Below are 121896 nucleotides of genomic sequence, written 5' to 3' on the forward strand. Positions count from 1 at the left end.
CCTACCCCTGCGTGCCTCCATGCGCATGCTGCCTCCTGGTGACAGGTCTTTGGTTGTTACAGTGTTTAGGACCACTGGATTTTTATAATATAGATTGGTTCAAGCATTATCATGTGACACAGTTCCAGCCAATGAAATGTAAAAGAAGTTTGCTTCCAAGGTCTAAGAAAGTTTCTCTCATTTTTAAAGGGAGAGTCATAAGAAATCAGTAATTTTATGGCATTAACAAGGAACATACTGCCCAGATTTTCCCTGGACCATTGAACAAACATGAAGGGAACCAGCCTTAGAAGGCAGATGATGACATAGAAGCTGAGTGCAGAAAAGGAAATAACTTGTTGAGGTACTAAACCAATCACCTGAAACTCACCCAACCTCAGGACCTTCTCTTGTGTGATCTTATGGTTCCCATGTTGAAGTAGATTTGAATCACATTTTTTTTTCTTTCTATTTTTTATTTGTAACTGGAACCAAATGACGCAAAAGGCTGGGTTGTCAGGTAAGATCTCTCTGAAAAGGTGGCATTTGATCTGAAACCTAAAGAATGAGAAAGAGCCATTTTGACAAAGATCTGGAGGATTTGGAACCAGCCAAGATAAAGAGTAAAAAGGAAAGAAATATCTCTCATCTTTTTGAGGGACAGAAGAAAGCAATAGGGCTACAGACAAGTGGAAGGAGGGAAAGTGGGATGAAAACAGATTGAAAGGTAGACAAGAGTCACCTAGAGTTCTGGATTCCACAGTAAGAGTTTTAATCAAGATTGACACAGAATCACCATATCCTTTCTTTGAAAAGGATAGCAAGAACCAAGTTTTGATACTCCTTTCTGAAGTTATAGGTTTTTTATGACATGCATGACAAAGAACAACCCAAATGTTCTCTAGCTCCCCTAAGCCTCTCTGGAGCTAAGACCCACATCATAATTTTGAAGATCCTAAATAATCCATCTGAGGGAACACTGAGGAATATACATCCTTCTTAGGGTTATAAATGCCCATAGGATAGGATATGGGCAGAAAAGCTGCAATTTTTAAAATTTTGTTTTAAGAAAAATGGAATAGGAAAAGAGAAAGTCCATATCCAGATTTCTAAGCATAAAAACACTTCTGCCTTAAGGTAATTTTTAAATAGCCAGAGCATAATGGAGAATAAAAAGTGTTAACTGTCACTGGTTATCTTCATAGTTTGTTTAATATTTATAAAATTGTCTAAATCCTTAACATATAAAAAATAATGGTTCCCTTCTTTATTTCAACATCATAACACTTATTTTTCCTTGTCTGTTTCAAACCTGTTATTTTAGTTACATATGTACAAGTCTGTCTTCCCCAATAGATTTTAAGTTCCTGAAGGAGAAAGACAACTTCAAAATTTATTTTATATTCCCTCATCATCTAACAGTTTTAGCAATATAACAGAAGCTCAGTACATTTTTGATAAATTAATGGCTTCCTAATTGCTATTTGACATGGCCATACAGAGACACAGGCTAAGATTTCATTTGTCAATAATTGTATCACATAGACTACACATTATGTAAGTTGATTCCAGAAATGTGACAACATCCTATATAATAAAAGCCCAGTGACCGAACAGCAGAAAGCCCAGAACAACCAGTTGGCCAGTTGCTATGATGCACACTGACCACCAGGGGGCAGATGCTCAATGCAGGAGCTGCCCGCTGGTGGTCAGTGCGCTCCCACAGTGGGAGCGCCACTAGGCTGATTGGAACAGGAGCAGCCATTCAGGGGCGGGTCCACAGCCGTTTGGTTGACTGGGATGAGCAGTGCTCCCATAGTGGGCCAATCCCCACAGGCCACGCCTCCACCAATGCATGAATTCTGTGCACAGGGCCTCTAGTTTTAAAGGAAGATATTTCATTTTTTTTTAAATTGCAGTTTGTTACCTATCATAGAAATTTGACTGTCTAACTTTCCAAGCCAGTATTTCCTTCATTCATTTCCTAGAAACAACTGCTATAACTTGCAAAAAACTGTATAAAAAATGTACTCTCTCTTGCCCTGACTGGTTTGGCTCAGTGGATAGAGCATCAGCCTGTGGACTGAAGAGTCCCAGGTTCGATTCCAGTCAAGGGCATGTACCTTGGTTGTGGGCACATCCCCAGTGCGGGGTGTGCAGGAGGCAGCTGATCGATGTTTTTCTCTCATCAATGTTTCTAACTCTCTATCCCTCTCCCTTCCTCTCTGTAAAAAAATTAATAAAATATATATATATTTTTTAAAATGTATTCTCCTTCACAGTATTCTTCAAACATCAGTTTCCTTAAAGAATCAGGTCCTGTCACTCAAAATTTAGTTTTGATGTTCTTCCTTTGTATTCCTGGAGCAATCTGATTTATACAATTTAGCGTATGTGGCTCAGTCTTACTCTGGTAGGTACATAATACCTACATTGATTGACTAAGAAGCAATTGGTGACATTCAACTCCCTCCCACCTCCAGGCTCTTACCAGGAAGTTAATCAATAAAACAATGTCTGCCATATATCTCTAATACAAGAAATCAAGATATACGTACATTGTTGACATTTGTAAAGTAGTAAACATTGTGCTAAGATCATTCATACATTTAGTTGCATTTCATTATTTCATTTCATTTCATCCTCAAGACATTTCCCGCCAAATCCAGTAATCCTTCCCCCATTCTTCTCTAGTGCATCTCCAGCCTCAGGCAATGGAAACTGAAACTCAAAATAATAAACCTGGAGTACTCCTGGAATGAATATTTTTTAAAACTACTCACTTATGTTCAGTATACTTATTCACCAAATCTAAAAATTTTGTCAGAGCAAGGGGGATTATTTATTTAGGGTAGTCTCTTCAGCCTTCTTCTACCTTGACCAGCATGTGTAGGTGCCTAATAAAAAGGCAATTGAATTTAAGGCAGGAGGATCATTATTTTGGCTAGATTTTCAGAAGGAAGACCAGAAATGTTAAGGAAAAATCATTTGTTCCAGCCTCCCCCAAAACTTTGCTTGCTCAGATATTTCTTTTCCTCAACTTTTTTGCTTAATCAAGATTTTACTGAAAAAAAATTCATTAATTAAAACTAGGTCTTCTAAAACTAATATTTTCAGTTTCTCTTTTGTTTTTTCATTAATAGCTCTAAAGTCAGCTCTATTTTAAAAATTCAAAATGTAACATATTTCATGTTTATTCATGGGCATTTTAACAAGCAAACGTGACTTATCCCAAGCTTTTGACAGAAAATATTCTTGCAGCGGCTGAGGGGATCTTGTGTGAATGAGGACCAGCTCCCACAATTAATTTCCAAGGCTTTCTCCCTGTCAAAGAGAAACTGCAAATGACTTGATGTTTGGACGAATGTCAGTGTCCAGGCTAATGTTATCTTCCAGTGAGCAATCTCAATCCCTCTCCTGTTCCAACTGAAATAAAAATGAAAAGCTCTGGTTCTGCCTCTGAATGTACCCCATTTCCAGAGAGAAAATTTACTAAATGAGTACAGTAAGGTTTCCATTGGCTCAATAATGGATATATTTTAAAGTGTGTGTTCACTTTTATTTGAGATATTGCTGTCCCTTAGAAAGTTAATATCCTTTACAAAATTCTATGGAAGTGCAGGTTTAGATTTTTGTCATTACTGGGTTATTTGACATTTAATAAGGTAGAACGAAAAGATTTTTATCCGTTTTAAGCCACTGAAGACATAAAGGCTGCTGCCACTTTTCCTGATGCATTATGGGGTTGCTGTTACACAAAGAAAAATGAATTCACCATCTAAGATCCATACTTCACTGTCAACAGGCAGTTCTGCCAGCAAACAGAAAAGCATTGATGATTCATATGGAACTTGTAGATTTAGATCTTATGTTGAATTTGTTTCTAGAATTCCTTCTGAAATTGGAGCCAATCATTCTAGGGGAATTATTTGTGATCTAAATGATGAAAATAGCATATTGTTGTTAGTTTAGTTTTTTGTGTGTTTGTTTGTTTGAAAGATATCATTGGATTCCTAAGGATTATAAAAGCAGCCAAAGTCACAATCTCTTGAGGTTGAGATTCTTTAGCACTAAAGCCAGTCCAAAACCCAGGGATTACACTGGTGAAGCATTCTCATTACAAGTAACTCTCTGGTTAAAGTGGCCATTTGTATTTTTCCTTGAAGTCATTTTAAAAAAAAATAAAGCTGCCCAGAGACGTTTTCATTGTTCTTGTCAGGCTTCATGTCAGGCAAGCTACGTTCTCTGGCTCCCCTGAAACATCTCGGTGTTGAAATGTACAGTCACATGTCACACAGGAACTCAAATAGGTGTAAACAGACAATGGAATCAAGATTGTACCATCCCCTCCACCACAGAATCACAGACTTGAACAACCTCCAGGGATCATCTAGCCTAATTTTTCATCTTAAGAGGGAGAACTGAAGACCAGGTAGGTTCAAGCACTTTTCTGAGATCACAGAATTGATTAGTGGGTTAGAGACCGTGTTTTCTGGCTCCCAGATTTCTTGTTTCTAAGTCCATTTGCCCTCAGATCTTCTCCTTGCCATTCTTGTGTTCTGCTTTGAAAGGCTGGCCTCTCCCAGGCTCTGTCATCAGCTACCTTCTACTGGTTTAAGACACTGGGAGGCATTGGTGGAAGATTGGAAGGTGGGAGAAAAGGAGAAGAAAAGAGTTCTTAACAATATCCACGAATGGTAATGCCATATTTAACCTTCCATCCATGAATATGATGATAAAAATAAAAATTTAACCCTAGCTGGTTTGGCTCAGTGGATAGAGCATCAGCCTGTGGACTGAAGGGTCCGGGGTTTGATTTCCCCCCAAGAGCACATGTCCAGATTGCGGCTCGATCCCCAGTAGAGGGCGTGCAGGAGACAGTCAACCAATGATTCCTTCTCATCATTGATGTTTCTATCTCTCTCTTCCTCTCCCTTCCTCTCTAAAATCAATCAATCTATCTATCTATCTATCTATCTATCTATCTATCTATCTATCTAAATGCCTAATATGCAAAGTGTCCCCTCAGGAGTTCAACCAACCAGGAATTCAATCGCTTGCTATGATGTGAGCCGACCATCAGGGGGTGGCGTGGAATGAAGGAAGGCCCCAGCTGGCAGCTGGCAGCTGGCAGCTGCTAGGGACCCTACCTGTGCACAAGTTTAGTGCACTGGGCCTCTAGTAAAGATATATATTTTTTAAAAATTTAATCTTTACTTATGGGATGAAAACCTTCAATGCTTTAAGGGACTGGTGAAATCACATAAATGAATAAAGCAGGCCAGCGGACACCAATGAGAGCACTCAGCCCATCTAAAGACAATAGGCTACTACACAGCACCAGACAACTACTGCCGTGTGCAAAAGCTGGCTTATGCTGCCAATTCTAGTTTTGTTTTATTATTTTTTTATTTAAATAAGACACACAGAATTGTGTGTAAAATTCTCTTATTTTTAAACACTAGACAGCATTTAATTTTTTATTTTTTTATACTATATGGGCCAAACACAACCTAAATGAGAGGTTAGTGGCAAACAGTTAGTGATCCTGGCTTTCAAACAACAGCTTACCTGGAGAGGAAACGTGTGTTCACATATTCACAGCACAGTTCAGGGTTAAAGCAACTCTCTGGGCAGTTCCTCTCTTCGCTGCCTTCCACACAGATTAGTTGGTTATTGCAAATGATCCTTTTAACTCAGCACAGTTGCTTAAATATTCCACTATCCGTGATGTATTTAAACACAGACCAACCATGATCTTCTATGGTTTGTGGGAGTTATAGGGTAGCATTTGATAAAGAACACGCCACTGAGTTGCTAAAAAGCAAACAAACCCTGTTGTAAGTACATGGCATACCTTCAGTTATTATCTACAAATAAACCCTGGTAATGAGGTTTGGGTTCCTCTCGATTGCATGTTGATGATAAATTCTCGGTGGAACTGACGCAAACCTATTAAGCATGCTTGCTCCTGCCACCGGTGGCTGTTAATTTGACAGGACACTGTCACATTAAGTAGAACAAACATGTTTTCGCCCAGTTGGCCATCCAGAACCGACATGGCTGTTACTCTAACAACTGGATATTGATTGGAATCACTCACCCCTTCCGACCCTCCACTGGGAGGTGGAGAGCAAGCTTGGACTGTTGAGGATTTGGCACACATGAGCAGCATGTTAAGGACAGCCACAAATTTTAAGCCATTTAGCTCCTTGTCACGTTTATCCTTTAGAGACTGCCTGGTTCTCATTTTCATCGGTGGGACAGAGGCTCTGAATAAATCGTTGTGTTTATTAATTTTATGGATCTACACATCCACTCAGAAGGGATGCTGTTTTTTAAAAATTTACAGCTTTATAAATGCAAAACACCCAAAGGCACCTAAAAAGGATTCTGTAAAATGTCCAAAATGAGACTGAGAAATTTAAAATTCCTTGAATTTTAAAAGGGAGGATGGACTCTGACCTCTTTTTAATCTATGTAATCAGGACACATCCACTTAGCTTTCAAATGACCAATCCATTTGCCTCTCTAAGGCAAACTCACTAGAGCTGATACTTAATCCGTTTTTAATTTTTGCTTATTGTAAACCTACTTATTACTATATGTACCTCACATTTGGCAGGCTCAAATTTGCAGCCAATAAGTTATTTATCATAGATAGAATTTAACCTGTGCAATTGCTGGCTCTCATTTACCTGTGCCTCTGTCAGTTTGAGCTTGTTTGGTGCCCTGCTCTGCCCATTAAATTCCATGTTCATCATAGAATGTCCTGGTAGAAAAGGACCTCTGAGTCCTTTGTCTGCTATGGAACATTCCTAAGTGAGAATTTGATATTTGTTTGAATACCTCCAGTGATGGTAAACTCATTCTCACCCTAGATCAGTGGTTGGCAAACCGCGGCTCTTTGGCCCCTTGAGTGTGGCTCTTCCACAAAATACCACGTGCGGACGTGCACATACAGTGCGATTGAAACCTCGTGGCCCATGTGCAGAAGTTGGTATTTTGTGGAAGAGCCACACTCAAGGGGCCAAAGAGCCGCATGTGGCTCACGAGCCGCAGTTTGCCGACCACTGCCCTAGATAATTCTATTAGGAATTTATTTTACGTGTCAAAAATATGTTGCCATAAATCTTCCAGTCATTGGTCATACATCCCTTGGTCATATAGGTCAAACCCCTTTTCTATATGTAATTAATTCAAATATTGAAAATAGTTGTGGTGTTCTCCTTGTGTCTTCTCTAAGCTAAACATATAAGCTTTTTAAACTGTTTCTTCTATAGCAGGGGTCTGCAAATTATATCTGAGGGCCACATTCAACCTGCCATTATTTATGTAAATAAAATTTTATTAGAACATGTTCATTCATTTACATATTGTCTATGGTCTCTTTCATGCTGCTATATCAGAATCAAATAGTTGTAGTAGAGATATTATTGCCCCCAAAGCCTAAAATATTTAAATATCTATCTATCATCTATCTATCTATCTATCTATCTCTCTATATCTATACCATGTTTGCTGACTCTTGTCCTGTCCTACAACATAGCATGTCAAGCTCTTTCATTATCTTTATTTTTCCTGGGTGCCTTTTAGTTTTTCACTATCCAAGACTGTAACATGTAACACCCCAACATTGAGAAGCTTGTGTCACTTTTTCTGAATACTCTTTCTATTAATGCAGACAAAAATCCATTGGCTTACAAAAATCCTCTTTCTTAAAGTCCAAAGAAATCCTCAGTTAAACCAGTGAGATTCACCTGGTTTATGGTAGAAAAACATAAATCTTTGTAGTTTTTCTCTAAATCTTTTTTTTTATTTTAATGTTTCACTGTTGCTTTAAAATATACTTTTGAGTAAGTATTATTTATAATACTACTTATTCTACTACTTAATATTACTTATTCTTATACAGCGTTGTTCTAGACACTGTATGAAATGCTAAATAAAAGAGTCCTTTCATAAAAGAGCTCATGTCTGGTTGTATGAAGGAAATATTTATGAAATGATGTATTTATTGTGTTTACTTTTAAAAATATGTTTTTACTTATTTCATAGAGGAAGGGAGAGGGAAAGAGAGAAACATCAATGATGAGAGAGAATCATTGATCGGCTGCCTCCTGCACACTCCACTCTGGGGATCTAGCCTGCAACCCAGACATGAGCTCTGACCAGGAATTGAACCATGACCTACTGGTTCATAGGTCAATGCTCAAGCACTGAGCCAAGCCAGCTAGGCATATTTTATTTATTTTTTTTTATCTCCCTTCAATAGATTAAATCCTTTCAGCTCCAAAAAGGCAAGGTGCTTTTTCTGCTTATTGCACTGTATTTTCCCAGTGCTTGACATATAGTAGATACTCAAGAAATATTGGTTTTATGAGGGTACTACTTAGAAAAGGAAAACAAAATATCAAAATTTAAGTAAATATTAAATTATGTGACAAAGACTATATGAAAACTAGAAACTCTGGGTAGAGACAGACCAACATGGCCTGGACATAGAGCTGAAAGAAATTTTATATGCAATCTAATTTCTCCTCTGAAAGTAGAAATCCTATTTATATTCTTCAGGTTAATATCTCCTACCTACACCAGAATCTTCTAGTTTACTTCTTAAAAATAAGAGATTCTTAATACCCATGATTGACCTGAATCAGAATCTTTGGAAGCTGTGTCCAGAAATATGCATTTTTGGCAAGCAGTACAAGTGAATTTCTTGAGCCCTAAAATTTGGGAACTACCTCTTTCAACAGAAAGTGACACAACCTCTATGTGAATATCTCTAGTGATGAAGAAACCACACTACCACAGACCAGCTTCTATTTTGCTTAGCTTTACTGGTGGGAAAAATATTTATTAAACTGCAATCTGCCTCTTATCATTCCCAGTCATTGGTCCTAGTTGCATCCATTAAAGTCATATGAAACAAGTGTTATTTTGTCCCTTCCACGTGACAGCCCTTCAAATGTGTGGAAATTCCTATGAAGTTTCTTCTCTAAGCTAAACTTTTATTAGATGCTTTTATTTTTGTTGTTATTGTTCACTGGCAGAACTACCTGATATCTATCCAGAATTCTCAATCTGTGTTGCCAGGGGCACCCACCACAAAGAGTAAATGGTTCAAGAATCCATAGATAAATCTCTCTTTTTTCCACTCCAAGCAAAGTTTACCACAGCCTCACTCCTTGTCCACATCTGAAGCCACACTATGGGCCTCCCTTCATGTTGAATCTCAGCAGACTCATTGGAAGGGGGCAAAGGGAGCCTTGCTCACAGATCATGGATTCCAGTCTATACAATATTCTTGGCACTCTCCTGACAGGTTCCATATTTCTAACATTGGTCTTGAAATGTGTTTCCCAGAATAGACTAGTATAGTGGTCGAGCTGTAAGTCATAGCATCAGACTTCACTACTGGCTCTGCAACCTTGGGTGACTATTGTTTGACCTTTCTTAGACTCTGCTTGTTATTCTATAAAATGGAATGGTAGAATCAGAGGTAGTAAGTGATATATGGTGAGTTTTCAATAAATGTTGATTACTATTACTACCTTCCAGGTAGAATGAGAACATTACTTTCTGGAAATCCTGTGAGTGCTATGATTTTTTATTTGCATTCTTGTCTCCTCTTGCAGATGGTGAACTTCTCAAGGCAGGGACCCTTGCTGAAGTATTTCTAGCTACAGCTACTAAAGGGCCACTGGAGAGAGCTCAAATAATCCAATAGTCTCTACATAAGTTTTCAACTTTTCCAATACTTTGCATATTGGCAACCCTCTACTTTGTGCTTCTAAAGAAGACCAACCCTAATACACACAACACTATGGGCAACCGATTTTAAAAAGCCACCATCCTAGTAATTGGTAATTGTCTTAAATCCAGCTTCCCTGCCCTTGCTCTTGCTCTATTCTTAAGCCTATATCCCTACACCTGATCCTCTGGCCTGTTAACAAGGTTTAATTCTGCACTTGCTGTATGACATAAGAACAAGGTTCAGTCTTGCTCCCCGGTTGTTTTTGCTTCTAACCCCTTGGGAGTAGCTACCTTGCCTAGCTTAGTTGCAGGTCCTGGAGCCTAGAGTTGCTTGGACATCAGGCCAGCACTCTAGCCATGCCTGCCCTACCACCTCCAGAGAAGAGCAAAGCAGGAGAATAAAAAGATGCCATGTTACAGGGTTGGTACACATCAGTCTGGTCTGACCAGGTCCTTTTGGTTTCCACTGTTGCACTATGCAGGTAGAGAGTAAAAGTAACACATCATCAATATTTCATTGTACTATCAGTGATGAAGTGTCGATATGGCCAGTTCAACCAGATGTGAGATTATGTGGGCAAACCCCTGAAAATTTCATCAGCCTCAGCTTAAGAAATCAGAAGGAATGATGATGGTATCATGTCTTAAAAGCAAATAGCCGGTGCTGAGTGTGACCTCATTTGTCTTTGTGGAGGTAGCCCAACACCCAATCAATCTGAGAGTGGGAGTGTGATGCTTTGCACAGAAGAGGCTGGTGCAATTCAGCTGAGTGGGCAGGTTGATGGAAAGTGACTCTGGCACTGCTGAGTTCAAATGGAATTAAGGATTCATGAGAGTGCGCAGGTGGGCAGGCATAGAGCCCTGGGTGAATACAGAATGAGTCACAAGGGAGACCCGGCTGGGCTTCGAATCCCAAATAAGCAAGGAATTGCTTTTTGATGATTCCAAACTATAAATATCATCACCTCAGAAAACCAGGTTCTCCTTTTACAACGTCAGGAATGAGCAAAGAACACAATGAGGCCAAGTGCGTGTGTTGACGAAGGGCATACTGCATTGCGTAAATAATGTTGCTGCTCTGAAGCCATTCTTGAATTTTTAAGAAACACATTTTTAAGCTATTATTTTAGTGGTTTTTTAAATCATACTAAAAATCACAGATAGAATTCAAGCAAATTCAGTTTTTCTGGGCTAATTACCAGGCAATAAAATTAAAAGCATTTTCATGGACCCTATTCTAAGGCTGATTATGTGATTGCTGAAGTTTAAGTATCACATGTCGCAGAAATGACAGTGTATTTCAGGTTTGATTGAGATGCTTACATCTCTACTGCCTTTACTCTCTCCTAGTGTGCTCTTTCAACTGCGGATAGAAAGTAGGGCAACAGCATTTGCATTTTCCCCCAGAATTTTCTTAAAAGCATTGAAAAGAACATGTCCAGAATTTTTGACCCTGACGTGCTTGTCATGAGCAGCTCTTGCAGAATCCCCCACTACAGGATGTAGTGAATGAGTGCAGATCTTGCTCACAACCTAGGAAGGTGTTAAGTGCTGGATCCCTGTGACCTGTCCAAATCTGCAAGGGCAGGTGGGCCCTATTTTCAGCAAAGCATTGCCCCCATAACTTGCCAAAATAGAGGACGCTAAAATCCTGCTCATAATCCAATGCTGTTCTGTATTCATCGTGTGCACGGGAGGAAGCGATATGCTTTAACGCTGGAGCTATGTGTGCAAGTGCTTTAAGTGCACACAGAAACACATACATACATAAACTGCAATACTGTAGTCTCACCGTTGCAGCTTTAATATAATGTGCCAAACAAAGAGAAATAAAGGCCTAATTTAGGGGAAATAAGTTATGCATGTAGGGGCCTGGATCAACATGGCTCTATACACTCTAATGTTTGGAAGCTGATTAAACGGAAGCAGGTCTGAGCTCTGGACTACGTGACCAGAATTCTATAAAGCAGATTCTGTGTATCATCTGGGGAGACCTCATCTCCTTTCTCTGATCTCATCCAATTCCTGACTGGTGTCTCTGTCGTAATTTGTGAACCAAATGGGAAGAGGCAGAGCTGCTGGCTACTTTGTGTTCCTATCTTCACAAACATCTAAAAGAAAAAATTCCAGCACCTACCCAGACAAATGCAAATAAAATATTATCTATTTGATTAATCACAGCAATATCACAGAACATTCATCTTTTATTAAAAAGAATTGTTAGCATTCCAGAATTTTCTTGGAATTTTCTTTGTTTCCTCCATTTATATGGTAACATGAAGGAAAGCTATGCTATATAAATCTAACACTTCTCTTTTCCTTCTATGTATGTAATTTACACCATGTAAACCTCACAACTCCCTTTCAATACTTTAAAATTACACTGTAGGCTCCTCATCTACTCATCTGGGATTTTTATTGCATAAAAAAACACTCCCTGAGTTTAAACTTAAGTATATATATTTTCTCTTCTCTGAAGAGAATTACAGCATGGAATGCACAACACTGATATATTTTTATTCTATCCATTTTCTCCCACAATATGCCTGTACATTAAAACCAGGTTTGGGCTCCTCTAAAATCCATCTGTGAATGTGACATATAATTTTTCCTTAGAATAAAAACACATGAAAAATGGGTTGGAATCTGTGGATGAAAATAATAGAAAAGTTAACATCTAACATCTAGCACGGAATATCAGAATAAGATTTAGCAAAAAATGCCCAGCTGGAGTAGCTCAGTTGGTTGAGCATTGTACCATGCAACAAATGGTTACCAGTTTGATTCCCAGTCAGGGCACATGCTCAGGTTATAGGCTCAGTCCCCTATAGGCAGCGTGTAGGAAGCAGCCCATCTCTCACTGATGTTTCTATCTCTCTCCCCCTCTCTATTCCTCTCTAAAATCAATAAAAACATATTAAAAAGAAAAGATTTAGCAACAACAACAACAACAACAACAACACACACACACACACACACATACACACACACACACACCACACAAACAAGTCTCTCCTTCAGGAAGGTATTTATGGGTATATGTACTATAAACCATTCACAATCTAGCTCCTGTCCATCTTCCAAGGCCTCACTCTCTACCCCTTCATTAACCTACCTTTATAGATATATTTGGTCAGCCTCAGCTCCCTGACTATATATATTCTCATACCATCTAACATTGACCCTCTGTTCCCTTTGTTTTCCCACCTTAGCATTCCTTTTCTACTGTTAAGATCTACTTATTTTTCCAGACTCAACTCAGATGTCACACACTCTTTGCTGAAAATATCCTCCTCATAAAGCTAAAAAAATGTCAGTCCCTGGCATTATTGGCACAATTTAGTTCTGAATTCCTTAGTCTCTAGTATAATAAATGGCCTTACCTACAAAGTGACAATTGAGTTGAAAGAGAGAAAGGGAAAGAAGGAGGGAGGGAGGGATGGAGGGTGGAGAGGAGGAAGAAGAGAGAGAGAGAGAGAGAGAGAGAGAGAGCGAGAGGTATTCCAGTTAAAGAGACAGCAATTGCAAAAAACCTATGGTGAGAGTGTGACTGACTTGGTCAAAGAAGATAAAGAACGTTGAAGCGGTTGGAGTAGAGGAAACAGAGCATTAGAGCCACGGTGGCCATGGTAAGTGCTTGGCTTTGAGTATGATGAGAAACTGTTAGAGGAATTAAAGGTAAAGAGTAAGACAATCTGATTCAAAATTTTGGAATGATCACTGAGACAGTTGGGCTGAGAACAGATGGGAGATGGTCAGTGAAGCACAGAGTTAAAAGACTATTACAATAATCCACATATAAAACTGCAGGTGGTCCTGGCCGAGTAGCTCAGTTGGTTGGACCATCATCCCAATGAGCCAAGGTTGTGGGCTCTCCAGTCAGGGCACATACAAGAACCAGCCAATAAATGCATAAATAAGTGGAACAACAAATCGATATCTATCTATCTATCTATCTATCTATCTATCTATCATCTCTCTACCTCTCTACCTCTATTTCTCTCTATCTATATCCCTTCTTCTCTCTTTCAAATCAATCAATAAATAATTTAAAAAAACTACAGGTGAGATGGTGAGAAGCTTTCAGATTCCATATTTATTTTGAAAGTAGAGCTGAGATAATTTGCCCATTGATTAGTCTTGTGCAGAGTGGAGCAAAGAGGCATTACAGATTACAGTGTTTGTGGCCTCAGCCAGTGGACAGAGAGAGTTGACATTTGGAAAAAACTGCAGGAAGAACAGGAGAAGCAGGTTTAGTCTGGCAGGGCTATTCAGGAGTTCAGATTTCAACCAGATAAATTTGTAATGCTTCTTAAAGTGATTATGTCAAGTAGACTGTTGAGTAAGAGCCTGGAATTCAAGAATGGGGTCTGGGTTAGCAATATACATTTTGGAATGATCCAAATAGAGATGGTTTGAGAGATATGGAGGTGGCTGAGTTTACCAAGGGAATACATGTAGGTAGAGAAGAGAAGAAGTGGCCCAAATACTCTGTCCCAGAGAACTCTACTAATAAGAGATTGAAGTGATTAAAGGAAACCAGCAAAAGAGATGGAGAAGGAGTGATCAGTGAGATAAGAAGAGAGCCAAAAGACAACATGTCCCAGACACCAAGTGAAAAAAATGTTTCAAAACTGTGTCAAATTCAGCTACAAGGTAAGATGTGGTAGAACTTGAGCCAACTTTTAATTATTGGGAGTCCATTTCTCACTGTGGTCATTCTAGACCCTGTCAACCTGGGACAGTATATTCTCATCACAGTCTTTGTGAATTCATGTATCCTGGAGTTACACTGTACAAAGCCTGAGAAGGCACATGTGACAGCCTGAAACAACTATAAAGGGACTTCTGCTAAGCCTCTTAAATCAGCATTGGTAAGTGACTGACAGTAGTTAGCAGGTCTGTTTCAGATGCACACAGGCACTTACACTCTACCTCACCTAACCCCACCCCACGCACTTGGCCCTTGGCATTCTAAATGAAGAGAATGGTATATTACCATGCACTTCTTCTGAAAGTAAATGGGCTTTGTATGGAAAATGGCACTAGTTGTTGATATTGCTATTATGTCATAACTATTAACTGCTTACATTTATTGAGTGATTAACCAGTACTAATTATTATTTTAAAATTTTTACATATATAATCTTGTGAAATCCTCATGATATCCTCTGAGTTTGGTATTAATGTGATCCTGATTCTCAAATGAGGGTATTAAAAGGCTTACAGAGGTGGCTTATCTGAGGTCACAGTAAGCAATGGAATATTCTGTTTTTAAACCCAAAAGTCTATCTCTGGGGCTATCTGGCAAGAAATAAGAAAGGAAACGTTGCGTTCTTTTAAGTGTCCTGTTCCTTGTATAATATATGTACTTTGACCTCTTAGTTACCACCTATTCCTTTTTGTGATTCCCAATAAGGTTGGGTTGTCTGGAACCAACCCCAGAATTTTCCTGATACTTGCAATGCAGGCACTTGCTGAATTTGCCATCCCCTTAGCCTATTAGCTATTAGGGTGTCTCAAGGTCAAACTGACCAATAAGTAACCAAAAGCCATTTAAGTGGGAGCCTTTCATTCCTTCAGGATATAAAACTGACCCCCAAAAAAGGTTATTAGCTAGCATTTCTGCAATCACATTGTCATGTGATCACTAGTCTCTAAGTTCACTTTTTTGGTCACACTCCAAAGGTTAGATACCAGACCTCCAAGGACTGGGCAATCGTTGAACTTACTATCCTCTTTGTTATAGTAAGAATTAGCCCTAACCAGTTTGGCTCAGTGGATGGAGCGTCGGCTTGAGGACTGAAGGGTCCTGGGTTCGATTCCAGTCAAGGGCATGTACCTTGGTTGCAGGCATATCCCCAGTAGGGGGTGTGCAGGAGGCAGCTGATCGATGTTTCTAACTCTCTATTCCTCTCTGTAAAAAAATCAATAAAATATATTTTAAAAAATAAAAAATTAACTTGGTAAGAAATAATATAACTCTTTTTTTTTAAGTGACTGGTGGCTGAGATGGATGCTTTAAAAAAATTGTAAGTCTGAAATGTCAAGTCATTTGTTAGAGAAAATAATTATTCAAATTCCTTTGTAGACAGAACATTTTTTTCCAAAAAAAAAAAAAAATGTCTGTGCTACTGGGGAAAATGGTTTAGAACTCCTCTGCTCCTCCCCCCGCCCCCCAAAGACTTATGTACGTATGAGTTTAGGTTACATTTTTGCCTCCTTGCTCACTAAAAAATATTATTGGAAAATCTTAGTTCATGAGGAATATGATGAAATGACACTAAATCTCCATGTTTAATGGATACCAGAATACTTTCTTGGACTGTTTCCATTATTCCTTATGCTTTTCCATTCCCTACGACAACCTTGATCACTTCAGGTAAATCTGTGAAGTGTCAGAGAAGAGGAAGAAACAACTGACTCATTCTCAGCAAGGAAAGTATGCCCTGGAATTAGACTTCCTAACCGTCATGGTAGGCTGTGCTGAGTCATACATAGCCTCATCTGCCTTCCCCTATTCCCCACCCAGCATCATCCATATACCTTGGAGGTAGTCATACTGGGATCAGGCATGTGGCCTCCAGCTGTAATTTAATGTGTGTATGTGTGCTTGCACACATGTGCATGCAGCACCCCTGGCCCCCATAGGGAACAAGCCTAAGTTCCCTACTTCATTAGCAGAAGAGTCTACCTAAAAGAGAGTTTCCTGATGCAATTTAAATCCAGGCTATGATCCCATCTTTCCTTTCTCAGTGGTATAAGGTAACAAAAAAATACCAGGTTTAAAATCAGATAAAGCCAGTTTCAAATTCATATTCTACATTCTCATTCCTAAGCCATCTCAGGAAATCATTTATACTCTCCGAGCTTTGGTGATCAAGGGGAATAAATAGACCTGTGACTTCTGAAACATACTTACATATAGCAAGTACTAGTCCACACATGATCACCCATTTCATTTGGACATCAGTGAAGGTTGAAGAGGAATATCTTCAGCCACGTCCTTTAACTTTATCATCTTGTTCTAGATAATAAAGTATCAAACTCTCTTTATAAAGTGAGAGAATTTAACTCACAGCTGATTCTGAATTTATAAACCACCTCACAACCAGGTTAAAGCAGTGACGTGACATATGTTGCCACCAGCCACAGCCATACTGAATTGGGGCAAGCTTCCTACTCTGTTCCTTACAAGGACAAAACCAGCCCTTGGAGAAGCAGAGCAGGAAGACTACATAAAAAAAAAAAAAACAGAAGGGAGCAGCTACGCTGCTTTGTCTCAAATGTATTCATCAAAGTCATTCTTCCTCCTCTAGATCAGAGTAAGGAAGAGGCAGACTAGGTGAGAAGATATGGCCAATGAGCTCCTCTCACATGGAAGGAAACATCTAGAATCATTGTGAAGTATTTTTTTCCATAAAATTGGTTTCATAGAGAAATGCTGACTGAGGTAACCCCTGGTCAATTCGTCTGGCAAGAATATTAGTCCTAGAAACAGAGACCGAGAAGATCAATTTGAAAGTTTTTAAACCCTGTAGTTATGATATGGTTTATACTCTATAGAAATATTTTGTCTTAGTGATATATTTTCATTTTCTGCAACATATTTTTATCAGGGAGTTTATCACCTTTTTAAAGCGTAAGAAATTACTTTACAAATAATACCAAAGGCACGTAACCAGAGAACTAATTATATGAGCAATTACCACCATCAGGGAAAGCCCTAGTCTTGTAACCTGAAGAACTGATTTTAAGTCCCAATTCAACCATTTCCTAGATAAGTATCTTGCCCAGTCATTTAAATTAAGTCTCAGTTACCACGTCTTTTAAAATTCAGAAGATGTCAGGTTGCCTGAGAGGTTCCATATGATGCTGGCTAGATCACTAAAGGTTATATGTAAAGCACTTTGAAGGTGCTATGCATGTAGGTATGGCATCTCTAAGGGCTTCAAATGTATTTTAACAGAAAAATAAAAGGACCTTGTACTTTGGAAATGTAGGCAATGGAAAAAACACCCTCAATCTTTTAACAGTATGTCACAGCAAAAGAGAAAAGAAAAAGAAAGATTCTGTTTTCTTCCCACTCAAAAATCCATTATTTTTTCATGAGGGGCTCAGCCTTGAAGAGACTTTACATAGAAGAGGAGGTTTTCATTTTGTAGTCCCAGGGCCAAATATTTCAGAATCAACCAGTTACCAAACAATTGGATATTTCACATAGATTTATCCTTGGTGAAAAGTCAGGCTGAATCTACCACGAGTATCTTCTTGTAAATGCTTTTAATTCGAAAATGAAACAAAAGATGTGCTGCTGCTAAGAGCTTCAAGGTCTAGAATGCCTCTGTGCTCCTTATTATAATTCCTTTCTTCAAAATAGGCATTTTGTATCCCTGAAGGACAAGCCTTGTGTTCACTCTGCTCTGAGAATTGATTAATATCTCAGGATGTGATGTATATTTAAGCCAGACTCATGGCCTATTAGCAATTCACAAACCATGACAGTGCACAGTTCTGTGCTAACTCCATTTTGCATTTAAAAAATCCTTTAAAATCTGCTTCCATTTCCAGAATGGTATATAAACACGTCAACAAATCACATTTGTATTGAGGGAAGGGAGGTAGAAGGTTATGAATTTATCATAGCCTCAGGCTGTTCTGTGACAAATTAAATATCACTCTGGCCACTGAGGTCCTTACCAGGCAGCTGGGCAGAATGAGCTACTGATAGATTGAACTTCTTTTACTGGAGACAAGTCAGCAGCTCACCCAAACATAAATTGTATCCCCACACTAGAAAGAAAATTACATCATGCTGAAAGTAAGTCTCTCATCTCTACAAGACTGCAGTCTGGTAATTTCCTTAGAAGACAAAGAGGTTTTATGGCAAGAGAAAAATCACGAGATAGGTCAAGAGCAGGGAAGAAGGGTGGTGGGGAGAGTACCTCAATTCCAATGCCAGGTGTGTGTGTGTGTATACATAGACATATTCTTTACATAGACGTATTCTGTTTCTTGAAGGTGAATTCTTTTTCCTCTCATTTTTTGTGACCTTAACAGGTCCCAGGAAGTGGTTATAAAAGCAGCCCCCCGTCAAAGGGCTCACAAATTTTCCAGGAACCTCATACCCAAGAGACAACTGTCTAAATTACAGTTTTTAGCTGGATTTATTCATAGGCAATCCTTATTTTCTCACTTAATCTAATGCTATGCAATTGGACTTAATATGTAAGTGGTCTCTTTTTGTTCTGTAATTGGTATAAGATATGCTTTGATGTGAACCAGTTATCCTAAAAGATCCTACAACTCAATTAAAAGGTTCATCTCTTAAAGCCGTAGCTTATAAAATAAAGTGTGTTACTTTATGCTATATATACTTTAGCACAATAAACCAAAAAAAGAAAGGTATTTTCTCCCAGAAAAGCACACATATTAACCAGAAAGGGAAAAGATTTTCTGTGACTTGGTCATAGGAAAGGTATTTTCTCCCAGAAAAGCACACATATTAACCAGAAAGGGAAAAGATTTTCTGTGTGTGTGTGTGTGTGTGAGAGAGAGAGAGAGAGAGAGAGAGAGAGAGAGAATTTCTATTTTAAAACCTATGAGATTTGCATGTATTTTTTTTCTCAGTATAACCTAGTGTATCCTAACTGATACAATGGTTCAGATAAGTTTGAGGAACACAGATTCAAGGCTTTAAAATGCTAATAAAAAACATGAATCTTCAAGAGAGGAATATATTGGAAGCATCTGTCATACCTATTTGACAACGGAAGTTTTGATTTGTCTTTAGTTTTTGTGTGCTGTGCAGAATACTTATGACCATGACAAAGATCTAATGTCTCACAGAGCAGTTAGAAAAAATATCTTTGGTCCAATCTTTGCAGTTTACAGAATAGTCAAACAAAGACCCAAGGACTGAAGGTCTTCTCCGAGTGGCGTCGTCAGTTAGTGGCAGGCGTGGGAGCTGATGGGCCGGGCACGCTGAGGAAGTTTCACAAGTGAATCGGACATGTACTAATGCTCCAGCCTTTTACATGCATCTTTAAAGAGTCCAGGGGAAGCACCCGTGCCACCTTATTAAAATACCACGCCAATTAAAATCAGCACAACGTTAGCATTTGCCCACAGGTAATTAAAAGAAAGAAACTGGTAAGAAAAGCTCAAAACATTTCCCAACCAAGACAAAAGCTCAGAGTTAGCAATTTGTTGTTGTTGTTGAGATGTGAGGGGAAAAACATCTTCTGAGGCAGGACTCTACAACCCTGCTAAAACTTGGCAAAAAATTAGTTTTCTTACTAAAATCCTGGCAGCAAGAACCTCAAGGACACATTATCTTCCTTTTCCTTGGGGAAAGCTTTGACCAAAATGAGATTTCAGCCTGAAACAAGGGGGGACATATCTGATTCACTGAGCTTGTTGCTAAGCCATGGAAGATACTTTCCTGCTTTGAAACCATTTATTTGGACTGGTGCTGGCGGCCCAGTAGAATTTCTTTCTCCCATACAAAACCTCAGTAATCTGAGTGATAGCTTTGAAGCTGTGGAAGTAGAGATCTACTGAAACCTCATTTGTATTTAAGCACAGTGTTAGAGGAAAGGGGTAAAAGCTGTTTGGAAAAAAATACCACTCCCCGCCCCCCCCCCCCAAACACACACACACACACACACACACACACAGACACACACGCACGCATGCGCGCGCACACACACACACACACACTAAACTGCTCCATGGGTATTGCTGGAAATTGATTAACAAAAGATATAAGAATTTTTTTTATGTTACCTTTTTTTTTTTAATAAATCTTTATTGTTCAGATTATTACATTTGTTCCTCTTTTTTCCCCCCATAACTCCCCTCCTTCCAGCTCCCACCCCACCCTCCACCCTCACTCCCCACCCACTGAGTTCATCCATAGGTGCATGATTTTTGTCCAGTCACTTCCCGCATCTCCCACACCCCTTTTCCCCCAAGAATAGTCAGTCCATTCCCTTTCTATGTCCCTGATTCATTATAGTCACCAGTTCATTCTGTACATCAGGTTATTTATTCACTTGATTCTTAGATTCATTTGTTGATAGATGCATATTTGTTGTTCATAATTTGTATCTTTACCTTTTTCTTCTTCTTCCTCTTCTTAAAGGATACCTTTCAGCATTTCATATAATACTGGTTTGGCGGTGATGAACTCCTTTAGTTTTTCCTTATCTGTGAAGCTCTTTATCTGACCTTCAATTCTGAATGATAGCTTTGCTGGATAAAGTAATCTTGGTTGTAGGTTCTTGGTATTCAGCTCTTTGAATATTTCTTGCCATTCCCTTCTGGCCTGCAAAGTTTCTGTTGAGAAATCAGCTGACAGTCGTATGGGTATTCCCTTGTAGGTAATTGAGCCTCTTTCTCTTGCTGCTTTTAAGATTTTCTCTTTGTCTTTTGCTCTTGGCATTTTAATGATGATGTGTCTTGGTGTGGTCCTCTTTGGATTCCTTTTGTTTGGGGTTCTCTGCGCTTCTTGGACCTGTAAGTCCATTTCTTTCTCCAGGTGGGGGAAGTTTTCTGCCATTATTTCTTGAAATAGGTTTTCAATATCTTGCTGTCTCTCATCTTCTGGCACTCCAATGACTCTGATATTAGTCCGCTTAAAGCTGTCCCAGAGGCTCCTTACACTATCTTCACACTTCCGGATTCTTTTTTCATTTTGCTTTTCCAATTGGGTGTTTTTTGTCGAATCTTTGGTTTGATTCTTGTGCTCCTCTGGTCTGCTATTGGGTATAATATTCTTTATTTCAGTCCGTGTATGTTTACTTTCTAATTTCTTTATCGTAGCATCGAGGGTCTCATTAGTTTTCGTGAGGCTCTGCACAAATTTATGGCAAGCCCTCAAAATTGCGATTCTTAGCTCCATATCCTCCATTTCTGTCATGTTTTTTTGTCTCCGCATCTTTTATGCTTTCTTGGTGCACCCCCTTGTGGTCTCTGTGCGCAGTCTTGTTCTAGCCAAGCCTTAATTGTTGTAGTTAACACTAGAGGGATTTGACCACCAGGCCGACTGGCTGTGGAAATCAGCTGTGGGAAAACTTCAGTCCTCAGGGGAGGCGCTAGTCCAGCCCTTGCCTGAGGCGATCGGCAAATGGCTGTGCGCAGGGTTTGGGCGGGGCGGGCTCAACAGGGCGGGGGGAGGGAGCAGCTATGGCCGCTCTCAGTCCGTCCCCAGGGGCTCTGCCTCTCTGTCCCAGCAATCGCTGCAAACCTCGGAGGGGCCGTAGCCAGACAGTCCCGCTTCTCCCGTTTGAGTCTGGGTCCCTAGAGACTCGCCCGGATCTGTAGCCCAGAGTCTGAGACTCGCTCCTGATTGAAAACGACAACCGCGCCCTCAGCCGCCAGCCCGCTTTGTGCGCGCACCACCTCACCACCGCACCGCCGTACCTTTAAATTTTCCACACTGCGCCTCCGCTGAGCGTCGGAATGCTGTTGTTTTTGCTTCTAGTTGAAGAGACTCTCCTCAGCCAGCCTTCTCGTGGTTCTGGTTGATGTCCGCTCCGACTTTTAGTTGTATTTTTGAAGTGGTTGTCCACGGCGGCAGTCTCCGGTGTTTACCTATGCCGCCATCTTCGATTCCTTTATGTTACCTTTTGTAGCAACTCCACACTTAAGTCTCTGAGCTTCACCAATTCACTTTGTTTCACAAATTGGGAAAAGTTCTAAATGGTATGCTTTGTTTTTATGGAAATATGGTCCCCAAATGCAGGATCTCTGTGGCTGCTTTGAAATTACTCAAATCATATTGGGTTCTTCACTGGAGTGAAATGAGAGCTTTAGTTAAAAAGTAATGAAGTGTAATTGGAACATAAATAATTTTTAAACATTGTGGTGCAGGCCTGAAAACCGGCATGTGGATAATTCTGAGTCATGCCCCAGGGTGTGGACTGGTAGGCACAGGTGGGAGCATGAATTCCAAATAGTGCCTTGAGGGTGCCAGACGTAGTGGCGGGGGCAGAAAAACCTCTGCTTTGTCAAAGAGCCTGCACAGAAAGCCTTCTTTTTAAGTGCAGCTCTACCCCCATGTGAACAGAGAGCCCGAAGCCTCTCTCAGCGGCAGAAGCAGGATCCGTTCAGCTCATCAAAGCTCTCTCTGCCTCGGCAAACACAAATGACTGCAGTGCCTAGCCTGAGAGCTCTTTCTGCACAAAACAGGAGGTGAAATTAGGATAAACCGGACTTGGAAAAATAATTTATTTGAAGCTGCTGTAACAGCTTTTTTTGGAGAACAGAATCCAGAGGGAGGCACAAATGAAACTGCAGAAGAAAATAATAAACCAAACCTGGAAGCTCAGGGACCCTCCTTCACCTGCCCCTCATTTGCATAGCCCACTCCTCCAGAAATAGCACATCCATACTTGGCAATAGGGCTACTTGTCAAATAGCAGAAACTACACAATGACTAAGCATCATTGTCTGTCTCCAACATAATCATGTGATTTTTAAAATCAGATTGGAGCCTGTTTTCTGGCTCCTTAGTTGTCTAAACCTTACAAAGAGGTTCATCCCTAAGTTAAAAAACAAATCCAACCATATTGCTATCCCACTTTCCTTCCTTCCTTGTTTCATTTTCTCTTTGTGTCTAATCTGATAAATACATTGTCAGGAAAATGTTCTGGATTTATCAGCTTATTCTTTCCAGATCTATGGCTTTTGAACAGACCAGGAAAATCATGATAATACAGAAAGAATGAATCTCCAGTGTTGGGCTTTCTAGATTTGCTGCCATTGATTGACAGAGGAAGAAGGGAGGCCGGACTGCTAGCCATAAGCCGAGAGCACAAGGTGTTCACCAGTTTCCTCCGCTCTCTCATTCATCCATTCATTTAACAAACATGTTACAAATGTCGCTAAGCAGAGCACTGTGCTCATTATTCACCCAGGTGCACAGACCAAAAAGATGCAGACTCCGATTTAAAGAAACGTACAGTCTGTTAAAAAAAAAAAAAAGGCAGACATGTACACAAATATCTGTAAAACAAAGCAGAAGGACATGACATCTATGATAGAGGTGACAGTAACATACTATAGAATACACAGGGGCAGACAAATAATTCTCATAGGAAACACAGACTGATCCAAAGCGTTGAAGTAAAAGCAGTGGTTTCATAAATGGAGAGGGGAGTGCAGACCTACTGGGATGAGAAAACAGCATGAGTGATGGACAAAATGTGTCATATGTTGCATTTCTAGTAAAAGAAAAAAGTCTCCTTTAAGTATAGATTGCCTCTATTTAGTACATGCTCTTCTTCCTTCACAATGCTATTTTAAAGTCCCCCATTCTCACTATTTTTACTCCTTGACTTTACTCTTCTATCCCCAGTATTCTGCCTTCTGCCCAAACATGTACTGCAATTGCCCCTGCCTAGATTATCAATGATACATCCAAAGATGGCTCCGACACTAGTGGTATTTGGCACTGATGACCTCTCTTTCCTTTTTTTAAAAATATATTTTATTGATTTTTTACAGAGAGGAAGGGAGAGGGATAGAGAGTTAGAAACATAGATGAGAGAGAAACATCGATCAGCTGCCTCCTGCACACCCTCTACTGGGGATGTGCCCGCAACCAAGGTACATGCCCTTGACTGGAATTGAACCTGGAACCCTTCAGTGAGCAGGTCTACGCTCTATCCACTGAGCCAAACTGGTTAGGGCTCTTTCCTTCTTGATACTCACTGTTTTGGTTGTTTGACAGACATCATTCTCTCCTGGTTCCCTTCCTACCTTTGTATTTTCTTGTGTCTCAATTTATTTTTTAGCACTAATTTCTCTGCCCATCATTTATATTAGTGATTATCAAACAGGGGCATTATGAATCCCTAATTACCAGATACCATGGAAATAAGGATTTTGATAGGTGGCCTCAAAGATGAACCCCAATGATTTCTGCCTCATAGTATTTATATTCTTGTGTAACCCCCTCCTCTTGAGTATGGAATAATATACTGGACTTACTTCTAATAAACAGAATACTGAAAACACGATGTGATGTCATTTCTGAGATTAGGCTATAAAAGGACTGTGGCTTCCATCTTGAAAGAGTTCTTATTGCTCTCTCTTGGATTGTTCAACTTAGAGAAGCCAGCTACAATGTCATAAGGCAGCCATATGGAGAGGCCCAAGTGACAAGCGACAGAAGCTTGCCACAACCCATGTAAGTAAGCTTGAAAGAGGATACTCTGTCAATCAAGCCTACAGATGGGACCACAGGCATGGCTGACAACTAGACTGCAACCTGAGAGACCCTGAGCCAGAGGCAACCAACGAAACCTCACCTCAATTTCTGACCCACTGAAACTGTGAAATAATAAATGTTTGTTGTTTAAAGCTGCTAAACTTTGGAGTGATTTGTTACACATCAATGGATAAGTAATATAGGAACCCTAACTGTTGGGCATCACCACTCACCTATGCTTTCTTGCCCCCAATCCAGGCCCTTCCTGCAGCCTCCAGCCTCCATCCACAGCCCCCTTTCTCCACCACTGCCAGGCCATTTTATTAATGCCTTTGAATTCTCCTATAAATTGATTTTCCTTATACAACTTTATTTGCCCAATTATTTCTATAAATACTGGTTTGAAAGCCAGTGCTCTAAATGTTGGTGTTTCTCAGAGTTCTATCCTTGGCCTGTTTCTCTTTTCACTTTACCCATTCTGCCTTGGAAATCATGCCTGTGTCCCTATCAGAGATCCACCCCCTATTTATATAGTTCCCCAAAACACAATTTTATGACTTACTTCAAAACTTAACTGATCATTGGCTGAACTTATAAATGCTCTTGCAAAATATGCTTTTATTCCATAGTCTCCATTTAAAAAAATGGTGCTGCCATCACCCAAATCATCCTTAATTTCTCCCTCTTTCTACTAACTGTTCTTTCAGTAACCACTTAAAATCCTATCAAGTCTACTTCCTTCATATGCCGTGCATCTATATCCTGTATGTAGGTCCACTATTACTTTTACTTCCTGCCACTGTGATTTCTCCTTGATTTTATCAACACCCTCATAATGTAATCTGCCCACATCTACACAATACAGAGGTTGAGAGCTCAAGTTCTTTCTTCAGACTGCCTCATTTAGATCTTACCTCTGTTCCTTAATGGGATAACTTACAAATATTTCAAGCTTCATCTCTCTCCATTGTTCCTTACTGAACCTTAAACTCAATCAAACTAAGCTACTTGACTTTCTTCAAATGTGCCAAGTTCTTACAGGTCTCTCTGTCATTGCAAAGCTGCCCCTTCCACCATAAATACTCTTATTACCATACTGACTTGGCTAACTCCAACCCATACATTCAAATTTAGCCAATGATATTAAGTTTTCCAGGAAATGTTGCCAACTACCACTGACACCCTGTGTAGCACACATACACAGGTACTAAAACACCTATGCATACAGGTAGATCTTCCCATTCGAACCCATTGCTCTCTGTGCACATTGTTATGCCTAATATCCAGGAATGTAACTGCCTATGTACATCTCTATCTCTCTCCAGCCGACATGAGCTGTGTGCTCCAGTAATGTGCAGGAACATACGGAACACTGTAGGCCCTTCATAAATATTTAAACAATAAATAAACCAGGGCTCTAATCTACCATGTCCTTTTTTCTTTGACGGAGTGTATGAACTTTCTGTATTAGTTTCCCATGGTTGACTATTATAGCACTGGTTTGATAGACTATGGCAATAACTAGGGATATTCTTAGTACAGGTCAAACAAGAACATGGTTTCTGGACAATGAGAAACTTGGAGAAATGCCAGAGACGTACCCACTTGTCCAATGTGGCCCGTGTGAGTGAAGTCATCACAATCTCTTCAAGCCTGTCTAGTCCATAGGCTCAGGCAGGTGCATACCTGGGTAGAGTCTATTTTTAACTCCCCACTCCCACAAAATTTCACAAAAATTATTAAGAAATTGGAAGTTTTTGAGTACTTCAAGCAAAACCTTCAGACCAACAACTCCAGTGAGGTAGGTTTTGTCTCTCATCTTTCAGCAACTCTCTAAGTATTCAGGTGCTTTGGGTTGGGGCCCTATTAGTCAGTGTATTGATTTCCAATTGGTGGGAGGGTCAAGGTCTGAATCACTTCAGTAAGTGCCAAGAAAGGCAAGTGAAGAGACCAAAGAGTTTCCTGTCTTTTTAGATTTAACCAAGAAATGGCTAAGTTCCTGGTTCTTAAAAATAAGGAAGTCATGCTTTTTTTTTTTTTTTTTTTTTTTTGCCTTGACAGTTTTCTCTTTAGACATACCCTCGAGAAGTAAAATAGCTGGGGAGAATGACAAGTACTGCTGATAGAAATGGGAGGTAGTTTTGAGATAATAACAGAAACAAATGAGCAGTGTCTGTATTACTAATGAGATCTTCTACTGAACCCACTCATTTCATAAAGGTTCTAATATGTGAGTTGAGCAAAGACAGTTTTCTCAAACAGAACTTTTTTTCTGTAGCTGGGAAAGAGAAATTAAAAGAAAAGCATAGCTACAAAACTTTTAGAGGATATAGAAAGAACTCTTTCTATTTCTAACAGAGACTAATGGAATCATTTTTCAAGAATATATTTTCATTACTAGAGCAAGGTAGCACTGATCAGGGTAAGATTGAAATAGAGTATGTTTATTCTTTGTAGGGTTCACATATTGTAATTTTGGCATTTCCTTTGGCACAAATACTTTTCCCAGAGATGCTGGCTGGAAGTTTCTGTGCTTCTGCAGAAATAAGAAGTAGAAGCAATAAACAAGTGACTGGAATATCTTATGTAAAAAAATACTACTCATAAATAGTGGTGGCAAATAACAGACTAAAGTGTTGACCTAAGAAAAGAGAAGCCGATTTCAATTAACAACTGAGAAGTTATGTGTTCTGCATATGTGAGCCCAATAAGTACAAACAGGGCTACACAGTGTAATTCAACTTACCTAGCACCATAAAATCACTCTAGTCCTGGTCGGGTGGCTCAGTTGGTTGGACTTTGCCCCATACACAAAAAGTTTTCAGGTTCAATTCCCAGTCATCTCTCTCTCTCTCTCTCTCTCTCTCTCTCTCTCTCTCTCTCCAATAAAAATACCCTTCTCGGGTGTGGATAAAAGAAAACAGAGGGAAAGGAATTAATTCTTTTCAAAAATTGCTTCACAGTTTTCTCTTCAAACCTGTGGTATATTCTTGTTAGATATCTTCCAATAAAAGACAGTAACTATCAGCATCCAAATAATGTATTAATGAAAGAATCCATGAGAGAGGGTTTTCTGAAGGTACATATCTGGCAAGAGGCTGATATCAAATATGATGGAAAGAACAGTGGAGGAATGCATATGGACTTTGGATAGATACATCACAGGGAAGGATATATGAATGTCCAATAGGCACAAGAAGGAGTTGTTCATTAGGGAAATGCAAATTAACTAACAATGAGATACCATTATGCATCCACAAGAATGGCAAAATCTAAAGGACTGACTATACTAAGTGTTGGTGATGATGTGGAACAACTAGGTCTCTCATACATTATGGTGGAAATATAAAATAATACAACCACTTTGGAAAAAGGTCTAATTGTTTCCAATAAAATCCGTTGATAAAAAGATTGTTTATAGCAGTTTAAATCATAATTAGCCAAAACCTGAAAATAGTCTAGGATTCTATCATTGGGAAAATGAATAAACCCACTATGATGTATTCATAGAATGAAATACTACTCAGCAATATACATGCACCAATACAATACAAGTGAATCTCAAAAATATTATGGTGAGTGAAAAAATCTACATAAACCAGAATTCTCCAGAGAAACAGAACCAGAACCTATATACATATACATACACACAATGAGATTGATCTTAAAGCTTGGCTTATGCAATAAAACAAGAAATAACAAGTCTTGGAGAAAAGGGAATCCTCGCACACCACTTGTGGAATGTAAATTGGTGCAGCCACTATGGAATACAGTATGGAGGTTCCTCAAAAAACGAAGTCTATGGTCTCACTTAAATGTGGAATCTAATGAATAAATTAAACTGACAAAATAGAAACAGAGGGATGGATACATCAAATAGACTGACAGCTGTCAGAGGGGAGGGTGAAGACAGGTACTGGATAAAAGAAGATGAAGGGATTAGTCAAAGAACATATATGCACAACCCATGGATACAGACAACAGTGTGGTGATGGCCAGATGCACATCTTCTTCAGCTATCAGATTGTTAGCCATAAGAAGAGGGTCTGTGTGTCTCTTATTCATTGGTATCTGCTGTGCCTAAAACATTGTGCCTAAAAGAGCATATACTAGGAGCTCAATAAATATTTGGTTGCATAAATAAATTCTCATTTTATTTTTAAATGTTTTTATTAATTTTTTTAGAGAGAGAATAAGGAAGAGAGAGAGAGAGGGGGAGGGGGAGGGAGAGGGAGAGAGACTGGAGATGGAGCCTGCAATGCTGGGAATGTTCCCGGACCCGGAATGCCACACTGGCTGAGCAATAAATTCTCATTTTAAAGATAAAGGAAAGTAGGGGAGGGAAGGGGTAAGGGGAAGAGATCAACCAAAGGACTTGTATGCATGCATATAAGCCAAACCAATGGACATGGACAACAGGGGGATGAGAGCATGAGTGGGGGGGGGGGGGGGAGGATGAGGGTTAATGGGGGGGGATGAGGACACATTTGTAATACCTTAACTAATAAAGAATTTTAAAAAAATAAAAATAAAAAATAAAGATAAAGGAACTGAGTCTTTTTTTATCTATGTAAAGAATTTATTTGAAAATATTTTTAAATTCTTTTTTTTCCTTTTTTTTAATTGCTTAAAGTATTACAAAGAGTACTACATATGTCTTTTCTTTTTCCCCTGCCCTTGACAATCCCCCAGTCTCCCCTACCCCCCAGTGTCTTATGTCCATTGGTTATGCTTATATGCATGCATACAAGTCCTTCGGCTGATCTCTTATCCCCTCCTCCTGAACCCCAACCCTCCCCGGCCTTCCCACTGTAGTTCGACAGTCTGTTCGAGGCAGCTCTGCCTCTGTATCTATTTTTGTTCAAAAGTTTATTATGGTCTTTATTATCCATAAATGGGTGAGATCATGTGGTATTTTTCCTTCATTGACTGGCTTATTTCACTTAGCATAATGCTCTCCAGTTCCATCCATGCTGTTGCAAATGGTAGGAGTTCCTTCTTTTTTACAGCAGCATAGTATTCCATCATGTAGATGTACCACAGTTTTCTAATCCATTCATCTACTGATGGGCACTTAGGCTGTTTCCAGATCTTAGCTATGGTGAATTGTGCTGCTATGAACATAGGGGTGCATAGATCCTTTCTGATTAGTGTTTCTGGTTTCTTGGGATATATTCCTAGAAGTGGGATCGATCACAGGGTCAAATGGGAGCTCCATTTTTAGTTTTTTGAGGAAACTCCATACTGTCTTCCAGAGTGGCAGCACCAGTCTGCATTCCCACCAGCAGTGCACGAGTGAGGAACTGAGTCTTAATGACTTAGAGTTATGTATCCAAGGCCACAGATCTAGTAAATGCATAGGGAGGTTTCAAATTCAGTTATGTCCAATTTCAAAGCTCATGCTCTTATGTAAACTACTCCACCAAACTGGTCTGCAGTAAAGATTTGGAGATGATCTTGTCACATCAATATTCAGCTTTAATATCAACAAGACTTCCACTTCGTGAACTTTTATAGCATCTTATGTTTGATATGAAATTAGTTGAGAACTACCGGAAACAGTAAAGAGTATTTAGTCCAACTTCTCACAGATTTACCCAGGGTCACAGAGTTAGTTATTCATAACAGCCCTGGAGCTTCCATCCATACCCATTAGGTCAGTATATGTGGAACCAAGGCCATGGAAATCAGCTGAAGCAGTTTTCATTTCTTTTGCCTTATCCCCAGCTCTTTCTTTTCTAAAACAAAATGAGATAAAGGCACAGAAGAGATGGGTCTGGCAGCTAAGTTGAGAGCTTTGACTTTGTGATCGCAGTAGATATTTTTCCATAGCTGACGACTGGGTCACAGTTCTTTTACAGGTGTGCCTTGATGAATGACACCCACCTACACCCTATCCGAGATCGCAGCATCTGAAGTGGAAGCATATTCTGGCAATTCCAGCACTTGCCAGAGGCACAATGTGCAGGTCCTTAGAGTACAAGGCCCTTTGGAAAGGACCTTTTGTAACTTATTGACTTTTCCTTTACATGTGACTCTTAAAACAAACCAACAGCAAAAACACTTTATTACTAACTCATTTCAAGTGTTGCAAGGCAGCAACCAAAGCAAGTGAGCCTCAAGCAATCACTAAAGAAAATGTTCATGTGTGTTCACAGGGTAACATAACTGGATGGTTGAGACCTAAGCTGAAAAGAGGCCCATGCTTCCTACACTTGGTCCTATCAGTGCTCAGGGCAATAATTATTGCACACCAATGCCAATGCTCAGGGGATAAATACCCTTGATCAATGTTGGCCTGAAGCACTGAGTGGCTACTTAGGATGGTAAGCTTACCAACTTGTAGCACAGAGTAGATGATCAATAAATAATCACTGAATGACTGATTTCCCACAATGCCAGTACATATTTCATGCATTCACCATGAGTACAGTTCCTTTAATCTGGAAACACTGTGGTTATACCAAAGACCAAACAAGTTCTGCTGTCAGTAACAGAGAAGGCTAAATTCCTAAATCATGATGTTTTAAATGTTTCTGTTGGTAAAGAAGATATTTTCCTCTTACAGAGATCTTATATCCAGATCACAGCTCTCATATAAAAATACCAACTTAGCCTACAGCCTTGCTACAACATTTAAGGTGGGTAACATCTACCTCTTCCAGAGACAACACAATCACATTTTCATTTGGAGGTGAGGGTGGGAGGATATTAAAGAAGTCAAATACTTAACTCAAATTGAGTAGTTAGCAGAGGTTTAAAATTACCCTGATTAATGCATTTTCTAATTATTTCCCCTAACCTTAATAATATTTACTTTATTTCTGGATTTTCAACTATATTATATTCAGATTGTAGCACAAAAAAATGCTGAATAAATTTTTGTTGAATTATTTTGATATACTAATTCTCAAAATATGGTCCGAGGATTCCTAGACATGGTGGCGTGTTAGAACAGTTCCATCCATCTTATAGCACCAATTGTCAAATTTTCAAGAATTTTATGAGGCAGTTGCTAAGTATACCATTGCTATAAATTAAATTATAAAAATTTGCAACTAAACAAATTACACTAAAATAAAGGTTAAAAAGTTGTCACTTCCTAAATATTTTACTATTTATAGGCCTTTGAGGTTATCTAGATCTATTGTATTTACAGTGTAGAAGAAATTTTATACGATGTTGTGCTGCTGTACATTTCTTCCCAACTCTGCATTATCAGCCACATTGAGAATATTTACACCAGGGAAATTGGCAAATGCTACAAATTGGGTTTTTCTTTCCTCCCTGGTGGGTTGGTAATCAAAATATTTACCAGCACACTTTCTGAGAGTTCCCAAAACACTTTCAGGTGGTTTACCAAGTTCTCCCATTTAATGTGAGAGGCCATATTTTCTTCATACATGTTAACCAAAACAACATATTAAAACAGATTGAATGAAGAAGGAGATGAGGCTAACTGTAAACTACATATTAATTTTCAAAAAAATGTAAAACTATGTCCTTTTCACAAAAATGTGTTAACATGTAATCTTTTAATTTCTATTTTAAATGTATTAATGTATTAATAAGTATTTTTTTTATTCTTCGTTTTAAATTCTAATGTGATAACTATTGATAGATATAATTCACAAAAGCAAAAGCTCTTTGGCATCCTCAACATTTTTTGTTGTGGGGTGATTTCAGAGTGTAGTAAGTCCCACAGAGTGCTTTTGAACTTAGTGTTGTCAAACTACAAATGCAGGTCTGTATTCAGATGCTTTTGTGACCTTGGGAAATTAATTCTTGACCTTTTCAAATCTTTGTTTCTCCATTTGCAAAAAGGCATTGCTGGACAAGATAATCTCAATGCACTGTTTTTAGCTCTTAGATTCTATACCAATGAAATTATAAATGAGCTTTGCCTAGTTTGAAGGCAGTAGAAATGTTTTCGATTTGTCATTTTTCAACCTTGAAACCATATCACCCCTGTCTTTAATAATCTTTTCCGCATAAGCTCTTGACCCAAACGGATTTAACATTCAAATTATGTCACTATAATTACAGAAGTCACTACTAGTACTTCTGGTTTTCTAGAACTCAAAGCAGTCTTGGATTAAACTATGTGACATGTAGCAGATGCAAAAACGCAATGCAGACCAATAAAATGCCACGGTTTTATGTCCATCCATCAGGGAGAAAATGAAATGCCTAAAGCAGGCACTGAGACCAAATTTAATAAAGCAAATATTTATTGCCCAGGCCCTGCTTTGCATCTTTACACAGCAGCAGAGTAAAATGTGCTGCCTGAGTATTTCCTGTTTTCTATGCAAACACCACAAATTAGTATCTGCTTGGCGTCCTGAGGAATGTGTGAAGTATCCCTCTCATCCCAGGCAAGTCCGCATAGGCTTTGCCTCTGAAATCACTGTGGCAAATGCAAATGATGTACGAAATAAAAGGTCTGGCCAAGTGTGCCTTCACTTTGATATCACATCTGCGTTTCCTTACCCCTCGCGCCTCCCCCGCCCCTCTCCCCGCAGCCCGGGTGAAAGAGATGTGAATTCGCTTCCCAGGTTGCTGGGAATTCGATTTCCAAATCGCTCCCAGCATCAAACAAATCATCAGAAAAAGCAAAGGTGCCCTGAGCAAAGGTTGAGAGCACTGATGGGTGAGCGCGCATTGCGGGGCCCCACTGAGGCCTGATCCGAAAAGGGGGAAGGGGCTCAGGCATCTGAGCTGCGCTAACATGGCTGCCAGCATCACCGCTGCCGGGAAGGGGGCTGCTCAGGGCCAGGGACGTGCGACTCTCCCAGTGCGCCCTGGGTCTGCACCACCAGAGAGCAACCGCCTCCCAGCAGCAGCCTGTGCGCATCCCGACTCCCCGCTTTTGGGGCACTTCTCAAAAGGCCAACGATCACCAGCTTTCATTTAACTCTGCAGAAGGTCACCTCTGCACCACCCTCCTCAATGCAACACGTGTGGCAAGGCATCGCCATGGCAACCTTCCTTTCTGGGCTCTCTCATTATTGAACAGCTGAGACACACAGCGTCCCTGAACTTGTTACTGCACAAGTTAATGCGGTCCGCTGAGGGCTTAGTTTTCTATAGTCTTTTGCCCAACTGACTGCTTCCTGAAGCTGGAAAAACCTATCCTGTGTTTCCCATGTTTTCCCCTCCACGCCTGGGCCAAACATGTCAGTAAATCTGATCTTTCTTCTCCGAGTAAGCATAACAGAACTACACTGGGAAGTTAACTAATAACAGTTATTCATTTTAATTATGAGTAATTGAAAATAATGAGTCTCGAAAACAAAACTGTGTTCTCATTAATAAAGAAATGCAAATTAAAATAGCAAAGGTATGCTACTTAGTAAGGATTTTGTTAGTTTGTTTTTAATAATTGCCAGTGCTGACAAGGGTTGGCAAAGCATTCCTATATGGTGACTGAGTAAATTGCTACAATCTTCCTGAAGACAATTTATTTTTTCAAAAAAATAGAGATCTCAGCATACATCTGAAAATACAGCTACAAATGCAACCAAGGACAAAGAAATTCATATGAGATGATATCTTGAAAATGAAATGAGAGGATACCTAATTTCTTGAAAGATAATTTTCATGATTCATTGCTAAGTGAAAGTAGATGTTAAATAGTGATTAATTTGATCCTATTTTTACTTTAAATGTATTTAACAAGGAAAATGCTAACTGGTTATCTCGGGGTGGTAGAATTACTGGTGACTTCATCTTGTTCCTTTTCTTTATAGCAGCATTATTTTATATAACAATAAAAAACAAAACACTTCCTTTGTGTATATGTGTGTCAACAGGTCCTTTGTGTTTTATAGCTAATTGAATACACATATTTATAATAATATAATCTGCACAGATTATAATTCACTATATTTTCCTCAAAGGAAAGTATGAGGATTTTAATAGAGAAAAGACATCTGGATCACTCTGATTATTTGGTCTTTCCCTTCAGATATCCAAGTTCTTGGTACTTGCATTTGATTTGGAAATGATTTTTTTTTTTAATTTTTACATTCTACCAAAGGAAACAAAAAAATGAGCTTTCACTGAAAACATAATGGTATTAAGGAATACTCAAAAACCTTTTAGTGTCATTAAGGATTAAGACTTTCATTTCATTCTCATTCTCTGGCTATAGAATTGCAAAGTGAAAAGCAATTGTTGGTTTAAAGTGGAAATTCATGAGTGGGGATGAGAGGATCGGCTCCGAGGCCAGGTGCTGCTTCAAGGGTATCCTTCAAAACCACCTTCTCTGTGGTCCCTGCACCCAGGCCCCAGAGCAGCAGGGAATGGCCTGTCATCTCATGCCCACAGGACTATCTCACCCCACTGAACTGCTCTCGTCCCACCCTGGGGAGAATGAACCTGGCTGTCAGTGAGTAGCCTGTGAGAAACCCTGCAGTGTAACTCATCACCTCATTTCTGAGAAAGGATCAAGAAGAACCCAGGCTCAATGGTCTCAATAAAATCTGGCCTCTATAAAGCTTGAGAACTTCTTTCTGTGAATCATTCCAAAGAAAATATTTCATAGACCCGGGCAAAGATACAGCTATAAGAATGCTTGTTCTTATGTTATTTTCAGTAAAATTTTGGAATCCACATAAATGTCCAAGAGTCAGAGAAGTTATATTACAGCTGGATGATAAAACTGTATGCAACCATCAAAATGGAAGATGGGGAAGAATATTCAGTGATACAGGAAAGTGCTCACAGTGCAGTGTTAAGGGAAAAGTAGGGCATGTTAAATATAGACGGTACAATGTGACCTCATTTTTAGAAAACGCTGCCTATTACACACAATACTTAATGTATTACATACATACTTGAAAATTAAAGCTCCAAAATTATGGATTGCCAGTTACTTTTCTTTTAACATTTCTAATAAATCCATTAATAATAAGTTATTCGTGGTTAAGTAATTATTAATGCGGTATTAATCAGGGAAAGTATGCTGTATTAGAAGCCAGGAAAAGGTACTATATGCTCTGATGATTTTCCAGGTATGCATTTTGCAGGCACCTGAAACACATCCAAAGTGTATATTTTATTAGTTCAGCAATTAAAGGATGATCCATCACCTGGGTCACAGTACCTACCTCACAAATCCATTCATCTGGACTAAAGTTATGGACTCTGTCTTTCTCTATAACCTAACTGTTAGAACAGATAAGACTCCATTCCCCTGAGGACATCCGCTTACAACATTGAGAAGATTAATCAAGGTAAAGGTTGTCCAGGCTCTGAGTATGCACATTCTGCGCACTCTTCAAGAACATGCATGCTCTGGGTTCTGGTCTGATATTCCCTCATTTATAAATGGAGAAATAGTTGACCACAGGACTCTCTAATGATAATCCACCGGGTTGTATGGCCAAGCTTCTCAAGCTTGGATAGCTTTGTCCCTGCCAACCACTGGAGCCTCAAGTCTCAACCAAACCTTTCCCACCTCTTGGGCTCCGCCATAGAGAGACTACAGCAGCTAACACAAATAGAGTCTCATTATGTACTAGACATTGTTCTAATTCTCCCAGCAAACCTATGGCATAAGTATTACTCTATGATTTTTCCTTCCCATTTAACAGATAAAGAAGTTGAGGCACAAAGAGGTTAAACAATCTCAGCATTCACGGTTCCCATCACCCACGGTTAATAAGCATTAGAGTCTAAACCCAGGAAGTCTGGCTTCAGCTCTTACCTGTTATACCACCACCCAGATATATAGCTTGCCAAAGAAATCATTAGTTTGAATAGATCTCTGCCTTAGCCCTGGCTCTTCCCTCTGCAGAGAAGGTCCTTCCACTTAGTCAAATTCTGACCCTCCTTTCAAACACTGATGTCACTATATCTCCTCTGAAAAGTCGTCCCCAATCATTTTAGGCAGGCTTAAGGATTTTCCTCTATGATCCCATAAGTACCTAGTTATGGTACTTAACACGCTACTGACAGGCATATTTATTAATCTGTGAGATCTTCAAAGCCAGGGTTCAAGTTTCTGTTAATATTTATATCTCCACTGCTCCCAGACAGTATCTGACATGTAAGAGGCTCTTAGTACTTGATGTATGTATGAATGATTATGAGGAGGACTATATATTTCTGCTTGCCCCAAAATAGTCTTCAATGTCCCACCATGACAGCCACCATTCCTCCAGTAGAGTGGGTGCTATGTAGATGAACACTGGACTAGTAGCCAGAAGGACACTGAAATGCCAGCTGTGCTCCAAGATGCAATCTTTGCCTTACTGGGCTCTTAAATGTTAAATGTGGACCTATCCTTTGGGAGAAAAGGGAGAATAAGAGGACCTATTAAAATATTATTAGGTATTAATTTTGACAATTTGCCAGCTATTCTATTAGGAAAGAAGGCCCCTTTTGGGGTGGGGCAGAGGATGGCTCAGTCTGATAAAGGGCTAAGGGCTCAGCATGTGGTCAGTCTGTGCACACCTCGATGAGGCTCTGTACTCAGCACCCTGAAAATATCACCAGATCTGTCCACTTTAGGCAATTCACCCTTCCCCTACCTTACAAGTTTCATCAAGACAGGAATGAAGTCCGACCAGGTGTGGCTCAGTGGTTGAGCATCGACGCAGGAAGAGGTCACTAGTTTGATTCCCAGTCAGGGCATATACCTGGGTTGCAGGCTCGAGCCCCCAGTAGGGGGTGTGCAGGAGGCAGCCTAGGGATGATTCTCTCTCATCATTGATGTTTCTATCTCTCTCTCCCTCTCCCTTCCTCTCTGAAATCAATAACATATACATATAGGAATGAAACTCATGGTCTATCTGTCTCATCTTTCTTTAATAGTAAAGGATTATTCTTGCTGGTTTCAGTCAGTCCACTAGTGGTACTGCTTGAAGCAGGGGAAGGAAACTAATATTTATGCATGAAAGTCACTACAGCTGTGCCTGTACCTATCTCAAATCTCTTTTGGAACAAACCTGGGAATAAATAAATTCATAAGATGAAAATAAACACACTATTGATTCACTTTGAGGGTCTGGTTTACACTTTGCTTTGGGCTTCAAGGTTTATTTGTGACAACATTTCTCAGGTAAGGTAGGATATCCTTATAGATATCATAACAAACATTTTGAAAGAAAGGGTCAAAATCCCAGGAGGGTTTGTCCACTCATTTGGAGGGAAATAAAACCAATTTCACCTCAAAACATTTCCAACTGTCTAATTGTACATATTGAGGTTTAGCTACTTAAATGTTCATTTGCCCATCATGGAAAATTTTGGTTCATGTTATAGTACTATTGCATTTTTAACTAAGGGTTCTTTTTTAAAGTTTTGCAGAGTTCTCATAGCTATCTAGTGACTCCTTGTGGAGTTTTCTCTCTACATGTAACAACTCACTAAAAAGTTAGGAAATCATAGAATCTCAGAATTGAAGGAGAAGTAGAAGTATTTAACGCTAACTTCCACCCAGTTAGCGATAACCATGAAAGAGGGTTGAAAAACCTCAGGTGAAAAGAAGGCATCTTTTGGATTACTGTCTCCTCTCTTCTCCTCTAATGGTGAAATAGATTTACAAACCATGTTGCAGTTTTCCTGAAATTTTGCCACTGACGTAGCCATTTCAACAGGGCTCAAAATGAAAGCAAAGAAAAAAAAAAGGAAGAGAATTTCACATTGGCCAAGGTTGGGGATTTCCAATGTGATTCTATAGAGGAACTAGCTCCTCAAGACAACTGGTGGACAAGTAATCAATGTTCCAATATACTGAGTTATCTTTAGATATAAATATAAACAATATTTAGATATAATGTTGTTGATTAATATTCAACAATATTTTAGTAGGCATTTTTCATTTCAGTCTTAATACCTAGTCTCTTGCCCTGAGAGTCCTTTACTTGTGTTTTGTGGAACTTTCTTCCACACTGTGTGCGATGGTTAAACTAGTTGCTTACTTCCTACTCTTGAAGCTTCAGTCAGGTGGTCATCGAGGACAACTAACTGCTTCTCCTGGACACCATATATTAGGTAGGTAATCGGAAACCAAGAAGCCCATTTGAGACTGTCATTGCACAGTGGTAGTGGTGCCTACCAGACTCTTCCAGCTATGAGGTCATCTCCTCACACTACAGAGCTGTCTTGGATCTTGGCTAGTTCCAAGCATGAGTTCATCATTTCTTGGCATCCTAGTAGCCTTCTAACAGAGTCTCCTTTTAAAAAAAATTATCCAGATTCTGAAATTGATTGTGATGATGGTTACACAACTCTGGATATACTAAAAACCATTGAATCACGTATCTCAGTGGGTAAATTATTTGGCACATGGATTATATCCCAATAAAGCCTCCTAGAGAGTCAGGTGGAGCTGGTTTCCATTGCTTGAAATATAACAAGATCTAAGAGCTCAAATCCTCCTGTCAAAATTCAAATGTCAAAGCTGTAAAAGATTACACACTCTTGTCTCTTTAACATTAAGTTTACCAAGAAAAAGTAATGTGCATTAGTTTTGATGGGGGTTGAACAAGTCTAGCAAATATATACTATTCCAAGAGGGCAGACAACAAAGAGGTACCATATGGGAGAGATTTTAAATGTTCACACTGGCACCAGGGCATTGAATGGTGATGACAGTGGAGGCAGAGGTATGAACATGGTAGTCCATAAGGGGAATTAAATATTTTTGTCACTTGTAAATCCATATTTATCTGAAATCATAAACTGAGTGACACATTTATTACTCCCTTCTCCCTAATCACTTATTATCCAATAAATGCCTGTTGATGAATAAAGCAATCAATCATTCAGTAGTTTGGAAAAATTATTACATTTTTCCCCAAAATGTAATAAGTTCAATTTAGTGTATGACAGAATGTGCTGGTTAAACAAATAATCTGCATCTACATAATGTTATAAAAGCCATCATATAATGAAATATATGAAAACCCCACTAAATACAACTTAATTTCTCCTTGATGAAATAATTTTTAATATGCTTTCAGCAAGAGGAAGGAGAGGAATGGAGAGAGAGAGAGACAGAAACATCAAGATGAGAAAAAATCATCGATCAGTTGCCTCCTACACACCCCCTACTGGGAATTGAGCCCGCATCCCAAACATGTGCCCTGACTGGGAATCAAACTGTGACCTCTAGGTTCATGAGTCTATGCTCAAACACTGAGCCACACCAGCTGAACAATGAAATAATTTTTAGTATTTTAATAGGTGAGGACATCATAGGCCCTCATTGGTTGCCATCAGTAGACATGCTTCAACATCATTTAATAAAGTGACCTAGTGATCTGGGTATCAAATGCCAGGCAACTTATTATATAGTGATGTCACTGTTGTGATTCCAAATATTGATCCAACAATATTTCTAAATCTAGAGGGGAAAAAGCTTATTTTGAAGGAAATTATATTCAGTAACTTTTCTGGATATCCTAATCTTCTAATACTGTCACCCTGTGTTGGGGAGCACAAGAGACTTGGTTGGAAAGTTGTAAGGAGGACATTCTGAAAAAAGGGAAGTATGTGGAAGGCCACCTGCCCTGTTTATCGGAATTCTGACTTAGGGGAGTGTCGAAGGCGGTGCCATTGATTATTCCTTGACCTTTCCAAAAAGTCTGTGCATGTTCAGATCCCTGGGTGTTTACTGGAATCCTTATGCTTAATCCCTGGATGCCCTTGCATAGAGGACAATGTAAACACCTGTGTCCTCCCAAGATTACTTTCCCTTCTGATTGTATCAAAAGATAACAATTCCAATAAAAGCCTAAGGAGGCAGGCAATCGAGGCTGCCTCACTCCTTTACCTTGGCCATCCCTTAGCCTCTCTTTCACAGTGAAACTGTGTTGGAGTAATCCATTCATCTGTCGCTCAGGGTCTGCTGGTCAGCCCCGGCAACCCCGATTCACTAACTTTGACAAGTATATTACCAATTTTAATGTTGTCCTAAGCAAAAGCTTATCTCATGCTTGGCAGCTAAACCAATGACCTCTTGCCTATGCTTTCCCAATTTACTTGTTCTGTTTTTATCACCCATGTCCTACCTCTTGGTTTGATATCTTAACTTGATGTTATATTTTGCTCCCTCACATTTTATAATCTTTCAGACTTTGTCCCTGGCATTGAGGATTTCAGTAATCAGAACTGTAGTACTCCTTAACTTGTAACATTCCCTATTGCCTGTGGTGGGTACTCTACTTGGCTTCTTCCAGGGAAAGTGGAAGGATAGAGGTATTAGACAGGCAAAGGTCTGATAAGATTGTTATGCCTCTTTGCCATCACAAATGTATGACCAGTCCTCTATCGATTCTTGGCTAAATTGGAATGACAGGCAATTAACAATAAACTTTGCATGGGGGAAAACTGTGTCCTCAGCATTTCCTGAATTAGAATCCTTACTTTGAATATTTCTGTGTGGGCACAGACAAGACATTAATCTTTTGTGTCTTGATGTCACTATCTATTCAATTGATTGTAAGAACAGCTCTCTCCTAAAAATGTAGGTAACTAGATGAACTCTTGTTTGTGAAGAGTTATAGAACCAAAAAGTCTCTGAATACCAAAATGATGGTTCTCTCCTATTTCACTGCAGGAAACCCCAGGAGGTCTTCATGGAATTTTAGTGTGTAGTGTGCATAAGTGTAATACCATGAAATATTTACATAGCACATTATGTCATATGAACTAGACATAATTTTAGCAGAAAATATGACTCTATTATATGTCTGCCATAAAGTCATAATCATGGGTGTCCTATGGTTGGGAGTGGGGAAAATCAAGCAGTCAAAGCAAGCGTGATTTTCCATTTCTCAGTTTTCCACAGGCTTGTTCCTCAATCATTCCTTTTTCTTTTTTCAAGACAGCTATAGAAAGTATCAAATATCAAGAAATGTATATGGAAGAAATTTTAAAATTTGAGCCAATGCTTGTCTCAGAAAATCATTGCTCACTTTTGAGAGAATATGCTCCAGTTTAGTTCAAGGAGTTCTTAATTTCCATACCAAGATAGTTTAAAAGCCACCGTGTTCACATCCCAAGATCAGCCTCTAAAAGCAACTATTCCCCCTCTTTTTTTAAAAAAACTGAAATGCAAGTTAAAATAAGATGGTTTTACTTAGATGAAGATTAAGATGCTAATATTTCCAAAAAGAATGAATCTACAATTTAATATAAATATGTACCATGTACATTTCTCATTTTTAATAGTCTTTTAAATGTTGACATAGAACATTCACACTGCACTCATTCAGTAATGATGCCTAATTTAAACCATATTTTCCATTAGAGAGACGATTGTATATGGAAAAGGAAATAGCTCCCCAAGTCCCTCTGTGTATATCGAAATGGAAATCTAAAGCCATTATATAGTTTATGCTTAAGTTCTGATTAAAAGATATCATAAAAATCCTATAAGAGCTCAGCCCAAGGTAGAGGATTTGATTTGAGCATATTGAAAAAAGATTGGTGCCCAAATACCAGCTTTAAATATCTTTTCTTACTAAACTATATCATAAACAATACACATGAATGTGAAAACCAGCAACTCCCTGAATAATGATCACATCTGTTTTCCAGTCAAATTTAAATCCCCTATCTCTAAATTTAGTGAGTAATTCATTTTAGAGCTGGAAAAGAATTTGGTCCAGTTCCTTCATATTACACTTGAGGAAATTGAGGCACAGAGAGATTTCTTCCTAATAACCCTACTAATCCTTCCAGTCTCAGCCTAAGATTAACTCCTTGGGAAAGCTTTCACTGATTCTGCCACGACCAAAAACGAGCCCCCTCCCCTTTACTATACTCACAAATTTCTCTGTAGTGGAAGGAACATTAGACTTAACTAAGCATTCATAAATTTTTTTGAGTTGGTATACATTTTACAGATCATCTAGTGTCTCACCTCTCATTTTATAGATGTAATACATATATTTGTGTCATCATAGGTTGCTTAAACATTGGTTTGTTTAAGCAAATGTCTCTGTAGTTTTCTTCATAGTACATGATATATAATTATACAAGTGTCATAACTTTTTAATTTAGAGTCTGTTGTCACAATTGAAAGCTCCAGGGGCTCTATGAGCTGGATGCGCACCAGGTAGCACATGCCAAACACAGAGTGTGCCCAGTAAGTATTTAACAAATCAATGTTTAAGCAACATGTAATGACACAAATATACGTATTACATCATTTATAAAGTGAGAGGTTAGACTAGATGATCTGTAAAATTTATACCAACTCAAAAAAATTTATGAATGCTTAGCTAAGTCTAATGTTCCTTCCACTATGCCACAAATGGCAGACACGAGTTGTCTTGTTGCTATTCATAGTTTCTCCATCCACTGTTTGTGTGACTTTGTAAAAATTTATTCTCTATATTGAAGCTTACATTATTTGATGGAAAAATAATAATAAAATTCACTCTTTCAACACATTCATTTTTTAAAGAATTTTATGAATTGTGGTAAAATATATGTAACAAAAAATTTATCATTTTAACCATTTTAAAGTGTTCAGCTCAGTGTCCTTAAGTACACTGACATTGTTGTGCGACTATCTCCATCATCGAACTCCAGAAATTTTTTCAACCTCTCAAAGTTTTATTTTTATTCTTCCCGTTTACCATCCTTACTTCTCCCTCAAACTGCCAATCCATTTACCCTTTCTCACCACCCATCACTGACCTTTTATCAATGATCAATTTCTATGTAACAGGCCATTTATTAAGCTCACAATTCTTCTAAGTGGTTCTTCTGGTCTAGTCTGGGCTTAGATTACCTTAGCTGGGCTTGCTCATGAGTTTGCAGTCAATTGGTCAGTTGACTAGGGCTTGGCTGGTCTTGGGCAGCCTTACTCACATATCAACCAGTAGGTTGGCTACTGGCAGATATGACAAGAGTGACTGCATCATGTGATTTTCATTCTCCCAGTAGGATTATTGAAGCTTACTCATATAGTGATGATAGTAGAATCTTGAATGCATCAAGAGGTCAAGCCCTAATGCTCAAATGCTTTTCAAGTCTCTGTATCATATTTGCTCATGTCCCATGAATCAAAATAAGTCAAATGGCCATAATCTGTGTGTCAGAAACTACTAAAAGACTTGAATCAGGGAGGCCAGGACAAATTGTGGGACATTACTGCAAAAATATATCACACCCTTGTTAAACAAACTGTATTTCATACTCTTATCATTATGATCATTTCTTTCTAAGCATTATCAACTCTTTTTTTCTGATTTCTCTCCAAAGTACTCAGCTGGAAAAATATTCAGACTCTGGTCAAACCCAACAATCTGCCTATCCCACCATATACTGAAGCAATGGTCACTAAAGAAAGAAACCCAAACATCCATCCTGAATTCTCTCATTCGTAATTTATGACTACAAATCTCATCTGGTCACTGAATATTACTTATCAGTCTCACTTATTTGTTATTATCCTAGATGATAATCTTACTTCATAATATACATCTCAAACACACACATGTTAAGAAAGAATATGAATCAAAGAATCACTCATCTTCCTAGTAATAATCCTGCATCTGTTGGCATATTCATTATCTCCCTTGTAGATACCAGTTAAATTGACTTCTCAGGCTTAATCTCTCTCTCATGCTCCCTTTTCACTTAGATGTCTGCTAGGCAGATCAAGCATAACATGCCCAGACAGAACACTTGATTCTACTTGTTTCTTCACCACCAACCTCCAACGTATACTAGTAAACCTCATCTCTCTCCTAGATTTTTAGTTTTATTTATGTATAATGGCTCTTACTGTTGCTCAAGTTAGTAATTGGAATTCATTCTTGTTTCTAGCTACCCCTTCACATATCCATTACCAACTCCTGTTAGATACCAAAAAGATATATCAAATCCACATGCCTTTTTTTATATCTCTGCTTCTATTATCCCTGCCTGGCGAGCATCATCCCTCATCTCCTACAATATCTTTATAACAGCTTCCCTGCTTCTCTCTACTCTTGAATTCTTCAGTCTATTCTCTGCACAGCTGCCAGAATCATTTAAGAACACAAATGATCACATTACTTCTCTGCTTAAAAACCTCTAATGGCTTTCCACTACACACAGAATTAAATACAAATTTTTTCATGGTTGTTTGCAATGCTCTGATATGGCCCCTGCCTACCATTCTCCAACCCACCTCCCATTGCTATGCTCCTTCTTATGCCTGGGTCGCTCTGACCTGCATTCTACTGCTTGATCACACCAGGCCTGTTCTAGCCTCGTGGCTTTGGCTCTTGCTATTTTCTCAACCTGGGATGCTCATCGTGTGATGAGGCATTGTTATAATTCAGGTCTTTGGTGACAAAATATGTGATCTGTCCATCCTTTCTAATGTTGCTTCTTCTCCTAATCCCTCACATGGTCTAGTGATAGCCAACTGGTGGTCCATGAGGTCTGAAAGGTTGGCAACCGCTGGATACCTTTGCTCACTCTCTACCACACTACCCTGCTTTTTCCTCGCAGCATTTGTATTAGTTAAAGTTTATTCCTTGTGTGTCTGTTCCACTAGAATCGAAAACCACAAGTGTTAAGAACACATCTTGTTCATCATTTCATTCCCAGCTTATAGGACAAAGCATTAAAAAATAGTAGGTATTTAATAAATACTTGCATAGTAAAGAGAATAAGTTTTTTAAATTGCATGGTTTCTGTGAGGAATGTTTTAAACATATTAGAAACACTCTGGTATGTAATAATCACTCTATAAATGATGTTCATAAAACACAAAATATGTTTTTCCATCTTGTATCCTTGGCACCTAACAGTTACTAGAAATAGTATCCATGTGACAATTATATTGGTTTTTAACAAACCAATGATTCCAACATAAATAGCATTAACGTTGGTTAGTATAAATTCCATAGAATATTCCAGTCAAGGCTCTTTTTGGTGACAAGTAATAGAAATCTATTCACACTAACTTATATACAAGGAAGAATCATTAAAAGGACCAAAATGTCATCTACAGAGGCACAGAAAGTACAGCCATGACCTCTCAGGGACTTAGAACCAGGAACTAAAATATCACCACATCCTGTGGCTATTTCCTCTCAGCTAGCATGGCAATTTTGTCTGTATCATTCTCTCTCTGCAAACCAGTTATTTCTGTTTTTATTTTTCAAGTAATGGCTATCCCAACTCTGTCTTTATATCAGTTCATAGTTCACATGACCAAAACAGACTACACTAGTGTCTGCAAATTGAATTTCCAAATCCCTGTGGAGAAAATCTGATTGACCCACATTGGGTTCAGTACTTACCTGTATTCAAACATGTGTAGCCAGGAGTTGTGGTCACATATTATCAGATGACTCTGAAGGTCCACATCTCTGTGTGTATATGTGTGTGGAGGCGGAGGGAGAATAGAGCTCTAACAAAAAGTGGAGAAATAAAGGAATGGACAAATACCTTACAATGCACCTCTCAAGGCCCTAAGTTCAACTTACAGAGAAGTGGAGAATCTATCTCCAATGGCACCTTTTAGTCTTCAAGTCTACATGGAGAGAGCAGACTTGGCTCAGTTATGTGTGGAGATTTTACCTTGGTTTCAATCACTGGTGGGAATTCACACTTCAGAGGCCGTAGGGTGAGCCAGTGTTTGATCTGTGTAAATTATGTCAGATACACAAAGCACTCACAAGATGGGGGCAAGAAGTCGTGTCTGATAATGCTGAAGGAACAAACGTAATTTGCATTTGGATAAAGATTCACATGTTCCCGGGAAGAACCACTTTGAAGCAAAATACTGAGTAGAGATGCACATAAACACATCTTTGACCTCCAGAGACACTTGATTTATTAAGAGCATAGGAAAACAGAAGGATTTGATTCCTGGTGTTAGCACAGGCATTGCCGCCATCATGCAAGGAAAGGTAGTGGATTTGCTTTCATCCATTTTGCCTTAGCCCTCTGCGGACGAGCTTACAGGTTTCTCACGCATAAGAGAGAAGTGTTTAATGAATTTGAGGACATAATTCTTCTGCCTGCCTCCTCCCACTCCGTGGCTCTCTCATGAAGAATAAACACTATTTGGATTAAGAGATAGACAAGAGTGAGAGAAAGGTGACAATTGAACTGACCTCTTGAACATGGAAAGAAGTCATAAAGGTAAAGATCATGATATACGACTGAATGCTGCCTTATCTTGTGGACAGTCCAGACTAAAAGGAAAATATTTGTTTCGTTCCTTAAGTTAAGTCCAGCTTCGTTTTAACAAGAACCAGGGAAAAGTACAGTCGTCCCCCTTATCCTCTAGAGATACATTTCAAGACCCCCAGTGGATGCCTGAAACCATGGATATACCAAACCCAATATATACTATGTTTTTTTGCTATACATACATGTCAGTGACAAAATTGAACTTATAAATTAGCGTAGGAAGAGATTACCAACAATAACTAAAAATAAAATTAAACAACTATAATAATATACTGTAATAAAAGTTACGTGAAGGCTCTCTCTTTCTCAAAACATTTCTCAAAACATTTATTAAGCTGTACTCACCCTTTTTCTTCTTGTGATGATGTGAGATGATAAAATGCCAAACTTATTTCTGAACCTCTGGGGCCCTCCCTGACGTGCAGTGAATGGCCCGTTTCAGGGGGATCCCTGGCTGAAGTCTTCATATAGGTTCAGTGCTTTCTGGCGCAACCCATTCCTGTCCATCAGAAACCATTTTCTGTTAGTCTTCCGCCCACACATGTAATGCCCTTTCTGTCTTAATTAAGGCATTTATTTCACACTCTGGCCATAACTTTTGCAGTTTGAAGTGTGATAGCAAAACCAACATAAAATTCTTTCCTGCTTCACAATTTCAAGGATAGAAGATTTGTTCTTACCGCGGATCTCAGCAACCTCGGCATGCCATTTTTTTTCCTTTCTTTATTAAGTCAAGGACTTTCACCTGCCCCCCTCCTCCCGCTCCCCCCCCCACCCCCGCCGCCCCCCAAGGAAGCGCTTTGTGGTCCGCTTTGGCAGATCCGAATTGCCAGCGTGACCACCCTTGCACTTGGGGGCCTTAGTAAATAAAATAAGGGTGACTCCACACGGCACTACCACCACAGTCCACGGCTCCTAAAGGACTAACTCCTACGAGACTCACGCCCCAGGCGAGACAACGCAAGATTTCATCCCGCTACTCGGAAAATCGTGCAATTTAAAACGTGTAAATGGTTCGTTCCTGGAATTTTCCATTTATTATTTTCGGGCCATGGTTGAGCACAGGCAACTAAAATTGCTGAAAGCAAGTCCCCAGAGAGGAAAGACTACTGTAATTAAGAAGGTATAAATGTTGGATATGCTAAGGCTTTTTCTGCTCTGAGCAAGTAAAATAATTATACAGAAAATATAGTATTACTCAGATTTCAAACATTTTTTTTTTCATAACCATTTGTTAAGACCTGAGCTTGTGGACCAGGACAAAAATGAAAGATATACAGCAGATTCTATTTGTCATTATCTGTTGCGCTAGCTAGCCAAATTCATTGCCCTTAATAATGCTAGCCATTTTGAAGGGTTCATATATCAGTTGGTTGCTAACAAGTACATTTTTTATTCACTTATTCATACATTTTTTTTACACATTTATTTTCTCAAAAGATGTTTTTAGGACCTTTCAAATTCCAGGTTCCAAAAAAAAAATTCTAGGTTCTGTTCTATAAATGTAGGCTATAATAAAGCAAAAAATAGATTCAGAAAAAAAGAGAATAATAATAATTAATTAGGACCTTGCAGAATACTTTGTTGTGCTGAACACTTACTTTGTGTGGTCCTTGACTAGGCTCTGATGTCCAGTTGTTTGCTCAAACACTGACCTGGATATTGCTGAAAGGTATTCTGTAGCTATTAGTTGTCTTCAGGTAAAGGAGATTACCCTAATAATTGTGAACGGGACTCTTCCAATCAGTTAAAGGCCTAAGAGCAAAAACAGGTTCTCTGAGAAAGAAGAATTGCACCGTAAGCCTGTAACATAGAAGTCCTTCCTGAATTTCCAGTGCATCAGCCTGACCTATGAATTTCAGATTGAAGACTGCAACCACTAACTGTTCCTGAGTTTCCAGTCTGCTGTCCTGCCCTACACATTATGAATTTGCCAGCCTCCAAAATCATGTGAGCCAATTCCTTAAAACTTCTCTTCTATTAGTTCCTTTCTCTCTTTTCCATATAAATCACTTGCTTAAGGCTTTTTATTTATTTAATATCTCATTTAATCTTTGGCCCCAAAGGGCAAGGCAGATTTATTTAATATCTCATTTAATCTGTCTCAGAGACAGATCCAGATATTATGAGGCCTGAAGGTAGCCAATTATAATCAATTGTGAGGTCCTTCTTAAGAAAAACAATATAAAATTACAAATATAAAATTACATACTAAATTTGAAGATACTTGTACAAATGATGCCTTGAAACTTATTGTTATAGTAAATCCACCTCTTTTTATAACAACCTATGAGATAAGTACTATTATTTTCAGTTTTTCCAACTGATACATGAGGGAAGCAAGATTTAAGAGTAAGTTCCATGTTTTGGAGCTCAGGATAGAGCAATGTGAAATTCTAGGATAAATTGTAAATCATGCTTGAAGTTTAAGGTTTTTTTATGGTAAGTATACGAGGTAACATTTCAAACGAGAAGTTTCTATTTTCTGTTGAAAGGAGGAAAATCTGAGAAGTCTATGCCTTCCAATTTGATGTGCCTTTTTAATTTCTAGCTCCAAAATGTACCACCACAATCTCTGACCAGACACAGAGCATAGAGAAAGAGTGCCCATGTACTCTGAAACGCACATGGTGTTGGAACATTAAGATTTATGGGCACAAAATGATAGTGCATTAAAAATTGGGATTTATGAGCACCAAATGATAATAGTGCAAAAAAAGGCTTAAAACTCACATGGTGCTGGCACATTAGGATTTATGGGCACAAAAGAATAATAGTGCATTAAAAAAAAAACAACTGAAGCAAAATGGAGTGGTTTTAGTACCTATGGGAGTGAAAATGCATTTTCTTTCTACTTATCCTTCATCCCCAACCAAATGTTATATATTATATTCAAGATACTTTGCTGTAAAACAAATGCTAAGCTTTAAACAAATCTTAATGTTTTGCCATATTTGCTTTGAAATTTTAAGATAATATCTTTCAGATAGAAGTTGAGCTACATTTGTATCTCCTTCTCAATCACATTTTTCTTCTCCTCAATAACTATTTGTTGAATAAATGAATAAATGAACGAACGAACAAAAACACTTGCAATATATCTTCCCTCCTTTCCTTCCTAACAAAGCCATAAGTGCTTTCATCCTCTGCTCTACAAAAACACCAACAGATGAACACACTGCAGATCGGAGTGAAGAAACGGAAGGTGGATGTTCTGGCCCACCCAGAGTGTCAAAGAACATTATTAGGAAATATATTCATTTATTGTAAAGCCCTATTGAAAAAACCTTGAATCAGACTTTGCTCGATTGCTTAATCAATCTATGATCAATTTACAGGCACTGAATGCATCTGTCATTTAAAAATTGCTGTCAGAGTCTCCGGAGATCCATTTTTAGAATTATAGAACCACTTCTCTTTAATTTCTAGTTTGATCTATAGGTTGAAATGAGGACTAACGTTTCTGAAAAATCAGCATCCATATGTGGAAGTCACTTTTAGCATGAAAGGTGGGATATTTAAACTCTGTTGGAAAGAGCAAGATAATATAGACATAGGTAACAGAAACACATCAAAGTTTTGTGACCTCCAACATCTGAAGAGCTCCTGTCTTTGAGTTATGCTACGGCTTTCATGTTCATGGAAGAATTGCTTGCAATCGCTGACTGGTCCCAAACACTGGAGAGACAGAGGAAATAGCTGTTCTCCACCTCGCCAGGGTTGAAAATTCTTCAGTGAAAGGAAGTAGAAGTCTGATTTATAGCTGAAAAGAGACATTTATTAAAATTAAATGCCAATAATAGTCAACAGGTCAAATTCTGAGCTAGGCAAGCTTGGTTTAATATCCTGGTTTTTCACCTGACTAGCCTCATGAAGCCTGAGAAAGTGAGCCCTTCTCTATAACTTACTTTCCTCACCTGTGATATGGAGATAATGATAGTAACTACCTCATTAGGCTGATTTTAATTACATATCTTGCATCTCAAGTGCTTTGCATTGTGTGTGACACATAGCTGGGGTGCACCAAAGGTACATAACCTTAATTAGTATGTTTAAGAACCAGAAACTGAACTGCCTCTCCAACTCCCTTCCCTTTCTAGCAACTCTGCCTTCACAAAGTCACTTCTAGAGCCATCATACAAATACATTATAACCTCACCTGCTGGCCACAGATGATGGTACAGGGGTGGGCATCTGATCAGTCCTTTCCGGAGAATTTTGGAACTAGTACTGAGAGTAACTCTTTGAGTTACATCTGCCAAAGATATAAAACGCTGGAGCTGCCTTCTTGGGAGGCCATGATTATGATGAATAAAATGCCGGTGTTCAGTGGAAGGGAAGTAAAACTTCCACATGCAAATGGAGGTACATATGAGGAGCAATAGTGTGCTAAAGGCTTTTGAATTGCAGTTGGTTTTGAGATACAGCCACATCCCTGCATTCTGTAAGGTCTTCATGTTTTATAGCATATCGCAATAACTCTCTACTACATTGCCCTTTATACTTAAGCTGAGATTGAGTTTTTATTTTCTCTTACATATATTATCTCATTTACTTTTCAATAATGCCAAGAGATAAATATTATTATCCATATTTTGCAGATAAGGAAACTGAGGTTCAAAAATGATAAGTAGTTGCCCAAGGCCAAATTACTAATCAATTGTAGTACAGTGGGGCCTTGACTTACGAGTGTTCCGACTAACGAGTTTTTTTGAGATACCAGCTGTCTCTCAGCCGATTTTTTGCATTGAGTTGATAGAGTAATTTGAGTTAACGAGCTCCTTAATGAGCTCAGTCTCAGAACGAATTAAATTCGTAAGTCAAGGCCCCACTGTACCAAGATAGAATGTGAGCCCTCTGACTCCAAGCTTTCATTCCTGACTCTCCTTTGCACCCATCAGGTTCTTGCCTTTTCTTGCTGTTCTCTCTCCCTTCACCTAACTTATGTTGGTCCTTCAGGTGCTGTGGAGAGTGGCTATAGTTGGACAGGTTCAAGCCTGGGACTAATGAGAGGACACGATCCTCTCGTGGCAAAGCCACGTGCAAGTCCCAGCACAGTTATAGCCTAGCCAGAGGCTATAGTTGTAAGCTTGACCTTATGGTCTGAACCTGTAGCCCCACGTGGCTGAGTGATGTGGGCTGCGGGAGGTGCAGCAAGTAAACAAAGCTTGATCAGGTGCATGTAATTGAGTAGATTCAAACCCCGCAAGAATGTCGTGACCACGCCCTTACTTTGCCTTGTTGAATCTGGCTATAAAATAAAGACTCGGCTTACAGGCCGTGGCACTGTCTCTCCATCAGAGAGGGCAGCATCCCATCTAGCGTCCAGCTTTTTTCTCTTGTCTGTCTTTTCTTAAACCTTCACCGCCCCCTCTCAGGCTCACCGAACTTTGCTGTGCCAGCTCGGCACATATAGTGCCCAACGTGGGGCTGAGTATGGGGAACAGGGGCCTGAGTTCAGGGGAACCGCAGGTTCACCCATGGCTGTGCCGGCTCGGCACAAGGTGCCAGCCTCATTCCTTCAGGAAGCTTTCATTGGCTCCATGGACTGGATGAAGGTTTCCATTCCATGCTCCATAGCTTCTGGGCTTCCCCTTATCATAACACATATCACTTTGAACCCTGAATGCCTTCTCTTCTGTGTACACCACTACACTATAAACCATCTAAAGATAAGGGTCTTTTTTCCATCTTTGTATCTCATATTAGACTCAGCCCCAGGCATAAAGAAGGCCTTTATATGTATATTTTGAATTGAACGAATATTTGGAGGAGAATGAGGAGGGAGTTTTCTGTGTCTCCAAATTCATACTAAAGGTATCACCCACTTTTTTATACAGCTCATCCGTCAGACAATCTTTTCCTGGGCCTGATGCTCCTGTCTTATATAATACTGCAATCTTCCTTTGGCATAGCTGTCCCCTCTTCTGCTCCCCTGAACCCTCACCCCAATCCCCTGCAGCTTTGCACTCTGCTGTAATTGGAGGGTGAGAGTGAAATAACAAATGAAGACAATTTAAACACTCCGAGTCATCTCATGACAGTTCTACAGCTTGGAAAAAATGTCTTGGGCTAGTAATGTTTATAAGACTTCTGGTTTAAATTCAGTCATACTGTCCTTTAATCTCAGGAATAGAAGCTATTGTTTTTCATTAACTTTTGCTCCACAATATAAAATATTACCCGGTTTTTATATATTTTTTCTCGACATGTAAGGAAATATATGTATCAATATAGTACACACACAATGAGAGAATATATACTTTGAATAAAATAAATAAAATCTAAAATTACAATATTATGAAAGATTCTTCAAAATTAAATCAATCATAATAAAGTTGAAAGAATGTTTAAGAAGATAAAATTTTATTGAGCATAGTCTGCACCTAATTAAACTTTTCTCCCCAGAGATGTTCTCATGCATAGGAAGAGCCACTGGGATGGATGCTAAAATGAACTATCAGATGTGTGTGTGTGTGTGTGTGTGTGTGTGTAGGACTTTGTGAGCCTCACTTCTCAGTTTGATGGAGAACACAGTGTGTCTTTGTGGAGACCATACCAGAAGGTTTTTGAATTATTAGGACTTTTGGTAAAGTGTGTCTATTTTGTAAAGGTGAACTGTGCTGAAGCTGTGAGTCTGTCACCATTCTCATTAAATAAAATAGTGAAAGATCAAATCCTCATGCAGGTGGGACCGAAGGTTTCCAACAGCTACTTTGTGGCTCACAGTGATCCAAGTTGTCCTTTGAAAGCATTGTCTCCTAAGCGAATGGAAGGAAGGTGACGAGAGTTCTTCAGCGCTACAGAGGATGGAGCAAACAAAAAGATACTGAGTGTGAGGCTCTCAGAACAGTGCAGCTTAGCTCGGAACACGTGAGACGCCGCCTTCCTTCCTGCAGGCTGAGGGATGGCAAGATGGAAGCAGCCGCAGAAGCACGGAGGTTGACGTCCGTAAACAAAAGCTCTCGCAACATAAGGAATAGAATTTGAGGGCAAGAACATATTCCTCAGTCACTGTCAAAACTATTTTAAACAGGAGCTTTATGGTTCTCAAGCCCGGAAGACTTATTGTATTTAAAACCTTCCACAAGATGTGTTCCCCTGCCATGAATCTTTTTTTTTTTTTTACTGAAAGTTGCTATTTCTAAATTTTGGTGAGATGCAAGAATCTGTTCAGCTGTAGCTCGTTTGCTGATTATAACAAGGAAAGGATTAATTGTTTCACAAATACAGTTTATCATGAAAGGTGCTAACTCAGAGAGAAATTAGATGGATGTTTGTCTTTATTGCCATGAAGATGAAAAGAGTTACTTGGAAATAAGCTGCAAACCTCCAATCAGAATGCAAGTGGAAATCAATAATTCATTCCCATACATCTTCCTGCACTTTGCTGGCAATTGCAGACAAAATTAACAACAACCCTGACAGCCAAAAAGAATGACTCTACCACGTTTCCCCAGGAGGCCTACACCATTTCAGTACCAGTGACATAGTCTCTACATCTTTCACACCTTTGCTCTGGGTACTTATGAGTCAGCTATTTCCTGTGACAGCTTTATCTATAGTCTGGGCAATTATTATTTTCACGTAGCCAAAAATAATGTTTTTGTTTGCAAGGAACGGCCATTTTGTGGGCATAGCAGAACCAAAACTCAATCTAATTAAATCACTCAACAACATTTATCAGCTGTAGGAAGAAACATCAATGCTTCACAAGGTCTGTGGGCTGCAGTAAATGCGGGGTCATCAGGGGTCATACGCAGAGATCACTTGATTTCCAAGAACAGAGAGCCATTACAGCGAATCTAGGTACAGTAGAGTTTAGAATAAGGTTAAAGGGAAGCAATCTCATAACCACCTAAGGAGAAAAAAAGTGAAGAAAATATGTCCTAGCTTGACTAAAATGTCAGAAACCCCTCTCTATCTTTTTCTCTTGTGGTTGTGGCACAGAAAGAGAATAGATTCCCTGTCTCAAATTTAGTTCAGGTGTTGAAAGTGATATCGCACACTCCAAGAGACTATAAAAAGATTAATTGTTCACATAATAAAGCTTTCTGGGGAGAGGAGGGCAGGGTCTCAAGCAGTTCCAAAAATGGCTTGAGAGAACAGGGATGGGCAGGTGGCTTTGAGGCTTACAGCAGTTAAGGGGTGGAGCTAGTGAGGGGTCTCAAATTGGGTCTTGCATAGTTGAGACTTTCCACTAGTATGAAGGGAGGGAGCACTGGGCTCTCTTACCAGTGTTCCTAGATGTGGGGCAGAAGAGAAAAGAGGGGGATGCTTGAAAGTTGGCAGTCGTCCAACATAAAAAATGTGGTAAGACTATTACACTGTCCCTCTCCCATTGGGCCCAAATATTCTGTGATTTCAGATTCTCTCTGGGCATCTGTTCTTTTATCTTTTTTGAGGACCTGCTCCCTCTGTAAGTCTTTTGTTTTCTGTATGTCTCTCAGGGCTCTGTTAGGGATGGCAAAAACTATCGCCATACCTCTCAGTGACCTTTTAATATTAGTGTCTATCCCCACGTAAACCTCTGTATTAAATTCAGGAGTGAGATAAACAAAAAGAGAGAGGGAAATAATAAGACAAAGAGAGAGAGAATGAATCCTATGTTTGGTTTTCCCCCAACCGAGTATCTAGTCTGGCCCATTAGATTCTGTCCAATGAGGTAGTCAAGTGGTTCAAATAAGGCCACTCAAATGCTCTCTTTCTGAAGGTCCTGTGGTCGGGGTGAATTTTAATTAAAAGAAGGCTAACTTAGGAGTGCTTCAAAATACCTTGGTGGTTTCCTTTAACCAAGACCATACTTTGCAAATAAACCCTGTAATAAACCCTTTTCATTTATTTGTTTGTGCTGGTTCCAGATACAAACCTGGCTATGTATATACACACATAAACATACATTTTAAATATACTCATATATTTAAAGCAATGAATAGAAACATCTGGAAATTATTGCTTAAATAAAAGCAAATGTTAATTTGCTTTTCCACATTATGGGGGATACGCTTAAAGTTTAAACTGCTTATTTGATGATCAGGAAATACTGTCCATTGATAACAAAGCCAAATAGTAAGCATCTCCACGGTTAGTCCTGACTTCTTAAGAGATTAAACCCCAATATACCATGTAGGCATCATTGTGCTCATCAGAAACACCATTCTGAACATTAAAAATGCTCAGGTGCTTAAATATTGATTTTATCTCATTATATCACTGTGTGCAATACATCTGATTTGTAAAATTTCTGTTTGTTATTAAATATGTTCCCCATAAATCCAAAGAATAGGCATATTGTTGAATTTTATTATCACTGACACTGTCAGCTGACCTAAAGTCTTACAGAAAGGCAAAGACAAGAAATCAAAGAAAACTGTCATATCCAGGCTCAGGTGCGGCCCTCAGGAACATTGTGCGTTTGACAAAGTCCCGGGAGCTCAGACTTCACCACCTTCTCATTGTGTGCCTAACATCCTGTTTTTCTTTCTCAAAACTTACTCTCAAACCTTATTCAGATTTTATTAACTGATAAAACTTGAAATGCCATCTTAAGTAATTTATTCTAATACTCTCCCCTACGGTTGTTTTGTGTGTGTGTTTTAATTTTTGGAAAATACAATTAACTGAATATATCAATCAAAATTTCTCATGGATAAACACATATTCTTCAATAACTTCACACTCCAACAAAGATGTTTCCATTTCTCTCAAGTCACATAAGTGGTCCTTAATCAGCCCAAGTGACAGTTTAATAACTGGACTTTTACACTCCATTATGTTTTTTAATCTTCTTTATATGGGCCCATCAAAGACCCCCAAGAATCTTGTCACTTACCACTAAATTTCCAAGTCATAGCACTGTTTGTTTGTTTCTTTGTTTTACTGATAACCTTTGTTTACTGAGTACTTAACTATATAACAGTCTTTGCCCTAAATCCTTAATGCAGTCTCTCACATTTAATCTTTACGACCACTATCATCCTACTTCATAGATGAAGTTTTTGAGGCCCCAAAGAGGTGTTTTGCACAAGTTCTGTAGTTTTTAAGTGGCTGAGTTAGTTAAAGGAGCATATGTATATCTGCTTAACATGAGATATGGTGCACTTCTGGGTTGTCTCATGGTCCTTATAACTGGCACATGTATGTTTAATACATAGATTTTAATATCAATTACCAGTTCATCCTGATAAAAAAATTTGTGGAAATAGTTAGCAAGAAAATATTTTCTGTGTCAATGAGACCTGGATTTCTCTCCTTTGTTTCAATTGTTTTTGCAAAGAAAAGCAAAAGTGCCTTGTGGGCCAAAGGACTACTTGTGAAAGTTCTATTGATCATGATTTTATAGACAATGCCATTCACATCAAGTGGGTTTGGAAAATGGCAGAACTTTAAACTGTCTTCATCAAACCTTTCCTTTAAATATACAGTCTTTTCTAGTATTTAAAGAGCACATATTGCTGTGGTTCTTAAGCTTATCAAAAGGTCAGACCAAGATAAATTGTAAGTGGAACAGAGGAGAAATGGCAAGGGAAAGGAGTAGGGATTTGAAGCAAAGAGAAATAGCAGACCCAGCAGGGAGACCTTTGGATCAGCGGGGGATAGTCAGGGTTAATGAATATAAGGAGGAAAGCAATCTAATTTCTCTAAATGACCATATTTGTAGGACTGGAAAGGGCAGGTCCAAAGCACAGTCCCTCCAAAGATGTCTTTCTTACTGTCTAGGAAAAGACCTGCCTGAAAAGGACCTGAGCCCTCCTCATAAGCCCTATCTGTCATTTATTGGGCAGTCTGGCCTGCGGGGTCCGCATCTTACCAGGGTATCAAGGCCACAGAGCTTGGGAAGCAGCAGTCTTACCATCAGGATATTTTTCTTGTTTTACATTTCTTGGCTACTTTTTATATTATCTGTTTGTTTCTCTGAATCTCCTAGACGTAAAAACCTGAATGGTTGGCAGTTTCCTGATATCCCTTCTGCTCCCCATTCTTCCAAAATGCATATCAGATTTAAAAATACATATATTTTTATTGATTTCAGAGAGGGAGAGATAGAAACATCAATGATGAGAGAGAATCATTGATTGGCTGCTTCCTGCATCCACCCCATTGGGGATTGAGCCCACAAACCAAGGATGTGCCCTTGACCAGAATAGAACCCAGGACCCTTCAGTATGCAGGCTGATGCTCTATCCACTGAGCCAAACCAGCTAGGGCCATATCAGCTTTTGGAGCTAATTAGATTTCTCTTCAGGTTCATGTGTAGAGTAGAAAATTCTTCACCAATATTATCATGAGAGGTTTAATCAAGATTCCTCTTTCTCCCTCACCTCATCATCCAATATTCATTGAGAAATCCATTAGCATTTCCTTCAGAATATTCTGAAACTTTAACAGCTTCTCATCTTTACTATGGTTACTGTCTTCAAGTCCAAGCCCCATTATCTGCCAACTGCACACTGCAGTAACCTTGCTTCTGTTCATGCTTCCCCCCAAATTTATCCTCCACAAGGGAGCCTCATATCTTATTCTGAAATTTAAGCCAGATCATATCACTTCCCACTGAAAACCTTATGATGAGTTTCCCTTGGCACTTACCCTAACATGCATACACGTCCTGGTTCCCATCTGCTTCTCCAGCTGCGTTTCATCCCAGGCTCCACATTCCCACTGAGCCCCAGAAGCACTGGCCAAGCTCATCCCATGATGGAGATGGACACTTGCCCTCCCTTCTGCCTGAAGTACTCTTCTTCCAGATAGTTTCATGAACAGCTGTTTCATACTTCCAGGGCCAAGATCAAATACCACCCCTTACTTAAGATTCCTTCTCAGAGAGGCATTCTTCACAACCCAATCTAAGGAAGAACAACCCTCTCTTCTTAATCTTCTCTATCTCATTACCCTCTTTTATTTTTTCTCTAACATATACCATTCTGAAATTGTCTTTTTTTAAATACTTTTTTCATTATATTAATTTTCATTAAAAAATATAAGGTGTTTTTAATTTTTTAAATGTACTTTTAATTAAATGTATAGGGGTGACATTGGTTAATAAGATTATATAGGTTTTAGGTGTACATTACTAGGGTATATGATCTCTATATTGCATTGTGTGCCCACCACCCAAAGTCAAATAATCTTCTGTCACCATATAGTTGGCCCCCTTTACCCTTTGCTACCTCTCCCCACCCCTCTTCTCTCCGGTAACCTCCATACTGTTGTCTACATCTATGAGCTTCAGTTTTATCTTTTTTACTTATTTATTTTTAAAAAATCTGTCTCCTGGACATGTAATAAACTCCATGACATACATACATATACTTGGAAAAGCACCTGTCGATGTGTGGTCACAGTCAATATTTGTTGACTGAATGGAAGGCAGACTTTACACTTGCATGAGGATGAAAATGCTTTCTCTCTCTGAACTTCTTACTCTCAAGTCTGGCATATGAAGTGGGTAGCTGTTTTTGAGCATAGCTGAAGATGCCTGAGGGATTCCCAAGCCATATAGCCCCTAAAATTGCCAGCCCACAGGTTGTCAAGTGTGAGCCTCAGGGCCAAATTGGCCTGGAGATATTTTGTTTAGCTCACATTGTTAAGTTGCTCTTATATTTGCTAACAAACACACACACACACACACACACACACACACACACACACACACACAAAACCAGTTGTGAGATGTCACAGAAATACCTGGATTTTTAACCTCTCTTGAAAAATAGTGACATTATTTCCACATAGCTACAGTCAACTGGAACCAAGGAGCTGCTGCCCCTTTTCAGCTGGTCATGGTGGGTTTTCCCTGTCAGCATATCCCCACTAGCCTTCCTCCTTCATTTGCATATATGCTTGGTCCTTATAAGCCTTTGAGTTTCTAACTGCAGTTGAAAAATTGTATAAAACTCTTCTATAATCCTGGGTCCTTTCTCTGATGAACCTTTGGAAACTCTTCAGTTTGCCTTGAGCTGTGCTATAAGTAAAGGAAAGACTAGAGTGGCAACTGGAACAAAGGGACAGGCCATTATGCTTGACACCCAGCCAGACTTCTGCATGCCAAGCAATGTACCCTGACACCAGGAAACCAAAGCAAAAGGTGTCCCTTTCAGATTTCATTGGCCTCATAATAATTCATTGGCCAAGAGCAGCCCATATGTAGAGGGCGAGCAATGGGTAAGCAATGCCCAGTCAGGCCAGCATGGTGAGAGCAGGAAGGGTTTGAGCTGAAACTTTGATTAACATTGGGTAGATCAGTCCTTTTGCACCAAATACAACAGAAGCCCAGTCAGTGAATCAGATGGATGTTACAGCCCAAGGGAAGCCCCCCAAAATGAAAGTTCAGCATTGAGTCAGGAGTAGACTTTAGGTTTAACTGCTGTGTGACCTCATTAGAACTCAGAAGCAGAATGACTTAGAGGGGTTCTGTTTTATTGACTTTCAGACAACTTACCAGTTTCACACACTTTGAAGATCTCACATTGAAATATATACCATTGTTGATTCTTAAATAAATACCTACTCTAAAGAATAGCTCTACCTCCTGCAGTGACTGAGTTGTCATTATATGGAATCGCTTCACTGAATTTTCTGAGTGATAGGTTGTAACATCCATCTGAGTCACTGACTGGGATTCTGTTGCATTTGGTGCACAGACTAAGACACAAACCATCACATGGAAGAAGTCAGACTCATGAATGATTTGGGATACCAGGCACACAGCCAAATACACTTGTGTTATGCCCTTGTCTCTGGTGCTCATTTTATTTCTTGCCCTTTGATCTAGGACTTCTGCCATCTGATTCTTGAGGGGATCGACAGCGTGTCTTGTCAGACTGACTCCTTGTCAGCAGGATGGCCACACAGCATTTCTGTGATGTCTTCCTTATTGTCCAGAATGCAAGTTAAGTGAAACAACCATTTGCAAGAGTCATAATACCCACAGTAAAGGGGAGAAATCGAGTCATTGAATAGTTGCTTTCTAGTCACTAATCGCACAAGCTCTTAAACAGTTAAGACCAGAGGGAGGTTGTTATGAGTTGTTATGAATTGTGTGCCCCCCCTCCATCAATTTATATGTAGAAGTTCTAACCCGAAATACTTCAGAATGTGACCTTATTTGGAAATAGGGTCATTGCTGATGTAAAGTTAAGATAAGGTCATACTCGACTAGTCCCTAAGCCAATATAACTAGTATCTTTATAAAAAGAATATTATGTAAAGAAACAGACTTGCACACCAGAGAGAAGAATGCCATGTGAAGATTGGAGTTATGCTTCCATAAACCAAGGAACTACCCAAACCTAGGAGAGAGGCCTGGAACAGATCATTCCTGAGTGTCTTCAGCAAGAGTATGACCTAGTCCACACCTTGATTTCAGACTTCTGATCTCCAGAACTGTGAGACAATATACTTTGTTGTTCTACACCACCCAGTATATGATACTTTATTACGATAGTCCTAGGAAACTCATACAGAGGTGTTCTGAATCCCCCTCCACTTGATTCTGTATTTATTATGTGAGAAGTATAGTTTGTGTTCTGTGTGAACATATGAAGATAAATAGGACATGATTCCTACCTTCGGTGAGTTTGCTGGGGAGCACAATTTTTAATTTTTAGAGTATATTTTTATTGACTTCAGAGAGGAAAAGAGAGGGAGAGAGAGAAGGGAACATCAATGATGAAAGAGATTCATTGATCAGGTGCCTCCTACACGCCCTCCACTGGGGATCTAGCCCACAGCCCTGGCATGTGCTGTGACAGAGAATCAAACCATGACCTCCTGGTTCATAGGTAGATGCTCAACCACTGAGCCATGTTGGCTGGGCATTGGGAGCACAAATTTAAGCACAAAGAATAAGACACTAAAAATAAGGACTGCATGGAAATAAAAGTATCTTGCTGCCAGTGAGCAGAGAAAAGAATGACATACCAGCCTTTTAGTCACATCCCCTTCCTTCTCAGTGCTCCCTCTCTCCTCACCCCACAGAGGGCTTCCATGAAGTCATGTGGCTGCTCCTGCCCACATCCACCCAGGGGTACCCCTATGAAACCCACCGTTCCTGAAGAGCAGCTCTGTCGAGTGACCACCTGTCTTAGGACTTATTTCCCTTGGGTTTATCCTATCCAAGAATGAGTACTGTGGTGTATCTAAATTAGCACTAGTCCTGGGTTCTAGCCTCAAATTGGACAGATCAAAGACTATCACTAAGTCTCATTTTTCTATTTTGTTTTATTTGAAAAAATGGGAATAAGGACCCTTCTCCATTCTATGTCACAGCACTAGAGTGAGGATCAAATAAGGGAGGATGTTTGCAGGCATTTATCAAACCTGTAATTTATCATAGTTACTAATGGTCTAGTATGTTTACATCCAGTTAAATACTTTCCTTTTATGGGGAGCCTTTTGCAAAGAGCTGCTACCTTCATCCAAATGGACAAACTAAAAATCTCTGCATTTGTTTGGCACCTTATAAAGATCTACCAAGCTTGCAAATCAAGTTATCTTCCTTGATGTTTACCACAGTTCACAGAGCTATGCATTGTTATGCCTGTTTTGCAGATGAGGATACTGAGCTCCAAGTGGTTAGAAGTGTAAAGTAAAGCCAATTCCAATGCTCATCTCATAGGACTTGGCAACCCCTAGTGAGGGGGGTGTTTTGGATTACCCAGCCCTTTCTATGTTTTTAAAAACAAACCCTTAATACAGGCAACTATAATGTCCACCATTACTGATGAAGCAAGATTTTGATAGTGACAACCCTCTAGCGATACATCAAGGGTTTATTTATGTTTCCAGGCACATCATAAAGAATCATGTCTGTCCAGAAAGGAGAAAGAAATACAATGAAAAAACGCACCAAAAATGATGGGGATATGGTCAGAGCTTAAGCTGAATCCACCATTAAGAGTCTATTGTTCCCTGGGTTGAGGGCATTGATTTCCTTGAGGAAAGAGACTAACTTGGTTGGGTATACCTCTGGAATAAATCTGTCTCTAGATATGAGAAAGAAAATAAAGTAAAAGATTGGGACACTTTGTCTTCTCCTTGGGTATAACCTTGAATTTCAGACAGTATTTTGAAAAAGAAGAGAAAAAATGTTATCTCATAAATATTGCCTGTAGTTCTTAGTAGTTTTGGAAGCCAGAGACAAATAGATCACTCTACCTTGGAATGATTATGCAAGGGGCAGAAAGCATGAATCATGTCCTTGTGAATATACTTTGATTATCCACATCTGCTCTTGGGTTTGAGTTGGAAATAGGTAGATATGGAAGGAATGAATATGCCAGGCCCTTGTCTTGACATCTGGAAAGCATCATTGTCCCCAGGGCAACCACCCCTCTCCCACCCAAGTCTTCCATGGCACTGGTGTACAGAATCAGCTCCCAGTCTCTCCCCACTCCTTGCAACATTTTGCAAGACAAATCTAATAATCTCAGGCCCCACTAAAATGCCTTTAATTATACGATAGCATCTGAACACTTTAGTCTGGCATTTAATGCACTGCAGAGTCAGCTTAATTGTCCCATGTAGGCTCATATATGCTCCTAAGTACACTTGGTAGTTCACCACACCACCTGTTCACACCTCCAAACTCACCATGATAGCTACTCCTTCATGATCTGCTAATGATGTAGCTTCTGCCTCTATGTCTTTCCTTTACTTATAAGGTGGGCAAATATCTATTTCACTTTCAAAGTCTAGTTCAATGCTTTCTCTCTATCTTTCTCTGACTTCCCTTCTGAAAAGAAGAAATAATTTAATATGGAGGATAATATCATTTTGCTTGCATAGCAAATATGCCATGCATTCTTCCATTCATTATTTGTTGAGTTTCTAATCTATGTTTAGTTGTGGATGCATTATGAAAAGCAAAAGATATGGCCATGGCATTTATGGATTAATTGAAGAAAAAAATATTTTAAGGTTAAAGTCACAAGCAAACAAATAAATGCCTAATTGCAAATTGTGGTAAGTGACATGTAAAAGTGTTCTGAAAATTATAAAATGGTGTACTTACAAAAGGAATGAGCTTGAATACATGTTGATATGCAGACTTTGCTGCCCGAATGAGAGATTTCTTTCTTTTTTTTTTTTGCTTGGATGACATTCTATACTTATTTTTATTTATATTCATATTTTTTGAAACTACAAGTTTCTCAAGAGCAGAGACCATGCCTAATTTATTTTTGTATTTACACTGTACAGTTATAGGCCTGCACATAGTTTAATAGATGTTGAATGTAGTAATGATGAGCAAATATTATAGCTCTTGGAAAGATGTCTTAGTATGCTAGATTTAGGCTTAGCTGATTAGCACTTCCACATAATAAATAAATCGAACTTTTTCTATATGTACACCCACTTAACGTTTGAGTGGCATTAACATTAAAGTACTTACCAAGTTCTTTCTAGCGTGGGGTCTTGGCAAATACCGTTTTCTCTTTCTGAAACTTTCTTCCTGTCATTCTCTGCCAGGCTAACTCACACTCACCTTTGAGGTCTCACATTATATGTCACATCCCAGAGGAAATTTTCCTCAATCCATAGACTAGGTCAAGTTCTCCATTTGAAATTATCAAAGCACCTATACTTCTCTTTCAAAGCATCTATCACAACTGTAATTGATTTTTGTGTTCATTTCTTCACTGTCACTCCCACTATATTTAGAGTTCTATGAAGCATAGAATTTAGTCTTTTTCCCCCATTGTATTCCTAGTACCTGCCACATAAAACATTCTCAATAAATACTTATTGCTTGAGACACTCTCTAACTTAATGAAAGAGTGGTTCTCAATTACCTCAAAAGCACCGTTGTGAATCTCTAGAACAGTGGTTCTCAACCTTCCTAATGCCGCGACCCTTTAATACAGTTCCTCATGTTGTGGTGACCCCCAATTTCATTGTTACAAATTGAACATAATTAAAGCATAGTGATTAATCACAAAAAACCAATATGTAATTATATATGTGTTTTCCGATGGTCTTAGGTGACCCCTGTGAAAGGGTCGTTCGACCCCCAAAGGGGTCGCGACCCACAGGTTGAGAAATGCTGCTCTAGAAGTAATTTCACGCTACCCCTCCATTACTAACTAGTTGGGTAAACTTTAACCAGCCACTTCACTTTTCTAGCTACAGCTTCCTCATCTAAAATGAGTGGGTTTAAGCAAGCATTTCCATCATTTTCAATGTCAAGACTTTATAATATATCCCATTAAAATAGTAAAAGTTGAGTGTGACCTGTTATTAAAACTTAGATTCATGCTTTCACATAAGGATTTCAACTCATTGCAGGGTGTTTGGTTAATGAATGATCCCATGATATCCTCAAGTCCCAAGTTCTGTAAGAATGTGCAAGGTGTTCCCTATGAGCCAGGAAGAAAGGAGCATCACAGAAAGAAGACCACCAAGATGACAGAAGTCTCCCATTTTGGCCGTACTGTTAGCTCCATTCCTAATTCAAGTCAATAGGAATGTAGGCAGAAAGTAAGCATTTAGTCTTATATTTAGTGGAATTCTGAGAACAACTATAATACTTTTTCAAGTTGACTTGAGGAACTCAGCTATTTGTCAGCAAGAACAAAGTCAGAAAATATCAGAGCTTCAGAGCTGGGAGGATCTTTAGAAATGATCAAAGCTAACCAACTCCTTTATTTTCCAGGTGGGGAAGCTGAAGCCCAGAGAGCTAACGTGACTCACCTTAGATTATATAAAGGGCAGTGGCAGATCTAGGGCTTGAACCCAAACAATTATACTTTTTCTGCTATCCCACTGCAACTGGAATTGAAAGAGTTAATGTTCCTTTAGACCAGCGGTTCTCAACCTGTGGGTCGCGACCCCTATGGGGGTCGAACGACCCTTTCACAGGGGTCGCCTAAGACCATTGGAAAACACATATATAATTACATATTGTTTTGTGATTAATCATTATGCTTTAATTACATTTAATTTGTAACAATGAAATTGAGGGTCACCACAACATGAGGAACTGTATTAAGGGGTCGCGGCATTAGGAAGGTTGAGAACCACTGCTTTAGACTAATGATGACATACTAATTCCCACACTATATTCATGGGCAGAGACATGTCCCTAACACCTCCTGTTTAAAATCTTTGAGAAACAGTGCAGTAGACTCTGACAAGATCTGTCAGAAAGACGGCTTTCACCGGTGACATTTATTCTCATGCAGACTTTTGTTGGCTCTGTGCAGAAGAACTTCATTTGGATTCATAACCCTGCTCATAAATGTGAAAAATTCTACCCTTACCTTGACTTTGTGAAATAAAAACATTCTCCCAAAGCGGTTGCATTAAATTATATAGCTTCTGAAAACTGTCAAATACGCTTGAAGATCATGATATTATCTTCAGCGGTAGCCCAAATATTTAAAAAAAAAAAACTGGAGAGAAATAAGACTTGTTTTTCACTGAGGAAAATATTTTCTCTGATTTTTGCTTGCTTTTCCATTTTACAATAGAGAAAAGTACCATAAAAATATAACAAAAAGTCATATATGAATTCTAAGAATAAGCCAATATTTTCTCATATTTGCGTCATATTCAAAATTAAAAATAATAATTTTGAAACTCTTTAATGCTTTTCCCAAGTTCATTCTTTTTTCCTCTTGAGATGCAACCACTATGAATACTTTTGTGTGTATCCTTCCAATTCATGTCTTTATGCTCACATTTTTAGAATTATGTATTATATTGTTTATAGAGCACCCTATAGTACCTATTATTCTGTGCCACATAAAATCTATAAAATACAATTGGAAAAATAAGTTAGGTAACCAACATGAGTAATTTTTTATAAGAATATAAATATCTCAAGATAGTTTCCAAAATGGCCCATTGTGATAAATCCGACATTGAAATTATAATTGAGTGAATACCTTATATTTACTTAGCATTATGGGAATGGGGGGAGGGGAAGTCAGATTTGTTGAACTCTTACTAATGTGCAGGGTGCTGAGCTAACTACTTGATATGTTATTTTATTTCATTGCAAAAGCTTGATTATTAGAGTGCCATATTATAGATGAAAAAACTGAGCCTCAGAGAAATTAACTTACCAAAGTCACACAGCTACTTAGCAACAGTGATGAAAAGTACAAGGTCTGGAGACAGAGGGCTTGTTTTCACATTCGAAATTTACTCCATTAGCTGTGTGACGTTGGATAGATACTTAACTTCCCAGTGCTTCAGTGCCTTCATTTATACAATGGAGTTAATAATAGTACCTAACACAAAGATTTGTTTTTTAAATATTTTAAAGATTAAATTATTACAAATATAAATATAAATAATCCTGAGATCAGCCCCTAGCTGTTCTGGCTCAGTGGATAGAGCATCGACCTGTGGACTGAAGGGTCCCGGGTTTGATTCCAGTCAAGGGCACATGCTGGGTTTGCAGCTCAACCCCCAGTAGGGGGCATGCAGGAGGCAGCCAATCCATGATTCTCTCTCATCATTGATGTTTCTATTTTCCTCTCCCTTTCCCTTCCTCTCTGAAATCAATAAAAATATATTTTAAAAAAGTAACCCTGAGAACAGTTTCTGGTGTTTCATATACCACATATGAATAATTACTATCATTATTATTATTGTATCCCTCATTCACTGCCTCTTTTAAAATAAAGTCAAGTAAATAACAACTAAACAAACAATGAAAAAAACAGAAACTAAATAAAACTGAGGAAGGGAGAGAAAACTGCAATTGAGCCAAAAAGTGCGTCTCTAAAGCTTCTTGTGGAGACAAAGGAGATGCGGTGGCCGCGTGCCCTTACATACCTAATTACTGACAGTGCTGTAATGCATCAGGACAGCATTCTTCCAGCTCCTAGAACTGCAAGCATCTTCATCTTCTGCATATTGAGCAGAGCAATAAAACAGGTCCTCTGACGTGATTTAACAAAAGTACAGAGGTCTCTTCCTTTTGCCTGTTCTTGGTGAAAGCCGAGGAGGTGTTCATTCAACAAGAGCTGCTGAATTTGGATGAGGGACAGGGTAATATATCCAGATTATGCAGCTTTTAGGTGCCTGGCTATAATGAGGGTGTTTGAAGAGGGGAGAGCACAGAGAAGCTTGAGCATTTTAAGGAACTGAATAGTGTAGATCAACCTACATCATAAAGTATTTTTGATAGTAGCTGAATGACAATTCAATTTTGAGGTCTTGCATGAGAATAGAGAGAAAAATAATAATAAAAAACCCTCACCCTGATCATTGTATCACTATAATAGAATGAAATATCAACAGCCACTATTTGTTATTAAAGCTGATGGAGGCAGCATGTACATAAAGGGGACGGGGGGAGGAGGGAAAATGGATAGATTATTAGAAATCCAGGGGAGAAACAGAAACAAAAGCAATTTGAAGCACTGGATGGAAAATGTGCTTAATAAGTTCAGCCCATCCATCTCCCCTCCTGCAGATTCAGGCACTGGAGAAAGCTGATGCTGATCTCCCCTCAAGGCCTAGCCTCCCTGCAGCATGGGGATGTCTGAGGCTGAGAAAAGCATTGTCACCTGAAACTATTTTTAAAATGACAAGGGAGCACCTCGATAGCAGCCCCGCTTTGGGAGTTTAGGGGCTTCAGGAAAATCCTTTCTCAGGAAGGTTAGCAAGGGCTGCATGTCCAAGAAGAGTCTCTTGGTCACATCTGTGTGGCCTGACTAGGCAGCTGGACTTGCTGCGAACACCTCAGGGTGGAGACTGGCTTTAAGGTCCACGATGGTAGAGACTGGATCTGTTTTCTCACCACTATATGCCCAGGGACTTCTTTCACAGTATTAGTGCTTAATAAACACCTGTACTATTGCGTGAAGAAGTGAATTAGTAAATGAATCCCAGGAAAGCCAATAATCGGTAGTACTCTCTATAGACAAACACAGGAATAGTAAACTATAGATAGTAACTTATACATCCATCATGGTTATAAATGTTAAACGTACTTTGCATCCCCCCATGCAGAAAGAAAAATAGAAAAGAAGAAATATTCATAAGTAAGGTATTGGATAAATAAATACCTTAAACATCGCTCATGGTATGTAATATTAGACTACAGAACTCTGTTACTCAAATAGAAATATGCTGAGAAATATGCTGAGATGTCAAATGGAAAAAGTAGATTGTGATAATAGAGCAAGTATGAGTTCAAATTTGCAGATTACAAAATATAGGTGAGTTTTCTGTATTATATGTGATTTTTATAGAAAACATTCTGTATATATGGTTTTAACACTGATTATGTCCGGATAGCAAGATTATTGATTATCTTAATTTTTTTTATTTTTAATACTCTACCTAACAAAGGTCCCCTCATACCCCATACTACCTTTATAATCAGAAGATTAATAAAGTGCTTAAAAAGTGAAAATACTGGTGCTGAAAGAAAACTCTTTATTGCATCCTTGTCCGGGGATTGTGCAAGAGGCAGCTGTCACTCAATAGCACAGTGGGGGAAAAAGTGAGCCCTAGCCTGTTTTGCTCAGTGGATAGAGCATTGGCCTGCGGACCGAAGGGTCCTGGGTTCAATTCTGGTCAAGGGCATGTACCTTGGTTGCAGGCTCCTCCCCGGGACAGGTTCTGGTCGGGGCATGTGCAGGAAGCAACCAGTTGATATGTTTCTCTCACATAGATGGTTCTCTCTGTCTTTCCCTCTCTCTTCCACTCTCCCTAAAAATCAATGGAAAAATATCCTCGGGTGAGGATTAACGACAACAAAAATTCTCTCTACAGAACCATATCCCACACAATTTAAAGAATGCCATGTTTCTCCATTAAATCTCGAGTGGCTAAAATGATGTTCTTCTTGAGCCTAGATTTGGCCTCATTGGATCGTACACAAGCTAAATTCACATTAAAGCTACAATCTAAATAAAATCAACCCAAATTAAAGTATTGCTTTTTTTATAAAAGGATAAATAGAGCATTTTATTAACACTTTTTTTGCAGCAACAAAATGATAGCCCATATCTTTTCATTCAATACAACAAAAGCTGTGATCACATCACACCACTTTGAGACACAAAGCAAAAGATATGGTTTGCATTTTTAAAACAGACTTTATGTTTTATATTTGCAGTAGCAGAGCCTCCAGTCACTAGCACAATACAATGAACAGATCAAATATCCAGAATAGACAGTTAAATACACCAATAATATTTTGAGTTGAATTGGGAAATGCATTATTATCACTTCAGAACATGAAAAAGAGGTCTGATGTTATTTTTTTTAAAAAAGAAAAAAGAATCATTCCAACCACCCAAAAAGCTACCACAAGCAAAATAAAGATAATATACAGACAGGAAATTTTATGCATTGCACTTATTGCTTGGTACACAAATGTTGCAATTACTGTTGAGTTATATTAAGAAGTGACAAGCAAAATGCCTCTGCCCCCATCTAAAATTCTATGACTCTATGAAAGTAGAAATTGCAACCCCCTAACCCAACATTAGGTGTATGCTATTTTTTGTATGAAGATTGTTTATTATGGTTCTGTGTATGGATATGTATAAGATATACAGATATATATAGATATAATTTTAATATAATTTGTTGTCCTATGTAAGACAAATATATTTTAAATGGGACTTTAAATAATAAAATTATCTACTTACAATCTCTCTATTAAATTTATCTTTTTATATTATATATAGCTCTGTGGCACAAGTTTTATATAGCATTTAATTATTAAGGAAGAAGAATATCTAAACCATTTTCTATTTCTTTTGTTGTTAATATTGCATTTTCAGGGCTCTATTTCCATAGTAAATTTCTCATTAGATTCTTTATGGTGTGTACATCTTTTTTTTTTCCTAATTCAAGTTACAACCTGTACAAAGTTGTAATAAAAATACATTGAAGTCTTTTTCTAATTTTTTTGCAAAAAAGTTATGTGATATGCTACATGAAAAGGCCGATTTATTAAAATGTGAAGTGTTTTATACTGTCAGGTAAATAAATGGAAGAACATGAAGCATACCCCACACTTTACAAGTTCTCTTTCACAGGTATGTGTTTGTGCCCAGCCTTTCATATAAACCACTGCAAGACATTCCTTTTGATAACCAACAAAATAGCCCACATTATGTAATAACAACAATTATTTAGTATGCCTTGCTCATTGCTAGCCCACAATGTTCTTCTCTAATTGAGAGATATTCCAAGTTCATGATTTACACCCAATAAACGTTGTCAACATCTGCTGCAGCCAACATGACAGCATTATGTTTTTGTGTTTTGTTTTGTTTTAACACGACTTCTGCATGAGATCTTGCAATACAGTGTAACAAATATATAAGTGCATTTGACATGATCAAGTAGCTTTGGCTTCCTAACTTTTGTAGGATGACATGTGCCAACTGTTTTAGCTGTGCTTTATTAAATGGCGATGAGTTTTAGCTCATATAAATCCAATGAGTAACTACTTGTTTCTACAGTTTTTGATCAGTCAACCTTGAAAGCACAAATGCAAGAATAGATGACCTGAATGGAAAAGATGGAATTTCACAACTTCTACAGATTGCACTTGATGGTAACTTCATGAGTTTGTTTTCATTTCATTTTTACAGCAAGACTTGCTTGGTTGATATGTTTACATGTTCACACCACATATTTTAAAAATTTTTGTGCAATCACAATTAAGTTAATCACAGACACTAAAAATAAATCCAGCGATTAGTTTTGTTATGAATACTCATCTCGATCCTTATAGGTGTATGTGTCTTGTCCTTCTTCTTGTACAAATTCCTCTTTCTTTTCCCAGCCATTGGGCCAACCTCCATTGGCCTGTGTTGTGGCACCATAAGACTTGGTGGTACCATAATTGATATAATTTTGAGTAATGTCCCCTGTTTCTTCATCAAGTTCATCTTCATGGATAAACCCACATTTTTCTTCACTTGTTTCCTCAGGGTCTGCCCACGGTTGCTTCTCTCCTGAGGCAAATATTCCATAAAATATAACTCCACCGTAGTGGACGAGGGCAGCAATCAGGAAGACATATTGCCACTCCTCGCGTGACTGCAGGGACAAAAGTGGCCGTGTGAGAACAAACTCCCCATGTGTGAGACATCTTCTCTAAATGTCCCATCAGCAAGCTTTTCATAAAATGCTAGCTGTAGGGGAAATCCCTCTTCTTGATCATATGAAGCAAATCCTGTGACAGAAACTTCCTATAACACTGTAACTTTCATTATTTTAAAAGTAATTTAAATCTCATGTTTTGAAATAATTCCAAATATATCTGTGGTCGGCTAATTTTTAAAATATTTATCATTGATTTACTTAATATCCTTTTCTCACTCTTTTATTTATTTTCCTCTAGTAAACCACAATTTTGAAGCTTTACACATGAGGACAAATAGCTGATAATTATATTCTTCCACTGATAACTACAGAAGGGTCCGAATTGAGTCTTGTAAATAAAGCTCAGAAGATTTCTCTTGCCTATTTTAATAAGCTGGGAGCGGAAGATTTGATTTGTTAACTACATCAGAAGTACCAGAAATATGACAAGGTGTTAAGAAGCATGTTGCTTATTGGTTGGGAAAGAGGGCTCACTCAGAGTTCTTGGATATTTTCTTCTCAGCCTCAATCCTCTCCCCTATTCAGAGTGTGGGGAGTGGACCAGAAAAGAAATGCCACAGAGAATGTATTAACCCTTTCCCCAACCATGAGAAAGAATCTTCTACAATGAATCATCTCTTTTGTCCCATCTTACCTTATTCTTTGTCATTGCACCCACAATGATAGGGCAAACCATTCCTGACAATGTGCCAACACCATTCGAAATGCCCATTAAAATGCTGGCATATCTTGGAGCAATATCCAGGTGGTTAACATTGAAACCTGAAATACATGTAGAATCTTTAATTCAGAGAATCCCAAGCCTCTTAGAAGTGCCTACAAAAATATTCTCTACCATACTCACCACCCTCCTTAAAAGATACTAGGTACACAGCAGGTGCTTAATAACTACTTTTTGCTAATTTAGCTCAGGGATATAATGAGAATAAAATGAGGTGTACTTTCTTATATTATGCTTAATATGTGACACTCACTCCACAGAAGGAAGGAGATATGTTCTCATAACCAAAAAATAAATGAATTAAATAAAAGAGTAAGAAGGGAAAAAGTGAGTAGCAACAAGTCTAAGTAATGATTTCTAAATGTTTTATTATTTTTAATATAAATTTTAGTGGAAATATGTTGAATAAATGTTCTTAACTCAAAATATTTATATAGGAAAGTAGAATATATGGAGATAGATGGATAGATCATCTTATTATCACCAGCCAAAATGAGATGTCACAAGTACAAATTTTAAAAATGTATGTTACCAGATATAGCAAATCCGCTGAATCCCACTGCGAGTACCAGGAATGAGATAGCTACCCCTCTAGTGTGAGAATAGCCAACGACCAGGAGCAGGGTTGCTTCCATGCCAAAACCTTCAGAAACAAACACGTGAAAACACTTCAGAAATTTGTGTAAATTTTTCCAATGAGCTAAAAATGCTCTAGCAAACCACTTCTGGCAGTCTATCTTAAAAATAATAATAATAACACTAATAATTTATATGCAAAGATTCCTGAAACCTTCCATGTGCTGAATAAAAACATCAAAAGCAACCTTAAGTTTTAGTGGTGGCAAGGTCAAGTTAGTTATGCAGTTATTTAAAAGTAGGAGTTATGAAAATCTAAAATAAGATAGGAAAATGATTATAAATGAACAATGACACAAATGTAACAGCATATGTGATATGTTAGAAAAAGTTACTTATGCAGACTAGAACTTCATGAACTAAAATATGCTTTTAACATCATGGATGTAGGTACTTACCACCACAATTCATGATCTTTCTTACTGTAGTAGTTGAAAGAATTTGCCTGCTTCTTAGAAAGTCTGCAATCTGCCCTCCAATAGGTACAATAATTGTCATTACTAAGTGTGGCACAGCAGACAGCATGCCAACCTGATGACAAGAGGGGAGAAATATACGTGATCATAAGTAATGTGAGCAATGTGATGGTCTTGATTTTCTTGAACATCATCATAAAACTCTTCATGGGCAAAGGCAGGAAGAATTCTGTCTCCAAATGACCACTTACTCACTCCTGGAATAAGTAGTAACTTTCACAGAATAAATGAGAAAAGCCAAGTGATTTTATATGGATCCCTTTTTGTGTTCCGGAGAATACTTTTCTTCTGTGCTATGAGTCAGTAAATTTTTAGTTTATGAATAAGCTACCTTGAATCTTATTACAGAGTGGTTCACATTTATGTGTCCATTTTATATTCTTAAATATGTTTGCAAAAATGTATCATTAGCGAAAAGTGGGGAGTAGAAGAGAGACAGAGATAGAGATAGAGTCAGAAGGAAAAATATAGTACATCCGACAAAACCTTGAAGAGGCTGTAGTTTAAATTCATTTTTAAATTAATAAGTCTAACAATGTTTATAGTATTTAAAAAATATGTATCTTATGAGTTTTATATTTAGATTCTATAAATTAAGAGCCCAAAAAATATAGATCAATTATTAAATTTTAGGCATTTTTTTATGTCAAGTATCAATATTTGGTCACATTGCCATACAATAAATTATATAGGGTGTGCCAAAAATATACACACACACTTTGAATAATTACAAAGGCAGTGTTTTTTAAAATACATTTCATTTTCAAAATTGAGCTATCAGCTATTAAAGTGTGTATGCATTTTTGGGGACATCCTGTAGTTTCTATGCAACCTAAAAATCTAACCCACCTGCATCAATTCAACACAGAGTTTCTTACCAATAATTATGTGCAAGGCATTATTCTCTAGAAATTATGGAGGCAGGAAGTATAAGTAAAGTGCATTTTAATTATGTACTGTATTACCACATATGTGGACTTAGTAAATTTTAAATATAAACATATAAGGAGGTTTTTTGCTATGCATACTAGTACTTTGAAGCACAGTTCCTAACAAGTGCTGGATAAGTTTATTATTTGATATAACTATGTCTTTCAAATTAGACTACTGAAGGTTTGAGACAAAGATTGTGTTTTATTTTCCAAGGTGTATAATGTGGCGCCATGACCAAAGACTTGGGTTGTTTGGACGATTAATTAAGATGGTGAATGACTCTAAAATAGGTTAAATGTCCAAGCTACTTAATTCTCTCTTTCACTTTGGATAGAAGTGTTTTATATTGTCATTATTATAGTTTATCGTAGAGTTTAGTTCCTGAACCATGTCAGCCTAGATCCAAAGCCCATGATCTATTTCCTCCATCACCTCCTTTACATGTTTTTCAGGGAAGTCTAGAGTCTTTTTTTGTTGTTGTTACCTTAAAATCAAAATCATCAAGTCAATCTGTGTGTGTAGAAGTTATCCATAATTTTAAAATATAATAAGTGAATCAAATCAACCCATCTGGTTATTATATTTAGTTGTTGTAAAATACCATTGCTTTCACTCACGCATTTTCAATTAATTGGAGCTCCAGGGCCAGAATGACCATGCAGTTTCATTAACATCAGTTGGTTCCTTCACTCTCCCCCAGGAGACCTGACTTTATTAATAGCCTCTCAGTGTCATAGTTGGCCTAGATTATGAAAATGGACTCACACCTCCAGCAGCCTTTGTTGAGAAGTGTAACACCTCTCAGAGCTCCCAAAGGCTACTCTGCTGCGTTTGATCAGCTACAGGGAGAAGAGCCTTGTCTAAAGCAGCATTATTCTTCTCAATAATGGAGGAAACAGTTTCCTTAGAAACAGGGATGACAAAAGGGCTCTTAGAATAGCTACTCCTAACTCAGGTTGCCTTCAGTTCCAGGCCTCAGATAATCTTTCAAGTAGAGGCATAATATGAATAGTGAGCCCAGCTGGACTTAGGTAATGACATGAAGAGAAATGGCAAGTCCATTGCCAGCACAGACAAGTGTATTCAGGACTCAGCAAAGGGCTTGGCGCAGAGATGGCATTCAACGAATACTTGCTAAATGCTTAAGTTAATATGTGGTTTACCTGAATTTGAATGGCACAGTAGAGGGAATTGAAACAAGTCAAAGGATATGGGCTTAAAGTTGATTCTGTCATTTATCACCAGCTTGGCTTCAGGCAATTTAAATGCCATCCCTAGCTTCTGGTTCTACATCAGTTCAAGAGAAATGGTGATAGTTACACCCTATTCAATCATACAGGGTTGTTCATGAATATGAAAGGACCTTGGAGATTTCAAATCCTTATATAAAGTAGTAGTATTATCTTCATTTCATCCTTATAGAAAACCTCAAAATGATTATATTATCATAGCTATGAATATATGCCTAAATACAATAGCATTTAGCATACTGTGCTATAATTGGTAGCTTCCTCTTTTTTTTTTTTTTTTTTTTTTTTTTTTTTTTGGTCTACACCACCAATCTATAAATTCTTGAGGACAGAAAACATTTTTATTTCTGAATCTAACACAAAATTTCACATATCATGTTCAACAAATGAATAAATTGGAGAAGCACCATGTAAGCATGTTTTCAAATATTTTTTGTTATCCTCAAATCTTTTAGCCAGACAAATTTCTGAGAGCATTGAAGAAGAGTTAGATTGGTAATAGCAATTCCACCTTAATGAAGTACTTTTACATTCACTGTTACATAGTCTCTGATATGATATTTAAAAGAAGTTATGTTTGCCCTGGCTGGCCAGTGTGGCTCAGTTGGTAGGGAGCCATCCTGTGCACTTTAAAGTTGTGGTTCAATTCCCAGTCAGGGCACGTGCCTGGGTTTCAGGCTCAACCCTGCGCAACCCCCCCACCCCCAGCCCACCGTGGGCTCTGTGCAGGAGGCAGCAGATGGATGTTTTGCTCTCATGTTTCTCTCTCTCTCTCTCTCTCTCTTTCTCTCTCTCGCCCTCCCTCCCTCCCTCCCTCCCTCCCCATTTCCTCCCTCCACGCCTCTCTCTAAGCATGTCCTCTGGTGAGAATTAAAAAGAAAAAGTTATGTTTAATTGCAGAGAGAGGGCAACACCGCTGCCCACCCCAACTGAGATGTAAGCTCCACGTGGGCAGAGAGTAGGTCTCTTTTGTCTGTGTTCCCTGCAGACAAAAAGAGCAGATTCTAGCAGACATTTGAAGGCAGTAGATAAACATCTTGCTTAGTCTTTGTTTCCCAGAAGTTACTTATTGACTGAATATACAAATAACTCATGAAATTTAGAAGATAAAATCTTAGTAAAAAAACTTAATATTCACATAAGTACAAAAAGTATGCACTAGTTACATAGAGATAATTTTCACATACCTTGCTGATTTCAAATCCAAAGACTTCCTCAAAATATGCTGGCTGACTAATAAGCAATAAATAGAAAGTCCAGCTTCTACAGAAATTTGCGACAATTATTGCATAGACTGGCATAGATGTAAAAAATTTCCTCCATGGAGTCTTGAATTTCTGAAATCCCAAAAAGAGAGCCATTCTGACCATTTAAAATATATTCGAATGGGCTTTGCATTTTTATGATATGTATGTTGGGGCATGAGTAGGATGGTAGACAAGAAGTAGTGAGTCATTAATTGCAACAGTCCAGTTAACCTTAGTTATATGAATAATCATTAGAAGAGAAAAAATGTATTAGCCTCATATTTTGATTAAATTGTTTCAGTGTTGGGGAAATACAAGATTCCATATTTATATAAAACTAATTCCAGAAGCACAGATCTCAGTTTTTAAGATTTCTTTCTTTTTTGCAGTGATAAGATCATGCCTCAGCTAAAACTCACTGTAACCTTGCTGGTATCCAAACCAGTGACCTTTTTGGTATCCAAAATATTTTGTCTAGAATATTGAAAATTCAATGTACTTATAAAAATAAGAAAAATTGAGTGCAATAATCTAGACCCTATCTAAAGACAATGATACCACTACTTATCTATAAACACTCTTGCTAGTCAATGGATATCAGTATAAATTCTGTGACACCGGAGTGCAAGGCTCAATAAAAGTTACATGATGTACATTTGGTTAAAATATTTGGCTTTAACCCAGCATACCATGCGCACATCATAACTACAGTCATGCATTGTATAACAACATTTTGGCAATGGTTTACCACATATACTATGTGGTCTTGTAAGATTATAATAGAGCTAAAAAAAATTCCTATCGCCTAAGGACACCGTAGCCCAACACATTGCTCGCATGTTTACAGAGATGCTGGTATAAACAAGCCTATTGCACTGATAGTCATATAGAAGTACAGCACATCCCTGGCTGTGTGGCTCAGTTGGTTGGAGCATCATCCTGTACACCAAAAGGTTACAGGTTCAATTTCCAGTCAGCACACATACCCAGATTGCATGTTTGATCTGTCAGGGCACATGTGATTTTTCTCTTTCACATTCTCTCTCTCTCTCTCTCTCTCTCTCTCTCTCTCAAAAGTCAATAAAAATCTCTTTGGGTAAGGATTAAAAAGAAAAATACAGCACATACAATTACAGTAGTAGGCTATGCCACCTAGGTTTGTGTAAGTGCCCTCTATGATGTTCGCACAACAACTAAGTCACCTAATACCACTTTTCTCAAAATGTATTCAGTCATTAACCACACATGACTGTAGTTATTGATGACATGCAAGACATTCAAAATTAACAACCTAAATATGATTGGCTTTGCTTATAATACCCATTAAAATTGCATCCAATATACTTAAAGATTCTGTGTTTGCCCAAATGTACAAGTATTCTTCCCAAGACTGATTTTTACACCTTAAAATGTCTCTCATATTTCTAAACACTTTTCAATTACTTTACTTTGAACACCAAAATACCGTTTGGTGAAGAATCAATAGACTAAAATAATTTTGTTTATTTCTAGCTTGGGATCCTTGACCTGACCAAAAGAGGAAAAGAGGAGGCACTCATCAGTGGAATATAAAACTGAAAGCAACAAACAAGACAAACAAAAACTCTTGGACACAGACAATAGGATGGTGGTTACTATTGTCTGGGTCTATGAGGAAAGGAGGGTGAGGAGGGGGAGAGGGAGTGGAGTGTATGGTGACGAAAGGAGATTTGACTTTGGGTGGTAAGCAATGCAATGTAGTATTATACATTTGAAACCTCTATAATTTTACGTCACCCCAATACATTTAATAAACATTTAAAATTAAAAAAAAAGGAGGCAAACATGCTTTTTACACAGATTTAGTAATTCTTCCTGGATGTAGAATCCCATCATTGCTATTATTGATTGTGATGCTAATGAATCCTTTTAAAGGTCACTTTAAAAGTAATATAGTAGAATGCTATACTGTGGTGATTACAAATATAATATATACTATAAAAAAAGAATCAAAACAACACAAAAGCCCATCCTAATAATATATAATGAGTTCCATGGCTTTGGATAAAAATGTTAAGTGTCAACATTATAGATGGGTTAAAAAAGTGCAGGGTTGTTGTTGTTTTTTCTCCTTCAATTCAATATGTTCTGGAAAAATGGTGCCAGATGAATATACTTATTCACTGATAATGAATGTTAGCATTATAGATATTTGTATAAGAAATAAGTTTAGAATATTATTAGAAGTAAATAACTTTTTCTTGCTCGACTGGTATTTCTTTTATTTACCTCAGGACCCTGAAGGACTTTATTTTTCAGGTTGCAAAACACTTCATCAAACGTAAGAGAAAAGTATCTAATTTCATACTTTAAAAAGTGGTTGGGGGCCGAAACCGGTTTGGCTCAGTGGATAGAGCGTCGGCCTACGGACTGAAAGGTCCCAGGTTCGATTCCGGTCAAGGGCATGTACCTGGGTTGCGGGCACATCCCCAGTGGGAGATGTGCAGGAGGCAGCTGATCGATGTTTCTCTCCCATCGATGTTTCTAACTATCTATCTCTCTCTCTTCCTCTCTGTAAAAAATCAATAAAATATATTTAAAAAAAAAAAAGTGGTTGGGGGCTGTTGGAGGGTTTATGGTATTCTGAGAACATTCTACTGCAACACAGGTGTATTTAGTTTATTAAAATTTAGCAAGCTATTTGCTTATGATTTTGTGCATTTTTTTCTGTATATATATTGTATTTAATTATTTTTAAGAGAGATTTAAGAAACATTATAGTCAGCTGCAATGTGTGTGATCTTTAATTGGAGCCATACTCAAAAGAAATAGCTATAAAAGACATATGAATATAGACTATGTATTCGAATTTGCACCGGATATTAGAAATTTAAATATCTAGGTATTAAATAATGTTAGGAAATTATTTCTAATTGTGTTAGGTATGATACTAGTACTTAGATTCTAAAGGAGAATATTCTTATTTTCTAGAGATACATGTGAGATATTCATGAATAAAGGTTTATGATATCTCATTTACTTTGAAATTATTCAGCAAAAAAAGTGAAATAAGTAAAACAAGATGTTAACAACTTGCATCTATGCAGTGGGTATATGGTTGTTCTTGCATATTAAATTTGTTCACAATAAAAAAGTTCAAAATAAAACGTAAGTTCTATCACCACTGATTTATTTTGAATAATTTACCTTGAAGCTAAAGTATAAAATATCAATAAGTCATACAATATTATGTTTAGAAATGCAGTAAGATACAGAAAATGGGAATTTTGAGATTATGTTCTTTTATCCATCTGGCTGTTCTTTGGGGGGTTATTTCAGAAAATTTATGCCTGATCTAGACACCAGTATTTCAAGAACTGGTAAATAAAATAAGCACATTTAACTAATGAAGATATAGGCTGATCAGGTTGTTTTGAGCAGAAATTGAAGCTAAATTCTGAACTCACCTTGGACCAACCTACTTTTAGCTCCTGCTCACAGCAACTGTGGCTGGTGGGCACCAGAGCACACTGCCAACACCCACCCCACCCCCACATTTCCTCCTATCTTTTGAGTAGCCACCTCTAGAAAGAAATTATCAATCCATTTACAGAAGGAAACAGGAAGGGGAAAGTTTTAAATATCAGTCTACTCACCTCATGGAACAACTATAATGTAAGGATTATTTTTAAGTACTGAAGTTTAACTTCTGAATAATATCCAACATGGAATTTTTCTTATTCATTAAAAGTCAAGATACATGTCCTCAGTAACAATGGGCAACTGACCTTTTACTAGAATGATATGTCAATGACAGGCCTTCTCTAACAAATGAAGTAGCGAAGCAGAGCTGGAATAATATACAATTCAAATGTGGGGAGGAGAAACATAATGTATAAAGGGCATTGGTTCCTCAGCCAGTGAATGTTACCTTCCCACTCAGCATAAGGAAGTTAGGTTACTGATTTAATGCTGAATTACTAAACCTGTCTAAATACATGACTTTTCGTTTACTAGATTTATCGTAGTATCATATGGCTATCTGCTACTTACTATTTATGATTTATTAATGTCACATGTACTAAAATAGTTGCATTATTAACATATAACTTCATTTCACTCTCTATAGGCAGATCCTGTCCAAGAAGCCAAATCATAATCAGGAAAAGGGCTTTACAACATTATCTATATAATGATCTCCATAACAATGATTCTGAAAATGGATTATATCAATAAAAGGATTATGTTAATAATATTTTCACATCAGCTCTCTGTTATCAGCATTCTAATGCTTGATTTACTAAACCACATGTAATATAAATACATATGTATGAAACCAACATTTAGACTATTTGACAAACAAAAAAATCGCCTTTTCCATGACTGTATTAGGTGGTTTGGCATTTCCTACAATCTAAAATTAACTATTGGTTGAATTTGTTTAAAGTATGGACCATATTGAACTGTTTTTAAAAACTCACTTAGGTTTATAATCATAGCTATAACACAGGGCAAATTTGAAAATACTTAACAAAGATAAAGAAAAAAATATAGCAATAATTCCCAAGTATATCAGGGAATATGAATGAAGTAAAGAAAACACTCATGATTGATACCATATTAGTTTTGTTGAATTGGTTGGTTGAAGGGAGATGAGATGGAGAATAGGAATAGAAATATACACCATAATAAAATTCTTACTTCCATTGCACCTAAAAGATTTGCACTCTCTCCAATGCTTTCTTCTATGTACCTACGTTCTTCATCTGTAATAGTAGGATGCTTTGCAGGACTCTCATAAGACACCAAAAGCCAAAACATGTACCAGACCATCCCAAAACTTCCTGCAAGCAAGAAAAGGAGCAAGTCAAAGAAAACCATTATAAATACTTCCATTTAACAGTCATTTGCTGAAATAACACTACAAAAAAATCTCATGACAATCATATTCTATAGAACGTGAATTCAAGTTTCTATTTCTACAACTGACTTTAGTCATCTCTTCTTGTTGTTTGCCACCAGACTTCAATCTTCCTGAAGGGTGGTCCTGGATTTACATCTGTCTCTTTAAATAATGCTGATACGCAAGAAACTCACAACAAATAATTATAGAATGGTGTGGTCTGGAACACATTCACCCATCCAACAAATATTTATTGAGAAGTTACTTTTCCAGGCAGTCTCTTAAGGGAGAGAAATATGAGGAACAAGACAAAATCCCTGTCCTCAAAGAATTATGAGGTTAATCCTTTTGTTATTGGCCTGTCTTGAATATAGAAGAGTGGTCTGCATTTCCAGAGAAAAGAAATGCTCCTTTACCTCTTCTGATAGCATTTCCAGATCTAGTAAACAGACTATTAAGTAAAATATAGAAAATTATTTCAGTCTTGAGTGGCTATTGTACATTTAAAAATGGGCTTCTGTAATTAATATAGGAATATTTCCCACTTTATGTGACTGAATACCATATTATTTTCGGAACATGTTATTGCCTATTGATCCTTTTTGGGGGGCAGATGAAAGTTATAAATTTCAGTACAATAAACTATTTGCAAGTTTTTCATCCCCTTTATTTACCTCTCTCACCATTAAACATGCCCTTATTTTGTGATATAAATCTGGACACATTAATAATACAAAGAATTTCAAGTGATTTATTCTTGCTTCCCAGCAGCTGGCCATTTCATTCTTGCCTCAGACTGTTCTTTCTCCCTTGGGCAACAATCCTTGATCCTCATATACCTTTTTTTTTTGCTTGCTCAGTCTCTCAGTGTCCCTTAATAATACCATAGTTTCTGATGTGGCAAGCTTCTTTCAATTACTAAACATGACAGTGAAAATCCGATATAGTATACTGGTTATGGAATATGGCTCTCCCAGATTCAAATCCTGGCTGTGTCATTCATTAGCTACATAATCTGATCAGGAACTGAATCTCTCTAAACCACCACTGTAAAATGAGATAATAATTCATTTTTTATGAGATTGTGGCAAAGTAAAGTTAAGGCAGATAATGCATAAAGCAACTAGCACAGTGGAGGGCTGAAAATAAGAATTCAATAAATGGGAGCTCTTGTGATTTAGAAATAATTATCATTACTCATCTCTGAATGCATCTGAAGTGTCTGATATGCAGCTAATTGCTTTTTACAGGATGGAGCAAAAGAAGGTTTACAGTTATAAGTACCTGAAACATAGTTTATCCTGGTATTATTATTTATTAATGAATGTATTATTTTCCATAAGAACAACTGTAAATCTACTTTTGCCCCCACCCTGTATGCATTATCTTTTTAAACCTTAGTCACTACACAAGGCTTATCTTACTGAGTTTTAAAATATCAATATTAAATGTATGACTCAAAGACCCAAATTTTGTTACACACAGCAACTGAGCAGGTACCATGATAGGATATTTTCAGATTACCTAATATTTAAACTTTGAACCATTCAAGGATAAACATAAAATAAGTTACAACTTGAAATAATGTGGCTGATTTTCATACATGCTTTGTGGAAATTAGTCTCCTTACTTTAAAGCCACACCATGTTTTCAATCAAACACATCAGAGGATTTCATGGACGGCCTTCCCAACTTGTACTCTATACCCTAGAAATAAATGCTTGAAACTTCTTTGAATTATGAACTCTTAAAAATCTAATGAAAGATATAGATTAAAATCTGATAAAGTGACCTCCCCAGGAAAAACAATGTAGAAATGCATGCATGGCTTAAAATTTAGAGCATTCATAAATGCAAAAGCCATCCAGGGCTTTTGAGCCAGACGAAGAGCCCCTCCTCTAAAGTATATTTAATAACACTCTACAAACATAAGCGTTTGCTCTGATGAGAACATTTCAAAACGGAAATGGATCTCAACAAATTTGGAAACAGCCAGATAACTATTCTGCTCAACCACATGGCTTCATTAAGCTTTCAGGTTCTCATGCTCATGCTCAGAGATGGTATTAATCAGTGACAATATCAGTTGGAATCCAGCTCTCTTATGTTTTTCCTGTCCTCATTATTATAAAAGTGTCTCTCAGAGACCTTGGGGCAGCGGTTCTCAACCTGTGGGTCGCGACCCCTTTGGGGGTCGAACGACCCTTTCACAGGGGTCGCCTAAGACCATCGGAAAACACATATATAATTACATATTGTTTTGTGATTAATCACTATGCTTTAATTATGTTCAATTTGTAACAATGAAATTGGGGGTCACCACAACATGAGGAACTGTATTAAAGGGTCGAGGCATTGGGAAGGTTGAGAACCACTGCCTTAGGGGGACTTTTCATTGGTAAGTTTTCAGCTTCTAGTTAGAAAGTAAACAGAAAGGGAGTTTGAATTTAGGGTTTCTTGTATTTTTTATTTCCATGTGAGGGCTTAATCTCCTTTAATGCAAAAGAAATGAGGACTCAAATGTGCTACTGCTGAAAGGGACTGCTAATATTTCTTCACAAAATTGAATAGTTACATTAGCATTACTATAGCCATCCAGCTCTCTAACCCTATTCAGTCTTGAGGAGGCAAGATCAGGGAAATGACCAAGGAAACAGTAGTAAGAAAGAGAAGTGGGGGCTTCCTAGCTCTTTCCTCTTATTCAGCTTTGACTCAAGAGCTAACTTAATTTTATTATTCATAATCAAGGGCAATATACATCATACATCACAAAGTTTCCATCAGCAATGGGGTTGCTTTTTTTAAAAAACAATGAATAACAATGTAGAAAAAATCATAGAGGTAGAACATTTTCCTTGATCTTCCCAGAATATAAGGAAAAAACTCTTAATGGGGAAAAAAATAAGTAAGTAAACACAGAAGTTACATTTAGTGACCTATCTCATTGTTCTAGCTTATGCAGAGTTCTTTGAGCTCTAGTGTATAGAAATGTAACATACCATAGACATAGAATACTGAAGACCAGCCGGTATACTGTACAAGAATGCCAGCTAAAGGCATTGCAATCACAGCTCCAGCATAGGAACCTAAAGGAGGAGGGAGAATGGGAAAAAATAAATTAATTAAATCAGTAAAAGCTCTTAACTTTATTTCATGTTCCTTGATTCACTCACACAAATTCCCACTTATACACTTCAGTACGTGCACACTCACACTCATATATGCCTACATATTTAGCCATGAATACAAGACTACACAAGTAGATATAACTTGCCCAAGACACAGCAAATATTTAAAAATAATACGACTACAATAAAAATTAAATTTAAAAGACTATAATAAAAATAATTCATAAGCAAATTTGAAAACCTAGATGATGTGAATGAACTAAAAAAGCAACAACAACAAAGCACAAGAAGAAGTACAGATGTAAGGAGACCAATAAGAATGAAAGAAATTGAAATGGTGGCCCCAAACCTTTCCTCATGTACACACACAGGCACTCCCCAATTGGTTTTTCAGGTGACCTTTACTAATTTAAAAATCTTATTCAAGTCGTTCCTAAACTTTCACCCACCATAACTACATTGGCGCATAGTATTTACCACAAAAGGAGGTGGTTGCCAATCTACTTCTCTCTAGAGGAGGGGCCCATTTGCTCCATATTCCATGACATGCTGGGTAGGTGACACCCTGTGATGGAGGAAGATATATATCACCATTTAGGATCCAGGGTCATTGGAAAATAGGCACATTCCCTTCTCTGATGCAGTTTCCTTAGAATGGGCACAAGGGAAAGTTGCTATTCATGAGACTTTGCTGATTCCCTGAAATTCCGTCTTAGAACTTTCAGCCCAGACCAAGTAAGGCCTGGCCTCTTTTTAGCAACCTGTTCAAATTTCCCACCCTTCAAGTCTGATTTCTACCTCAATTTTCTTCTGATCAAGGCAAAATGAGAGATCTTACGCTATTCAGTTCATATGTAATTCTGAACAGTTTGGGAAATTTGGAAGACCTTTCTGTGAGGCATTAAATTCAGTGATTCTTAATATAAGGAATCCATTCAAAGGAAGTTAAAGCTTAGATCCTTGAAATTCACACTTCCTGAAAGTAGTATCTAGAACTTAAGACTCTTAAACCATAGTCAGCCCTCTGCAGCCACAAATTCTACATCTGCAGATACAACGAATCTCAGCTTGAAATTTTTAGGGGAAAAAATGCTGCATGTGTTGCTGACATGTACTATGTAGTTGGGCCTGCCATGGTTGTGTCTGTACCAAAAATGTATTCACTTGTTTTTCTTGTTATTATTCCCTAAACAATAGAGTATAACGGCTATTTATATAGTATTAACATTGTATTAGATACTATAATTAATTTAGAGATGGTTTAAAGTACAAAGGAGGCTGGGCACATGTTATACCCAAAGACTACACCATTTTAAAGGACTTGTCATCCATGAAATTTGGTATCAAACAAGGGTCCTGGAACGACTATAATTCTCCTTTTTCTGTTATTTCGATCCTATTAATCTTTCCTTGTTTTTGGAGAGAGGAGATTGTTTTCAGTGCCTTTATACTTATCTGACTTATCTATTCCCACCATACTCCATAGAAAGAGAAGGGGCAACAGGAAGGCCAACCTCAAGTTTTCAAATGCAATTCTTTCAAAGGCAGTAAGCTGATGGAGCAAAAGTCAGTCACTAGAGTTACATGCCCATTTCAACAAAATGCATCAGTGAAAACTCAAATAATGTTTCAAAACCAATAGAGAGAGTTGGTATAAAATTCCCAAAATTCAGTGTTGTGGCCAGCAAAGAATACACTCAAAAATTTTTTATTACAGCACATTTAAAAATGCCTGTTTTTTTAAAAAAAGTGAAATAGTCACTAAACATTTCTTTAATACCACTCAATTCTAGAGAAGGGGAGGTAAGCAGTCACAGTTGTAATTTATCATCATTTAAAGACAAAATATCTGATTGCCGAACTTTTCCAATATTTTACATGATGTAGACACATCCAAATAAGACATATTTATTTGTAGATCAGGACAAAGATTGCTGGTTCTTAATAACATGGCAACCTTAGCATGCTGTCATCCTGCAGTTTCATACCTCAACAAGTCCCTGCAATATCCTAACAAAGATGACACATCCATAATGCACTCTGGCTGCTGATGGGATTAGCATATTCAGAGTAGAGGTGAGAAGTATGGCAGCTCCAAAAACCCTGAAAAACAAAAGTTCATAGATCTAAATTTCTCTGGTGAATTTAATCACAAGCACTTTTAAAGTAGAATGTTTTTTTTTTCCTCTCAAAGAATAAAATACGTTCTGGACTTGATTGGCTCAAGCCTTTGCAAACAGATTTGTGGACTAACTCGAAATGCTAGAAATACAAGAAACAAAAGAAGAATCTAATAAAACTGGTTATACTTACTTGTATTTATTGTCTTTGTAGGTGTACTTACAAACTGCAAATATTTAATGAATCAGTGAATATGTTTTTGGTCTGTATCTCCATCTACAATGGAAGCTGCTTAAGGGGTAGAGTGTGTTTTCAGATACACTGTTATATCCCCCATACTATGTGCCAGGCATATAGCAGATACTCACTGAAGAGCTATTGAAAAAAATAATAAATGCCTAAATGGAGCTGTGCCTTACATTATACAACTATTGGTAACATCCTTAAATCAGTATATTCATAAAATTTTATGAATGATATCATATTGTAAATGCCCCAAGAAATCACATGATCAGATCCCACAGCAAGTTTTTGTTTTTTGCTTTTGAAAATATTTTTATTGATTTCAGAGCAGAAAGGAGAGGGAGAGAGAGAGAGAAACATCAATGATGAGAGAGAATCATTGATCGGCTCCCTCCTGTAAGCCCCCTACTGGGGATTGAGCCTGCAACCTGGGCATGTGCCCTTGACCAGAATTGAACCCAGGACCCTTCAGTCTCAGACCGATGCTCTATCCACTGAGCAAAACTGGCTAGGGTAGCACATGTTTTTATAATCAAAATAACTATTAATATATATGTCTAAGTTTTGTGTTTTTTTGTGTTTTTTTTGTTTTGTTTTGTTTTTGCATGTGGGTAGGTAGGGAGATGATGTTTGACTAACATCTCTAGATGCATACATATACATTACAATTCAAGAAAAAATTGCTGAAAATATGATGCTCGGCCTTTTATCCATCTACAAATAAGTCCATTTCATCACTTAAAACATTTTTTAATGTTCATACTAAAGCAAGGAAAACATCCCCCAACTGAGTGATTTTAGAAATATCCTCTTGCCTGGAAGTTTTGTGACATATCATCTCTAATGAGCTTAGCTGTGTGTTCTATGCAAGTTTTCTTAAGACACACATTGAGCCTTTACTCAGTCAAAATTGGTTGCCTCAGAGAACCTCAGATTCTTCCAGGGGCACATTGAAATATAACTGTGAAAGGCTTGAGCTTCTGTAAGGAGCTTTGATCGTGCTTCACCTGCTACTGAAATGTGAATGACTTTATGAAGGGTTGAAGAAGGTAAGCTCCTTTTCCATGAATCAAAGACCTAGACTGAGCCAAATACTTTTGTTTACTTGATGCAGCCAAATAGCCCCTGTCCTCAGAGGTTTCTCTCCAGCGAGGTAAAAGGTGACTCAGGAGGTGAATGTCCTGTTCCATTTTCCCTCCGTTCTGTCCGCTGAGTAGCTATCTTTGTGTTTGTGTCAAAACATAATGTATTTCCTGTTTGACACCAAATAGTAACTTTCTATTCCTAGAAATAACTCTTCCCATGAAAATGCCACACACCCAGTAATGTTAAACTTCTGCTAAATATGGATTTTTTTTTTTTTCAGAAAACAAATGCAAAAATCCCAGAACCTGTCTTGTAAAATAAGAATCTAAAATTACACAGAAACCGGTTTGGCTCAGTGGATAGAGCGTCCGCCTGTGGACTGAAAGGTCCCAGGTTCGATTCCTGTCAAGGGCATGTACCTGGGTTGCAGGCACCTCCCCAGTAGGAGATGTGCAGGAGGCAGCTGATCGATGTTTCTAACTCTCTATCTCTCTCCCTTCCTCTCTGTAAAAAATCAATAAAATATATTTTAAAAAAGAATCTAAAATTATTATAAGAATTGCTTTTAAAGTATTTTAATCCTTAATTATTCTTTTTGAATTAAAAGAATTTTCACCTCTCTTAAGTCTACAATCTAAATGTTCTTGTGTGCCATCCCCAGAACACCTTGGGTCCTTTAGGGCTGAGAGGAAGTAGGAGGGAGTCTTTGGGGCCTGTTTGCTGGACCTGGTGTTAAACGGTGCGTGTTCCCAAAGGCCAGTGAGGCAAACATATCTTCCCACTTTTCTAGGAGTTTAAATGTGGTACCTGTGCAGCAGAAAAAATGAAGGTGGAAAGGACGAATGGCACAGGAGTTCTGGCCACGTGAGTAAGCTGTCTGGGTGCTGGCAAACCTGTGCTGTCTTTCTGAACATCCATCCCACTTTGTTCATTATCATTGATAACAGTGAAACTGACTGCGTAGGGCTTTAAGGATAAAGAGAACCAAAGCTACATAATGCTACAGGATTCTTGAAAGTGTTTGTATGAGTTATGCATCCACTCGATTCAGCCCTTTCAAGGAATTCTTTCAAACTGTCGTCTATAAGCCAGATGCATTAGAATTCACTGAGTGCTCATTAAAAATGTAGATGTCTCCCTCCCCCGCCCCTCCCCCCACAAAAAAAGAAAATATCATTTCACATCGAAAGACAAAGGAGAAGAAAGCAATGTGTGTGTGTGCTTGTGTGTGTGTGTGTGTGTGTGTAGGCTCTATATTAATAAAGAGATTACCAAAATTGAGACCCACATAGTATGGCTGACACAGAAATCTTGGGAAAAGGAAAAGCTGTTGTTGAAAACCTGTGCCACATCCTGCCTGATGATAAACCTTCAGTGTGTTCCAAAGTGAATTAGCTGTGGGATTCGCAGTCATATCCTTTTTTGCTGAGCCATAGCCACAAACCCCTCACATATCAAGCCCACCCCACAAGGATTTTCCCGGAAGAGGTGACAGAAGCACTGGTGCCTTGTCACTTCTATGGATTATATCCATTTTCCCAGAATCAATCAATCAATCTCCATTTGGGCAGTGGCTTGTCACTAAGAGGGAACTAGTGTTCCGCACCCCAGGTGTGGCACTAATCCTCTCCTAGAGCGTCTGCAGGAATAGAGTGATTCAGGCTGTTTAATCTATTTAGTCTAATCAAATCCGTGCTCAGCCACCTCCCTTTGTCACATCCGATGCCCCCACTCCCATATTAAATAAGGACTACACGAAAACACCAGCCCTCGGGCTCCCTTGGTACATCATTAAGTTGTAAAAATGACTTCATCACTCATGACAGAGAAATCGGACAGCCCCAACAGTGGCATATGGCAGAGGGGAAATCATTCTACCAGCTGCCCACCTCCCTCCTCCCTCCCCTCCAGGGGCTGCCATTGTAGGATGTGGCCACAGGGGAAGGTGGAGCTGGTAAGGGGTGAGAGGAGGGGAAAATGAAAGGCCAGAGAAGCTGAGAGAAGCTCATGTCAGCAAACCACCTGCAAGCCCTTAGGGACCCCTCTCCCGCTTCATGCATCTATTCATCTTGTGGAAAGGGTATTTCTTTTGTCGGAAAAAGGAAGGCCTCTTCTGCATTGCCCTAGACACCTAACCTATAGGGCCCACAATGGGAAGGCAGCTAGATGTTTGATAGGCAGCTAGATGAGTGAGATAGAAATAGTCACCTCTGGCCCTAAGAGACTGAATGACTACAAACTGTTTTTCCATTATAGCAGGATAGTGGTTCCTTGCAGCAGGCTTTATGTTTATGATCTGAATTATTGTCTCACACAAAAGGAATTTGCAAATGTTTCTCACTGGAATGGTTAAGGAACCCTAGCTTGCAATTTACTTCAATGTTGTAGAAAATAAGTAAAAGTACAGAGGGAAAAAGATGAGACATAATAGATATATATAGATGATAGAGATAGATAGATAGATAAATGATAGATAGATAGATATATAGATAAGAAGATAGGGTGTATTTGTATGTGCATGTGTGTTTGGCGATAAGACTTAAGACTTCCAATAAATGCTTGTTCCAATAAATAAAACACACTTTTATTGTTTTATTTCTCTGAAGGAAAAAGAATAGCTCCAGCAAAATGGTTTCTTTCTGGGCTTAAAATACGAAGGTGTTGTGTTTAAAATATCTTTGTTTCTCTCTTTCTGAAAATCACTCTCACCGGGGGATTTTTCATAATTAGGTTAGCAAGAATATTTACTTAAAATATATCAAATTTTCTTTTTATAGATGCAAATGCACATTAATAAGCAGTTTTAAAATCCATCCATTTGAATCTGTACATGTGTAAGCCTAAGTTCTTCCATCTCTTATATTAGTAGTATGAATTAAATTGGGCCATTTGAAATCCCAAGGAAGAACCCTTCTTCTTTGACAAAAGGACTAAACTCCCCCACTCCCCCAGACATGCTGGAACCCCTACAATCTTCCAGGAGCCCAAATTGCCACAGGGGCTGAGTAGGGAGGAAAAGTTCTAAATATCATGTTTTCCTCTCCAGATAATTATACTCTTTGTTTAAGTCATTATCAAGTTTGGATATGGTTGGATATTGCCTTTTGTAGAGCGAAGAACAGAATCACTCATGTTGTGGCCAAATAGTTTGGGAGCCAATACACACACACACACACACACACACACACACAAATACAGTATGTTTTTCCAGCCACAAAAAATCTAAGGATCCCGTGGGCCTACTAAAAGCTTCTCTCTCTAATTCACGGATTTCTGTCCAGGATTTGGGGCATGATATATTGTAGGCACTGATTCAGAGAACAGATGGCTCAGTCTGCTGCTGAAAGTGAACTTGGAGATGAAGCCCATACCATCAGGCAGAGATGTTCAATTTCAAAGTAGCTGTGGCTGTGGTCATGTACTATGGGACATCTGAGTTTTAGTTTCATTCTCTCTGTGACCTTGGGCCAGTCACCTCCTCCCTGATTCTCTATTTCCTTTCCTGGTCTGTAAAATGAGAGGATTGGATGTGATGAGTCCTGTCCAGCTCTCATATGGGCTCTTTCTGGTTCAGGGAGTGAACTCTATGGGACAGACATATGCAACCCCCAGTCTCTTCAAATACAGAATTACTTTTCTTTAGCAAAAGTCAAGTTAGAAACCCAAGAGATACCCTGAAAGACAAAATGTTGCACCCGGAACTGAATCTTCTTTAAATAAAGAATGGGGCAAGGGAAAAAGAAATAGTAGCTTTCAACAGAGTTTAACATCCAGCTTGTGGATTTCTTAGTGCATTTACAATGCCCGGCTAGAATTCAGACATCGCATGCACTGGAGAACTAACACTCAATACTCTGGGCTGAATATATTTTTTAGGACAGCTCTTTATGAGACATGATATTTCCGGTGAACAGTAATATGAATAGTGTGTAAAGGAAAACAACTTTAAAGGCAGAAATCTGATCTGAAAAGAGGCATTTTATCACAATAAAAATAATCCTTTGCATTACTAATACTTAAGGCAAATTTAAACACAAGCAATGCTAAATGTTCATAAGAGCTTTTTTCTTTTAATGTCTTACCTGGATTTAAGATTTTATTAATAATGAATGACAAGAGCAAACAATTATTGAGTGCCAGACCCTTCTAAGAATCTCACACATGTTCTCTTATTTAGCTGTCATGATAACCATATCAGGTAGGTATTTTGGTTAGTCCCCTTTTACAGAAATAGGAACTGAGGCTCAAAGAGGTTACATAATGTGTAATGCCACTCAGTTATTAAATAGCATATTTAGAAATCTGAACTTACACCGTTTGCTTTAGAACCTATATCCTAACCACTACGACATGATTCTTTTCTTTTTAAGCCACAAACATTTTGTTGTGATGTTCATTTTATTTATTAACAAGGATCTATCATGGGCCAGGCACTCTCTGAGATGTTAGGTATAGAGCAGTAAAAAGAACATGAACAAAAACACTTGCTTTGTCATGGAGCTTACTTACATTTTATTGGAGAAAGGCAGATATTAAAGAGAAAAATAAGTAAAATATTGGAATGGCAGGTGGCAATGAGTGCTATCTAAAACATTAAAGCAGGGTTGGGAAATCAGGAGGACAGGAGCATATTAGGGGCAATTTTTAAATAGGGTTTAAGTAATATTGCCACCTTGAATAAAGAGGCAGGAATAGTCTGTGCGTATGTAATATCATCCATTAGAAATGTCGTGTTGGCCAAACTTCCTTTGGTAATTCTGACCTTCTTTGGTTATACCCACTGCAAAATCCTGTTGTTTCTCACATTAAGTATTTGCCCTGCAAGGTTCCTCCTCATTCTCTCACTGCAAGGTACAAGCAGTCCTTAGCCACTTCCCTTTGTAAATATCTAGATCACTGGAAGCTCCATGCTGCATTGTTTAAAGGCGAAGTCAATGGTCCCCAACACCTTTCAATCACTATGTTAAATATGTTCTCAACTGAAAACAATACAGATCTTGTGAGAAGTCTTTCTTTGATGCCCCACCCTAAGGCCCTCCATGGAGGTGACTAAATTCTCCTGACCAAGATGTGCAATAGCCCTTTAAGGAAAGACAAAGGAAAAAAAAAATGATGCATTTTTGAGTTTTCTCTTGGGAATTGAATTTTCTCTTCCGGGGACTCCCTCATTTCCTCCTCTCCATGAGCTGGAAAGCAAGAATGCTTAGAATTTGACCAGAAAAAAAGAGCCAATAACCTGTATTCTGTCCCTTTGTTTCATCCTTAAAATAGAGGCACCAAACCATTGCTGTTTGTTTTTCATTGAGAACTGCCTGGAAGTGTAACCAGGAGCCCTTCTCTCTTGCGGTGCTGTCTCCACACACCTCAGTTCCTCTATTCTATTTCCACCCGTCACAGTGATGGCAAACATTTTCCAAAGCAAGCTTCTTTCATACCTGGAGGGAAAGGAGTCTGTGCCCAGTATCCCACCCAAGGGGAATTTTATTCTATTATTAAATGATCTCTAGGGAGAATCTTATTTGAATGGGCCTCAATCCTTGTAGGTGGAAAACTGGTCTTGCTGTGTTGTTTTTACTGTGTTTGAAAGTGATTATAATAGAAAACGTACACTTTTCAACCCAATTCTAAAAATCTCTCAGATTTTGTGTTAAAACAAAACCAAACCCTTCTAAGATTAAATTCCATGTAGCAGGTACAAGACTAATTAGGCAGTCACCAAAATGTTAATAGGGGACTCTGGGTGATTAAATTATTTACAATTGTATTATCATTTCTTTTTTATATATTTTTGTTTAGCATGTCATGCTTTTATAATTAGAAAATGGAATGTTACATATTTTTAAAACCTGTTTGCACAGGAGGTTTCAACTATATTTGTAATGTTTTGTTATATATTTTTTAAATGTAGCAAAGATCTCAAAATCCTAAGATATAACAAAGAGCTAGTCAATGATTTTCCATCGGTTCATAATATTTTACAATGAACTTTAACTTAGTTTTCTCAGTCTGGTAGAACACAAAACATTGTATGTGAAAATATTAAGTTCCTCTCCCTTGAATACCCATTTAAAGGTAAGGTGTATACAGAACCAAATAAAAATTTTAAAATTCAGAAAAATTTTCCTTTGTGGAAAATGTACCAAATAAATGAGAACCTGAGTCAGGATTAGTCAATTCTTTGCTAAACATGACACAAATGATAGCAAATAGCTTGCAAAAAAAAAAAAAAAAGCAACAACAATGACAAAAAACTAACAGAAAAACCTGTTTATTGACCTCCCAGTCTTACAACCAGGAAAGCTGGGACATCCCTGGTGCTGTTTTCTTGGCAGGAAAATGTTAACGTTGTAACATTTGGCAAGCTGGAGGCTTTGACTCTGAAAACACTTACAGGCACAGCCATTATATTTTCACTGCACACTACATTGAGTTCCCTGTATCATTTTTGGGTTTTGGTGAATTTTTTGTATATTTATCCCCTGAAGTGAAAATATTTCATCTATGTATTTGGAGTATCTTTCTGGGGAAGTTTAGTTTGTTTTAGAAAATATTTTATAGGACAAAAAGAAAGATTCAAAACACAACATATGAGGGACATGCAAGCCAAAAATGTAACAAGTTCATTACCAGTAATATTTAAGGGAATATTGCCTTAGCTTTTTCTAATGTAATTTTTCTTTGATTTATCCCATTTAAAAATTGAGCCCTCTACACAGTTCATGCTTTTCATTTTAAACTGATTCCTTTAAAAAAAAAGAATATTTGTCTCTTGTTGGGTCTAAGTGCTAGCCATCCATAATCTCAGAGTAAAAACAATATTCAAAGGGCACTATTCTTAATTGATTGCATTGTCCTCTTAACATTTTGAAGGATTGTCCCAAAATATTCACCCTAGAATCATTAAGCCTAAAATAAATTTCCAAGAATTCCTTCCTAGGCCTTGGAAAGGACTGGGAAATCTTGGGAAGGAAGGCACGGCTGGGAATGGGACTGTAGGTAAAAAAAGGTACTGGACTATTTCACTGAGAGATGAAGAGGGGCCAGTTTACAAAAGCAGAGGAGATCAGACTAGAGAGGTGCCGGATTCTAGATTACTTGCCACCTTTTGGGGGGAAGAAGGGGAGAAGTCATAGGTACAGGGTCTGATGGAAGACCCAAAGTCTCTGTGCAGCGTTACCTGGAAGGGCGAGTATTCTTTATCAGTTCAACAATTCAGATTTAAAGAGCCCTTCGTTTTATTTGTCATAATTCACACAGTGAAGGAAATGAAGCCGTCTCTCACCCTCGGTGGCTGTGTTCTTTGATACCCCCACCCCACCCGTTCCTATGCCCCGGATTTGGATTTGGGGTGCCTCTCCAGATGGCGCTTGGGGCAGTCCCGGGGGCTGACACCAAGGCCTGGGCTCGCAGCCACCACGCAGCAGCAGCACCGCTGGAGGCTGCAGGCCGCAGGTGGCGCCGCCTCCACCCCGCCCCTGCTCAGCGGAGCTCATTAACAGGTGGAATCTTCCCCCTCCCCGCCTCCCCGGAGCCTGAAATCCCGCCTGCCTCCATAGAAACAAATCCTTCAGACCTAGAGCCCCATCTGGGCGGGCTCCCCGATCCGGCTTTCCACCGCCCTGCCGGGAGGTCAGCGCCAAAAGGAGCCGGGGCAGCGGGGGGACGAGCAGGGGAGATCACGGCGCGTGACGCCCCACCCCTGTGTGCATCTGTCCTCACTGTCCCAGCTCCGCCTGCTCGCCGCCAGGCCTCAGCTCCCTCCAGGCCTTAAGGCACTGCCGTCGACTATTTTGCGAAGGGCGGATTCAGACAGGGCGCAGAGGAAGCGACAACGTGCGCCCTCCCCGGAGACCCCAAATCCTTTAGGGCGCCTTATTCTGGAAGGAGGCCCCAGCAATTCCTGCTCCGAGAGGAGGGTGCCAGGGAATTAGGAGACCTGGCCCAGGAGTTCCCACCCCCGCGGGGCGGTGGTCCCTGCCCCGAGTCTCCGCTGCCCTTCTCTGGGTACCACCACCACCACCACGACCCCAGCCCGGGCCCGCTGGGCTCGTTACCTGTTGGCCGCCAGCCGAGACGCGATGTAGCCGCCAGGAATCTGGGTGATGATGTAGCCCCAAAAGAAGGAACCGTGGATCATCCCCACGGTTTCCGGGTCCCAGTTGAATTTGGCTTTCTATGGGAGTAGGAAAAAAAATTCAATAAAATTTAATTTACAAAACTGGGGTGGAGGGAGAGGGTAGAGTCCGCGTCTGGGCTGAGGGTCACTTTCCATGGTTCGCCAGCCGAAGAGCCCCCCTTCCCGGGCACTCTGCATTCGGGGCGTGTGGGTGACTTGATTTCGTTTCTTAACAAAACGGAACCAATGCCTTCTTATAGAGAGGAAACGTCTCTTTTTAACGGAAAACCCGTGCTCATTTGAAACGTATTGTGATGAATAGAAAAGCTAGACCCCCTAGCTTTGCTCTGGGAACCATGTCAGGTGGGTGGAAACTCCTGGACGAGTGGGGAATGCTTAGGGCTCCGGTTTGGGAAATGGGACTTCCCAGGAAGAGATTCCGTTAGCCCGCTGGGGATAGAGACCCTGCCTGGGCGCATTGACTAGACGCCAGCCAGTGCGGACTGTAGTGGAATGGCTTGGAGAACGAATCCAATCCAAGAAATTCTGGAGAAGGAAAGCGGGGAACTTGGGGTGGAAGGTGCGGAGGCCAGTTGGAGGAGTTAGGAAGGCGGATGGTCCCAGCAAAAGGGGGATAGGCCCGGGCAGGAAGGACTAAGAGTCGCCCTGGGGATTTGGGGAGTCAGTGGAGAGGGGGCTGTTGCTCAGGGGTAGGTCAGGAGCGCCCAGAGGGGTGTACCTGAGGGTCAGGGCCTAGCTCTGCCATCGCCTGAGCAACTGGGGCCCCCTTTCTCCCTTGGAATAACATTCTGAAGCCAAGCGCACTTTGCAGGGTCTCCCGGAATCCCCAGGGCCGGCCAGCGCTCACCGCTTCCCCTCCAAAGCGAGTGCCAAATGAATCCTCCCAACTCTCGCCTGGTTTATGGTCTCCGCTCAAATCCCTAAACTGGAAATACAGACCCACTGGTTCCTACGACCTTGACATTGACCCTTCTCTCCCTAGGGGTCACTCACACACACTGTACGAGCAGAGGATTGGATTCCAGAGACCCCAAGGTGCCCTGGGTGGCATCCCCTCTCCTCTCCCGCCAGCCACGCGGGTTTGATTTGCTTTTCGGTTTTGTTTCATTTTCATTATTAAAAATGTTTGGAGGAATTCGGCGGGAAATCATAGCTAATATGCTGCTCCATTCCTTCGAGTAAAAGAAAAATACTTTGATTCACAGTCTGCGGACATGACTAAGCCCCAACTTCTTGCATGACGTTAAGCTTCTCAAAAAGCTAGTGAGCTAACATAAATAAAAAAAAAAATACAATTTTTTCAAAAAGCCTAGTGAGCTACACGCGGGTTTCCATTTTGCGGGTAAGAAAAGGAAGGCCCAAAGGGCAGACGCCACTTGCTTGGGAAGCAAAAATGGCAGGTGATGATGATCCCAGAGGGTCCATCCTGGAAGGGCAGTCCTAGAAGGGCCGAGGGGGCACCCAGGCCTTCCCCATTCGTGTGTGTGTGTGTGTGTGTGTGTGTGTGTGTGTGTTGGGGGAGGGAAGGGGGTAACAGGGCTCTAACAGAGGCTGTGGCTTAGCGCAGCCGCGCGGCCCGCCGTCGCCCACCTCCTTGATGACCTTGCCCCCTCGGTGGATGGTGCTGTTGTTGACCATGTCCACGATGGCCACGCCCAGGTTGCAGCGGATGCCGAAGGAGATGCAGAAGCCCAGGCCACTCATGATGGCGATGATGTAGCGGCGCGGCAGGCCGAAGCACGTGCAGTCGCACAGCGGCGCCTTCTTCTCAGGCACCTCCAGGGGCTTCCCATCCTCCGTCAGCTCAATGGTCTCCCCGGTCTCCTGCTTCTTCTCCAGCACCCTGTGCGGCAGAGCAGGGGGGCGGGGAGGCAAGGACGCCTCCGGTTAGGCACCCCAGGCGCCCTCCTGTCCCCAATTCCCAGGGCCCGGCCGGGCTGAGGGGAGCGGCGCTGACCCACTCCCCGTCCCTCCGGGATGAGCGTGCTCCGGCCTCTCCAGCTTCTGCCGGTCCCCTCCCCCCCCGGAGCCACCCCCGCAGCACCTGGATTCACAGGCACAGGCCGCTTGGGCCTAACTTTTTTGCGGGGTCTGCAGTTTACGAGGATTGCCCCAAAGGCGGCTTCTGAGCGCCTTCTGAGCAACTGTGTGGGCGCCTCCGAGCCGCGGTCAGTGCTTTACCCGGGATTTTTTTTATCCAGCTGCCCAGCCGAGGCCCCGCACCGGTCCTTCCGCTTCCTTCCCAGACAAGTTAAAGCTTTCCCGGATGGGGACCCCGCGATCCCGCCCACCATGGAGCCCGGGGCCTCCGGGGACTAAGGCCTCTCCAGTGCGGGGCCCACGCGGAGGTGGTCTGTGAATGAGCCGCGCACTCTCGGGCCCCTTCCCCCAGCCCCAGGTGCCAATCCAATGTTTTCTCTCCGGTTACACATTTTTTCCTTGTTACTGGAGTTGGAAACAAAGGCCTCCGCAACATATGGCCGACACCTAAGCCTCCTACTGCCAGAACATGAATAATTAATTGTTCACAATCTTGCGTCATTACTATCTCGGTTACAAACACCGGAAAAAATGTCACCGGCCCCATTTCCAAAGGTTTGAAATGCGACTCCCAGGTATACAAACGCGCCCCCAAATCAGCTCTGGGAGGATGTTCCATACCCAGGTAGAAGGTCTCACATTTAGTTTTTGTTTTGTGTTTCTTCTTTTAATTAGCGTAGCATCTCACCAGATTCCACCCGTCTGATTCCTTTTAGGGTTTTGTCCTTGGGGGGAAGGGGTAGGGAAAAGCTGAGCCTCAGAAAGCTTTTGCTAACAGCCGATAGTGTTGTTCTAGTCCACCATTTAACTGTGAAATGTCTGTTTTTTTAAAAAAAGCATGTGAACGGTAACATCGCCATGCACCCTTGAGGTGAATACCCTCAATATTTAAACAAAGAACCTCCCCGTTTAAAATGGGCAGGTATTTCCAATCTACCATATAATTGCCTTTTATGCGTGCCCTTTTAAATGATATATCCAGACACAATTGTTGTCATACACACGGGTAAAGCAAATGAAATTTTAATATCAATTTCAAGAATGCATGGCTTGGGAGATGGCTGTCAAGCAATTTGAGGCTAGTAGGTAAAAAAAAAGTCATATTTCCAAGTTCTGTAAGTAACACCTGGGAATAGATCACAAACATATTGTTGGCTCTGTTTGTTTATTCCTAAAGTCCAATCCCAATTGTAGAACATAGGGCAACATATACTGGGAGAGAAAAGGGGAACTAATGAGATTTTATTTATTTATTTCACATTGGCTTTCTATACCCATAATGCAAAGTCCAGCTCTGCACCTGAACTCCCCACCTGATGGCAGTTGGGCTGGAGAAGAACAGCTCCTTCCCAGGCCGCTGCGGGACTGCAGGGCCCTTGCGGTATGCACTGCCGCATAGGTGCATGACCGAGCCTGCATGAAGCCCACCAGAACCAAAGAGATTTGGAAAGTGGGGAGGCACACTGGTCAATTTCTTTACATTTCCTATACATTTCCAAAGGCTTCCGTTTCCCAAATGTGAACATTAGCGCTCTCTTGAACTCGTTTATCCTTTCATTCCTGCCCTCTCTTCTTGATTTGGCTCATATTAAGAAAGGGTGTAGTCATTCAACATCTTGAAAGGGTATAAAGTGGTAGAATTGACAGCATAATTGGTGCAATGACTATAGGGAGGATGAAATTATTTTTAAAAAATTTCCAGTACTTTCAAAGTCATTTAACTGGTTATTGTTATGGTTTTTCTTATAAGTAATGTGACCTTTCCCATACAAGAAATAGACTTCTTTGAGAGGTCAAATAATAAACACGTACATTGTTCTGGGTTCAGAGAGAAGAACTGCTTTCGCTATCAATTATTGATATGTTTTGATTCTTCTTCCTTCTTTAAAGAAGGATGATTCCACTGGGGGATTCGCTACTCAAGTGGTTTTAAAGCTACGATCTAAATTTCTTTTTTGCCATTACTCTGTGGAATTTCTTGATTCATTTTTAAAGCGTTCTATTTTTTATTCATTTGTCTGCATAAAATTTTTTTTAACTTGGTATCACTATAAGCACCAAAAGAAAGGGTTGTTTTTTGTTTGTTTTTTTGAACAGGTATTGGTCATTTTTCAATTGTAAAGAGGATAAATCCTGGGCAGGAAAGGATGAGAATCTGCAGGTACGGAAACAAAAATCACACACACACACATACACACACATACACAAAGCAGACAGGTTCATTTAGTGCAACATTCCTGAATAAACAAGCAGGTTTCCAGAGCAGCCCCGCTCCAGCAATGAGCAAGAAAAAAAGACTTTCCGATCATATTACAATCTCTCTAAGCAACCTAAGCAACGGGGTTTGCGGAAATAGCCCTGCAGATTTTTTGCATGCCGAGCCCCAGGCAAATATGGGTTTGCTTTCTCTTACCTGTAGATCTGGCCGAGGGATTTTCCAGCAAGATTCTTTAGCCCCTCTTTTCCTGGGGTCAAAACCCTTTGTTTTACGGATTCCATTCTTCCAAAGACTGGTGCAGGGCTCTTGCCAGGTTTAAATAGTGATCGCTATAGAAGGCGAGAATTGCGCATATTGTCTTAACCCCTTAAGGTAGTTGTGGGTTTTTTTTCTTCTCAGCGGAATGGTATTGATGTGCCTCCAGCAAGAGTGCGAGTGAGCAAGGACAGGGAGAGTGAGAACAGAATACAACAGAATAGCTGCATGCAACCCACGGGTTTCCTAATAGGAGAGTTGGTAGACACAATCAGAAAGTCTCATTGGAAGGGGAGGTTCCGGTGGCAAAGGGCGCATGGTATTTGGGCGGGCGCTGATGAGTTCTTGTCCTGGAAGTCAGTCCACTGAAAAACAATTTAAATTCCTGGTGCTGAAGCCTTATTGCTGTCCAATCTTCTGGCTTTTTCAACGGAAGGGTGGAACTACCCCAGAACCCTTGTATAAGGACAAAGGCAAAATAAAAGCACTTTGTAAAAATATGTGTATTTGCTATGAGGAGCAGAGCACTTGCAAAACTCATGGGAGCATCTTAGGTCTCAGGTGAGCAATGCTGCTATTCGTTTTGTCTCCTTGCCTATTTTCTCCTCCCACCACACCGGCGCAACTCTGCTCTGCGGTAGAGTCGAATTAAGATGGAGAAAGCTCGCTGCTCTTTGAGGACGTGAGTCAATAAGAGACACACAGTTCTTCTGATTTGGGAAGCTTCAGGGAAGATTTTTTTTCAGCCCAGCTGACAGCGCCGCCTTCGCAGCGCCTTCGGGGGCGCGGCTGGGCAGAATGTTTCAGCACCACGGACAGAGTTCCAGGAAATGGGGACGCTTCTTTTGGCTGACCAGATTGCCAACTTTCTAGGGGAGCTGGGCGGGTCGCCCTGAACAAGAAGCCTTCTGGGGATCTTCAGACACGGATGCTAGGGAGACCAAGTGGGAAGATGTCATCATCGCCCTAGTTTGCAGGAAGAATGGTGCATTTGGCGCTGCAAGGGAGGAAGACTTTATAAAAAATCGACAAGTGACTTTTCTAATCTCCTACATTTTGCTCAGCACGCTGACACCAAATCTGTTTGTTGTAAGGAAGGAAGATAACAATATATTTTACTTAAGTTTGTGGTATTCTGGGGGCACCTGGGATCCCTTGGTTTAAAATATATGTACAGAAAATGCATAATTATATTGCTCCTGCTTTTTGTTTTAACCCCTGATAGAAAGGAAGGAAGGAAGGAAGGAAGGGAGGAAGGAAGGAAGGAAGAAAGGAAGGGAGGAAGGAAGGAAGAAAGAAAGGAAGGAAGGAAGGAAGGAAGGAAGGAAGAGGGAGAAGTGGGAGGGAGAGAGAAAAGTAAAGGAGAGAAAGAAAGAGAAAGAAAAGAATACCTGCAACCTCAATGACCTTGATTAAATAAAAGGCAGGTAGTTTAATATATATTCCTTGGAATTTTATGATTCTTCACTTAATTCACAGCACACTACTGAGATATCAATATACTGATGAGATTTGTGGCCATACATTGTGCTTGTCAATAAATAATTACTAATTATATTTTCAAGATTTATTTTAAATTACATATGTTCCTTTAAAATATGATTTTTGTCTCATTTTCTCCTAAAGAAGAATTATGGAAATTCATGTAAGACTTGTTTTCACATATATAGGTAGAACATCAATGAATCTATTTCATTAAGTAAAGCAACAAATCTATGCTAACTTGATGTTAATTATTAATGCATTTGACATGAATCACAATCCTCTTAGATGCAATTCAGGCAAACGATTACAAAACAGTTTGTCCTTAAACCACATTCTCAAGGTTGAAATATTTGGATTTTATTTAAACCAACAGGGGGAGTAGATTTTTCTTAGGGATCCTGGGACCAAATCTCAGAAGTATGAATCTAAATACAGAATCATGAAAGAATGTTCCCTGAACAGCCCAAATAATACAACGGATATTAATACACAGAATGGATAGCTGAAAAACAATGTAAAAAATAGCTAAAACTATCTACCATTATTAAATCTGATAGTTATCACATAAATATGTATTAAATATATATCTTCTATAAAATAAGAAATCATATTTCTAAAGCTATGGAATGCCTGAAAATAGTATCTATCCCCAAAGGTGATTAAGAATGAGGAGGGGAAAAAACCTAACCCAACATTAAACTACCTCCTTCCAAACAAAAGATTCAAGCTAGTCAGGACATGACTCATCTAGGTGCTTTTCAAATTGCCTGTTTTCCAAATCATTAGTGATCAAATTCATTACATGTATTCCTAAAATCATTTAGGGACACCCATGATTTTGAAATTCTAGAAAGTTATGCAAAAAATAGAGGTTAAATATATGTGGAGTTTAGATGGTGATAAAAAATGATTCTCCTAAGTGCACTGAAAATGCCTAGAGATCTAAACCACCCAACTGCTAAGTCTGCACCATATATAGCTCACAGGACACCAAACAATACAAATCCAGCATGAAAGCATTGTTTCTAGAGTAAAATAATTACATTCCCCTTTATTGAAATAAATGTCATCTGGATCTTTCCTCCATTCTCTCAATAACTGGGTGGGTGCTTGAATAAGAATTACTGCTGACATTGATGTATTCATTCTGAAACTATTTGTTTAGTGCCTAGCATTGCACTAGAGTCTGAGAATGTCCCCTGAAAGATTTCACAAGCTAGATGGGAAACAGACAAATTACAAATAGGCATGGATAAAATTGGACAAGAAACCCAGCCTTGGAGTGAAAGCACACAGAAAAGATTTTAGGGGGTGATGTTTCCTTGTCTGTCTCAAGAGAAACTTAGCCCTAGGAAGGTGATGGCAGCCTGGTGGAACTGAGTGGGGGATAGGTGGTGGTATTTGGAAAGCATCCCCACCAGAGGGGACATTTTGAGCAAAGTCACAAACAAATGGAAAGTGCTGTATGCGGAAAATTACAAGAATTGCTACTAGGTCACCTGAGACCAAAGAATGCCATTTAGGCTATTCTGAAATTAATAGCTACTCCCTATATAAGAGACATATATTCAGACATTGCTTACCAACTCAACAAATTTTCTTCAACTGTGGTTCCAAAATCCAAACACTGAACATGTACTTTTGTGATATTAAGTTCATCAGATGTATCTTTATGAAAGGAAATACTAGTGGTTATACATATGGTATTGATATAGTGATATTGAAAAAGCCTCACCTTCTCTGGAAACTCTCCCTTATCCCTAATATCTTCCATTCAATGTTAACAGTGCTTTCATTTGAATTAGTAGACACTTCTTCCTATAGGAGAATTATCCCCTCTTCCCAAGCGCTCTTTTTTTGTTTTTGTTAATCCTCACTCAAGGATATTTTTCCATTGATTTTAGGAAGAGTGGAAAAGAGAGGGAGAGACAGAGAGAAACAGAAATATGAGAGTGACACATTGATTGATTGCTTCCTGCAGGTGCCTGGGCCAGGGCCAGTGATCAAGCCTGAAACCAAAATATGTGCCCTTGGCCGGAATCAAACCCATGACCCTTCAGTCTGCAGGCTGACGCTCTATCCACTGAGCCAAACCAGCTAAAGCTTTTCCCAAGCACTCTTAAAAATAAAAGGAGAAGTTTCACTGACTACAACTAATAAGTGTAGCATATTAATATTTACAAGTGACTTTCACTTATGTGATTTCATTTATTCCTTGTAATTATTCTTTAAAATAAACTAGTTTTATTCTAATTTTATTGAGGAAGAATATGAATTTTAATGAATTGCCTGAAGTCATGAAACCAGTGATGAAGAAGCAGCATGTGTTAAGAGTAGTTTCTCACCATTTAAGATCTTGTTAAAATACAGATTCTGATTCATCAGATCCACAGTGGAGCCCAAGATTCAGCTATTCTAATAAGTTTCCAGGGCCGCTTGCCCATGGATCACACTTTGAATATCAGCAGTGTAAAGTATGAAATGTGAAACCAGCTGACCTGGATTTGGGTCCTGACTTTGCTGATTATCATCCCTGTGACTTTGAATCAATCACTGAACTTTAATAAACTTCAGTTTCGTAATTCGTACAAATTCATGCTGGTAGTAAGTGATCTCTAGCATCGCTTCCACTTGTAAAATTCTATGACTTTTTCATTAATTTCTTCATTGATGTAATACCATGTTTTCTTTGTTCCTTTTACCCCAAGATTTTATTATTGTATATGGTTATAACCATTTTCTAAATGGTTAATAATGAACAGAGAAAATTGCCAATAATATAGAGAAATGTGCTCCTTTCTCAAAGTTCAATCTTCCTATATATTTAAAGAAGAGTAAATGTATTGTTTGTTGTACTATGAGTAGATGTAAAGTTTTATATGCAATTGTTTAAATCATTGCTTCCTAGTATTCTTTAAAATTCACATAAGATATTACCTAATAGCACTGTAATGGGCTTTCATTTATGTCCTTGTGTGAAGAAATACTTTGGAGAGATGATTTAAATATCTTGTAAATGTTGCCCTCTGGTGGAAGGCTACGTTATTATTATAGGCACAATTGTAGTACTTAATTATGTAATTAAAACTACTATTTTCTTTCTTCTCCTCATCCTTCTCCCCCTCATCCCCTTTTTAATTTTTTTATAATCCCCTCATCCTTCTTTATGAGACTTGAATAATTAAAATATACAATATATCTAAAATGTAAAATATCTTTGTGAGCAATATATTTGCTATTGCCTGACCAACTACTAAATGTCTTTTAGAAATAACTTCTTTTTTTATGAAAATCCCTCAGTTAACCAAAGAGTTATTATATGAAACTTCACTCCATTAAGAAAATTTACAAATGGCATAGTAATAATGTGGAAAATGGGTTAAGGTTTCTAATCACAGTAGAATAAATTGTGATAATTATATGATTATTTCAAAATTGTAATATGTTTGATAAGTTTTCACTGAGTGTGTGTATGAATATACACATATACATATACTAGTATAAGGCATCATATTTAATGCTATTTATAAATATTGCTGAGGTATTTTTAAGGAAAATTTATTTCAAAAATATTTTAAGGTGTCTAATTCTGAGGTTACATTTTCCATTTATTATTTCAACAAATATTCACTCAAGAGATATTTGCATCTATTATAGGTTTGGTCCTTTGTGGTATTTTATAGTAAACCAATTAATTCAGCAGAGTTTTATAGCTTTTTATAATAAATGTAGAAAGTGCACACACCTAAAGAGAAAACTGCTTTGAAAGTTTTACAATATGGTTTTATTTAACTTTGAATTTCTAAATAGATGTGCATGTTACCAATCCTACACGTCTTTCATGTTGAGGTTATACAAATAAGCTCTAGGATTCATCTGTTAATTTTTTTCTTATCAGGGATTTCTTAAGGAGACAGTTTTTAGATCAGCTTTATTTGACTTTACTTTTCAGTGTTAGTCTCAGAGATAATTCCAAGAAATTATCATTATAAAATTCCTTCAGGGCCAGAGATAGAACAATAATTGTTTGTCTTACACACATCTGTGCACATAATGCCTAGTACTCTGTGCTGCTATATTTAGTGACCTAGTATAAAATAACTTCTGATTTCTCTGTGATCTGTCTGGTTAAAAATCTGGAAGCAGAAAGTTTTAAATAAATGTACATTGTAATCTTAAAAATTATTCTTAACCAAAAATGTATGTTTATAATTACATATGCAATGTGTTGTATCTGTGTGTATCTTATGCTGTATAATTTACCGTTAGAAAGATTTATACATTTAATTCCATTTCTTTATTTCTGTATTCAAGGAAATAAAAACCCTATTCACAGTACGCCATTGAGTCTTGGGAAAATCCACCTTTTAAATGAACGGAGACCAAATACTGTTTTTTTATTGTTAGAAAAGTCTTTTGTTTTTATTTTTGCATCTCACACTATATACATAGAGTAATATAATAAAATCAGAGAAGGACTTTGAAAGCATTCGTGTCTTTAAGATCTCAAAAATATTTTCCTAAAATAAAAGGTTTGATTGTATAAGAGAATGTTGGGGGAAATTACAAATAGAAAAGAGGTGAAACTTGTGAAGAGAATAAAAGAAATACTATATACTTCAATATGAAGAAGACCAAAGGCAGAGATCACCATGGCTAAAGGTATTTTACAGATAAAGAAATAGATTAAATGACAAATAAGATATAATATTTGGGGGATGGGGAGGTCTGATGAACTCATGTCTGATTAAAATGTCTCTCTCTTCCTAGGTTTTATAAAATCCTAGTTTACTTTCATCATCTGGGGTTACTGATTCCCTTCCTTGGGTACCATATGCTTGTAATGCCAGGTTGTGGAATACTGTCTTCCTTGAAGAAAAGCAACTAATATTATTGAAATCTTCCACTTGGCTGCAAGCACCTAGGGATTTTCTGTTTAACTTCTTCACACTATTTTCCAAGTTACTTAAACTGTCAGAGACAGAAGGTGGGGGGATATCACTTCTAGAATATTTAGAGTGATATTTTCCAAAGTAAAGATCTGAATACATAGTTGGGTAATAGGACAGGATAATTAAAGTACCCAAAATTTTTCTGCTATACACATACTTTAATAATAATTTTGAAGAAGTAAAAACAATAACAACAAAAATATAATGAAATACAGTGATTATAAATATTTACTCACTGCTGCTCTCTAGTGGTCATAAAAAGAAAAGGTTTCTTTGCCTTGAAAAGGCTGACCTAAAGTAGGTTGATTTAAATTGTTGAAAATTAAACAGGTAAGCATGCTTCAAATGATATTCATATTAACTGTGTAGCTTCTTTACTAACATAAAAAATAAAATGGCAGGTAAATTTGTGTTTAAAACTTGTGCCACAACTTGCATAATTTTTTGTGCTTGCCTGTGGGACTATTATACTGTGGTAAGAATCATAGTGGGTAGTTCTTAATGTGTAAAATGGAGAGGCTGTGGTCCTTCACTGAGACTGGGTATTCAATGCCAATCCCTTCAGTGATTTATTGTGAAGAAACAAAGTCAGAGATTTATCAAATCACACCTGAAACTTGCTCAGTAACTGGACTATCCAAACTTTTGAGTCAATGAACCCCTTTTAATTAATATTTAAGCCAATTTGACCTGGAATTTTCAATTACTTGCAACTGAAGATATGTTGATATGTCACCTTAAATATACTTGGATAGATAAATGAATGAATGAAATGAAAATGGATAAAGAGAGTCAAGTTTTAGACTACAAATTTAGAAACACTTGAAAGAAGGTAGGGTCATATAAGAGTAACCATAGAACATTATATTTGAAAGATTGAAATCATGAGCCTCAAGCCTCCAAAATATTTTCTTATAATACTTAATATTATAAAGAATTTTTCCTGACACCCTCATTGGTCAACAACTGTTCTGAAACTACCATTCCAAGTCAATTGCCTACTTTTTCTGTTTAGTGTTCTATACACTCTGATGAATCAGAGCCTGGTGTTACTCACCAAAGCTCCATCCCCTGCTCTTCTGCCCTATGCTCACCTTCACTCTTCTGATAATACCACTTCCCTTTCCCTCCACTCATCAGTGTCCACATTACTCATCAATCAAGACCCAGGTCACATGCATTCTCTTTAAGGAAGTTCTTTCTTTTATTCACTCACTAGAAATTGAGATCCAGCCCTGTTATTGGAAGAAATGTACCTCAGATAATGTAATTGCAATTAATAGCGCATTAGTTTATTTTTTTAAAAAAAATATTTTTATTGATTTCAGAGAGGAAGGGAGAGGGAGAGAGAGAGATAGAAACATCAGTGATGAGAGAGAATCATGGATGGATTGGCTGCCTCTTGTACGCTCCACACTGGGGACCAAGCCCGCAACCCAGGTGTGTGCCCTGACTGGGAATGGAACCATGACCTTCTGGTTCATAGGTCAACACTCAACCACTGAGCCATACAGCAGGGCTGCCTTAGTTTCTCATCTGTTAGTTGGAATAAGGTATAGCTACCTTTAACAGAATCAATTAAATAATGCATGCAATCCACCTTTCACAGTATCTGACACATAATTACATAATAGATGAGAGAAACCATTATAGTGGGGGTTATTATTATTTATCTAAACCTCTTATATAACATTTGTCACTTCCTACTGTTTGGTCTTTGCAAATGGAGTCCATATGTGCATTACATGCATATTCCATAATTCTTGCCATAATATCTGACAACATTATAAACCGTGAACAGGGATGAATAAATCAATCCTCTAATCTTTATTTCCAGCCCCCCCCCCCATTGTGGCAAAGGGAATTGTATTAATTTCCTAGGGCTACCATAACAAATTACCACATTAAAATAATGGAAATTTATTCTTTTACAGTTTAGGAAGCTAGGTGTCCAAGCTCAAGAAGTCAGCAGAATTGGTGTCATCTGGGAGGGAGACATCACCCCATACTTTTCTTCTAGGTTCTAGTGGTTGGGGGCAATCCCCGGAGCTCCTTAGTTTACAGATGTGTCACTCAGATCTCTGCCTTTGTCTTCACATTGCTTTCTTCTCTGTGTCTCTCTGTCCTCTCTTCTTGTAAGACCAGCAGTTCCAGGATTTGGAGTCTACTCTAAATCTGAAATGATTTTATCTCAAGGCCCAAATTTCACCTCATGACCCATATAAGGTCACATTCTGAAATTCTAGGTTCACAGGAATTTGGGGGAGACACTACTCAACCCACTAAAAGTATGTATAAGGCTCCTTCTTGCTTATAAAAAAAATGTAATGAAGAATATAAATTTTACAGCTAGACTGCATAGGTCCAGGCCCTGCCCCACTCTTATTGAATGTCTGGCTTTTGTTACATTATTAATTATACCCAATTTCAGTTTCTGCATAAGTGAAATGGGGATTATAATAACATTTCCCTTAAGGACTTCTGTGTGGGTTAAAAGAGGCAATCTTTATAAAGGTCTTAGTATAGCCAATTGTTTTAATCAATCAATCAATCAATCAATGTTGGCTTCTTCTTTTCTTTTTATAGGCAGGTCTCTCTGCCTGGAAAGCTCAGGATCCTCCCACTTTTTACCTAGCTCCTCAATATTTGCATCTCAGTTTAGGTATCACTTCCTCAGGGAGGCATTCTCTGACATCCTCAGGAAAATCTAAAAGTCCTCAATCCTTCGTTTCAGCCCTTGTCACAATCGTATACTGATTAATTATTGCCATCAAATAACAATTGAATGCATTTTAGGGAATTGCCATTTAGTATCTGGCTCCCCGTGGAGCTACACACTCCATGGGGACAGGAATTCTCATTAGTATCATAAGGATTCAGGTTGCCTGGGATTGCGTCCTTCTTGGGTAAATGTCTTAATCTGTTCAAGTCTCAGTTTTCTCATATGAGGTGGCTAAAATAACTTTAATTATCTCAAGCAAATGTTGTGAGGATTAAATGGGATCCTTTATGTAAAACACACAGCGCACATTGCCCAGCACATTCAAGTGTTTAACAATTGTTAATTAGTAATAATATATTTTTTTCAGTCTCTGGCTTCTAGTTGGGTAAGTGAATGAGTGAACCAGGTTATCTGCCAAATCTAGGAATGCAATCTGGGCCCCAGAAGAGTGTTGCAGTTCAGTAGGTACCAGTGGCCTTGTGCTCATCAGAGATTTTCTCTAACTGAAGGAGCTAGACAGCCCAACCAAAGCACTGCCTAACACCACTGCCCCCCAAATAATTTCCTCTATTACAACCTTTTTATAAAATATTTTTCTTTCCTTTTCAGTTAGGGTTAGCATATGTTATTATATTAGTTTCAGGTGTACAACATAGTGATTAGATATTTATATACCTAACGAAGTGTTCACCCCAATAATTCTAGTACCCACCTGCCACCATTCCCAGTAGTTACAATATTTTTTTTTTCGCTTAAAGTATTACAAAGGGTATTACATAAGTGTCCTTTTTCCCCCCCCGCCCTTGACAAGCCCCTGCCCTCCCTTACCCCCCAGTGTCTTATGTCCATTAGTTATGGTTATATGGGTGCATACAAGTCCTTCGGTTGATCTCTTACTCCCCTCCCTCCTGTCCCCCAACCCTCCCTGGCCTTCCCACTGCAGTCCGACAATCAGTTTGAGGCAGCTCTGCCACTGTATTTATTATTGTTCAAAAGTTTGTAATGGTCTTAATTATCCATGAAAGAGTGAGATCATGTGGTATTTTTCCTTCATTGACTGGCTTGTTTCACTTAGCATAATGCTCTCCAGTTCCATCCATGCTGTTGCAAATGGTAGGAGTTCCTTCTTTTTAACAGCAGCATAGTATTCCATCGTGTAGATGTACCACAGTTTTCTAATCCATTCATCTACTGATGGGCACTTAGGCTGTTTCCAGATCTTAGCTATGGTGAATTGTGCTGCTATGAACATCGGGGTGCATATATCCTTTCTGATTGGTGTTTCTGGTTTCTTGGGATATATTCCTAGAAGTGGGATCACAGGGTCAAATGGGAGTTCCATTTCCAATTTTTTGAGGAACCTCCATACTGCCTTCCATAGTGGCTGCACCAGTCTGCATTCCCACCAGCAGTGCACAAGTGTTCCTTTTTCTCCACATCCTCTCCAGCACTTGTCGTTTGTTGATTTGTTGATGATGGCCATTCTGACAGGTGTGAGATGGTACCTCATTGTTGTTTTGATTTGCATCTCTCGGATGATTAGTGACTTTGAGCATGTTTTCATATGTCTCTTGGCTTTCTGAATGTCCTCTTTTGAAAGGTGTCTCTTTAGATCCTTTGCCCATTTTTTGATTGGATTGTTTATCTTCTTTTTGTTAAGTTGTATGAGTTCCCTATAAATTTTGGAGATTAAGCCCTTATCAGATATGACGTTGGCAAATATGTTTTCCCATGAGGTGGGTTTTCTTGTTGTTTTGTTGATGGTTTCTTTTGCTGTGCAGAAGCTTTTTATTTTGATGTAGTCCCATTTGTTCAGTTTCTCTTTGGTTTCAACTGCCCTAGGAGCTGTATCAGTGAAGAAATTGTTTTGGCATAAGTCTGAGATTTTGTTGCCTTTGTATTCTTCTAGAATTTTTATGGTTTCCTGTCGTACATTTAAGTCCTTTATCCATTTTGAGTTTATTCTTGTGTATGGTGTAAGTTGGTGGTCTAGTTTCATTTTCTTGCATATATCTGTCCAATTTTCCCAACACCATTTATTGAAGAGACTATCTTGGCTCCATTGTATGTTCATGCCTCCTTTGTCAAAAATTAATTGAGCATATTGGTTCGGGCTAATTTCTGGACTCTCTATTCTATTCCACTGATCTATATGTCTGTTCTTGTGCCAGTACCAGGCAGTTTTGAGAACAGTGGCTTTGTAATACAGCTTGATATCCGGCATTGAGATCCCACCTACTTTGTTCTTTCTCAGGATCGCTGCAGCTATTCGGGGTCTTTTTTTATTCCAGATGAATTTTTGGAGAGTTCGTTCTAGATCTTTGAAGAAGGCCATTGGTATTTTAATGGGAAGTGCGTTGAATTTATAGATTGCTTTGGGTAATATGGACATTTTAATGATGTTGATTCTACCAATCCAAGAACATGGTATGTTCTTCCATCTGTTTATGTCTTCCTCTATCTCTTTTTTCAACGTCCTGTAGTTTTCTGAGTAGAGGTCTTTAACCTCTTTAGTTAAGTTTATTCCTAGGTATCTTAATTTTTTTGGTGCGATGGTAAATGGGATTGTTTTTCTAATCTCTCTTTCTGAAAGATCACTATTGGTGTATAGAAATGCCTCAGATTTCTTGGGGTTAATTTTGTATCCTGCTACATTGCCAAATTCATGTATTAAGTCTAGTAGCTTTTTGATGGAGTCTCTAGGGTTTTGTATGTATAATATCATGTCATCTGCAAATAAGGACAGTTTTACTTCCTCTTTTCCAATTTGGATGCCTTTTATTTCTTCTTCTTGCCTAATTGCAATGGCTAATACTTCCAGTACTATGTTGAACAGGAGTGGTGAGAGTGGGCATCCCTGTCTTGTTCCTGTTCTTAGGGGAAATGGTGTTAGTTTTTGTCCATTGAGTATGATGTTGGCTGTGGGCCTGTCATATATGGCTTTTATTATGTTGAGGTATGATGCTTCTATTCCCACCTTTCTGAGAGTTTTTATAAAAAATGGGTGTTGGATTTTGTCGAATGCTTTTTCTGCATCAATTGATATGACCATGTGGTTTTTTTCTTTCAATTTGTTTATGTGATGTATCACATTTATTGATTTACGGATGTTGTACCATCCTTGCATCTCTGGGATAAATCCTACTTGGTCATGGTGTATGATCCTTCTGATGTACTGCTGGATCTGATTTGCTAAGATTTTGTTGAGGATTTTGGCATCTATGTTCATGAGGGATATTGGCCTGTAATTCTCTTTCATTGTGATGTCTTTACCTGGTTTTGGTATTAGGGTGATGCTGGCTTCATAGAATGAGCTTGGAAGTGTTCCTTCCTCTTGAATTTTTTGTAGTAGTCTGAGGAGGGTAGGTTTTAGTTCTTCCTTGAATGTTTGGTAGAACTCCCCTGTGAAGCCGTCTGGCCCTGGGCTTTTGTTTGCTGGAAGCTTTCTGATGACTGCTTCAATTTCTTCCATAGTTATTGGCCTATTGAGGTTTTTAGATTCTTCCTGATTGAGTTTTGGAATGTTGTATTTTTCTAGGAATTTGTCCATTTCCTCCAGGTTGTCTAATTTGTTGGAGTAGAGTTGCCCGTAGTATTGTTTAACAATCATTTGTATTTCTGTGGGGTCTGCTGTTATTTCGCCTCTATCATTTCTGATTTGGTTTATTTGGGACCTCTCTCTTTGCTTCTTGGTGAGCCTGGCGAGGGGTTTGTCAATCTTGTTTATCCTTTCAAAGAACCAGCTCTTGGTTTCATTGATTTTCTGTATTGTTTTTTTGGTCTCTATTTCATTGATTTCTGCTCTAATCTTTATTATCTCCTTCCTTCTGCTCACTCTGGGGTTTTCTTGTTGCTCTCTTTCTAATTCTTTGAGTTGTAGAGTTAGATGGCTAACTACCATTTTTTCTTGTTTTTTGAGATAGGCCTGTAGAGCTATAAACTTCCCTCTCAGGACTGCTTTCATTGTGTCCCAGAGGTTTTGGATTGTTGTGTTTTCATTGTCATTAGTGTCCAGGATGTTTTTAATTTCTTCTTTGATGTCATCGGTAACCCAATCAATATTTAATATCATGCTATTCAGCTTCCAAGTGTTTGAGTATTTTGGGTTGTTTTTATTGTAGTTTATTTCTAACATTATGCCATCGTGGTCTGAGAAGATGCTTTTTATGATTTCAATCTTCTTGAATTTGTGGAGACTTTGCTTGTGACCCAATATGTGGTCTATTTTTGAATATGTCCCATGAGCACCTGAGAGGAATGTATATTCCACAGCTGTGGGGTGAAGTGTTCTGAAGATGTCAATTAAGTCCATCTGATCTAGTGAGTCATTTAGGATTGCTGTTTCTTTGCTGATTGTTTGTCTAGCGGATTTATCCAGTGATGTCAGTGGTGTATTAAAGTCCCCTACTATGATTGTATTATTGTCGATCTCTCCCCTGATATCTTCCAGAAGTTTTCTTATGTATGTGGGTGCTCCTGCATTGGGTGCATATGTTTACCAGGGTTATATCTTCTTGTTGTATTGATCCCTTTAGTATTATGAAGTGGCCTTCCTTATCTCTGGTTATGGCCTTCACTTTGAGATGTATTTTGTCAGATATAAGTATTGCTACCCCAGCTTTCTTTTCCTTTCCATTTGCATGAAAGATATTTTTCCATCCCTTCACTTTCAGTCTGTGTGAGTCCCTTCTAATGAGGTGGGTCTCTTGTAGACAGCAGATGTATGGGTCATGATTTTTTATCCATTCAGCCACTCGATGTCTTTTGGTTGGAGCATTTAGTCCATTTACATTTAAAGTTATTATTGAAAGGTACTTGTTTGTAGCCATTTCTTTTTTTGTGTGTGTGTGGCTGTTTTCTTTTCTTTTCTTTTTTTTTTTTTTAAATCTTTATTGTTCAGATTATTACATTTGTTCCTCTTTTTTCCTCCCATAACTCCCCTCCTTCCAGCTCCCACCCCACCCTCCACCCTCACTCCCCACCCACTGAGATCATCCATAGTTGCATGATTTTTGTCCAGTCACTTCCCGCATCTCCCACACCCCTTTTCCCCCAAGAATAGTCAGTCCATTCCCTTTCTATGTCCCTGATTCATTATAGTCACCAGTTCATTCTGTACATCAGGTTATTTATTCACTTGATTCTTAGATTCATTTGTTGATAGATGCATATTTGTTGTTCATAATTTGTATCTTTACCTTTTTCTTCTTCTTCCTCTTCTTAAAGGATACCTTTCAGCATTTCATATAATACTGGTTTGGCGGTGATGAACTCCTTTAGTTTTTCCTTATCTGTGAAGCTCTTTATCTGACCTTCAATTCTGAATGATAGCTTTGCTGGATAAAGTAATCTTGGTTGTAGGTTCTTGGTATTCAGCACTTTGAATATTTCTTGCCATTCCCTTCTGGCCTGCAAAGTTTCTGTTGAGAAATCAGCTGACAGTCGTATGGGCATTCCCTTGTAGGTAATTGAGCCTCTTTCTCTTGCTGCTTTTAAGATTTTCTCTTTGTCTTTTGCTCTTGGCATTTTAATGATGATGTGTCTTGGTGTGGTCCTCTTTGGATTCCTTTTGTTTGGGGTTCTCTGCGCTTCTTGGACCTGTAAGTCCATTTCTTTCTCCAGGTGGGGGAAGTTTTCTGCCATTATTTCTTGAAATAGGTTTTCAATATCTTGCTGTCTCTCATCTTCTGGCACTCCAATGACTCTGATATTAGTCCGCTTAAAGCTGTCCCAGAGGCTCCTTACACTATCTTCACACTTTCGGATTCTTTTTTCATTTTGCTTTTCCAATTGGGTGTTTTTTGTCGAATCTTTGTTTTGATTCTTGTGCTCCTCTGGTCTGCTATTGGGTATAATATTCTTTATTTCAGTCCGTGTATGCTTACTTTCTAATTTCTTTATCGTAGCATCGAGGGTCTCATTAGTTTTCGTGAGGCTCTGCACAAATTTATGGCAAGCCCTCAAAATTGCGATTCTTAGCTCCATATCCTCCATTTCTGTCATGTTTTTTTGTCTCCGCATCTTTTATGCTTTCTTGGTGCACCCCCTTGTGGTCTCTGTGCGCAGTCTTGTTCTAGCCAAGCCTTAATTGTTGTAGTTAACACTAGAGGGATTTGACCACCAGGCCGACTGGCTGTGGAAATCAGCTGTGGGAAAACTTCAGTCCTCAGGGGAGGCGCTAGTCCAGCCCTTGCCTGAGGCGATCGGCAAATGGCTGTGCGCAGGGTTTGGGCGGGGCGGGCTCAACAGGGCGGGGGGAGGGAGCAGCTATGGCCGCTCTCAGTCTGTCCCCAGGGGCTCTGCCTCTCTGTCCCAGCAATCGCTGCAAACCTCGGAGGGGCCGTAGCCAGACAGTCCCGCTTCTCTCGTTTGAGTCTGGGTCCCTAGAGACTCGCCCGGATCTGTAGCCCAGAGTCTGAGACTCGCTCCTGATTGAAAACGACAATCGCGCCCTCAGCCGCCAGCCCGCTTTGCGCGCGCACCCTCACCACCGCACTGCCGTACCTTTAAATTTTCCACACTGCGCCTCCGCTGAGTGTCGGAATGCTGTTGTTTTTGCTTCTAGTTGAAGAGACTCTCCTCAGCCAGCCTTCCCGTGGTTCTGGTTGATGTCCGCTCCGACTTTTAGTTGTATTTTTGAAGTGGTTGTCCACGGCTGCAGTCTCCGGTGTTTACCTATGCCACCATCTTCGATTCCTTTCGGCTGTTTTCTTTCTGAGCTTGATATTTCTTCTTTTTACACCAGTCCCTTTAGCATTTCTTGCATGGCTGGCTTGGTGGTGATAAACTCCCTTAGCCCTTTTTTGTCTGTGAAGCTTCTTATTTCCCCTTCAATTTTGAATGATAGCCTTGCTGGATAGAGTATTCTTGGATTCAGTCCTTTGCTTTGCATCACTTTGTAGATTTCCGTCCATTCTTTTCTGGCCTGATGTGTTTCTGTTGAGAAATCATTTGATAATCTAATGGGAGATCCCTTGTATGTTACTTTCCGTCTCTCTCTTGCAGCCTGTAAGATTCTCTCTTTATCCTGAACATTTGCCATGGTAATTATGATGTGTCTTGGTGTGGGTCTTTTCGGGTTCACCTTGTTTGGGACTCTCTGGGCTTGTGTGACTTTTTTCTTCCCCACCTCAGGGAAGTTTTCTGATATTATTTCTTCGAATAGGTTTTCTAATCCATGTTCATCTTTCTGTTGCTCTGGCACCCCTATTATTCGTAGGTTGTTTCGTTTCATGTTGTCCCAAAGCTCCCTTAGGCTCTCCTCCTGTCTTTTAATTTTTTTCTCCATTTTCAGTACAGTTTGAGTGTGTTTTGCTTCCTTGTCTTCTAATTCACTAATTCGGTCCTCCGCTTCTCCCAGTCTACTGTTGATACTTTCAATGGTGTTTTTTATTGCAGTTATGTCGCTCTTCATTTCTTCTTGGGACTTACTTAAGTTGTTGATTTTTTCATCTGTTTCTTCTAGCTTCTTGCATAAGTAGTTGAGTTTTTCATCTGTTTCTTCTTGCTTCTTGAACATCTGGTGCATGTACTCTAGGAACCTTATTCTGAATTCTTTTTCCGTCATGTTGCATATCTCTGTCTCACTTAGCTGCTTTTCTGGCAAGTCCTCCTTTTCTTTCCTTTGGGGGTTTCTTTGTCTACCCATGTTTGATCTCACTGACATGACTAGTTGTTGAGTTGTTCAGTGGCTGGACCCTGGGTGGCAGTGGCTGCTCCCTGGGTGGCAGTGGTTCCTCGGGCTGTGGTTGCTCCTTGGGCGGTTGTGGTAGCAGCGGCTCCTCTGTTGATAGCAGAGCCTCTGGTGGGTGCTGTTCACAGTTGTGGTGGCTCTTCTGGCTGGTGGAGGGAGGCTTCACACACAGCAACTGTTCCCCAGGCAGAGCGTGTGGTGATCAGGAGGCCGCTGTTGCTTGAATCTGCTGCGTTGATTTAAAGGCACAAAATACAACACAACAAGGCACAACGTACCAGGCACTGAACACTATTGTATTTACGATATTACTAACCCCAAATAAAGGTGGCCACCCGAGCTAATAGAGTTGGGAGATAAGGGGGAAAGAAGAGCAAAATGTAGAAGAGAAAAAAGAAAGAAAGAAAAAAAGGAGTACAAAAATGAAATTGGAAAAAGGGAGGGGAAAAAGAGGAGGGAAAACAAAACAAAACAAAAAAAAAAGTAAGAGAGAAAGGAGAATGAAGTATAAAAGGGGAAGAGACTATTTATATGAGGAGAAAACTCCTATAGGTCCTCCACTAATACCAACAAATTACAGCAACAGATTCCTGGAGATGAATACAAACTACAAACAACCAATAATATCAAGCGACGCAAGGGGAAACAGAAGCACAAAAATAACCGGGGGGGGGGGGGGGAGGAAGGGGCAGGAAAATAAAAAGAATAAGCAGTCTAACCTCTCAAACAATCCTAAAAAAAAAAAACAAAAAACAAAACAAAACAAAAAACCCCAATATACTCGTCAATCAAGCAAACAACAATAAAACAATAGAGAGAGAAAAGAAGAAGAAGAGAAAAAAAAATTGGATAGTGAAGGAAGATAAGGGAGAGGTGTATAAGGATTTAGAACAGGGGATTGGACGTAGGATATATAAGCAGGGTTAAATTTTGACAGGGGGTAAAAAGAATAGGGAAAATCAAAAGCTGGAGTAGGGTAAGAGAAACAGGACAGCAAAAGGGAAAAAGTGGGGAAGATTGTTTAGCACAGAGGCAAATTGAGGAAGAGAAAAATGTTGCTAAAGGAATGATGAAAATATAATGGAGAACATTAGTCCCCAAATAAAATAAAGACAAAATAAAATGACACTTTAAAAAATGATAAAATGGTAGCGGTAATAATACTAGTTAAAATAAAAATGTAGTAGCTGAAGGGGCAAAATCAGGTGATGGAGAAAAAGAAAAAAGAAAAAAAAAGAAAAAAAATGTTTTCTTAGTTAAAAGGAGAAAAAGTAATTTAAAAAAATAACAATAAAAATGTGGAGTAATGCAGGTGCTTCAGATCTTCTACTCTTCTTATTGGCAAGCCCGGAATTCAGGAGAATGTTGAGTTTCCCTCTGATACACTGTTCCTCCGTGTTGTAAGCCACAGTCCTGTTTTTAAGGCCGGCCGTAAAGTCCCCTTATTGCCTTATCTGTATTTACAGAAGAGTCAGTTCGTGGCTCTGCCTCTGGGTGGCAGTGTGTCTGGATTGACCTCCGAGGCTATAAGTTCTCTCTGACCAGGAGTTTTCTATTGTACCTGAACCAGCTCCGCCCAGAGCAGGTTCCCCAGGTGCCACTCCCAGCTCTGTTTCCCAGGCTCCCCAAAAACAATCTTCCCCTACAAGCTCTGCTAGTGACCCCAACTGGGCAATCATATGTACTGGGGTCAACAATCAAACTCACAGAAGTAAGAGGAAGTGTGCAAACAAGAGCCTGGGAAGCTGTTCGAACTCGCAGGGTTCCACCCTCCAGAGCTGTGCGGAGTGTCTGCGCGGAGTGTCTGCGCGCGCTCAAGCCCCTGGCAACAAGTAGCCGGCTATCAGGGAAACTCTGAGGCAGCCCTTTTGCATCCAGTCCAACTATGGGCTCATTTATAGTGTTACCTTCTGGCAGCAGCCCTGCGGGATCCCTCCCCACTTGCGAGTCACGCTGGCCTCTATGGGCGCGGATTTTGGAGTGCGCAGATTTCCCCCTGCGCCCGCGCGCACGTTCCTCGCTCCAACCTGAACTGCAAACCGCACCTTTGGGGTAAGTCTAACCTTTCCGTGGAGGGGTGCAGGTCTCCTCTGGCCTCTTGCAGTCGCGCTGCTTGCGAGTCATTGCCTCCGGGTTAGTAGCCGATCTCTGGATGCCGGTAACCGCTTCCCAAGATGGCGCGGGTCTCGCCACTGCGCTGGCGCCCAGGGGGAAGTTTCAGCCTCAATCTCTAACCATCCGCATTTTTTAGGAGTTCTCTGGCTTTCCTGGCTGCAGACTGTCTCTCAGCTGAACCTCCCCAGCTTGATCGGGCTGATTGTTACCCGTTTCAGCTGCTCGCCCCTATCTGCTCCGGGACAAAGCACCAACACGTCCGTCTAAGCCTCCGCCATTTTCCGAAGCCAGTAGTTACAATATTATTGACTGTATTCCCTATGCTATATTTTATATCCCCATGACCATTTTAATTACAATTATTGAGGTGCCATTGGTTAATAGCAGTGGTTCTCAACCTGTGGGTCGTGACCCCTTTGGTGGTCGAACGACCCTTTCACAGGGGTCGCCTAAGACCATCCTGCATATCAGATATTTACATTACAATTCATAGCAATAGCAACATTATAGTTATAAAGTAGCAACGAAAATAATTTTATGGTTGGGTCACAACATGAGGAACTGTATTTAAAGGGCCAGAAAGTTGATAAGATCATATAGGTTTCAAGTGTACATTTCTATGATAAAAAATCAACCTTTACAATCCCATTTGGGACCAGAATTTTGTAAATAGAAGGTTCAGAGAATTCTATTTGTTCCTAGCCTTAGGGGGCCTCTTGGAGATGGAGAAAGGCTTCTGGGAGGGCAGTGAAGAGAGCAGGCTATGCAAGTTTGATTCCTATTGGTGAAGCGTGGCTTTGGGCAACAGCACCTCAGTGTGAGGAGGGCTGGAGATTCCTCAGGACCTTGCAGCTTCTTAAGTGCTTCTCTACAGTCTAGGGGAAAAATTATGTTGCATGAACATAAAAAGGCAGCTTTAAAATTGAAAATTATTCACCATCCTAAGGATAAAGGGTGTTCTGGACCAACGAGGTCCATTGAAGAGCATGCGATCTTTATTTCTGCATGGTCTTTACAGCATAGTGACAATTCAGTGGCACAGGTTTGCCATCAGACTGACCCAGTCTAAAACTCTGGTGGAAATGTCACTTCCTTTTTAAAGTGAGTCATGAATCACACAGGTTTTGGGGAAGGGGGTGCTGATAGATTCCCCTCAGGCCTCAACTCCCAGGGACTGTGACTTATATTTCCAGAGTGAGTCAAGGATTCTAAATGTAAAATATCAGTGGTGTGTGTGTGTGTGTGTGTGTGTGTGTGTGTGTGTAAATCTCAGTCAGTTCTGTGCTGATGATCTGCAGACCTTTCTTGAACAGAAAAAAAAATCCACATAAAAAAATAAAAACCACCAGAC

At 39.0% G+C, this 121896-nt stretch overlaps 1 protein-coding gene across 1 annotated transcript; it reads right to left on the reverse strand.

Moving 5' to 3' along the window:
- Positions 1-70022: 70022 nt before the first annotated feature.
- SLC17A6 (solute carrier family 17 member 6) lies at positions 70023-102211 on the reverse strand. Its single transcript, XM_070428152.1, has 12 exons — positions 101519-102211; positions 98656-98908; positions 96983-97101; positions 87467-87581; positions 85956-86043; positions 85350-85436; positions 82149-82291; positions 77409-77558; positions 73961-74093; positions 73459-73569; positions 72840-72967; positions 70023-72139 (listed from the first exon to the last, which is right to left on the reverse strand). Exons 1-12 carry the CDS (start codon positions 101602-101604, stop codon positions 71804-71806), a joined length of 1749 nt encoding a protein of 582 aa, XP_070284253.1. The 5' UTR covers positions 101605-102211; the 3' UTR covers positions 70023-71803.
- Positions 102212-121896: the final 19685 nt, after the last annotated feature.

This window comes from Myotis yumanensis, unplaced genomic scaffold, assembly GCF_028538775.1.
Source record: "Myotis yumanensis isolate MYYU_CA2020_CCGP unplaced genomic scaffold, mMyoYum1.0.hap1 SCAF_10, whole genome shotgun sequence".
Taxonomy (NCBI): Eukaryota; Metazoa; Chordata; class Mammalia; order Chiroptera; family Vespertilionidae; genus Myotis; species Myotis yumanensis.

What these genes read in the sequence shown, in the direction of transcription:
- SLC17A6 (XM_070428152.1), bottom strand. Translation starts at nt 101,604, where the DNA reads ATGGAATCCGTAAAACAAAGGGTTTTGACCCCAGGAAAAGAGGGGCTA. An exon ending in GGGGCAAGGTCATCAAGGAG is followed by an intron (nt 97,102 to 98,655) that starts GTGGGCGACGGC and finishes CTACTCCCATAG; the next exon opens with AAAGCCAAATTCAACTGGGA. An exon ending in GGCAACCACCTCCTTTTGTG is followed by an intron (nt 85,437 to 85,955) that starts GTAAATACTATG and finishes CTCCTCCTTTAG; the next exon opens with GTTCCTATGCTGGAGCTGTG.